Below are 123,268 nucleotides of genomic sequence, written 5' to 3'. Positions count from 1 at the left end.
TGGAGCAGATCCAACAGTTCCAAGCAGACAGTGCTACAAAGTACTTTCTTCAGTGTAATTCAGAATTTCTGATGCAAGTGCCCTTTCTGGCAGAATCCTAGACTTAATATAATTATGGCAATGCAAAGCCTATGTAAACAAATCACTTGACTGAGGCAGAAAGGACCCCAGAGCATAAGACACAGAGAGGCTGGGCCTTTGACAGAGATTCAACATTAAATTTCAAAACAAAAAAACTGAAGCAGAAAGCTTTCCAGAAAATGAAAAGGAATGTAGTCGAGGTGGAAAAACCTCTATTATACTGAAAATCTTGAAACATGCCAGTATGTGCAAGTTGATTTTAAAAGTTTTGAGACAATATTCCTATTTTTATCCTGGCTATGGAGTACCAGAACAGAAAAAGACTTATGAACTGGTTAAAGCCCACATCCTTCTGAAACAGCAGAGACATCCTTTTCAGTTAACAAACCAGCAACATAAGCTATCCTTCTCTTCGCAGTATCTATATCTTTAGATAGGTGTCTTCTGAATACAAATCCTAAACCAGGATCAAATATACCCTTAAAGATCAATATCCCTAATTGCCATTAAAAAAACCCCAAAACATTTCCATTTAAAATTTGCCTATTTTGTTAAATCAGGATCACAGTGTTGCTTTTTGCATATTCAACATAAGAGAGAAAACTACCAGTAGGGGAAAAATACCCCTTTTCTCTATAAATCTTTTTCACACCACAAAATAATCACTCCTACACAGTGTTCAATACTCAACTTTACAGTACTTTTTTTTTTTTCCCCTCCCTAAGCAGTTTAGCTGAGTGGTAACATAAAGAAGACATACATGTAATTCACCTGTATGCATTTGCATCTGGTGTATCAGAGAGACCTTGTTTCCTACTCACAGTGCTGGCAATGAAAGGCTTTGATGCCAGCATGCATTACCATGTGTTTCTGCAGAGCTAACTATAAGAATGCTTCCTGTCAAAAAGGAAATGAACCTTGTCACAGCTGGAAAATCATCATCTATTCTTCCTGTGTAAGTGGTCTGAAGGGATTACATTTCTCAGTTACTGTGTTAATTTAGGCTTTTAATGCCTTTTATCATGAGTATTTAAGGCTATTAGTTAGGAAAGATTGATATCACTATGGAAAAGAGCACAAAGATTCCTATCAGACCTGTATACAATGAAATACTTCAGTCACTAGTTTATTATCTTTCAATTATTTATTTATATTCCCAAAATGACAGTCTGCTGTGTCAAATTAATTTACTAGCAGCCAATATTGCATAATGCAACATGATCATATCGGACGGTGGTATTTTTATGCCTGAATGGTCCACCTAAGTTTTCTAGAAATTATTTGTCTCTGCTGTGTGACCCGCTACTCTTTCAGGCCTGCAAGTGGAATTTATTTAAAAGGGAGGGGGGAGGAAATATGAAAATGATGTATGTGCTTATTGTAAAATATTTGAAAAGACCAATGCAGATCAGAGATGCGGTGTTCCGAATTCCTTGATTTTCCAGATTTTTCCCCATACCATGCTTAGAATACCTCAAAACCATATCACTCTAAGCACTTAGAGTTCCTAAAATTTCAGCAACAGTGGAAGCACTGGCTAGTCACAAATTCAAACACAAGTCTTTAATGCTGTAAAGTCACATCGTTAACACACAATAATTTCAAAGGGAGAAAGACAAGCATAGAAGTTTAAAATCTTTGCTTTGTGAAAGTCAACTATAGCAGGTTTAAAAAAGGCGCACCTATATTGAGATTATTGACAAGCACTCAGCAAAAGGACACATACCTGTAAATAATTAATTACTGAGTAAATACTATTTCCAAATACATGCACTACATTCACATGTTGGATGTAATAAACAGGATTACTCATTCTTTTAACACTTTATAATGAAAATACTGTTATTTTCATGAGGGCAATTAAAGTCCAGCTATTTTGAAACAAAGTATTTTAAAAAACAATGAAGTAAGTTGATATTATATTCAAGAATTCTACTGCTAAAAGTATTTCTGCTAATTCTAAAGTAAGAGTGAATTGTACAGTTGATATTTTATGCAACAGTATTCAAACAAGAAAGATGCAAAAGGGGATTTAATCCTCTGTTGTTTGTGTGGATTAACAGTTTTTTGCACCACGGAAATGAGGCTTACATTGCTCAAAGAATAAAAGCCCTTAACTTGCATGAGAGAACTTAACTACTCAGGGGAGTTGTTGAAGCATTTGATGAAGAGAAGGTGCTAAAACAGTGACCTCAGTAGAACCAAGGGCCAATATGGAAAAATCTGGGATTTAAACAGCAGGCTTCAAGATGAAAGCCAACTCTGAAAGTCAAGCTGTGCCATTCTGTGTAACTATTTGTAATAATTTTCCCCGCTTCCCTGAACATTTGTCATCTTTAAGGTGGAAAAATCGTCACAGAAAAACCACAAAAGTAAAAAATCTAGAGTTTTAACTCCTACAGGAGAGTCAGAACCTTTTTAGAGCTATGAAGCAGGGACTAAAAATACAAAGGTCATTTTCTGTAATACCCTTGTGAATCCAAGTGTAGTTCAAAGGTGTAATATACAAATTCACAGACTAGGAAAAGATTTATTGTTTTCATTTCTACTCATTTAAATGAGAATTATAACTGTATATTCAATGCATTTAAAGTCATTTCACAATGACAATATAACAACCTTTCTGAAATGCTTTGTAGAAAAGTTGTGCTATTTCAATTACTCTTAAAAAAAAAAAAAAAAAAACCCAAAGTAAGCATAACTGCCTATTTCCAGCCCATTTAATAGCTTTAAATGAAAATTTCAGAATTCTGACAAAGTTGCCATCATAGGCAGCACTTGCAGTGCAAACTTCCCAAGAATACTGACATGTTCTCTTTTTTTGGAAGGAGAAAAGGAGGGTTGGTTAAATCTTTTAAACTTAAGGGGCAAAAGTCCAAAGGAACCTGGAATATGGATGATTCAGCCTTTCATTCTTGACATATAGATAAGGTGTATCTACACAGTGGGAAATTCTGACCAATTTAGACCAAAAGGTCTTGAATTCCCTTGATTAAGTTTTAGACTCCATGAAGGTCTCACAAGCATTATAACACTTATGATTTTAATGAAAATCATGAAGGCTAGACTATCAATAAATCAGTCCTGTTAGGAATCAGCTTCATTTTTCCCAGTTAGCTTTTGAACACTGATTATAGGACCTGATACAGATGCCTCTATGATCTTCCCTTCTTTTATAGGAACTATTGGATAGAACTCAGCAACTGAAAAGATTAGACTGCCCTCTCTCTGTGACTTCTTGCTAACTACTTGATCTGTAACTTAAACAGAACTACAGCCACACACTTTCAAGAAATTCACAGTGATAGGTAACAGTCAGTATTTTCCTAAAGTCACAAAACCCCCTCACTATACTCCCAATCAGTGATATGGCATGCCTCCATAAAATTTTAGATGATAAAACTGTACTTTGTGGCTGAAATAAGGCAATAAAATTTGGTTATATTGTTGAGCATCACTAGAATTCCCTGTGAATTCAGACCTTTAACTCCCATGCTCTGTCAGCAGTACACACAAGCCACCCTTGTACATGAATGCATTAATTATACATGAATTAAAAGCATCACTAGATTTAAAGTCCTCAGTTTTATTTTCTGAGGGGAGAAAAACGGCTGTGAGAACATTATTTTGAATTGTAATATTACATTAACTTGCAGCATAGAAAATAAATATTTGAAATACATTAAGTAAGACGCAGGTGGCATTAACTAATATTGTCATGGAGTTTGTTTTTTTGGTTATTTTATCCTTTAAAATATACACAGACCTAATTGCCATAGTCATAAAAATCTTAAACCTTCATGCAGAAATGCCCTTTTTATAAACTTGAGATAGATTTTACTAAATAAATCCTACTGCTTAATATAAAAAAAAAAATGAAGACTTCCAATTCATACATTCCAGCTCACTTCGTAGCAAATAGGTAAAAATCATCGTTTTAAACTCTCACATCGGTACGTAGCTCACACTGAGGATCTCGGGCAAAAAAGAACGCCAGAAAAGCGCTGGAAAAGTAAAAATTCCCCTTTGACGTTGTTCATTTGCTGCCCCCTCCTGGCGAAAAACAAACAAAGCGCCACAAGACAGCAAGGGAAAACAGCTGGTTTTCCAAGTCCCGTTAGGAACACTCGGCTGGTAACCTTGTGGCAGCAGACCTATTCTAGTTTAACAGAATTTCTTAAGGTTTAACAGCATCAATAAACTCTAAAATACAGTTCCCGAGTGACTGTGTTGGGCATAACAAGAGACAATGCTGGGACAAAGAGAAAACGAGGCTACTTGCTTTGGCATGCTGGAGCTCTGCGGGGGCTTGGAGTCACGGTCAGCAGGGCAGTGTTGTGTCGATGCCGTTCTGCCATCAGCTGCTCAATCTATGCTGCAGGACACCCAGCTGGCTTGAGCTGTGTGCAACCGAGCCGGCTGCCACCGGCGACAGGGGTCAGGGCCTTCAGCAGAAAGAATTAAGAGACAGCCACAGGCTGGAACTAAAGGTAGTTGCTGGTTTCAGGAGTTTGCACTTCAGGGGGGCTGTAAGAAAGAAACAGCGTTGACATGAAGTTTGTTTTGCTCTGCAAAACTAAGTCAAGCAAAGCTCAAGTCAGGACTAGGTATGAAAAGTTCAAGTTCCTAATCTTGGCGGTGATTACAAGCAGTGTTGCAGGGAGAGCTCCAGAGACCCAGCCCATAAACGCTCCCTTTGCTTTCGAAACAGAAAGGTAGTACGTTCATCAGATGACACGTTTAACATGTAACCTTAAAAAAAATTTGGATTATCATACTCCACTGGTTCAAAAATAACTGGCAATGATACAGTAATGTAATGTGCTTAACCTTACACTTCTCCAACTTAAAACAGAGGCAAGTTTTGTTAACTACTTCATTTTAAAAAACAAAAAAAAACCTCAAACAAAAGACAGATGCCTAAATGAAAGGTACATCAACAGCACACTGGTCTACTCACTATCTACTAACAAAGCTGCTAACTTACTTCAAGTAATTAGGTCTTTTTTTTCACTTTTGCCTTTTTTTATTGTACCTCTTTCACAAGCTCCTAAAACATGTATTTATTTCTTTCCACACGAGCAATAACAGCATCAGAACAGGAAATCCAGATTCAGGATTTCAATTTCCAATTCAGGAAATCCATATTAAATCCATAATATAATGTATATATTATGTGTATATATACATATAATAATGTGTGTATATACATATTTATGTATATATATACATAAATACTTCAGTCCTAGAAAAGAGTGGGATAAAGAAGCTCTTTGGGGACAAAAGTTTAATTTATTAATACACAACTGTAGAAGTCAGAAGTGACTTCTGTAGTTAAACTATTGTGAAAATGTTTTCTAATAATGCATGGCCATTAACAACAACAAAAAAAAAAGAACACACACAAAACCAAATTCACACACTTACAAGAAACCTAGAGAAACAGATGCACACAAACTTCTCTGTCTAAATATTAGGAAAGTTATCAGAATATGTTGTAATATCAACTCATGGACAGGTGGCTACCAGAGATGACTATTTCTTCATCAAAAAAAAAAAAAAAAAAAAAAAAGAAGAAAAAGAGATCTTTTCTGAATAATAGGATAGCATCAAATGCCTTCTCAACTTCTTGGAAGAAAGGATGCATTGGAGGTCAGGCAAAGTGTTGGTGTTAACTCTTACAACTGTAGATAAGTAGAATTTTACACTAACTGATAAAATTGGTGTTCAGTAAATATGCCTCTTAAAAATGCAGCCTTGACTACAAAGGAAGCTGTTTTTTCACCTAATTAACTTGTAGAATTCCAAGAGGCCTCACAGCACCTCTCTTGGCTCTTCCAAGAGCCCGTCTCAATGACTCCACTTTGTTGTTTCTTGTAACACAATGTAATAAAAAACCTTTAGCAGCACCTTCTGATCAGCGCCTGCTTAATCTATTCAAAAGCCTGGTACTACCATAAACCAAGTAGAAGGCAGCTGTTTGAATAGGGTACCTTATTTTTATTCAGGCTATCCAGGTGTAACTTTCTTATAAAAATAAGTAAGTAAATAAGCAAACAAATAAATGTGCCAGACTATCAAAAGTTCTGCAGTGAAGGAACAAAATAGCAAGTTTTGCTGTAATAGAGGTGGTACCTATTGTAGGTATGGCATTTAAATTACCTTGAATCTTTCTTTCTAGTTGCTTTTGTGTTGGAGCACACAGGATTATCTTCAGGCTTCTTTCTTCTGTCTCTCTCTTTCCTTTGTGGGTTTGGTTTTTTTATGATGGATTTGTTTTGTGATGTCCATTCATTTGATGTCTGGTCTTGAATACTTGATCCCAAAATGAAGACAAAACTGATGTAGAAGTTCTGTGATTTTTCATCTGCTCCTTTAATTCTTTTCTGGACTGTCAATTAACAATTAAATTACATAAACTAATTTTAAAAGAAACACAAAATACACTATCAACCAATATTTTATAACAGCATCAGTGATGAAAAGACTGAAAAATCTCAGATATTATACTTTCAGGTAAAAGACAAAGTCGTAGAGAAAATAAACCTTGCTCCTTATTCTGTATTACGTTTGTGAAACACACATAAAATAGAGCTAAAAAAAAAAACAAAAACAAAACATTTTTTGGGCATATCTTTTGTTCATTTTCTTGTGTTGTTTGTTTTTTACCCTTTAGGACAAAGTTAGATCCAAGTTAAATGTAAGTAATTTTGAGGAAAGAACTGCTCTGTTTTACTTTTGCAAATACAATGAAAAGGCAAGTGACTCAGAGAAATGTTTAACTGCCATTCATACACACCCAGGAAGTACAGATTGTCATTACTGGATGCACACCTGCATTATAAAATTGTTAAAGTTCTGCTTGACTCAACAAAAGATAAAACCAAAATTAGGTAAGCACAAATTATAATCATAAAAATGACAGCATTTGGAAAGCCACTACTGTGTTTGACACACTTGCCATGACAATAAATATCCCTTTCCTTTTAAAAGTGACAATGCAGGAAGGAGAAACGTGATTTCAAGTGTCTCATTTGACCTGAATCCATTTGGTTTACCAGATTACAATGTATTTGTCATCCAAAAGCTTAATCCAACAACACACATTTTAAGTAGTTATCTTTTCTAAGTTTCCTCAGCAAACTTCTAACGATCACTATATGTGTAGATAAAGAACAAAACAACCTTATCACATAATAAAGCTGTTATATTGCAAGGAATTGACTTACATTATGAATATCCAAATATTGTTAAAATAGCATATAATTCTAATTACACTATTAAGACTAATAAAAACATCAGTGAAATGTCAGCCATTTCCAACCTAAAATATAAGTTTAAGAAACACAGTGCTGCATATATACTTTATAAAAACTAGGGGAAAAGAAAATGCATTACATGGTCGAGAAGATAGCCAGTATTTGCTTCAGAGTAAGTGAAATACTTTAATCCACAGCATTATTTGGCACATAATCTGACATAGTTTGTACATTACTGCTTTTGTATTAGCAACAAACTAACAAAGTACCCAAAATTCTCTTTGTCCTCCCCCCCCCCCTTTTAAACAAGATATAAAATCTGATGTTAATTGTTATATAAATCAATCAATCTCAAACCAGTTGTACCAACTCTGAAGATGATTTGTAAAAAACAGAACTTGGTAATGTGAGACATTTCAGCACACTGCTATTTACAGAAAGAAAAAAATAAAGACTTCTTTTCCTCACCCAGTGTCATCAAGCCTTATTTATTAAATTGCTAATTCTATTTAATGTGATGACACAGCAAGCATCAGATTACAAGAACTGCTGCATTATGGAGTCTCTAGTGACTGAGAAAAAAGGAAGGATAAATTGGAAAATTGCCGATTTTGTGACCATTTACAGATAAAAGAATTATTCAACATCTTATGTTTTTTTTTTTCATACGCTGTATACAAGACAGCATTATGAATAAAGAAACACTTACCTGACCTTCCAATTCAGTGTACACCAGTTTCTCCAGTCTGGTTCAGTGGTCAAGGCACCACCAGCACATGTAAGAATACTGTGACGGAGCTGAAGCCAGCGACCTAAAGGGCCTCCATGTCATAGGACCTAAGGAAGAAATATGTGAACTTTTATAAAGCCATGTACTGTATGGTACACACATGATGTACAGCAATGTACAGCCCACAAACTCAGAACATACAGCAGCTGCTAAAGAAGAGGCCATTTTTCGTAATTTATTTTAGTGTGTTAAGACAGATTCACAATGTATCTCCAACACAAAATACAACCTATATTAAAAAACCTCAAATAAAATCCCAACCCACTGAGATTGCTAAGCCAAGAAATAAAAATTAGGAATTACCAAAATTAAAGTTGCTTTGATAACCTTAATTTCATTGTTTTTCTTTGTATCTACTCTCTTCTCTAAAGAATAAAAATGAAGCACTACCCATTCTACACACTGAATTTCAAAAGGATCACTGCAGGCAGAAATTTATATACAGTCAAGTCAGGCAACTGAAGATTTTTCAAGTGTACCCACCCCCACAGATGAGTGTTTGCTTTTTAAACCTGTACCAAGAGTTTTCTTAACTTTTTTGTTTGTTTGTTTGTTTTGTTTTCTTTTTGATGTTTAACAAGTTTTAGGCTTTATTTTTTGAATCAAAATACTTAAGAAGTTAAAACATAAATTCCAGATTTCACAAAAGGGAATCATATGTATATGCCGGAAACCTCTGATGCTTGAACTGATTGTCATTTGAATAATGGCAGCAATAGTAAACAGAAGCGATTGTGTAGCCTCTTATTTTAACGCTGGTTCACATGTCTGAGACTAAATCCTTTCTGTCCACTTCAGACCAAACTGTAGCCCAAGTTATTCTCATTTTCTGAGACTTCCCATTATTTTACTCTTTGCCCACTTTGCCCTGTTCCAGTATCAGTTTTTCTAACATGCCAAATTCTGCTTAAGTTCACCTCCTCTTTTCAATCTTTTCCTCTAACAACTTCTCACAGGTTTTCCAGCTCCACCAGTCTTTAGTATACAATTTTTTTTATATATGCTGTCTACAAAAGAATTAAAATTCTTTGCAAGCCAGGTACCAAAGAAAACTGGCAAGTTTTCTCAGATCCTGTCCCTGCCTCCCTAAAACAGTCTGTCACACCTAGCTTCCTGCAATAAGGTATCATCTTTGTTCACTGCATTTTTCAGAGACTGTGAAGAGACCAAATCTCGACAGATTTTTGCATCAGGAATGTGGCCTTTCATCTATTCTAATAGAAGACACTCTCCAAAAAATGCTTATAAATTTCCTGCAAGCCACGGACTATTAGGGCTTTTTAAATAAAAGGTATCCACAGTCCTATGGTTTCCACTTGAAAACATTATGAACAGAAGGTTTTTTCCATATGCATTCTAAAAAATTGGCTGAATCATTTTGGTTGATTTGTTTTTAAAAGGAAAAGTATTAGCTGTAGGCAAAGAACATAGTGAAAAATTTCAGTCAAAACGGTTTAAACAAACAAACAAAAAAGCAAGACAGAAGAACAAGTGAAAACGGTATCTCTTAAACAAATAACACTGGTAAAAGCAGATCATCTGGAGTAAAAAAATGCAGTGTGGTTTCATAACTCTAAATATAAAGTGTGCAGTAAAACACAGAAGTGAGACATGTAGATATGTCATAAATTCATTACTGATTTCAGTGAAAGGGGCCATCTTTAACATAATACTGGGAGGGGGTTCTATACATCAGCATGAAGAAGAACTGCTGCTAGAGATTTACAGCCTCTACTACTGTTACAGATAACTTAGAAAATCAAACGTTGATGGTATAAGAATGCACAGTTCCCCCCTGTTCCACTTTTGTTCACCCTGCAAGAGACAAAGATGGAGTTCTTTGGAAGTTGCTTTAGGATTTATGAAGTGTTGAAGTTAGCCATAAGAATTGCTCATTTGATGAAACTGAAGTTCATATACATTCATTGATAGGCTGCTATAGATTTCCCCATAAGATTCACCTTGCTTCACTTAATGAGATTAACTGAAGACAGCAGTCTGAAATCAGAGACGTAGCTCTGCTCCAACACAAGTCTATGTCTTTTTTTGTAGGTCAAGATCTGAGGAATTGAAACTGATAACAGCATGAACTACAACATGCACTCTTGAGACTGTTAAATCTCCAAAAAGGAATCAGAAAGAGACTAATCTTTTAGGTCAAAACATCTAAATTGAATATTGAACCTAGTCACCATTAAGAGTATTACAATTCTGGTGTTATTCCAGTCACATTCACACAAAGCTAAATCCAGAAAAGCTTCAGATATGAAGCACTCTTCAGCTTCTACATGTTAAGCAGTATCCCCACCCCCAGTTTGATAACATAACAAACAATAAAAGTGTGATGTAATAGAGTCTTCCCTGTATGAAGAAAGGATACCTGCCTCTTTCAGATGGAAATAAAGCTGTCACTGCGTAAGATGAAGCAAGACTTGTAAGGAAGATAAACTTGTTGCCACTAACTTAACATGGAAGAATTTCCTTTTAAACTAACAGACAACTAGCTATGCAACCAAGCATTTATCAATTGCCAAAAAAAGCCCACTAGAAACTCAAATCAACATAAAAACTATCATAAATCCAAGCACCTCATCATGTCCTGCATCCAGATTCCCTGCACTGAGTGTTGTTGCCTTCTTTTCTCCTCTACCTACTTAGCTGCTCAGTTGGGTAGCTCAGTGCAGCTGCCACATCCCACCGCCACTGACTGCTTTGTTTAGTGACTTCAAGCAGACTCTAAGTTCCTAGTCCCTCCCCCCACCATTCAAAACACAGCTCCAATCTACCTAATGAGTTTTAAAGCCTTCTTCCACCAATTAAAACAAATTTACTTGGAGACGTACATTTGCACTAAGCAAATAATTAGCACTGGGGAAAAAGGGAAAATAACTGGGAAAATCATACAGACCTTGATCCATTCCTTGGCTGTATTAAAGGCCACAATTTGTTACAATAGGTTAAAATCAGAGTAAATACATTAATTTAAAATAGAAGAAAAACACTTACTCATGTTAAACAATTAACAAATATTCAAACTTAACCTCTACGTAATTTAAAAGTATTTTGTGCTTATTAAGTAATATGAGGCTGACTTAGGTTGAGATGCACAGTATTTCAGTATAAAGAGCACTTATTGATTATGAAGACATAATTTGACCATGGGGCCTCTGGCAGAAAATCCAAGGTTAGCTCAACTCTACAAATGCTTAATGCACTCCTAATGTCAAAACAGGACAAAAAACCAAAACACGGTAACAAGGAGCTCTCAAAGATTTCAAACCACAATTTAAAATGAGTTAGGAAAATGTATCCCCGAGATGGAGTTATTTTGATGTGAATTATAGAGCACATGAAAAATATCGAAGGAACAGATACTTAAGAAACATCAAAATACCCAAGCCTCAAAGGATTATTTTTAGCGGCATACACAGTGTACTTTACATGTCCATTTTCTTCTAAGCGCATTTGCTAACAGTCTAAATTTGGTCTGGAGAAACTACTGGTTGGAGGTTGCAGGTTTTGCAAAGAGGATTTCTGTTTAATGGGAAATGGAAATGGAAGCGTTTCCATGAAACTAATAATTTCCTGTAACGGTTTTAATATAAAAATCACTCAACTTTTGTAGCAACTTCTGAACTGTTTTTCAAGATTCGAGATTCAAAGGCCCGAAGTTATGACAGGCAGCATGAATAATCTTTCTGGTCTTTTGCCTCTATCCCTGATGCAGATAGAAGACTGTCACCACACAGCCTACGCGACTATCGACAACTGTTTTAATTTAGAAAAGTGAAAAACAAATAACATCACACAATCTCACACAAGAATCTCCCAGAATGACAAACTGATAATTTTGTTCCAAGTAAGAAATTAAGAAGAAACTTCAGTATTGTAGCAATTCGTACATTTTTTCCCAGTAACCACTTAGGCTTTCACATGGTCAAAAGCTACAACAAGCATATTGTACCAAGTTACGTTAGAAATTACAGCTGAAACTTGACACTAAGTTAAACAGAACCTTACACAAGTGCAAAGCTACGTTTAAAACTTGTTTCAAAAACTATCCCCATAGCAAGCAGGAAGGCTCTCATTACCATTTAATTAGCTCTGCAAGCAGAACAAATCAGCAAAGGACAGTTCCTTATCATGTTACACATTTTTTTCATTAGCAGGCATTAAATAAACATTTAGAAAGGCTTCTTTGCTCACATTTATCACAAAAATGTAAATAATTATCAGAACAAATACAAAATATTTGCAATTCTATACTACTACTGAGAACTTGAAAATTATTATTTAACCAATTTAATTTTTCACCAGGAAGCTAAAATTAAGTAAACTTCCTGCATGTTAACATAACAGTGAATGGCAAGTTATAATTTTCAAAATTCATTGCCCCCAGACATAACGCAAATTGTCAAAAGACTATCTTGGAAAATCTAGTCCCAGGTTTTCTCACTGCAGTTGTAAGGGAGATGGATTTTTGATCCCCAAGTCTCCCACCAAAAAGGAATGAAACTACTCATTCAAGAGACAATTTATAATTTGTTAATAAAAAACAGATATCCTTTCACTTACAAAAACACTTTTTGTATAAACACTCATGAGTCTCTCCACTGTTGTAGTCATCTCTATTTTGAAATACTGTGAACTGCAGCTCTCTTTCCTTGTGCTTTCCTTCCTAATCCCTCAGAGAAAGAGTTATATTGGCCTGCACTCTTGTTGTTGGCTTGCAGTCACACACAATTAAGTGGAGATGCTGTAAGTCGTTGTGAAGCAAATAAAATATTTGTTTTGCTTATAGTTCTAAAAATTACTGGTTTTCCAATCAATTTTTCACCAGGAAGTCTGCTATAACCTTCTATAAGAATTCTATCTCTGGCCCTTTCAAACAGTAAAAAGCCTCAGAACAACCCAATGTATGCCAAAAACAATGAAGACATCAAAATTAGGCTGTGTAACATATAACCCAATCTAAACCCTTCAAAACCTTTACCATGACATAGATGCACTGCTTGGCCTGGCTAGTTAGTGGGAGCCCCGTCATTCCACATTCCCCAACGTTCCTAACATTGTCAGTTTTCTTACCTGACCACTGCCACAAACTCCAGAGCACACCCCTGAGCCATCACCTTATTTCACAATTACCTGTTTTTTTCACTTGGCCCTACTAAGCAATCAGAACCAAATCAGTAGTTCAAAGCATAAAGCAGGAATTTGGTTCATATTAACAGAAGCAGGCATGGAAACCTTGCTAAAATCAATTAATCACTGCAATCACCCACAACACTGAAGGGTTAAACAGAATAATGCCCCAACTACCTTTGTACACAATCTTTCAAGATTTTACCTACAGGCTAAATTCACAGCTTTACTGAGGGCAAAACACTTGCCATTAGTAACAGAAACATTATTTAATCAATGAGAGAAAAAATATAAAAAAGTATAATAAGTAAATAAGCAACATCAGTAGTTAAAGCAAAGGTGAACAGCACGAGAATACTGGAATAATGTCCTTTTGTGATTTAAGAGACACAGATGATCTTACTCAGTCAAGGTCTTCCATTTATAAATGGAGACAATACTTAGCTAATAGCAGTGTCACAAAACTTGAAAAAGCTAAAAAAAGCCTTAAACTTGATAGAAGTACCTTTACAGTAATGTTAGAGCCATTAAAAAGCTAATAATATTGAAATATTTGGAATATGATGATCGACTACTCCTAGAAACATTCAGAATCTAAAATATAAAATGAGACAGGATATTGCAGAATGAAGGAACGTCATCTAAATGTGAACATCTACAATGTATTTCTAGAATTTTTGCAATTCTTACATTTCCTTTGCTTAAACCGGCATGAAGATGTTTGACAGGAGCTTCTGATGGTAACATTTACAGCTCACACTGAAACTCTGTGATAAATTCTGTATTGACCAAATAAAGTTATTTGCACGGATAAGTTTATAGCTGAGGAGGGCACTGTATGAGAATGAAAAACAGAATTTGACTTACTGGTAAAATCACTGTGTGGACATCTAACCACATCCCGATAAGGGTAAGCAAGCTATATGAAGATTTCTTATCTGCTCAGTTTCAGAAGATGAGAGTTACACCATGCACTGGGACGAGGTCTCCTTTGATGGCTGTTTCTGTGCAGTTTCCGGGCATCTTGTGACATAAAAGCACTTTCAGAGATGAGGCACTGGTGGGTTTCTTTTATCCGCTTGTGTGATTTTTCAATGATTTTCCACTAAGATCCACTTGGTTGTGGGATAATACACATTTAAAACCACGATCCACAGCATGACCCTTTCAATGGATTTGCTCAGCTTTTTCTGGCTCTAGTGCTCTATTGCACGTGTTGTAAAAGTGCTGCCTTCTCTCAGAACCCAGCTTTAAGGCACAAGCATCTTCCACAGAAAGAGCTGACCCTTCACATCTAGCTTGCAGCTATTTTTGTTGTGATGTTTACACCTTGGTTCAGCTCTAGGGGTTTTTACCTCCCCAGCAAAGGTCTGGGTTCAAACACTGTAAAATGAGAGAGGTGCTAAGATTCACAGACTGGGCCTCTCCATCCTTTCTCTTGGAATATAGAAGAGAAGTCAGCACTGCAGGGTTTGTCAAGCTGCAAATGAGCCACTGCTTCTCCAAACAAGGTGTTCACTTCACAACAGTGAGAGGCATAAGGATGATGCTCAGGCTCATATCACAATAGCGAAAACTCATATTTTGAGGCATCTGATACACAGGCAACAGGACAGTTATTTTTTGCAAGATTTTATTTGCTTTCATTATTTTCATCTCCCATGCTGTAAGACTCATTTCCACTTTGGTCCATTTTAGGATAGCCTGAAATCTGACCTGCCATATCTGTCTCACACATTTGGGCTGGGTGTTTCCTGATCTTACTTTTAATCCTCCTTATTAAATGGTAGAGCTTGCTCCTGTATATCTCCACCTGAAAAATTTCCACCAGACCAGGCCATCTGGGTTTAAAAAAGCACAGCAGCATGTTGTGATGTCCTTGAGATGATGGGCAGGTGCACTGACAGAGACCATTGGTATTTGTAGTTAAATTCATTAATTTTCTGTAGTTGCTGGTAGACAAATCTACAAAAGACAATAAGCAAGAGAGTTAAAATTCACTTATCCAAACTCTAAGGAGTCTGTAAGACACTCTAAGTATCCTATCCAAACTCTAACATGCAGTGAAACCCAAATTCAGATTCCAGTCCTCGGAATGCCCACAGATTTTAAGACTATCTGAAAGAAGTGAGGGTTCTGCATGAGAAAAATGATGCCATAAATGACTGGTGACTCGAGTCACCTATTGAAATTAAAAATTAACTACAGGTTAATAATGTTACGGCATTGCTGTGTTAAGTTTATAGCAGCTCCTGTTAAGAGACAGGCAACAGTAATTTTAAATCTAATACTGATCTTAAAAGCCAAGCACGCTGGTGAGAAATCTGCACCCCTCCAACCCCAACAGCCATCATCCCAAGCGCATCCCAAACACAGCCCAACATCCCGCCGCCGAAGCCCACCCGCCTTTTCCCAGCAGCACGGAAAGGCAGAGATTAAGCGGAGCAACACCTTACAACAAGATCATGAAACCGCAGATTGGTTCGAGTTGGAAAGGACCTTGACGGTCACCCAGTCCCAATCCCCGTGCCACAGGCAGAGACACTGGAACAGGTTGCTCCGAGCTCCAGCCAAGCCAGACTTGAACACTCATGGGGATGGGGCATCCACGGCTTCTCTGAGTAACCTATTCCAGCGGCTCCCCACCCTCAGAGCGAAAAGTCCCCACCTCCTCTCCCCCCCCGCGATATCCCAACCCACTCCACTCACTCCCGCCCGGCTCCATTCCCGCCGCCTCCTCCCCCTGGCGCCCCTGAGGGAGGAGGCGGAGTCTCCGCCGCGCTCGCGGCCCCGCGCGCGGGTTTCACTTCCGGCCCCGCGCCGCCACCCCCCCTGCCAGCGGCGGCGGCGGCAGCGAAGGAGTTCGGAAGTTCAAAATGGCCGCCGCGGCCGAGCCCGAGCAGCGACCGCCCGAGTAAGGGACCCGCTGGGGCTGGAGGGGGGAGGCTTCTCTCCGCGGCGCCTCGGGAGGAGGAGGGAGGTTGAGGGAGAAGCGCGGGCGAGGGGATTGAAGCGGGGATACACAAACACACACGGGACGGGGAGGACGAGAAGCGGCCCGGGTGGAAGTGGCGAGGGAGGAGGAGGAGGGGGTGAGGAGAAGAGGACGGGGGAAGGCGGCCGCCCCGGGGCAGAGCGGTCGCTGTAGGAGCTGCCGGGCTCGCGGCGAGGCGTCCCGGCGGGGCCGGGGGCACTGCATTGGCCCGTGGATCCGGGAGGGCCGCGCGGGGAAGGAGGGGGAAGGGAAGCGGCGCCGGGAGCGGCGGGCGCGTGTCCTCGGGAGTCCCGCGTGCGCCTCCCCGCCCCGGGGGCGCTCCGGCCGCGGGGAAGCGGCATCGCTGCCGGGGAACCGGGGTTTGCCGCGACGTGGGACAGCAGGACGAGGATGTGTGTGTGTATGTGTGTGTGTGGAGGGGGCGCCTCCTCCGCGTGGCTGCGAGGCCGCTGCCGCCCGGCGCGCAGGGCTGGGGCATCCTGACGTGGGTCCGGGCCGACGCTGCCCGGGATCTTTCCCCCCCTTCGCCACTTACACACACCCCCACACGCCCTGTCCGAGCGGGGCTGGGGGCGCTGCGGGCCAGCGGGTGCCTCGGTGGTGCCCCGGGGCTGCCGAGCCGCTGCCCGCCCTGCGGCGAGCCCACCTCCCGGCCGCCCTCCTTGCTCCGGGCCCCGCCGCTCTCGCGGTAGGGAAGGTGCCTGGGCTGCGGGAAGCAGAAAGCGATTTGTTGCCGCCAGCCCCTCCTTCCAGCCTTCGAAATGACTGGCAACTCCCGGCTCCCGTTGGGAAGCGGAGATGGAGCTGCCGCCTCCCCGCCGGACCGGGGCTCCCGGGCGTGCGTTTTCCTGGCACCCTGGTTAGTGCCGTGGGGTTTGGGTTTGTCCACACGCAGTGAACTCAGTCGTCTGGAAATTTTGCCCAGAATTAACATCCTGATGCTTACTCTATCGCTTCTCTTCACTATATAAATATTTTAGCTGTTTAAACTGCTTTCTGTGTTCTTTCTGTTTTCTGTTTTTTTTCTGCCTTAAAAAGTTTTGATATGAGGCTTGACTTTATTGTTAATCGTGTGAGTGGAAAACGGGTGAGGAAATAGGTTAGGTGTACGTGTGAACTATGTAAAACACGAGTGTTTAGTATTGCATAGAGAAAGAAGTTAACTAAGTGATAAGATAGAAGGTGATGATAGTAACCTTCTATGTAGGAAAAGATGGGTGAAACCTTTTTGCAAAACTTAATAAACTTCCTATCATTCTTCCTGAAATCAAAAGCAGGAAAAAGTAGGGCTATAACAAGATCATGTCACAATTTCTCTCTATTTAAAGCCATTAGTGCCTAAACATGCACATATCAAACTGGCTCATCACCTTCTAAAATCTTCTTAAAAGGTTTCTCATCCACATCAATACACCTCTGAAGCATTTAAATGAAGTAAAAGTTTATCCACATTTTGATGGAATTACTTGAAATGAACATATTCCTGTACATGAAGAAAATCTGAACTATTTAATGCATATTAATGAACTTAATAGTAATTTTATTGTTGAGTTACAGAGACAGCAGGCAGTTGTATTGGCAGTCTGTAATGGCTTGAGATATTGCTAGGGTGTTGTATCTCATCTGGTGTCTTCTCTGCCAGCTTGCTTTTCCAGAATTTAAGATGAGATTATTACTTAACTTTAAAATACATGCAATATAACAAAATAACTTCCTTTAAAGATTTCAGTGTCACTTTCTGCTATTAAGAGAAGGAAGACTCTTACAGCATCCTGTGTACAACTAAAAGGAATCTTAAAAGATGCATAGTTCCCTTAAAATTCTCCTTGTGACGTTTTTCTGCCCTTTAACCAACTTATGTTACAGATAGACTTGCTCAGGACTGCAAATCCAAGTTGAAGAAGTTCTGCATTTAATACTTTTTCCTTTTTTTTTTTTTCCCTTTTGTGTGAAATGCAACTAAGAGTAAGTTCTTTTTAAGGCAGTTTTCCCTCTTTTGTTCTGATATTCTCTTGTCATTATGGTGTGAAGTATCAGGAGGAAGCAATTAAGAAAAAAACCTTTCCATGTACCTTGAATAAGCAGAAGTAGTGGTAAAGGTCTAAAAGAAAAGGCATGCAGCATTCTGACTTAAGTCTCTGAATATTCCATGTTTTTAACTCAGACAGTCCCTTAGGAAGTTTGTCACTTTTGAGCACTAAAATGTTAATGGTTTTAGCAAATAATTTTAGTGTATGTTCACTCAATACCGTTTTCCAGGTATAAAGATTACCACATTTTTCCGAAGCTACTGTCTGCTGTATAGTGTCAGAAAGTCGCTCTTAAATTAGACTTCCTTAATTTGTGCTGTTCCTCAATAGTGTTCCCTGCATTGCATACATAATATAAATGCATAAGAAGACTTCTTGATTTTCTAACGCTTAGAGAAAGAAGTTTAAGTTAAGGGAGTCAGTCAGCTCTGACTGATGTTTTACAAGAAGGTTTCATTACCTGGTCAGCACCATCCCTTGAAATAAATTTTGATCTTTGGAGCACAACAGTTTTCTGCCATTTGAAAATACTTTTAAAAGCCATAGCTTGGGTTAGGCGTTGGAGTGGAACAGCAAGAGAAAAAGATAATGGTGGACTGACAAGATAGGTAAATATGCAGCACTGTTGTATGTTATTAACAGACATTGTCAGCATTGAATCTAAAGGCGTGAGCATTGATTCCACCCACACATCTTGTTTTGTCGGTGCATTTGCTGTCTCCTCCTTCCGTAGTATTTTGCTGTGCAGCCGTAGTCTGTTCATGAAGAACTGTGTCTGCTGTTACAACTTAGTTAAATTAGTCAAATGTTTTTAATCCTCCCAAAGGTAGGTGATTAAATGGCAGTTAGTTTTTGTCATAAAAAAGGCTGGTGACTTAACATGAGATAAAAGACTGCAGGAAGTTGAAAGTACTGATCTTTTTATTTTTTTTGCAGGGTTGAGGATGCTGAGGCATCCGAGAAAAGTGTGAATGAAGAAAATGGGGAAGTATCAGAGGCAGACCAACCTCAAAACAAGCACACCCGACACAAAAAAAAGAAACACAAACACCGAAGTAAACACAAGAAACATAAACATTCTTCAGAAGAAGATAAGGACAAAAAACATAAACACAGACACAAACATAAGAAACATAAATGGAAAGAGGTGGCTGATGCCTCTGACAAAGAAGATGGACCAGCTAAAAGAACTAAAATTGATTTTTTAGCTCCTCTGGAAGACTTGGAGAAACAAAGAGCATTATTGAAAGCTGAACTTGAAAATGAATTAATGGAAGGAAAAGTCCAGTCTGGGATGGGATTAATATTACAAGGTTATGAGTCAGGATCTGAAGAAGAGGGGGAGATTAATGAAAAAGCACGAAATGGAACGAGACCTACAGCAAAGTCAAACACCAAGGGGAAATTGGAACCTGTGGACAATAAAACTGGTTCCAAGAAAGCAAGTAAGAGTGAATCAAAAGAAAGGACTAGGCACAGGTCTGACAAAAAGAAAAGCAAGACAGGAGTTGATGGAGTCAAAGAGAAGACAACTAGAAGCAAGTCAAAAGAAAGGAGGAAATCCAAAAGCCCTTATAAGAGAAGTAAGTCTCAAGATCAGACAAGGAAATCTAGGTCCCCAATGCTTAAGAGGCGATCTCAGGAGAAAAACAGAAAGTCTAAATCTCCTCCAGAAGATAGAAATAAGGCTGATGATAAAAGTAAATCAAGAGATCGCAGAAAGTCTCCAGTTATTAATGAAAACAAAAGCAGAGATCGTGGCAGAAAATCTAAATCTCCAACAGAACTAAGAAGCAAATCCAAAGATAGAAGATCACGGTCCAAAGATAGAAAACCTAGGAGATCAGAGACTGACAAAGAAAAAAAGCCAATTAAATCTCCTTCTAAAGATGCTTCTTCAGGGAAAGAAAACAGGTCCCCTAGACGACCTGGCCGTAGCCCAAAAGGAAGAAGCTTATCCCCCAAACAGCGTGAAAAGTCAAGAAGAAGCAGATCCCCTCTCTTTAACGATCGTAGGTCTAAACAGAGTAGATCCCCCTCTCGGACCCGGTCTCCGGTTAGAAGAGTGAGGAGCAGATCTGCAGAAAGGAAAAGAAGAGAATCGGAAAGGAGACGCCTTTCTTCTCCCAGGTAGCTTAAAGATGTCATGAGCCATTGCAAAAATGCATCATGGGATGAAATATCTTCTAGTTCAGTGCTTACCTCCTTGTTTTATTCTGAAAATGGCTATTAAAAAAAGTCATCAGGTTGTGCATTATATGGTGAGCTTATGTATGTATTCAGATTTTTAAAAAAATACTCCCAGCTGTCAGACAGGCACATGCAGCTTGTGGTTGTTAAAGTGCGAAGTTATTTTCTGCTCACACCATTACTGGGAACAAGTTTTATAACTCCATGTTCTCCTTTCTATCACTTAGTTGGATTCAGAATTTGGCTTCTATTCTGTTTCTTTGTTAATAGTTCTGTTGCTTTCAGAAATTTCTTTGGATTGAGAGTCCTCTCTACTTTTACATATTACTGTTGGCTAAAAGTGGGTAATTAACCCCACTTTTGCCTCAAAACCCTAAGATAGAGTCAGTATGCATGAATCTAAGCAAATCTTCTATATCAAGGTGTCCTTCACAGAGTCTGTTTTTTTTTCTTTTAAAAATACTGTGTATTTTTCATTTGCTAGAGGGTTGGTAGCATTGCTTTGTTATCAGACTGTTGTATATAATTAACATGTTTTGCATTCACATAAAGGAGAAAATGGAAATCTATTTAATAGTGTATGGGTTTAGTCTTGGCATTGTTTAAAGAAAACAATCAAGCCTAAGAAAGCAGTTACCTTGAAATTGCTCTGAAAGCTAATAACGCCTGGATGGTAAGTTTCCAGGAAGAGAACAATAAAAGTGTATGCATTTTTGGAAGTTAATTCATTAGCTGTAAACAGTTCAAGAGGCTGAAGAACTCATCATTACATAATGAATATTTTGAAACTTTCTGTCATGGGATTTAGCTTCACCCAGTCTGATAATTAAGAAAAAAAGAAGTATACCTTTAAAACTGGAATTACAACCACAAAGACTGAGCTCATTAAATAAGCACCAAAAAATGTGAAGGTCTTTCAGTGTGAATCACTGAAGGTTACTCTGGTTTCTGATTTCAAATATGGGGTATCTTCAGGTACTTTGGAGAATGACCCCAGTGGTGTTAATCAGATTAAGCAAATACTGTAAATGCTAGCAGTTTATCTGGCTGCTTCCTGGTGCATCAGGAATGTATCGGCACAACCACCTATTTTTTTGGCATTGTATTTGACTTTTTTTCTGTAACATTTTGCATCTTTCATTTTCCATTCTTCACGACAGCTTGCTTTGCAGCCAGTTTGAATTGGTTGTCTAGACACTTCAAGTGATGCATGTGTCTAGAATTTTGCTGTCAAATCCTGTAACTCCGTGGTGAGCAGCATGTGAGTGGGGGACTAAGAAATATCTTCTGCTGGAAGTGTTTGCAGATCAGCAGGAATAATGTTTCTTTGTGGGACATCTGAACTAATTCCAGCTATGTTAGAGTTTTAACTACCTGTAATTACTCAAAGTGCCAGAGAATTTCAGGAGCTTTCATGAGCAGTTTTAACAACAACAACAAAAATCCCAGTTATTTAATTTTTCAAGTTTGTTTCCAGTGTTCTCATCATGTAAGACACTTCTCAGGTCTTTGACCAGAGTTACTTATTTTATGATGTTGCTATGAATTCTTAATCAGCTTCTACTTTTCTCATCCCTGTGATGCCTGAACTGGTTTATTTTTTGTAACAGATATTTTGATTGAGTTTTGGCAGTACAACCACTTCATTAGCCAGGAAGCCTGGAACTTTTTGTGTAATATCGTTCACAAGAACATAATACAAATTAATTGGCTAAAGGCATCGACCTATTCAAGTGTTTGAGTACAGTAATTTTTCATAGAAACTGACATTACTCTGCATGTGCATAAATTTTCCTTCTGCCCCAGTGTTTACTGTTTTGCATCAGTTCTGATCATTATGCCTGATCATTATTTTTAGCTAAGGTAGCTGAAGCTGATACAGCAGTCTCAAAACAAACAAACAGAATTACAGAATGAGTGAAAATAATCTTTCAGACTGAAGATATTTTGTTCGTTGTTGAGATATAGCACCTGTAATAAGTTGTTCCAATTTGATGTAAAAAATCAAAAAATAAGGAGTGGGGAAAAAAATTAATAGAGTAACAACATTTTCTTTGAAATCGTGTGGAGCTATTTTCCAAGAATTTCTGATGCTGCCTCATTAAAGTAGTTGATAAATGCTTTTAACTTATATTCTTTCCAATTTTCGATTGAAGTCTTGCTGCCTTGAAGTTAAGCTTTTTAATGTTGTTATCCCATCAAGGATTTTTTTTCTTGAATAATTGTGAATCACAGTTCACAAGAATGAACAAATTTTGGATAGTATATAGTATCAAGCTTGATTTATTTTTTAATTTGAGAAGGATTAGTTTACATGTTAATTAAGAATTCATCTGCTGTATTAGGATGTGTGAAATGTTGAAGCCATGCAGTTCTATTGCCCAAATTGCAATAGACACTAGTGTCACTACTGTGAAGTAGCGTGATCCTAATCGTAAATTTCAATACGATTTGTAAAGAGGCTAAAATAATTTTCAATAATAAGGTTTTGGGTTTTATGTATTGCTTAAATACCGTTTCTGATAAACATGAAAACAAGCCACCATTTATGTAAGTCCTAAACAACAACCTTTGTTTTAAAACCTCTTTTAGTTGCATGGTAGTAATTAGCAAGCTGTTTCCATATGTGTCCTGAACTAGTTCTATGTGTGGGCACGTACTTCCCAGGGTGGGGACAGACACACAGGAAGGGCAGCCAGCTTTGTGGCATACTTACCCATCCCTCCCTCAGAAGCCCTTCTGGTGGTCCCTCACCTGCAGTAAGACTTTTTCAAGTGAGTATTTAGAGGGAACTGTGATTTTTGTTGTTTTCAGCTCGCTCCTGATCTTTACTACCACTCTCTTCCTCTGTTTTAAGAACGCGGACCAGAGATGATATTTTGTCGAGACGTGAAAGATCAAAAGATGTTAGCCCACCCAGCAGGTGGTCCCCATCCAGAAGAAGGTCTCGATCCCCCATCAGAAGGAGATCTCGCACACCCCTTCGACGTAGCCGATCTCCAAGGAGGCGGAGTAGATCTCCTCGGAGGAGGTAAACACAACCCTGTATTTTCAAGTGTATTTTGTAAAGTATTACTAGAAGAGTAAGGACTGCTATCTTATCTGTAAAGACTGTGGGGGTTTTTTTGTCCATGTTTATATGTGTTAGCATAGTTCAATTCATTTTGTCCTCCATGAATTAAATTGTTTTATTATTTGGAATCATTACGTACCTTTATGTTTTATTGAATAGATTTTCCTTCTTTTCTTCAAAAAAACAAACCGAAACCGTCAAGATCTAAATCCCTCTTACTATCAACAGGGATAGAGGCCGAAGAAGTAGATCCCGCCTTCGAAGGAGGTCCAGGTCACGTGGTGGCCATAGACGTAGGAGCAGAAGCAAAGTTAAAGAAGACAAATTTAAAGGTAGTCTTTCTGAGGGTATGAAAGCAGAACAGGAGTCTTCATCAGATGAAAAGTAAGAATTAATTTTCTAACTTGCACTGATTATTTAGAAGCTATAATTCCACTGATACTGAGAATGAACTAACACTTATCTTCGTGGTGTAGTTTTTGAGTTCTTACCTAAAACCTTAATCATGTTTTAGTACTTGTGGATCTTGTCAAATTACTGTTGGGATGTTCTGAAAAACTTTGGAATGTGCATAAAATATCAAGACCTTGGCTAGTAGGTAGACCTGAGGAGATGATATATCACTAGGTTTGTTAATTCAGCTTGCTCAGTATCTTGTGAAAACTTTTGGTCTAATTACTAAAGCTTACTGCTCAAGGGAAAAACTGTAATAGCTGGAAGGGTTCGTTGCTGTCTGCAAATTGTGTTTATATTTTCTAAATATCTGCTTATTCAATTGTGCAAGACTACATATTCTTAATCAAATTATTAAGGAGGAAGGCTGCTGCAGTGAAAATGAACAAGTTTTTTTGTTTCTTTGTTTTCCTTTAAAAGGCTACTGTTAATTGTTTGCAATTAAAAATGATCTACACAATGTCCCAATGAGATACTAAGAGATATATTTTCTCTGTAAGGAAATATAAATATACACACTCGGATTTAATGCACTGTAGCTTTCTGAGCCACTTGAACAATATTGTTCAATATATTCTGTACTTTCCACACCAAAGAACTGTGTTTGGTAACATTCAGTAGATAATCTTATGTTTATGAGGTTATATAAAAAATAATCATGTTTTCATAGTCTTGAAGACTTTGATTTAGAAGAAGAGGATGAAGAAGCAGAGATAAGACAAAGGAGATTACAGCGGCAAGCAATTGTTCAGGTACATGGTTAGAGACACTAATTTTATGTTTGTAGAGTAAAATGTTGGGCTAAAGGAAGGCTCTTAGCCTATTGCAACCTTACAGTAGTAATTACTGTTGCTATATTTTTCCAGTTACTTAGTTGTAAATGTGAGTCTCTGTTAAACTTTACACTTCTATTGAAACAGCATTGCTTTTAAGATTGAAGTAATTCCTCTGAGAGTCATTTTTTGCTTCGCTTAAACATCTCTGACAGTCTAAGGACGTGTCAAAAATATTCTTCAGTTACTTTCATCTGTAGAGTTTCTTTGTAGCTATATCACTGATACAATAATGTCAGTGTAGCTCTAAGTTATATATCACTTAACTTTAGCTCAGGTTTTTTTCCAGTAGAAGTTGTCCTTGACAATTTCCAAAGTTTTATAAAGTCACTGGCAGGGATTCCTCCCTTATGGCAGATAATGGATCAGTAATCACAGGTGTAATATGTGACTGAGACCCCTGACAGGGAGCTGTGACCAAAGGGAATGAAATTGTAGAACACAAGTCAGGTGTCTCTTTTCAAAGGTGGAATTTGGCACACAACTGGAACACAGCAAGCAAAATGCTGTACCATATTTATTTAATGAGGTACAAAGCCACTGGTTTTAATGTACTGCTTATTTTAAGTAGCACTAAAAATACCGCTTATGATCTGAGTTTTATGCAAAGCCCACTGTAAAATCCTTCAAAGCTATGACTGAGAAAAACCGTATAAATTCTTAGTAAAGGCCAGTTACACCTGATGTGGTGCATGCAGGAGGCAAATTCCAGAGCTTCATTCCCTAAATGGAAAACCTCTACTTGTATTATTGAATAGTTTGATAACTGAGTGGTATCAGCATTTATTCAGCTTAATTTTTAGCTTTTGGGATAGGAAGTGAGGTTTGTATAATTTCGTAGTAATTAACGCTAAAAAAATTGTAAAGATGTTGTTTGAATTTTTTTATTGCTTCTGAAATTTTTCAGCATGAATGAATGAATTAATAGGATTTCCAATTCAAATAAAAAACATGAATCTAAAAAATTGCTTTTCTGTATCATAACACTAATAAAAATGGGAAAGATTCTAGAATGCCAGACATAAAATAATTAGTTTTTCCTCACACACTGTTTTGTGTGCCTGAATGGCTTAGTAATAGATCTGTTGCTGCTGACAGTTTGTTTAGCATAACCAAGTAGTTAATTTTCAGTAATAATCACATTTTACAGAAATGTGAAGTCCTAAAGACACCCATGAATTTTTCAGTCTTATGGTCTGGGCTGTGGTGCATTGCGAAAAAAAATCAGTCTTCAAAAGTTGTATCCCATTCTGCAAATAATCTTGTCTTTAGGGATGTAGGTGATTATGAAAGCAAAGATTAAGGTTTAGCACAAATCATTGAAAGGGTGGGTATGAAAATGCTTAAATTGCGATCAGCTGTGACGGTGAGATTAAAAATTAAATTTATTTTTAGAAATACAAGGGCCAGACAGAAGACAGTAATATATCTGTACCATCTGAACCAAGCAGTCCTCAAAGTAGTACACGTAGTCGCTCAAATTCGCCTGATGACATCCTAGAAAGAGTAGCTGCTGATGTTAAGGAGTATGAACGGGAAAACGTGGACACATTTGAAGCATCAGTAAAAGCCAAGCACAACCTCATGACAGTTGAACAGAACAACGGTAAGATTCTGAAATCTGTCTAATGCAATTTATGAAAGCTCAGACATTTGCTTAGTTTCCTTATATACTTCCAGACTTGGAAGTAGATTGACATTTTGGATGGAATGTATGAACGTTTTCACAAATATTATGGTACTAAAAATAAAAGATTAAAATAAAGCCTCCTCATTAGGAAGGATAATGTGAGTAGAACTTGTTCTCTGTATTTCTAATAACTCTTAACACAATTTGTACTATACATTTGGAAGAGCAGATAGCAGTGTCTGTCTTTATAGTTAAAAATCACCCTTCCAGATTTTTTTTTTCACTCATGTATGTTGTTTTCTTAGAAGCCTAATGTAGCCTAGTGTTTATTTTGGGTCACCTTGAAATTATGCTCCTTTTCTCCGCTTTTTTGATCAAAACCACTGTGTCAGAAGAATGGAGGTGATTCTGTAGTCATTTAAAATGATTAAGGCCTCAGAGGATCATTTTAGCAGCATAACTAGTTGCTGAAATGGCTATTTCCTTCTCCCTTCACATAATCTATTGTACAGCAATATTGAAATGAAATAAATCTTGATATAAAACTTGCCTTGTGCCAGCAGCAGCAAGGGGAAAATGAAGCATCTCCCAGTGCACATGTAATATTGAAAATCTACTGCTTTTTTTTTTGTCTTTTGAAAGCGGATTACAGTCCATTTTCTATGTACTGTACACACAAGGTGTGTCTAGCTGCTGTGTGGTCATACATGAGCTAGTTTAAACTACTTCAGTTTCTCGTTACAGTTTAATTGCAACAGCACTGTTTGACAAAGGCTGTGGAACCTGCCCAGGCCCCTCTGAGAGAAATAGTTGGACAGTGGCTTGTATTTCATGTCATGTACCACACATATCCTTTGGGGCTAAATACAGTCTGCTAGTGGATGTTTCTCCTCCAGTTAATGAAGCTGTGTCTCTTTGGGAGTGTAGCTGGTCTGTAGTTGGTCCTGGTGTTCCCTTGAGGAATGTGTTTTCAGATTGTTCTCCTACAACAGTTGTGAAAAGACCTGTCCTGTGCACTTTATTTGCATACCACAACTTTAGACTTAGCCTTCTGATGTGTAACAGACAATAAATTTTTCCCTTTTTTTTTTCTAAGCATGTACTGCTCTCTAATGTTGTGTACTAAAGCATATAAAAATATAACCTCTAACTACATAGACAGTTTCCACATAGACACATGGAAAAGGTTTTTAAAAACACATCAGTTACACTCAAGTCTTGGAATTTTGCATATACTGGTGGGATCCTGGGTCAGAGGTGGCTGTAACAGCTGAAAGCAGTGAATTATCTTTCTTTGCAAGAGCCTTTGTTGGTTTTTTTTTCTATCCTGTCTTCTTACGGGGCCAGAGTAATAAGTTGCTAAGAAACTGGGTAATAACTCATTGTAGCCCAGTGTAAGTGTGAGTAACTGGAACTAAAAAGAAAATTTGAGGAAGTTTCTGCAAGGGCCTATAGCTCAGAACAGTGGTGTAACCTGTCTCCCCCCAGGTGTCAGGTGATGAGTCTGTACCTTGAAACAGCAGTATCAGCATGGTGGATGATTTTTTTGATGTTATCAGATTTCAGTCTAGTTGTTTTGTATGGAAGTGGTCAGCTATGTGTATCACAAGACCCAGAAGCCCCTGAGCTTAACCTTTTATTTTTCTCCATTGCTTAGCACCCTGCAGGGAGTGTCTGTGATTTGCTGTGTTCATGAAGGGCTGCTGCCATAAGTTATGTGGGTTATGAAACAGTTTGAAGTTTGCTTGCTTTTGCTACTGTGTGCTTAATTTATATTTCTTTGCTTTTATCTTATCAACCAAGTAAAATGTCTTTGGGATTTAAAGATGATTAAAAGGTGAGAAAGGGATAATCTTGCCCAAATTAAATATGTTTCTCTTTAGCACAATAGTAAACATTGTATTTGACAAAAAGCTACACACCAGGTCCTTTTTGGCCTGGTCAGAGAAAACGCAGCCAGAGCAGTTGCTTTCCAAAGAACCAACATCTGGGCTTTAGAACTTTGTTTTTTACCAAAATACCATGTGACTAGCAGAAAAGCCTGAAGTTGTATATTGAAAACATGTCTTTTTTTTTTTTTTTTGCATATATGCACAGTCATTTTATGCTTGATTTTGTATGTATGTGTAGTCATTATTTGTAGGGATCATGTACATATTTAGCTTTTTTCCTTTCTGCTGTGTGATTTACTTGAAAGCTATCACATGTAGTTTTTCACAGAGGTATAAATTTTTGAATGCTTTAAAGAACTAATCTGAGTTTTATATTCTAGAATGTGAAATATGTGAAATGGTGTAAGCTAGAAACATTAGTAGAGCTACCTGTTTGCCAACATACCAATCTTAGACTATGTTGTAAAAATACAGTGTGCCAAATTATACTGGCAACAAAGTTATCGTTTGACATCTTTTTCATGTTGAGTAATCTAAATGTCATTTTAAGGTTCATCTCAGAAGAAACTGCTAGCTCCTGATATGTTCACTGAATCAGACGATATGTTCGCTGCATACTTTGATGTAGGTAATTCTTGGAGATAAAGTGTATGGCCTTTTTCTACTTGATTTTTGTTAGTCGCTGTCGCTTGAGGGCTGTGGGAATTTTGATTTATAAAAGCATGTGCAGCTAAATGGATTGTATGTTCTGAATCTTTTGATCATTCAAGTCGGTCAAAGTGGTTCCTAATTAGTATTTAATTGAAATAAAACCTGCTGAAATTGGTGTGAGTTTTACCAGAGGAAGCAATCAGGGAATTCATCTGCTGTTTGAATAGGACCTATAATGGCATGGGGTAAAAACATGAACCTATTTATAAGTTAAGCTTTCTATTGATGTTACCATGTTGGACTATTCTGTTTTCAGAGGTTCATGTATGGTTAATTTAAAAATGTATAAGATATTTTAATTGTCTAATGATGCCACGTTGGGGTAATCTGGTGGTTTGTTTGGTGAGGTTTTTTTTGATGGAGAGATACATTTCCTTGTTTTACTTTTGCACTATTCCATCAGCTTTTCTTTACATGTGCTGAAGTGACCTGGAAATGTTGGCAGTCCAGTGACTAGTTTTGAGACTTTTTGTACCATTCTCTATTAATCCTCTTGCATTGTTGCTGCTTGACAACACTAAGAAATAAGTCAAGACAAGAACTTCCTTCTTAACTTAAAAATTTTCCAGTTAATTTTGGTTTATGGCCGATAAAACGAATTATAACAAATGTGTGTGTGAGGGTGTATTTTTAAAAATTCGGAAGTTACAAGTGGAGATTTTATGGCTTGTAAGTAAGCAGTTCCCAACAGAAACTGTTGTTCAATTAAAGATACTCTTTGCTACTCACAGTTTGGAATTTAGGATAAAATATTGCCATGTCTGTTAAGAGATGTCAACAGCAACTGTAGTAATTTATGGTTGTATGTATAATAGTATGAAACAAATGCCATTGAATGAACCAAAATTCAAGGCTTAAAGAGTGATATTTTCCTTGCAAATTGCTAAGTTTTTTTTTATTATAAACATACTGTAAATAAGAAGTCTTACTCAGATGGTCCAAAATGTGCATTCTGATGTGACTTGTATAAATTCCTTGTGGGTAGTAATTGAAACCTAAACCCATTTATGTTTAATAATAATTCTGTTGGTTGATCTCATCCTCTTTCCTTGCATCAGGCTTTAGATACTGGTATGTAAATAGCTTTCTATGCTAAGTTGTTTCTCCTCCTGTAAGATTGATGTGTTTGTACTGTGGAGGGGAACAGTGTTTCAATAGGGGAAAAAGGGCTTTGGTGAGTAAACATCAAGAGAAAATACAGACCACACAAGCAAAGCTGTTACTTTTTATTTCAGAGTGCTCGTCTAAGGGCTGCTGGGTTTGGAAAAGACTTCAAAGAAAACCCCAATCTCAGGGATAACTGGACTGATGCAGAAGGCTATTACCGTAAGTGGTGGTATTTGTTGATCTGCAAGGACAGATAGAATGAGAGTGCTGAATGGAGAAAATCCTCATGGAAAAGTCCTGAAGTGTTATTCTAAAGTAGATATATCACAGAGCACTCTCCAAGTGTGTAATGTAATGGATGAAATGAGCATGCAGAGTTTAACCTGAGTTATGAAAGGACTCCAGATTTACAGAATAGCCGTTTGTTCCCCGTAATTTCCACAAAGCTAGGTGACTGTACACCATAAAATTAAAGAATTTGCCATTTATCCTGGGTTTTTTGTACTTAAAGAGAGTGGTTTATTTTTCATAAAAGTTCCATTATGTATGTCACTCATAACTTGAAATTGCTTGATTTTTATCCTTCAGGTGTTAATATAGGTGAAGTTCTAGATAAACGTTACAATGTCTATGGTTACACTGGGCAGGGAGTCTTCAGCAACGTGGTGCGAGCCAGGGACATGGCAAGAGCAAACCAAGAGGTAGCGGTTAAAATCATCAGGAACAACGAACTTATGTAAGTAACGCCTTTGTTTGATAATAACAAAACATGTGTGACAGTTGGAAGTTTTTTTCATGATGTGATTTGAATCTCCCTTTGTTTTGAGTGAAGTAACAGATTGCAGCTGTGATTCCTGCCTTTTCTGCTAATTCGAGCCAGATAATGGGAAGCGGTTGAGGACTATGTATCCACTCTTCTTTACAGCTATCACAGGAAGAAGGGTACTTGCATCTTCATCAGGCACTTTCTCATTTGCAAAAGTGCAGGGAACAGTGATGGGAAGGAACAAGGTTACAGTTAATTATGAGGCCTGCCCAGACCTAAATTTTTTGAGATGGGAGTCATTGACTGTAAAAATACTTTTGGGGTTTTTTTGATGGACCAAATTGTATGTGGCAGGCTGTGGGTTGGTTCCCAGTAAATCATCTGGAATTTACAAAACTACCTCCATACATTAATTATTTTTGTATCTTTTCCATTTGTTTGCATGTATATAAGAAGCATAAAAAGGGATAGGACTCTCACTGTTGAAATAAAAAAAAAATGAGCTCTTTCAGAATGAGTGAACATTAACAAATATGATCTATTAAACTATGTTATTTAAGGACTTGTCTACAATACTCATTTTCAGTATCTGCTGCAGTATTTCTACGGTCTTTTATTATGTCCTCTTCTGTTAAAGACAGTTTAAGTGAAAATCTTTTCCATGCGTTTTACCTTCAAAGTTTTGAGAGTTGTCTTTCTTTTTGTATAACTGGATTATTTTTAATTATGTGAATAAGTATCTAGAAACCTTTGAAAAACTAAAGAGGAGTGATTAGCTATTTCAGTTTAATATGTTGTATAGCTAATAAGCTTGGGTGTGTAACTGAATCTATAGTCAGTTCAGTTTAAATCTTCATTTAATAATGTGGTTAAGTACTTTTTTAAAAAAATAAACTTCTCAGGTGAGTACTATTTGAAATTTGAGTGTCATGTTACAGGAGGAAATCGAATTTTAGCTTTGCATGCAACTGGGAGTGGGGAGGAAAGAATAAGTAGGTTACAAGGCACAGTGAAGATCAAAGAATTAAACAGACATACTCAGTATGTAGACACTGACACCAAACCCCTGTTGTGATTTTGGTTTTTTTAAGCTGGGGTACATTAAGTAATGACAAGATACTTCTCAATTCTGGATAATTACAACCACACAAGTGAATATCTAGATTTTAAAAAATACTGGAATTTATCTGATTTTGTTTTATAATCACATTCCTCTGTTTTCAGGCAAAAAACTGGCCTAAAAGAACTGGAATTTTTAAAGAAGCTCAATGATGCCGATCCTGATGACAAGTTTCATTGTCTACGGTTGTTTAGGCATTTCTACCACAAACAACATCTCTGTCTGGTATTTGAGCCACTCAGGTAAGATGACAAATGTTTGAGGTTCTCTGTAAAAGGTAAAGTTCTACTGAATGTTCTTTACCTTTCTGGTTTTGGCTATTGTTTTGATAACTTGTTCTGTTGCCAAGATTCAAGAATGTGTGGAACTTTGAAACAACAAAGAAAAGTTTTCTGGAGGCACAAATCCACAGACTACTGAACTATTTCTGATTTCCTTTAAGCATTGATTTGAGCTTTCTGCCTGGAAAATATTTGAAACAAAATAATGTATTAAAGGTGGTTCATCTCACCAGTACTGCTCTTTATGATTTTCTCTGTGTGTGTGTCAGTATTTTTATACTAATAATTCTTTTAAGGGTTTGAATTAAACCCAGAGCAGGTTTAGCAAATGCTGTATATTCTGTAAAGAGTGTGTATATATGTGTATATATATGTTTATATATATGTAAACAGTCTGAGGAACAAAATTGTTACAGTGGTTTCTTTTTGTGTTCTCTTTCTGATTAGATAATTAAGCTCTTTTGACATGTAAATTGTAGACAGTTTTATGTTAGATACAGAAATATTAATTGTCTTAGTCCCCATTCCTGCTTAGAGACATCAGTTGTTCATATGCTAAGTTTTCTGTGTGTCAGATTTAATTTTTGCCATATTTGGGGTCAAGGGAAGCTATATGCTGAAACAATGCAAATTTTTTGAAATTACTATGGTATTTCCATTAATAAGCTGTACAACAAATTATTTTCTGGTGCTGTACTATCTCTTTATAACACACTTGTACATTATTTATGTATAGTTTTGCTTTTGTCTTGGAATTATGGTCTTTTTATCTGCTGTTTAAGTCACAAAAAAACCTCCTCAACTTTTATCTTTTACATGCTTTATTTTTCATTTATTTCTGAAGAAAATGGGTACAAAGGCTTTACAGTTGTTAAGGAAATGCTGTTCATGTGCAAATAAATCCTCTCAAACTGAAATTGAATAAAAATGTGCTCTGAACTAAGGAAGTCCAGTGTAGTAAGTACTTACACAGTATAGGATAGATCTTGCCCAGCCTTTTGGTTTCATTGCTGTAGCTAACAGTAGTATGTGAAGTTGAATGCTGCTTTTCTCAAAAAATATTTAAAGCAAACTGGTTTGTTCAACTTTGTCTTACAGTTTAGGAGGCCACTGCATTTCTCGTTGTTAAGATCCTTTCTATTCTTTCTTTCTCCCTTTCTCTTAACAGTATGAATTTACGAGAGGTGTTGAAGAAGTATGGGAAAGATGTTGGACTCCATATTAAAGCTGTGCGTTCCTACAGCCAGCAGTTGTTCCTGGCTTTAAAACTTCTTAAAAGATGCAATATCCTACATGCAGATATTAAACCAGATAATATTTTGGTAAGTAAGAAATAACAGAAATCAGTTAATAAGGGGAAGTCAGAAATTACTGAAAATATTTCAGGTTTATACTTTGATATAAAATGATATTGGGATATAAGTAGTAAGTAGGAAATATAATAAGAAACATCAAAATAAAATCTTTTTCAAATGAACATGAATCCACTTGTATCTTTTTAGGAAACAGATTTTCTAAAGTAAGACAGCATCTTTTCTTAGGAGAAATATTTGGAATTTTTTCATCAATAGTTGAAAAATATTCTTGCTATGTGTAAAGTGGAAGTAGTTTATTTGAGTCTGGATGGAGATTCGTTTATGTGAGATAACAGGGAAAGGTCCTTAATTCTTTTCTCTTAGGGCATGAGAGCTACATCAGAGAAATCCAAGAGGTTTCCTTTGGTTTTCTTGGAGATCATCCTTGTAACAAACTCAGATTTTTACTTTATTTAGAATGCCCTCTTATTACCATCACAGCAGTAAAATTTACTATGCAAGCATGAAATATGTGAATAATATGCTGTTTTATGAATGGTACTCTGGTTACTGGAGTTTCAAGTCTGAACTGATAAAATTTCAGTATCTGGAATGAAATCCAGGTCCACCAAGGATACTTTGGTAAGGAAAAGGTACATAAAACAGACCTTTTTCTTGTATTTTGTAGGATCTGAAGGTATCAACTGTCACTTTCAGTTTGAGAGTGTGTTACAATTTTATTATAATACAGAGAGGAAGGAACTTCCAATTTAAAGACTGAATGTTTGTCTTATCTCCTACTTAAATATATTGTCACTTCCACAGTGCTGTTGTCAATTCTGTCCAGAAATGGTGCTAATAGATATTTATGTTTAATTTTCAGGTGAATGAGTCTAAAACAATACTAAAGCTTTGTGATTTTGGATCAGCTTCACATGTTGCAGATAATGACATCACACCCTATCTAGTTAGTAGATTTTATCGAGCTCCAGAAATCAGTAAGTACACTTTGGACTCTCTACAAGTATCACATAGCAAGACATACCAGTACTGGCAGATGGGAATTTGACTTGAATTTACCCTCTGGTCTTAGCAAAACACGACTCTGGGAATATGATGGCAGTCAGAAATTCAGACTTTGAAAGCACTTGTGTGACTTTTCATATATGTTGGTGGTCAGGTCAGTGAGGAGGGGGAGAAATCATTCTGATGGGTTATAGTTATGTTTTAATTTGTAGTTATTGTTCTGACTTTTTGGTTTTTTGCTGATTAGTTTGGTGGTAGGTAAGAACCTCCCATTCTAAAATAGGGATACTTTAAAATTTTGCATCCTTCTTTTATTGTAACTCTTTATTCCTAAGAGGAGCAGCACCAGTATGGTTTAGAAATCCTAATTTTTTCATCTATATGCTTTTGTAATATTATATGGCTGCCTTTATGGAATTAACTGGTATTGCTCTGTTTCAGTTATAGGAAAAATGTATGACTATGGTATAGATATGTGGTCTGTAGGCTGCACATTATATGAGCTTTATACAGGAAAAATACTGTTTCCTGGCAAAACCAATAATCATATGTTGAAACTTGCCATGGATCTCAAAGGAAAGATGCCAAACAAGGTAAGAAAAATAAGTACATTATTTTAATTAATATCTGAAACTGCTATAATGAACAGTAGAACATACATTCTTTTTTCTCCTGGAATTCTGTTTCTTATCATGTACATCTTCTCTGAACAGTAAGTAAATATCAGATGTTGCTCTGACTGTGTAATTGATATTGATTTAAAATCTTATGAAGTGAAAGTATACAGCTTCTTTTTCATAGACTAAGTATAAAGTGAAAGCAGAAACCTTCTAAGCACTGACCTGAAAAAAATACGTAAGTCAATGGAAGATGCCGTGTCTTTTCGACTGGTTTTAACTCTATTTTTTTTTATTCAATCTAGACATTTTTTCCTGTCCTTTTGATATATTTTCTGTTAGTATTAAATTATTCATGTTGTGATAAGTTAGTAGCCATGGATGCTAATTGTGAAATATGTAAGACACAGAGAACTTGCCTGAAACTCTTGCCTCTTCCTCATTTTCCAGATGATTCGAAAAGGTGTGTTCAAAGATCAGCATTTTGATCAAAATCTCAACTTTATGTATATAGAAGTAGATAAAGTGACAGAAAGGGTAAGTCCTCAATGTGTTGATTAACTCATTATTTTTTTCCAAGCTTTCCTACTATTACAAATGAGCCTTAGCATCTTAATTAAAAAAAGATTTTATAAACTAATAGTATGTCCTTTTGCAGCAATATGGACAGATTATATAGTTACAAAATGGCAAAAGATACTTTTTCCTACCATGTAGGAACACAACTAGAAGAAATCTGTGTTTAATCTGGTAGATCTACTGGGTACCTCCACATAATCTATTCTTAAATTACTAATAAAGAAAATTGTACCTTTGTTTTATAGAAGATTGTCCAGCCTCAGTGTGATGTGCTTACGTTGTATGAGGTCGCTAATAATTTTGGTATCATTGTGACATACTGTATTTAACAAGAATCACAGAATTAGTGGTCAGATTCGGGAACTTTCCGTGTGGAGCTCTCTGTTCTCAGTTAACTGGGATGTTAGGTTCATGTATGCACCTGCTGTTGGTGTTCTGCCCCCTGACCGTGTTCTTTCCGCTCTTTTCTCTGCCCACGTGATGGTTTATGAGCCGTATAAGGGCGTTGCTGCTCAGAAAGAGACAAGCCTGCAGAAAAGCTTCTGCTGAAGCTCCCTAAAAGGGATGGATATGGGGGTTTGTGCATTACTTCTGTTCTACAAGGTTGCCATTTTTGTGTTTGTAGGAGAAAGTTACTGTTATGAGCACCATTAATCCAACCAAGGACCTATTAGCAGACTTGATTGGGTGCCAGCGACTCCCTGAAGACCAGCGTAAAAAAGTACACCAGCTAAAGGACTTGTTGGACCAGATTCTAATGCTAGACCCAGCTAAACGGATTAGCATCAACCAGGCTCTGCAGCATGCCTTCATCCAGGAAAAAATCTAAACCAGATGAAGAAGTTCAAAGGGTTTGAGTAATTAAGATACAAAGACTGAAGAAATTTCACAGCAGTTATTAATGTATATAAACATAAATATTTCCCCTGCAAAGTTGAGGAAGAAATGATACATTTGAATTAACATCAAGGCCGATATTTCTTTTAGAAATGTTAGAGTAATTCTGTTTTGTGTCTTATGTGAAAATTTTCACTGTAGAACTGTTTTAATTGCCAAGACTGCACAAAAGTACAATGCTAATGTAAATGGTTGCAGTTCGTATATATTATAAAAAGAAAAAAGCGTCTGTTATAAAAAAAAAGAAAAAAAAAAGGAAAAAAAAAGAGAGCAGTAATACTGGGTGGTTGATTTGTTTTAAGCAGACTTGGCTTCATTTTTGTCTTTAAAAAATGGCCAGCATAAATGCTATTTATATTCACATTTTCCTAGGTGTGTGTGTGCAGGCCACAGCAGCATGCCCTTGGTGTAGTCAGTGCCGAAGGGGGTCTGTTCCTTCTTGAGCCTGCCCGCAGGGATGGTCTCCTCTTTTAAAGCAGGTTGTGTACAACTTTCAGTACACTGAAGGTAAGCTAACCCATCAACATCACCGGTGTTTAAGCTGTTATTTTACTGGAACAACTGACAAATGAGAGACAATAGCATTGTGGCAGAATTCCCTGCATGTTTGATAAATGATCTTGTTTTATTTTCTGGCATTGCAACCGTGGCATAGTTACAACTTCTGTTCTGTTCATCACATTTAAAACTTGGAGAGAGCGCACTTGATGGATAGAGCGCCTTCAGTGTACTGTTTCTTATTACTTTAATTTTTTTAATCAACTTGCTATAGACTTTGTATACATTTTGTTAAATACAGTTCACTATGACATAGAACCAATACTTACAGAAGAGTTTTCATTTAGTAATTACATATGTTGGGATCTCATTTGAAAGACCTTATATCTAAAGGATAGATAGACAACATAATGAAATTTTTAACTATTTGTATGTCATTTTGAAAGTGTACTGCTTTATGCTAAAAGTGTTTCATTTGTTCATTGTTTTCATTATTTGTGATCATGTTGTCTTTCAATACAGGCATAAACCTTCCACTCTTGAACAAAGCAGCTGCTTTTTAAAAGCGGTAATTGCTTCTTTACCTTTTATTTCTTTTGTAAATGAAGCTTTTCTTTAAGAAATGTGACTTTAAAGTGTTGTCTCTTGCATAAAACAGTTGACACTTACTTATTGTAAAGTGAAGATTGTTCTGCTGCATGTAAAGTGGACCATGCAGATTTCTGTATGTTTTCAGTATGCATCATTAGATAATAAAGTCTTTTGTGAACAAGGCATTTGTAGCCATTTTTAAAAGAATCTGTCTTCAGTGATGGTAAATCAGGTAATTCGTAAGACCCGCCCCTGCATTTCCTAATAATCATTTAATTAAAGGGATTATTAAATGTTATGATCTTTGGGAGAGCTATAGGCTACTTTAATTGGATATATAATTATCACTGTTTAAACAAAAGCAAAGCAAAAAACCCTACAGATACTGTCTGTCTGCTTTCATTGTAATGAAATTATTCCTGTAGGACATGGGATTAAATTCAGGCTTTAACTAATGTTTGTGCTGTTTTTCTCACTTTTCCTTTTGATGGTGCTGAAAGAGAAAAAAGGAAAGCGAGTCACAGGCCACTCAACGCCTACTCCATGGGTCTGATTTGCTGAGACACCAACTTCACCTTCCTAACAAGGTTATTTCTGACAGCATGTGTAGATAAACATTTAGCAACGAGTTAAAAAAGCTTGAGACAGTTGAGTTGGTTATACAGGGTGAGGAAAACAGAATCAAACTTTTCAGGTCCATACTCCTGTATTAATGTTCTCTTTGATGATGTTAAGAAGTTCGTCTTTTCATTTTTTTATTAATATATTCTGACAAGCTGTGAAAACCCCACTGGTTTCACATACTTTATAGTACTTTGAACTAAGAAGGATTTTTGTATCCATCTAGGTACATAATGGCAACAGTCATGCACTCTTAGTGCACTCAAGAATGGAAAAGTGCCACAAAGCAGGTCATTCTGCTGGTGGGGAATACCCCACCGAGGAGATGTAATGAACTAACCACGAAAACAAGCACGAGATGGGTGGTTTTGTATGCCTATTTGGAACCTTTAACCTGTCTCTTCTCAATTTATTTTGTAGAATTTCTAATCAAAAACAATCTCTCCTTATTTCCACATATTAAGGTATCTTTATCATACAGGAAATGAAAAAAGTTAGCTTTCACATTTAGTGAAACACTAGTTGCTTGGTAGTTAAGTACAGAAAGTATAACTTGCACTTTTACAACATAGGCAGCACTTCTGAGGGCACTTTTGCACAGATTAGTAATAGCTTATTCTTTCTGTTGCTTTGTACTTTATTCTTAAAGTAGGAATATGAAGCAATGAAATGAGTTGGTGATACAGAAACAAAGCAGTAGAAAAGATGCCCCTTAATGCCTACAGAACTGTTATAAGCTATTCTGGAGAAGCATAAAGTTGCTCGTTTCCTTGTTCTTTGTGTTGTAGGTGCAGCTCAAAAGAAGATGATGGCTACCAGAAGACATGAACAAAGGTTTCTGTCCTATAAAAGATATGAAAAATACTCTTCATTTAGTTCTGTCCTAATCTTTTAGTTTCCAGCATTTCAGTTTAGAACTGATTAACACTGCTGCAGTACTGATAATTGCTGAAACATAATTGCTGTATTAAAATTCATTAAATACATTGTTTCATTTCTGGTTGAAGAGATTATTTTATTGTGATTAAATGTAGGTAAATAAACATTACCCTTTAAATGTAGTTTGCTTAAAATGATAGGATGATCAGAACAAAGTCTATGACACTTAGGAAAAAACCCATCCATTATATTTGGATAAAATGTATGTGTTAAGTAAATATTTAAGCAGATTTTGTGATTTTTTTTTCTTTCTTTAACTTCAGTAGGTTCATTATTTATTTTAATTCTGTCAAACTTAGTTGTTGATACAGAGACTAGCTGGCAGAGGTTATTCAAAACAAGTGGATTTCAGTCCTTCATGCGGCTGATACTTCTTGTTGGCAACAAGAGAAAATCTTTAGCTCTGGCTTCAAAAACCTCTGAAAACTTTGTGACACTCTTAAGGAGTGCCTCCAGTTTTGGGCAGTACCTGTCCCAGTAGCCTGAGGTTTCTGAGGAGAGTAGAGTAGCTGCAGGTGCCACTGCAGTCAGCTGAATTCTCCTGGTTGTGGCTGGGTGCAAGCAGAACAGCTGTGCTATTTGAACTATTTCCCAGCTGATCTAAGAGGGAGGATAACTTAACCTTTTCCTCCTGTACATGGAAATGTAATTCGTATCTTCACCAGAGGTCCTATGTACAGACAGTTCGGCTGAATCTACTGTGTTGATTCCTGTTTCTCCCTCATGGTGATGAGGAGCTTCACATTTAACATACTCAGTTTGCCAGGCATTCAGAAAAAATGGGATTCCAGCCCTGTGGAATTAGAATGTGTTTTTATTACCTTGGTGTATAGTACTATAGTTTTAAGAATTAATTACCATTTAAGAGTTTCTAATAGAAGATACTGATTCCTTTAAAACCTTTTTAATAATACTTTATCTCCATACATAGGGTAAGTGGCTTTAAACCTCTGAAGAACCTTTATGTGTATATTGACCCACACACAGAAGGCAGACCAGTCTGTGATACTGCTGGAGATAGAGGGATCTTCTACAGTATGTGTAAAGTTGTAATGCGGGTGGACGATGTTGGGAAGTGGCAATTGCTTGAAATTAATAAACTATGCTTGAAACTTGCTTACTTCCTGTCTTCTGTTGTGCTTACAAATGTCCTACTACAAAGCTGTGAAATATAAGAACAATTTTTAAATACCCTAAAAATAAGGCATAAGTCTTTGAATGGCATTATCTGCTTAGGTGTCAGAGACATTAAAGAAATTGTGGAAGAAGTCTTCCTAAATACATAAAATGGAGCTTTTGTTAAGTTGCCTCTGCCCTGATTTTGGAAGCCCTCTCAGCACCAAATAATTCATGTGGATTCACTTTGGGTTTTCCCTGTGCCTTTTTTTATCTTCTAGAGCAGGTACTAGCCTGTTTGATTCAGGGGATAAAAGAATCACATTGTATTACAGTGAAAAGAAGTCATATATACTTACAGATTATTCTTTATAAGGAAAAAAATCCAGTGGGAGTAGCAGCATGGTGAAGTGGGATGGAGTGTGTGTTTTCATTTATTAACTTGTCCATTATGTATCACATTATTAAGTATATTTGGGGGGGGTGGGGGATACAGAAGCCAGACAACCATATGCATCTCCTAGATTTTCATGTCCTTAAAATACTAAAACTTAATTTAAACTTGTGACAAATACTTATTCTAAATGAAAACTTTTGCCCTTCTTTCTATCATGCACCTTTTGAATTCTTCATTTTCTTAATTATTTTTTCATAAACATTGATTTTGATGATTAGGGCCCAAATCTTTCTATAAGGTAGGTATGGGATAATTATTCATAAAATAGTAAAAACTCAGATACTTACAAAGATTCAATTTAAGGCTGCTTATGGGCAGGTAGAAATAAATATGTCATAACTGATACAGTCACTGTCTACAGCTCTTCACGATTCAGTCACAAAGGAGTGACTTCTCAAGTGAGAGTCCAACAAAGGTGGCTTTGTGTTCTTGTAAAAAGAAACTAGGAGGGAGTCAGTGAGGACAACTGAAGTATACCCTGTTTAAAGAGTGGGACTGATAGTAGCTACCAAGAATAAGAAGGGCTGTACAGCTTTAAAAAGAAACAAGAAGTTAATAATGAAAGTTACTGGGCACAGTAAGGCAGAGAAAGCTCTTCAAAAAAGAAAGCACTCTTGATTTCCAGTAAAACATCAAAAACCTAATCCCATACTGTTACAGGAACTGGGTCTTTTCATAGACTTAGTGAAACTCTCTTTGACATGTTCTACAGGTCTGAAAGCCAGTTTAAACCTGCAGCTACAGTAGACCTGTCCCTTTGGAGAGGCAGATTTATCATGGAATCTGATATATGACCAGGCTTGATTTCTTAGAGGATGCAGGTGAATTTCTTCATTGGTGAAAAGACAGGTAATCACCTTAAGTCATCTGTTTAAGTATCTAATAGCCTGGGTTTGACATTCTGCATAACTAGCTTTTAAACAGTGACATTGACGCTCTTTGCTCTACCACTTGGAAAACTCCCAGCCTATATGGGAAGTGAGGGAGGGGGATGATTACCACAAGCTGGAAATAGAGCCACTGCATTCCTTGCACCCTGACTGGAGTATAAGGGTCTAAAAATGGATTGGTGCAGCTTCTGCAGATAACACTGTGAGGAAAATGCTCTGGGGAAAGCAGCCTGTCCTGTAGGCTTCTGGAAGTGAAGGTGATGTGACATGAAGCCAGCAGCACATTCCTTACAAATTATTCGGGCAGTGAAACGTCTGCTCTCGGAGCCAACAGGATGTGATGCCAAGTAACCCTCTGCAGTTTGCCATGCTTTGAGCACAGGGCAAGAACAGATGACCTGCAGCTTGGAGAGCACTGCGACAATTTGGGGTTGGTTTCTGTCATTTGTAAAGGTTCATTTCCTAGCAGTGTTAATTGTTGTGCTAAGTTATTCGCGATGAATGGGGTTTTGGTTCTAAAGTAACACAAATGTGTAAGGCCTTACCTTTTCGTAAGACTCATGCCTCACTCCTGCCATAATTCTTGTCCAATATATTAAAAATTCTGTAAATAATTTCATAAAATTCACTCTGGGTTTCATATCCAGACAGATTAGGCCAGATGGATGAATCTGGTAAAGGTGCTGTTCCTTTCAGTTCTTGAATGAAGATGCTGCTTTATAGCTGAACGTGAGGACTGCCTGCAACAACTCTTCCTTTGGTGATCTCCTTCACACAGGATAGTGACAATTTGGTCACTCTTTCTGGGAGTTCATAGATTTAATCTGACACATGCAAAATGCCTATCTATTTTCTCCCCCCAGGAGGTTTAAATAAATCTGGCAGAGCAAATTTAGGCATAGAGGTACCTTCCTCTTTTACAGAGAATAACCAGGCACTCTGACAAGGAAGGAAATGGGTAGTTTCCCAACTTGACCCAAATTGCTCTGCTAGCTAATAAAAACAAATATACCAAGTCCATTCCTATTTGGAAGTAATTTGCAGTCTATTTCTGTTTTAAGGGCTTAATAAAAAGCTCAGCTATGTTTACATGAGAATCCCAAATAATGCCAAGATCACATGCTTTTTCTTGTTCTTAAGGTTTTTCTCCTCTTAAAATAATCCAGAGATTCTCATACCGTGTAATAAATTTTATAGTAGTTCCCTATATGCAACAGAGAGCAATTTAAATAATCTCACAGAAGAGACGCTTATCACGTTCTGCTGCAAAGATTGAACCTGACTGTGTGCCATTAACTTCCAAATTTGTTCAGGATTCCCACAGGAAGGTGCACACCACATCAAAACACAGGTAAGAAACTACTGCCAATGTGTCACTGGCTGGCTTCCTTGCTTTTTCCCAGCTGACTCTCCATGAGAGAAATTCTACTCTTGCAAAGTACAGTCTTGTTCAGAGTATGTGCTGCAATGTTATGAATTAAAAGCTATCCAAACTTTCATAACACAGCTAGATACTAGGCAAAAAGAAATAAGAGTGTCCCCTACTCATTGCAAGGAGGTTGGAATTAGATGATCTTTAAACGTCCCTTCCTGCCCAAACTGTTCTATGATTCCTGTCAGATCCCAGTCTATGCCCTCTCGCTTTGATAACCTGATGACTACTTCTTAGTTGAGTGTTTCAGCCATTTCTACAACCCTACAATTGTGATTTAATCTAGATCCCATTTCCTGGAATTGTTTACAGCAGCTGCATAGCAGAACAGCACAAAAGCCTTTCTAAAGTGAAATTACATTCACTGCTGTCCGCTTCTACACCAAGCCAGGTGCACTAATGAAGGAAATTAGATCTGTCTGATCCTGCTTGTCCTCGACAAATAGAGACTATGCTTTCTTCTGTTTTATTACTGCAGAATTTTATGTACTTAACTATACCTTCTTTTACTTCATTTACAATGGTAGACATTGATAAAAAACCCAGTATTCTGTCCTTGTGTCACAAAAGAACAGTAAAGTCACTCAGTTTTAGAACATCAGGGCTAATGGAACAGTAAGATCTGAGGTTAGTTTCTGCCCTTTTGTTGCTCAGATACTTTTTAAAAAAATGTTTTAAAAGTTCCACAAATCTCATCACTTTAAATGTCAAAAAGGAATAGAACAACATTCAGCAGGGCTGTGAGACAACAAAAACATCCCTTCAATGCAAATTGTAGCAACTTAGAAATTGTTTTGTTATCTACTTTTAGCTATGTTGTTACAAACTCCATGGAATTTATCTAAGTAATTTCTATTTTGTAATCTATGCAGATCCCTTGCAGATTTTTAAATTAACCTTCACATCAGTAGGTAAAGAATTCCTTATTTCATACCTGTAAGATTAGCTATACCCCTTTTATCTAAACTACCAGGTAAAAAATACATTTGCCATAGATGTTTTCCTGGCTGAAAAATATAAAACTCTACACATCACTACATCTTAAGGTGAACATATTTTTCATCCCTCATTATCACGAGGGATAGAAACCGGAGATACCATTATTGTGTATGCAGTTAGGGAAAACAAGGGAGTGAATTATTGAAGTTCTCGATCTGCATGAGCATTTCCTATAGATCAGAGTATGTGGTGCACAAGGATTGTTGTTTGTACTGGAAAGTACTGATGAGGTTCTTGCAGTCCTAAATTGGAAGATCCAGTACCAATAAAAGAAAAACAGCCAAGCAAAAATCTCCCTCCCTGCTGTGTACTACTTCATTAATAACAGAAACCAACATCAGAGTATACAAGGTATCTACTGAAGAAATTACGCTAATGACGGATGATGAATATGTGAACATAAAAGTTCTGAAGTGAAATTCCTAAGTGATCTGAGACAATGATTCAACTTTTCAAAAATGTAACTAAAACCACATAGGAGTTCCATTCCCTCAAGGTAATGTTGTTTTATTCCCATTACTCATGGAGAGTAATGGTTCATCTCCCATTGCTGTAAGAGGCACGTTGGCATCTCCTGATCAAGGAAACTCTGCTTCTGTTATTTCATCCATCCATAGGTTATCAGTGGCTGCATTTTTCCTTGAGGAAAGCAAACACATCACACTTTTTCACAGAAAAGGGGTCATATGAAGGAATTAATGGAAAAATATGTTGAAGAGTAGACCCATAAAGCTCAAAACAAACATCTTTGCGATGAACGCAAAGTCAAGTGAACAATTTTTTGTAAGACTATTGTATTAATACGCCTCCCAGGAACTACTTTTCCTGTCACTGAGGATGTTTTACAAAAGGAATAACAATAAGCACAACATTAATTAAATACTTCTGTTTATTTTTTCATTAATATAGTATTTCTTTCCCCACGGCTGAATAAAAAGAACCACTCATAATTACTGAAGAGATATCAAAATAGAATACTATTGAATTTGTTGCTTCTTTTGGAAGACAATCCGCTTTAGTATTGTTCAGAAACATCACTGATGCCTACAGAATAGTGAACCTTTTTTCCTTCAACCTAAATTTCCATAATGGATCCAAGGCACATAACACTGTATTAATTTTATTAACCAGTTTTAACCCAGTGCTAAGAATACAAATATACCATATCAAAAGGTATTAAGAATTATTATTTGAAGAGAAAGTTTATTAATGATAAGGGTAGATTAGGCTATTACCAGACAGTGCAGATTCTCCTGGTGAAGATTAGAGTTTTGATTTCTTCTGAAAGAAGCTGACAATAGCATTTACACACTCATCAGACAACCACCTCTCCGTCAGGACTTCACACTCTTTACTGTTGACTGCATGGAGCTTCTCCTTTTCCACACTCCGTAACAGTTGCTTTGACACTGCCAAGGACTGGAGGAGGAAGAGAGGAACATTAGGAAGCTAAGTATTCTATACTTTTTCTATACTTTAAATTAAAGTTTCAGAAAATAACACAAACCCCACAGTGGAATCCTATTCCAGTTGTATTAATATTGCACCTCTTAGCTTTTAGTCAACCTTTTCACTGGAAGTTTATTGCATGTAATTGCTAAAACTGCTAATAAGGTGGAGGAGGCTCATGGGAAGCAAAACAGCAGCCCACTAAGTGCTCATAATCACAGTAGATGCCATAAGAAGTGAAACCCACTCCACTGTCTGCAGTGCCCAATGAACCCACCTTATCAGCAGCTGGCACAGGTGTCTCCTCTTGTCCAATGTAACTTAACACCATTGTGACTTAAGTAGTTTTGCAAAAGCTAAGCTGGCGAGCAGGATGACTGAATGCAGCACAAATTAAAGTCACCTAGTGTCACCTTGAGCACGCAGGGTGCGCACAGCACAGTAATGTTGTAGGCCCAGTGGTAAGGTTCTTAAAAATAAACCACTGCCAAAATAAAAACCTAAGAGAAGGCATCCAAGGCAGTCACAGAGAGACTGCACAGATGGATTAATTAATTCATTTTGAAGGCTTTTCAGCCATTGAATCTCTGTGTACAGCGCACTGTCTTAGATGCAGACAGAGTAGTAGAGAGGTATTTGTTTCCCAGCAGCAGAGGGACAGATCTGTGCTTGAAGGAAAATATATTGAGCCTCATTATTTCAGTTAAGGGTGGAATGAAACCAAGTGACAGGATAGATTTGGCAGGAGAATCGGGAGTGCTACAGGCTTACAAGGTGGAGAAAAATTTAAAATACTGACATTTTTGGGGAGGCTTGCATAAGCTTCTAATCTTGCCCAAACTTCCTTCTGAAAACTGTTGTCGGGGAAGACTTCAGTCACAAGTCCCTGGGCACAGGCTTCTGCTGCAGTCAGCTTCTTATTGAAAAGCAACATCTCACTTGCCTACGTGAAGAAAAGCAGAAAGTGTGATTCAACAAGACACAAAACTCGAGTAATCTGACAGGAAAGCTACACGCTTCCATGACACACCCATTTTACTCTCTTGCTCGTTAATATCTGCCCTCTGAAAAGAACACAGAATCACACAATTGATGATGTTGGAAGGAACCCCCAGATACTGTCTGCTTCAAAGCCCCTGCTCAAGCAGAGTACTCAGTCCCACCATTCAGGCCATAACAAAGAGGTTAGTAAGTATTACACCCAGTATCAACCCCTTGGCTACACCACTGGTGACTGGCCTACGCTTCCTACTGTTCACTAAGGGTGTACATGTCTTTCTGAGCAGAGCTCCAGGGATGTAATCTGGAATTACCTCACCATAAATGTGTTTGTTCACTTTTGCAGTGGCTCCAAGATTTCTAGAACGTGTACTGGCAGGCTGTGTCTCACTGAACAGACTGCTCTTGATACCTGGATGTTTATGAAGCACTCTCTCTGCTCCTTATAGATTTAAACCTTGCTCAACAAAAATACATTGTATTAATGCACGCAGTATCGTAAGTATTTAAAGTTATACAAATATTTTCTGTGGGACATCAAAAGAAGCAGAAAGGAGTTATGCTGTTCTGAGAAAAGAAAATTTAGATAGATTCTGCAGTCTCTCTTGTCATTTTTCCTTTTTTTTAAAATTACTCTTATTTAGTTTCCTTATTTCTAGAGTAGACAGAGGAAATAAGAGTATGGACAGAAGACCACATCTGCTCTTACAATCAAAAGATACCAACACACAAAGGTCAGATGATCCTACAAACAGTGCAGATATTCTTACCTTGGCTAAGCCCATGATTTTTGGAAACAGGTAAGAGGAACATCCTTCTGGGCTCTGTCCAAGTTGACTAAATGGGCTGTGAAAAGTAGCCTGGGGAAAAAAAATAATAAAAAGAAAGCAAACCTTACAACAGAGCACAGAATTAAAGTACTAGGATTTAGTTTTCACTTTAAAGCCTCTACTGTGACAGAGTTCACCAAAACCACATTGGAACTGTTACCACGATAGGCTTTAAATGTCATCTGGTAAAACTGCTTCATGCTCTCAATGCATGCAAGAGTTGGCTTTGTCTATAGAATTTCATTTCCTTATCATAACAACCCCAGTGATGAAGTTACATTATCTGAATACAGCACTTAGAGAATCTAATATGTATGTGCCAAATCCTTACAGAAAGGATGCTCATACACATCTGCCCTAAGTCATTAAATACATATTTCAAATAACTTAGAATGCAAAAAGCATTTTTGCCTTCCTGAAGGCACACTAAGTTTATTCCATTCACAAAGAATTCAAGTCACTGAATCTTCTTTCCTCTAATTTTATGAAAATCAAAAAAGAGCCTGTGCCAGAAATGCATCATGGGGTCACACAAAATAATACTATTATGGTAAGTTAGAACTGAACAGCAGAATTTAATGTTTTGACAACTCCCTTCAACTTTAAACAAGAAAGACAAAATGCTTGCCTTTATTTCCATTTAAAAATATTAGAGAGCAAAAGTAGCCAATGGAGCTTTCAGTGAAACAGAAGATTTTGAGTCCTCTTCATGAATCTTCATTGAAGAAGAATCCCTTGCTATACTACAGAAGGCTACGTGGTAAGACAGATCAATAGACTTCCTAGCAAGAGAGTGACATTTATAACATTGTACAAAAAAGCTGGAATCTGCCAGAATGCAGACTGGCATTAGACATTCTTAAGCAACAGGAGATTAAATATTTCAGGGCACAAACCGGTGTCTCATGACTGGAGCAAAACCCAGGGCAGAAGGACCTTAACTGATCTGTTGTCAGACTGGGCTGTGCAGTGTCCCATAAAGTGGCTGGTAATGATTTGCTCTGGGAATACCCAGCTGAGAATAAAACCAGATCCTGAACATAGCAAAGCTGGCCGTTTCTGGAGTGGGTAATCAAGGCCTAAGGCACTCCAATGAAACTAAAGTAGTAATTTGGATGAGAATGACCTTACTGCATGGGAGTTCACAATCCTGGAAAGGGAATAAGACAGAACAATCATCTTGGAGAAAGCTTCGATAAACTTGAAGTTAATTGGAAAATTTTCATGAAGGATAACCTAAGTGAAAGGATAGGTTAGACCATACAGAAATACTCCAAGAACTCTTTACAAGGGCACAAGCAAAAGCTGAACCAGTGCAGGTAGGAAGGCGCTAACAGACTCTCTCAATGAAAGGAAGTTAAAGTATGAATTTCAAGCCATTCAAGAAAGAAGGACAAAACATTTAATGCTTATTTGCATTAAACTTCAACTAAATCTATACTAACTTACTGTTGTAAGGAGATATTATGCTGAGGGGAGGTGATTAGAATTCCAAATAGTCTTAATAAAATTGAGAGGTATAAGTCAGAAGACACTATTTAGTATGGGTAAGTAAAAGTTTGTCAGGAATAACTTAGTATATAGTATATGTTATACAACAGGAACAATTGTTTCACTAGCAACTTTACAGTAAGGGATCCAGGCGTTATATCAGATCACAAGTTCAAAAACCAAATAACAATGTGGGATGTCAAAGCAGAAATACAGCCTGCAGAACGTGGAGAAATTCTTCTGCTTCACTTCACATGAGTAAGACATGAGCTGGAGTGATGTGTCCAGCTTGTACCACTGTACTTAAAGAGACACAGAACAACTGGAAGGAGTCCAGAGGAATGTGACTGCAGGCCATATGAGGAAAAGCTGAACAAACTGCAGCTGTTTATCTCAAAAAAAAAAAAGACAGAGAGAGTGAAGATAAACCTGAGCTATATCTAATAGCCTAAGTATGCTGATGGCTAAGCATATTTACAGCTGTTGTAAGGGAGGATGAAAACAGTCTGTACTTTAAACTGAGGAAAAAGAAACAATAGGTTCACCCTGCAGCAAAAATAGACCAGATGGGAGGGGCGAAAGAGGGAGAATCCAGCAATTTTCTCTAGTAAAAAAAGAGATCTAGGGACTAGAATAGACTGACCAAATCACACACATTATACAAGCATATGTCAGGAGTGCATTGGCCATGAGTGATCCTGTAATGGATCACTTCAGCCACTTACTGAACTTCCATTCCAGAATAAACCCTTGCTCCTCCTCCCACACCTGAAAGCAACCTTACAAGCATCATTTCACATCATGATGGAAGAGAGGCTCTTAGAAATGAGCCTCTAAACTGGAGACAGTAACTTTACAACTGTAACCACAGCAGGGAAATTCCATGCATATTAACCACTGGCTGGTGCACCCCTGTGCTGGTAATTAATATACGCATATCTTGATGTGATATAAAATGCATTTATACTTTTTTAAAGTGTTCTTTTATCCCAAGATTACCTCAAATCAAATAGTATTTGCTACAGAAAGTGGCTTAAAGACTCTCTTGGGATCAGCTGTGCAGTGTACTTACCCTGTCAGAAGCATAGACAATGTCACACAACGCAAGGACTGTTACGCAGATTCCAATAGCTGGGCCATTTACCACTGCAATCAGTGGTTTAGGAAAATCAATAAAATGACCCACAAAGTCTCTAGAGAGAAGGGAAAAGAGAAAACGTAAGATGCAAGAGACATCTCAAGTGGTTTTCATCCAACATAAACAAATTTCAAAACACGTGATTAGATACTGCATAACAAAACCCGTGAGTCAGATAGAAACTACATGGCATATGTTTTTGACCCTTTCAGAAACCAATTCTGACAAAATAAGAACTACCTGAAACACCTGCACTTCCTTAGGAACTAAGAATCAAACACATCCCTGTTCCTGCAGTCAAGTTATGGAAGTGTTTTGCTTTTCAGCTATGGTTACTGAACACAGCTCACTCAGAACACTCTTTTGCCTCTACATCCATCCCAACTCCACCCCTGAGACAGCCATTCCCTTCACAGACTGTTCTGCAGCAAAGCCCCAGTGGGCACCAAAATTGTGATGCTACCACAACACAGAATTCCCTGGTGCTCTTCTGCACAGGTTTGAGAATGAGCCTTTTGTTTCAAAATAAAACACTTCCCAGAAGTGAACAGTTTTGTAAGAACTCCAGTTCCCTGACATCGCTGTGCTGAACATCCTATAAAGCACTGCAGGCTGGAACACTTGCCAGGTACCACCGAGTAACAGCTTCAAAAGAGGTTCACGCTGCATCATTATCACTTCAAGGGGCAACTGTGATCCACAGACAGCTTGTCTAAGTAAAAGCTCAGTACTTTACTTGCAGTTCATCTTTAAAATATAAATAAAAAACATTGGGTTTCTGTGTATTTTAGCTTTTCCATCAAATACAAGTGCCTGAGGGAACAATCCAACTTGCAAGCATCTCCCAAATGCAATCATCACATACAGAAGTAAAAGAGAAGACAAAATCTGCTCAAGTAGGGAAAAAAGAAACATGCTATTTGTCCCGAAAACCTCTGTGTCAGATAATACCCCTGACCGATTTGGCCTTAGAAAATAAATTAGTTTAACAGATAAATTCACTTAAAGACGGAAACAAGATCTCAGAATTACTGAGCAATTTTGAACAAGTTCATTCCAGCTGGTCTCTATTTAAAAGAAGTCTGACATCGAAGGAATTTGACATGTCCTGCTAGCGTAGACACTGTTGGATATCAAAAAACCCACAATTTTTTTCATATACAGTTAAAATAATGATGTTGTCATTATATCTGTGTGTGCTTTGGGGACCAAAAAATGAAATGAACTCTTTAGCATCACTGTACTTAAAAAGACTTCTAATATTAATCTCATTTATCTCATACAATTAATACCTCTTCCTCCCACATGATCTTTGTGTTAATGCACATGGTGAGCCCTTGGACACAGTCACCTAAATAGATGAATAACTGGGCCCCTGCAGTTGTGTTTTCTAACAAAGCCTGCAAATTATATTTAACCCATTACAGTAAGATATACATATATGAAACCAAGATGTCCTACTTGAGTAATACTGCTCCATCTTTCGCCATCTTCTCCATTTCACCAGAACCGATATTAGTAAAATTATTCAGGTCATTTCCACTACTATAGTAGTCTCCATTTCCTGTAGAGAACACATATGAGTAAATGAACCAACGGTTTCTGAGTAGGTAAGAGAAGCTTTCATTTATTAGACTTACAAAAAAATTTCATACTAAGTGTCTAACATTATTAAGCAATTTTCTCAAAGTATACACACTATCTTAAAGGACATCTGTGGTCTATAAAGGAGTTTTGACTGACAATTTGCTGAAAAAATTCTTTGTCTGTAAAAAGCCAAAGAATATTAACTGCGAAATATTTGAGGCAGAAAATTAATTTTTTTTTTCTGTAACGAAGTCAGATAGAAAAATATTTTGTTTCTGTCCCTGCATAATTCTAGGGGCTTTTTTTTTTGTCATTTAGCAATCATTCTAACAGTTAGGTTCGTATGAGAATCCTTTTTTTGAACAGGACAATGGAAATGGAAGTTGATGTATTTTCCTTCATCCACCTTCACACTGATGAAGGAATCAAAAGTAGACAGAATAGCCTACTTAATATGTGGCAGAAGTTTCACATCTTTTATGGTCACTTTAGGAAAAGGCATAGCATTCTAAGGATAAGACTGGCAGTACTGCATTGAAATCATTGTACTGGAAGATGGATTCTTCAGCAAGAAACAGATAACCTGTTAGTGAATGTATAAGTCAGTTTGAGGTGCTATCAAAAAAATGCATGGAGCATTTTAAGGCTAGACTGCATGACTTAATTGCCTAAATCATCCCGTATTCCATGAGGACATTCACAGGATGGGACCTTTCATGGGTTGGCACATCCATTACTTCACACTGCAGTGCTCTTATTCAATATGTAAAATGCAATAGAAGGGTTTGTGCAGAAGTGTTTGCTGTTTGCTCAGAGCTATACATGTGTTAGACACTCCAGTTGTGTGAACTACCCTTTTCATTTTGGAAGGACTGTGGTGCCCCGTCACTGCTACTGACAGGAAATCCAGCAGCCTGGGAATGGGAACCAGGTGCTGTTAAAGCAGACAGTGGAGACAAATATACATGCAATTACCTCAGAGTAAATAGGTTAAAGCCCAGATTCACCTTGAATTCACGCTACTTAGCTGCCAGCCAAAGCTCAAGTTTTGGCTAACTTCCTAAAAAGACATACATATCTGCAATGAGGATGGGCCAGACAGGCAGCGCCTGCCCTCAGTCCTTCCGTCCCTGCTGACTTTCCTCGCCACTGTGTTGTTCAGTCTGCCTAAGGGACAGACCAAAAGAGTCCTCTAGAGAACCCAGAGTAGCTAAACTTCACGGGCAGCATGAGTTTGGGCTGCCCTTTCCATGCTATTGCTGCAGTCATCCAGTTGCACACATGTGGTGACAGGGATGTACACAGCTCAGCCAGGCTGCAGCTTTCCTGGCCAATCCTTTCCTATGGCAGCCATAGAAAAAAAAAGAATCAACATAAAATACCATTTTTTTCTGATGATCATCGGTAAATATGCAGTGTAAACTTTCTACTGGCTGTGCCAGTACAGGATTTCAGATGCTTGTTTTTAGTGTGTCCCAAATGTATCACAGAGGTAGAGAAAATTGACTAAACTCATACCAATGAACTCCAAAAGCAGTAACAAAGATGCTGTGGAACAAATATATCAGCTACTCAGAAGTAATAAAGCCCATAGGAGCATTTCATGTCCATATTCTCATCTGAGAAACATGCTTTGATGTAACAGCAAGCTTGCTAAAGAATTCAAAACACCACCTTGAAGTAATTTTGCCAAGACACTTTGGAAAATCTTTGGTCTATAACAGAAGAAAGAATTTCCTCACTTACACAATTTAATCTTAGCCTAAATACATGGAGAAAGTTCATGTCAATACTATACTTTGGTATAATACAAAACATACCAGTAATAACTGCTATGGTGGAATCATTTTTTCCAGCTTCTTCAAGTGCCTTGATAATTTCTCTGTACATCTGCATAAAAAGAAAATCAACAAAGTACAAATGGGATGCTGAGAAAGAACATAACAATGAGACTGACACTGACAACAAGGAACTTGAGAGACAGATTAACTATGATCCTTTAAAGTACTGAAAAATTTTGCATGCACAGAAAGTTAAGTATTACATGTGAGGTACTTCTGACCATAAAGACACACGCTTACTGAAAAATTCCAGTGCAAATCTAAAGGACAAAATAAGGTCCTCTGATAAAAAAACACTGACTGGAAGCTAATTTTAAAACTTGAGAAGTAGTTTAAGTGGGCAAAATAACATACTGAAAAGTTAGCAGCAGTGGAGCAAAGACCCTAGTTCTGGTATCTTTGCAGTTGTTAAAGAGGATGATCATTATGCTTCCAACAGGATGGACGTAGTCGTGGAGATAACTGTGGGAAATGGAAGATTACCTACACATGCATGCAACAGTGCAGAGCCAAAAGCTTCATTACACACATTACAGTCAAATCTTGCATGCACAGAACAGGCCAGTCTTCTTGCAGTTTGCCATTTTAGTTCAGTGCAGACCATAATCCTATATTAAGTTTGAATGAAAACAACAGACATAAAAAAGCCTAATCTGTATAATTTTAGCTGAATGATTTCATTTTGTACTGGATATTTATTCCTTAGGTTGTCATTGGAGTCAGGATACCAGCCCCTCGTAAAATTCAGACCACCACGCCTCAGTCAGTTCTGTTTAACCTGTGGTGAGGATTCTTTAAAATTTCTATAGTTTACCCAGGAAAGAAAAAATCATTAATCTTTCAAGTTAATTTCTTTACCTGATGGTTGATGGCATTTTTCCTATCAGGTCGGTTAAACATTATCTTTGTGATATTGTTTTTGGTAGTAACTATTAATGTTTCATAGCCATCATGCCTGCCCTCTTCTGGAGAAGCATCTTTCTCCTGGCTAACAGATTCTGCAGAGACCAGACTTGAGACAAGTTCAGCGTATTTCTGCCTGGCATTATCCTGTAATAAAAGGAAAGGGGGGAAAAAAAAAGGAAATAAAGAAAAAATATTAAACTAAAAGGAAAAAACCCCATACACAATATTATGAAAGGCTAAAATGTAAATCAGTTATAGTACTAATAAAATGGGAACCTGGGGGGAGTGAGGGGGGAGGTTACTGTGCTTCAAGACCAAAGAAAACAAGAATCTCAATTACAAAGCATTCTAATTAGCGGGGTGACAAGGGGCACATGTTGTACTTAAACACTGCAGAACACGCCTAATGTCATCTCAAAAGTAGCAGCGATAGATCCACAAAAGTAGAAGTGCATAAATGCTGGGATGATGACATTTATTCTGTTGGTGAAATGCCCTCATCCACACCTAAGATGATCTTTGTCATATTCCCAGCATTTACACATTTCTATGGAACATCTATTTCTGCTTTCCAGTGAAACATTTCTCCAACAAAAGCTTTTATTTTAGAATACATGGGGCTGAAAATTAGAGGGCTGAAATGGGTCTTATGGCATTTTAAAATTGCTTGAAGACACTAGTTTTCATTTACCACTAGCATGACACATAAAAGCCTAAAAATCCTGTCTCCTTATTTCTACATTAAGCAGTGATTTAAAAAAATTTCAAGTTCTTGGTTGTTACAACCTATTTTCGTGAAAGCATAGTATAGTTTCAACAATTCTATAATCCATAATCTGTGGCATACAAAATTGTCTATCCACTCTCCACTTGAATATCAGGACCAGATTCTTTTCCTTAAGTGTTTTTTCACTACTCCTAAAAGCAGGGCCATCAAAAAATCCACAAAAAAATTAAAATGCTTCCCCAAAACCCCAAAGCAGGACAAGAAGGTGTTATGTTCATGAAATTGTGCAAGCATTTTTACTTTTACAACAAACCCAAAAGAAAGCAAAAAACCCCTCCGTATTAGGGAATACTTTTGACTGACCTTAACAACTACAGCTGAACAGCAGGCCTAATGCAGCAGTGACACAGCTGATTTGAAAAGTTTGTTTCCTTCATTGAAGAGTAACTGAAGAAACTTTGGTAGCTATATGCGATGTTAGACTTATTACAGTCAGCGTGAAAAAGGAATGCTTATGTATCTCTGCATCTTTATTCTTCCTGCTTGCTTCAACTGACTTCTCTAAAGGTTATGAAAGGTATTAATGAGCTCAAGATATACTGAGAATAAAGAATGAAGAGAGGCTCTCCATACATCACTTTTTTCCTAGCCTTTTACTCAACAGCATAAGAGACTGATTTTTTTAAAATTACAAAGTTATTAATACGCTGGATTCAGAGATCTGGGTTTTGTTGTAAGAGCAGAGAAGTTCAATCCGTCTTTCTCAAAGAGAACAGCAGAACAGACCATAGTGTGAAAAAAAGTATTTTCATTGGAAATCACCATATATGTAAGATCTCTGACACTGATACAAGCTGGTAGTAATAAAGTAGAATTAGGCTTACATACTAAACAAAAATCTCCAGGCACTGAAGCAGTGAAATGATTGAGGAATACAGCGCAAAACATTTTGATGGCTGAAGCAGAGTTGCTCAGCCAGCATGTAATAGACATTCACTTACAGATCAGGCACTTCAAGGTAATCTACAAAGTGGGATTATAGGTATTGTCACCTGAGACAAATTGCCAAGAGAATTCCATGCATCCCACTTGGCTTTCTTGACAAAGTCCAGCATACCTGGTTTTGGAGCATTGCAGGGACCTTCAGTAGCCTGAAAAGAGAGCAAAACAAACTTACTTAAACCTGTGATTAAAGTTCAGATGCCTTGGTAGAAAAGATGATAACTATTTGGAGTATTTATCTGATCTGGATACCGAATTTAACTCTGAGACAGAAGAAACACCTAGTACTTGGACAATATTCAGAGAGTTCACATACCATGAACTCTTCAGTGTCTGCTATCTTCTGACACCTGGTGCTGGGTTTTCACAAGTACCCACCCAGTATGAGACACTGGTTTCCAAAACAGTTAAGCTCTCCTACCTCAAAAACTGCAGAAGTTTTATACTTACAAAGAAAATTACAGACTCGTAAGCTGTGTGAACAAAGAAACCATTGCATAGGATCTATTGAGTTGGATCTTACTTCAGAGTTGACCCTACTGTGAGCAAGGGTGTTGGACCAATTGAACTGCAAGAGTTCTGAGCTATCCTGAAGTATTCTGTGATCAGTTTTCCTGAGGATAAGTACACTATCAGAGAGAAATATTTCAAGTGGGAGGTAGGAAAGAAAGAAATAATACATTTACGAGCTCACTATTAGTAGTTAGTAAAGCCACCCAGAACCATCACCCGTCTTTAAGATTTTATTTAAATGAGCTACCACTTGCCTTCTTCAATATAAGAAGCCACAGCCTGTAGTGACCCTGCAGCCAACCTTGATCCACAAATACTTCCCCAAACACCAGTACAAACCCCACGAAGGACCTGCAGCTATTTCTAAAAAGGTCTCCTTCCATGCTGTAGTAAAGGATACCTTTCACTCAAAGTGTGGTGGAATGGTTCCTTGAATTTAAAACAAAACCAAAAAAACCCAAACTAAACCTACAATGACCATACTAAAAAAAAAAGAGAGAAAAAAAACCCCTAGAAATCAACCTTCAAATCTCAGCACCATTATATTATAAGCACAGCTAACTGTAGATACAACAAATTTAAGAGGAAGCATGCAGTATACTGGTTTCTTCCTCGGCATAAGCCATTTTCCGAAGCTGAATCGATATTATTATATGGAAGGCATCACACAATGGATGTAATTTGGCTCTATTTCTTTGAATACAGGTTTCTATTCAAAGCATGATTCATAAGAAAAAACAGGTTTGGCTTCCCTCAGAATTTAGGCAGAGTTTAAGGGGCTGGCATTTCAAGAACAGAATTCAAGCACTTGAAATGAAGAGCTTGTTAAGACACAATACATTTGAACAGCCTCCAAATCGAGTAAATATTTTACAGATCCATTCCCTCGGGTTATAAATGCTCCTTAAAAAATGAAATAAATCAAGCTTACCTGTTTAAACAGAGCATAGAGTTTCAACTTAGTTTCATTCCCAGGATCCTTTTTCAAAAGCTTTAATTGTTCCTGAGCCTTTTCAAAGTCCTTCTGGCTGACTTGCATGGTGGCTGCGGTCATGTGCAGGTGAATCGCTGGAATGCAAACAGCTTGTGTTCGTCTGTGAGTAAGTGGGGAAAAAAAATTCCCATTACTTGTTTTTTGTGTAAGACTAGGGGAGAAATGAATATCCTGCTTTTAAAGACAAAGTAAACATAAAACATAAAACATTACAAACCGCACTAATCAAAACAACAACAAGCGAGATACCAAAACTTACAAGAGAGTTGCTTTAGAAGCCTGCTTTCACTGCAATATAATTAACCTTTGGAAATTATTACTTTTTATTAATTATTTAAATTTCACCCCTCTGTCCTTGGCACTCTGAAGAATGTGTTCAGTTTTATACCCCTCACAAGACAGACGTTGAGGTGCTGGGGCATGTTCAGAGAAGGGCAAGAGAGCTGGGAAAGGGTCTGGAGCACAAGTGTGATGGGGAGTGGTTGAGGGAGCTGAGGCTTTTTAGCCTGGAGAAAAGGAGAGTTGGGGGAGACCTTCTTCCTTTCTACAACTACCTAAAAGGAGGTTGTAGCCAGCTGGCGGTCAGGGTCTTCTCCCAGTTAACAACTGTCAGGACAAGAGGAACAGCTTCAATTTACACCAGGGGAGGTTTAAACTGGTGAAGAAATTCTCCTAATATCCAAATGAGTGGTCAGGCATTGCTGCCCAGGAAAGTGGTTGAGCCACCATCCCTGGAGGCATTTAAAAGACGTGTGTATGTGGCATCTCGGGACATAGTTTAGTGGTGGACTTGGCAGTGCTGGGATAACAGTTGGACTTGATGACCCTAAAGGCCCTTCCAACCTAAATGACTCTACGATTATCAGCTTTATATGCCTAGGAATAGACATATTTATAGTATGCACCCTGTCTGTTCTTTTTGATCTTTTCAAGTGTGTGTGCTTCTATCTAGAAACACTTCAATTTGAAAGCCTGGTTCTCCAATCAGGGCAGCATAAGTGAAGGCTAATTTCAAAGTGTACTTTGGAAAAGGACTGGCTGTAAAACAGCCTGTAGACAATTAAGAAAAAAAAGGCAGTCAAAACGTTCTGGGAGAACAACTTTCTATCAAAACAAGGTAATTCTGTCAAAATCTCCCTCAAAACCATCAAACCCCACTCCAAAGGACCAAACCTAATCCAACTCTATAATGCTGTGTAAAAGCAGGTTTACTTCAACAGTTAGAAATTAAAAGCTAAGAAGACTAATAACTGGCTTATTTCAAGAGGGCAAAAGTATGTTGTCACAGCCTTCTTTGGTTAAATTGCAATATATGTTAAGCATTTTTACTATTTTTAAAATGTTTTCAGTTTTTGTATCAACATTCCTCCATTTTAGTTAAAAAAGAAAAAAGCCCGACTTTTCCCATCCTAACTCACTGACACAGCTGTCATCTTAGAGCATCATATATAAAAGATTTCATAACCAGTCACATTTGAAAAATTAATGATTACCTCAAATGAAGATTGATAGAATGCTTAATCTATTTAATGTTAATATTTCAGTTACAGAACCATCATTTAAAAATCATACCTAACATGAAAATTCTCCCTTTTTATGCACACCTAAAGAGAACTGAAGAAATTCTACTGCCTACCTCAAAAATATCCTCCTTGCTCTTATTTTGTGAAGAAAATTTATTATCAGTTGCAAGCCTAAAAGTTGCAGGCAGACAGTGTGAAGAATGCCAACTATGTGCCATTATTTTTATTCCTCTTTCATTTTATGGAAATAGCTTGTCTAGGTGTCTTGTAAAAATGCTTGTAAGATCTACTGGGTCTATGTCCTATTACAGCCCGTCTGTATTAATAAAAGTCTAGGATTCCCGGTATTTTGGAGATACCAAGTTTGAATGGCAGCCATGGAAAGAATATTTTCTGTTGTACAGAGAAATTCCTTCAAAATGAAATTCCAAAATCTGCTTCAAAATCTTATGTCTGCAAAAAGAAACTTATCTGAATAATACAAAGTGGAATAGGCTATCAAAAAAGGCTCCAGGAACAGAAAGTCTTTTTACTTCAGTTGATCAGCTGTAGGCCTTTATTAAGATAGCAGTGCACCCAGACAAACCAGGATTAAACATCTGTCAGTTTAAGTAACATTTAAACTGATGTGTTCAGAAGACTGTGTCAGAGTTTAAGAAGTTCATCCCTTAACCAACCTGGATGCTACTTAGCCCACTTGGGGACTTCTCTTCCAGGATCAATAAAAGACCTTCAACAGGAAAAAGTGTACTAAACAGATACAGCTACAAGTTTTTTAATACCACGTTCCTCTAATTGGTCTGTCCTGGAAGCCCAGAACACGACACTTATTTTCAGATCCTATTCTCACACATGTTTTTGAAGTCACATTTACAGGAAGAAGAAAATGAAAGTGGGGAAGGGCAGGGGTTTGTTCTGGTCTTGCTTTGTTTTCCTCCAATTTTACTATCCACCTTTGGAATTACTTCAGTGCTGCTGTCCCCAAGATGATCTGTGTGTCTGGTACAAATTCTCCCATCAATCTAGGCAGTGACTGAAGTGGATTCAGTGTTTAAAAATGGAGCTATAGGCTTACACCATGTTTGACAATCTAGACTTCACTCCAGCCTGGCTATGGTCAATATTATAAAAAGGCTTTAAGACTCTCCTTTAGATACAATTTGCTAATGACCAGAAATTAGCAGAAGTTGAGGATGAGCAGCTGGGGAGAGGGGAACAACACAGCAGCAGGTCTGAAGGTAGGTACGCACATATATTTATGGCTAAAGGTTTTTTGGCATTTAGCAGGCCACAAGTTCTCTTCCTTATTAAGGATGCAAAGTAGACAAGTCAGAAGAGGATAAAAAAACAATTAGGTGAATAAAGAAAATCTGGCTGGAGAAAAGAGGAACAATCTTTCAGAAAGTCCAGACTCAGAGTGACTTTCCTTTGCTGTTCAGTTTTTACTAAGTTAAAAAATGTTACGGCTAAGCTAATGCAATTAAATTAACAAAGGATAAAAACACAAAAGAAAGATTAGGCTATTTCACATTTTATTCACCTTGGCCAGGACCTCATTCCTCAGAGGCTTACACAAATAGCAGGAACAGAGCTCCTTCACCCCAAGCAGATCACAGAGAGAGGAGGAGAAGACCTGACATCTCTCAGCACACACAACAGCATTGCTGTCCCTGGGCCTACACAGCTATGCCATGCCAGAATTCCAAAGACAGAGGAGCAGGAGAGGCTGCTGCAGTACACTATGGGAATGATTTGCTCCCTCCATCTGCTGCTCCCTTGTTGTGACAATGAATCCTTCTTAGTCACTCACTGAGCAAATCCATGCCCCATTTTAGCAGTCACACAAGACTTTGCCAAAACCACACAAGGCAGGAAGAGAGCCTGGCATATGACCTACAAGCCACCAGTGTCAAACTTGCACTTGGTTTTAATCCAAGCAAAAAAAGAAGCCTAGGAAAGGCAATCAAAAAAATCCTCTATTACTGCTTCTCATCTACTCACTGCAACAAAGCTAAATAATTTCCTTCACAAAGTGTCTTAGCTTAACAAGACAAAATCGTTTGCTAAGGAGAGCGGGACAGGAAAAAAACCAGGCTCTTCCCTCTAAGTTATTACGACTTTGAAATTAAGAGGCTTCAGGCGAAAAGACGTGGAAAAGATAATAACAGTTCGCTGATGAATATATATAGATAGATATAGATATATGTAGCAGAACAAGCATCAATACCATGACCAAAACTTTCACTGAGCACAATTAAGCATTTTTTGCCTTTCGGCGCAGGAATAACCACAACCAGCAGAGGGGAGGCCCGCGGGCTGTTCCTGCTTCCTGCGGAAAACCAGGGCTCCCCGACAGCGCACAGGGAGCTCCCCACACGGCAAACCGGGAACTCCCTCCAGGCAAACGGGGCTCCCCACAGGCGCACAGGGAGCTCCCTCCAGGCAGGCCGTCTCCAAGAGCGCTCGCTCCAGACAGTCCCACGCCGGGCCCGGGCCCCTTGTCTTCAGCTATAGGGGTGGCAGCTGGCAAAGGACAGAGGTGCCGGTCCCTCTGGCGAAGAGCAGGGAGACCCAAAAGCCCCAGGAGGCAGTGGCAGCCTCGGTGACAGCAGGGATGATGCGGGACCGCTCCCCCGCCCCTCTCCTCCGGGGTGAGCACCGCAGGGATTCCTCTCACAGTTCTCTGGAGCGGGGAGGGAAGAGGGAGACACGAACAAGAGCTCCTCTGCTACAGTGAGGATGGGGCTTTCCTTAAGCAATTTAGCCGGTGTGCCGGAGTTATTTAGCTTTTCAATAAGACAATCATTAGGCCCGAGCTAGAAAAACAATGAAGCCTGATGTTTATCTTACCCTAGCAGATAGTAGGCTCTCTGTGGAAAATTCACCAAGAAGTATGAAACTGTAACACCAACCTTCCTCCTTATGGCCCTGCACCGTGTATGGGCAATTAGCTGCCGCTGCCCCGCTGCTACAAATTACCTTTTGCTGTAGCGACACCCACAGAAGAGTGGCGAGGGCCCGGCAACCTCACCCAGCTAGGTAAGAAGCCAGCTCCCAGGAGAGAGCGAGAAGCAAGGGGAGTCACAGCTTGGCAGAGCAGTCAGAGTCCATGACAAATGCCTGCGCACTCCTGCAAGATCATTCATTCACTGGGTACTTCGCCAGCTGTACACTCTGAAAAAAGAAATAAATCCTGGTCATCACTACCTGAACCTGAAACATCCAGGTTGACAATCATTTCATATTTATTCCCTTCCTTCAGGCATCTCTTTGTTGCCATTTAATTGTTCAGGATATCTTGGAAGCCCACCATTCATCCTACTCACTCTAGCTATTGGCATAAATGTCTCTTATCCCAAGAAACATGCAAACATAAGAGTCTTAATTTTCAGATTTTAAAAGTCAGTTACACTGAAAGTAGTTTTTCACTGTTTAGGTGATTAACAAAAAGACTGCAAAGCCTGTGAAAGACAGGTCTCTCATTACTATGTAGTTCTGTCACTTGCATAAGGACTTTATATAGTTAAAAATGCCAACATTTTGTAAAATACTGACTGCTAACTTCCTAACTTTTAAAGCAACATAGTAGTTTTCTCAAGACTAAACAGAAGCCAAAAGATCTCTTTGCACAGAAAACATCAGGCACGCTTAGCAAAAGAAAGGATGGATATACCTGAAATCCATCTTCCATTTACTTAATAAAGGTTTTCTTTAAAACATTAGTAGATCCTGGGGAAATAAAGCACATACAAAAGCAGTTAAAAATCCTATTAGGATTAAAAGCAGTGGGTGGTGCTAGAAACATGGTTTTAAAGCTCCTGACAGAAATGGAAAATGCTCATTTCACATTATTTTAAGTAGCTTTAGAGAGATAAGGAAGAAAAAGAAAGGGAAGTGTTGTCAGACAGAAGCAAGCTGTACACAAACCATCACTCTGTGAATTCTGGAGCACCTTTTGTCCATTACGTGTAATACTTCAGATAACATTAATATCTCTTCTTTGCCATGATCACTATCTCAAGGTGCTCTCATCTTTGGTCTGGTTCTTCCCATACATTCCTCATGCAGAAAAGTGAAGGGCACAGTAACCACCCCTTGCCATTTCACATACAGAAATGGTATTACAGTATCATGAAGTAGCAATCCTTCTGCTCATGTTCCTTGCAATTTAGAAGAAAATCAAAGAAAATACTGGTTTGCTGCTCCTATTGTAGAAAGACTTGCATGAGTGGGTTTTTGTTGTTTTGTTTTGCCTTTTTTTTTTTTTAAGTTAAGATATAAAGCAACCAACTACAAATCCCACGTGTGGTCGGCACAGCCGCAATGACAGCCACAGTGTCCGGCAGGACAGTGATGGGACAGGAAGGCGGAGCTGGGGAGGATCTTCTGAGCACAGCCCAAGGCTTTCCCTGTTGCCCAGTACTGCTGAGTTTTTTCCCAAAGCTTCCCACTTCCCCCTTCCCTACTTCTAGTCATTTTCTAGCAGGATGGAGAAGAGACCCCCTCCAGCAAGCCCAGGGTGGTTTGGATGGAGGAGCATGCTGCCCAGGAAAGCAGCTTTCCAGAAGAGCCCCATGAAGTGGCCTGGATGGAGGATGGGGTTCCCCAGGAAAGCAGATCTCCAGCACTGGTGATCCTGGTGAAACACTACAGATGCAGACAGGTCAGAGGCCCTGTTGGACTGGGCAGGGTTGAGGCTCTCCAGAGCATCCTACAATGATGCCAGGATCATGTTTCCCCGGCAAAGATCCTGGGGGTGGATGTGATGCCTGAATGCTGAGGCTGCTCAGGGCTGGACACCAGCCCCAGCACAGCCTCTGCTAAGGAGAACGAGGAGAGCAGAGGCCCCAGCTCCTGCTGCAAGGCATGGGCAGCAAGACGCAGCTGGCTGGCTGGAGGCAGCGATGCAGTGGGATGCTGGACCTTTCCTTTCTGCCTGCCAGCACATTCCTCAGCCTGGGGCACTGTGGCTTTCCCAGCCAAGATGTTCTCCAGCATGGCAGCTCCTCATCTGGGCACCCTCCAGCCAGAAACCACAAGGAAAGGCCATGCCGGGGAGCGGGCATGGAGCTGGGCAGAGGGTAGATCTTCCTCTGCTCTCTCCTATTGCTGGACCCTCTGCAGCCCTCCCTGCTCGATCCTCCCTCTGTTAGATGTCAGCTTGTTACCCCTGTACAGAGAAGAACAAACAGGAAGCCATGGTCTCCATCCAGGCCCTTGACAGCCTCAAAGAGGTAACTGTGGCCAGTTGGACTGCAGCTGTGCCAGCATCTGCTGGGAGGGGCTCTGCTGGCTGGGCAGAGCTGCTGCTCCCGCAGGGCACTGCACCTCAGGGCTCCAGTCTCGCTGGTCATGTTTCCCCTCACTCATGCTCCCATTTGTCTCTCTTTCCCCTGGCTGCCAGAATGTGGGCCACAAGGTCACCTCAGAAAATCATGGATCTGTGCATAAGCACCACAGTCCGTGGCTCATCACAGCACTTGGTCCACATCTGCTGCAGATACGAGATGGTAGAGAGGATCCAGGTGAGGGGACACTCAGAGCTCTGGGGAAGGGGGCAAGGCCACCTGGCACTGGCACCCTGTGAGGGTAGCGCTTGGGCAGGGCTAGGGTCTGGAGGGCACTGGGTGCTGGCAGCTGCCAGGTCCCAGCTCAGTTGTGCTCTGCAGATGCTGCTGGATGCCCAGTTCCGTGCAGAAGCTCACCCTGTTAGCCACTGAAGGATTGAGGGACATGCCCATCACTCCCAGTAAGCCCTTCCCCAGAGGACTGTGTCCCCCTGCACAAGGCGTCGAGGCACTTCTCCTGGCACCACTGTCCAGTTGGGCCCCTTCTCTGCAGCCCAGTGAAAAAGGTGCTGGAAGTCAAAAAGAGAAGACTCCTAGGAGCCTGCTTCAGAGCTGTTCTCTTCCTTCCTAAAGAAAATGTATCAGTAAGGGGGGCACAGAAGCTCAGGGAGGAAGTAAGTGCTGGGTGAGCTGCAGGAGCCACCAGTCCCTCTGGGCTGCTCTCTGGCCACCCTGCACTGCCCCGTGACCAGAGGTCCAAGGCAGGGCAGGGTCTCAGCTTTGCTTTCCTGCCCTCATCCCTTCATCCCTTTCCCAGGGCCCAGCCACATCCAGCGCTGCAGGCTGCTCTACCTGCAGTAGACTGCCTGCTCCTAGGCCTCTCCCGGGCAGTGTGGGCACCTCTCCTTTCCTGGCACTGGGAGCTCAGATCAGTCTCCTGGGGGTGAAGAATCACTGCCACTGCTCTCTGTCCTCCTTGCAGAACCTGGAAGCCATGGACTCCATGCTGAAGGGAATAGTGTGGAACACTCCTCCCTCCAGAATTGGCAAGGAGCTGCAGAACATCTTGCAGGTCTGGCCTATGCAAAGAGTCCCAGGGCTGTTCCTCACCCTGTAGGGAAGGGGTTGCCCACTCTTGGGTGGGTGGTCCCCAGACAAGTGCCATGGAGGCAGTGCACACTGCAGGGACAGTGCCCACTTCCTGTGTGACCAGGCTCTTCTGGAGCACAGAGAGTGGCACCTGCCTTCCCACCTGAACAAAAGCCTGGCCCAGGGCCTTTGTCCTGGGCCCACAAGGGACCCTAGGGGCAGGAGCCCCGCTACAGGCTTTGCTCGAGGTCAGAGGAAGCCTTGAGGGACAGTGCAAGTCCCACTCAGGAGCGGAGCTGCTCTGCTGCTGCTGGAGTGAGTGTTTGCTCCTAAGGCTCACCAGCAGCTTCTCTTTGCTCAGGTGCTGCTGGACTTTACAAGATATGAGAGAACTGAGGTGCAGGTTGCAGCCATGGAGAGGATTTGCACACTGAGTGAATGGATGGACAGCTATTCCGAACGGCAGGTAAGGTCTAGGAACCCTCCAGCCAGGCCGTGCCCCTCTCCCCTCTCCCTGGGCTGCTGCCCAGCTGATGGGCTCCAGGAGACAGGGCCACGGGGCCCTGCAAAGCCTGGACTCACCAGGGATCCAGCCCTGGGCACACACTCGGGTATGGGGCTTTGGCACCAGCTGCCCTCAGCCTGTGGTGTGGGCTCTGCAGCTGGGCCTTACCTGCCCTGCTGCAGCCCAAAGCCCAGAGCCTGGAGCTGCACCCACTGTCTGTCCTCCAAGAACAGAGCCCCAGGGGCTCATCTCCAGGCCCCTCTCCCTTCCCTGCACACAGTGGGAGAGAGGGCTCTCAGCAACAGTGAGTGCTGGCAGGAGGGACTGCTGCAGCCAAGTGGGGAGCTCTGTGACATGCCCAAGTCCTTGTGCTCTCTCCAGCTGGGGAAGGAGAAGAGAAGGGCTGAAAAGTGCCTGAGTCAGGGCCTGACGTACCTTGAGGACTCTGAGGCCACTGCAAGATGCGGCCGTCAGGTTCATCCTTCAGCCCCTGTCCCTGGGTCCCTCTTTGGGCAACCTGCCCCTGTCCCTGCTCCTGCACTGACAGGGAGGTGCAGCCCTGGGACTGCCCAAGCCCCAGCAGCTGCATGCTGGGCCTCAGCCTCCCTCTGCCCCCCCTGCCCACACAGCTGGGCTTGGTGGCCACTTAGCTGAGTTCCACCCCCTGAGCTACTCCTAGTTCCTGGGGTCATCCCTGCTGAGGGGGAGGACAGCAGGGCAAGGGGCTGCACTGCTGGGAGCCCACTGGAGAGCAGGGGCTGACAGAGCTTTGTGCCTAGAGGTGGCCATGGAGGGGATATCTGGGGGCCTCTGCAGATACAGGGATTCATCTCAGCTCTGTTTCTTTTGGTCACAGCCCTTCAGCCCTTGCAGACAGACAACAATGAAATCATCTCTTGCCTGGCAACTCAGACCATCTTGATCCTGAGGGCTTTAAATCTACAGCAAAAATCAAGATTCAGTCTATGTGCACCACTCTTTTGGTGTCACTGAGCCAGCTGAGGGACAGCTGTGATTTAATAAATCTGGAACAATAAGCCCAAACCCATGGTGTCCTTCAGATCTGCAGCATCCTGAGCAGACTGCATCCTGCTTGGCCTGTACCACTGCCTGCAGGAGACTTCTCCCTCAGCACACCCACAGCCCCAGGCTTGTTTGTGAAGTTGACCCCTGGCTGAGGCTTTCCCCAGGAGAAGTCTCATTTGTCTCTCCTCAGGGCAGTCCCCCCACCCTGCAGTGAGGACAGGGCACAGAAAGAGGGACCCCAGCTCTGCGTTCCTGTGGGTGTCCAGGCATCCAGCAAGGGGTCTGCTGTTGCTGCATCACCACCTCCCCTCACCATAATGGTTGTGGAAGGGTTTCCAAGCAGAGTACTGCGGTGTTAAACTTACTGTATAGTCACCATAACTATGGCAACCAGCCCACTATTTAGACTGAAAAGCTGTTGGCCAACAAGCCCTTAAATTCTTACAACACACTTCCACAAGGGCAATGGCTAACAAGCCCTTAATTTCGTACAGTACACATCAGTAAGTTCTCTACTCCCAAAACAAACTCCTCAAAGGTGCTGGCACACAAGCCCCTACACCACTACTCGAAGGTGCTGGCTAACAAACCACAACACAACAATATTCAGTTGTCCCCCCCCCAGAGAGGGAAACCTTTTTTACCACCTCAGTTGTAATATCTGGAACATGCAGGGCTTGGGTACATGTCAGTGGGAAATACTAACCCTGAATTGCAATATTTTTTTTAAATCGGACTTGTAGATCATTTACAAAAAGTGTAATAGTTCAGTAAACTACTGTGAGATTAAAAAAATAAAAATCTCAGAGATTGCAAGATTTCTGTAACTGAATAAGCTTAGGTAAACAAGAACCATTACCCCTCATCCATTCCTTTATTGTTTTAACAGTGTGCCTAATTATAAAGTTTTGGAGCTTTTTTTTTTTTCTTAATAAGGTAAGCTTGAAAATATGTAAAAGCACGTTAGCATAAATTTCTTCATGAATTATTTTCATGCTTGCCTATCTAATTTTTGATCATTTTCTAAAAATAACGTCCTTAAAACTCCTTAAATTGTACTTGAAAGAAGGAATTGAATTACAATTTCCCCCGGTGTTTAAGAACTGCAAATTTCGTCAGGAACGTGACTGACCAAGATCAGCCGGCAGCAAGACTAGACATTCCTGTGCAGAGGAGAAGGTTACACAGCGTGTTACAGCTGGCTGGTACAGCTGGAGGTGCCCCCCAACTTAGGCAGAAAGCGATTCCCTTCGTTTTTTAGGACAAAAGCGACGTCTGGCCCGGCGCACTAAGGCAGGGGCCATCCAGGGAGCGTCAGCCCGGCTGATCCGGCGGCACAGGCGGGGCAGCACCAGGTCTCCCCGCCGATCCCCGGCGGGAGGGAGACGGCGCTGCCCAGTCCCACAGGACGGACGGGACACTCCGGCCCCAGCGCTGCCCGCCCCGGCCGCGCCACCCCCGGAGCCATCGGGACTCACCTTATCCCGCACGGCCACCGCCAGCACAGCCTCCGGACGAAGGTCAGGGCCGGGAACGCCATAACCAGGGGGTGGGAGGGAGGAGGAGGAGGAGACGACAAACTCCGCCCTGCCGAATCCACCGCGCCCTCTGCTGAGGCGGTGGTAGCGGCCCGCTCCTCCCTCAGGGATCGCCGCCTCCATCGCCTCAGGGAGGGCGGGCTGTGGGCGGTATCCTCAGCACCCCTGGATGAATCCCATCTGGTCATTTAGACTTGTGAGTGTCCAAATGCGCCTCAGGAACTGCTCGGGGCCCTAAACTCACTCACAGCAAGGGTTAACAAGAAGACCTGGCCATTCAGGTGCATGTTCCGATCCCTTTGTGGTCAGAAATGGAGCCGGCTGTGGTGCAAGCTCGGTGGGCAGTCAAGATCGCCCGAGCGGTCAATGCGATATGAATGGGCATGGAACCAGAACACTTTCGTGAGGGGCAAAAGTCACGGACTTAGCTCAGCTCACCCAAAAGTGCCTTGTAATGGTCGTCACATCATTACTCAGAGCCACTAATTGGGTTAGCTTTCTATTTAGGTATCTCCTGAAATGTTTGCTTTGTCATTTTTCCATACAAATCACCTGGTGGGCTGCTGGTCATCCTGGTACCTGTATCTCAGTGAAACAGGTGCTGTGTAAAGGCAGAGTAAACACTGGCATTTAACTGTCTAACTTAAAAGATATCACTATTTATTGCTAAGCTTTTGCCCTTTCATCTTCAGCTCCTGAAGGTGTATTTAATTTTTTCCTTTCCAGTGTTACCTGCTCTGTGAAGGACATTTCTGTGTTTAGATAGGTGCTGTGAAGATCCTTACAATTCTGATACTCAGCTCTGTCAGTTTTCTTTCAAAATACATACAACAAAATCACCTTTTAGTCCTTTCTTTGGCTTTTTTTCCCCTCTGGCCGAAAATAAATGCATTTAAGATTTTGTGTTCTACATTAAGGATAAGTGTTTTGAAGCCACTAATAAACTGTGGGGTTCTTCTTCCTTAAATGTTTGATTGCAGTTTTCCAAAATTGCATATACCAGTTAGAGGCTCGTAATCAGGACAGAATGTTTTTTTTCCCCTCATACTGCAAAGCCCATTATGTGTGACCTGGACCAAATCTGACATAGCTGACTTTTTCTAACACAGCTTTGGATTTCAAGTACAGGTGTTCTTCTTTGAACTTGATACACCTTGAATTTTCTTCATGATTACAGGTCCAAAAGCCTAGCATTTCTCAGTTTCAGACACAACCTCTACTGGTTTGCACTTCTAGCAGACCTGCTTAAAGGAGGTATTTATTTGTATATTAGCCTCTCAGTGATACTTTCCTTCTGTGCTACACAGAGCTGTGAGGTGAAATTCATTCACATTTGTAGAAGATTTTAAAAGGATCCTTCCAAAGGTGTTGTAGGAAATGCTCTTGATCTTTATCCTTATTTACCCCTACTCAAGCAAAACTCATGTCTTACAGGTATGTAACTTGTTAGAGACAGTATTTTGAATGCGTAAAGCCAAACTATGGGCTAAATTTTGCTGAGTCATAGGAACGAGGCTTTCTGTGAATAAAAGGAGAATTTGGCTCTGTAATGCTAGCATATGTTTTGTCAAATAATACTTTTTTGTACTGAAACCCTACGCACACAACAATTTTAGTCCTGTCATTCGAGAAGGCCAGAAAAATCATTGCAGAAATGTAATGTAATGTTGAAAGTTTACTGTAGTACTATTGTTAACACTAAAGTAATGAATCTAGAGAGGGCTCCCCAGAGAACTCATTTAGTAAGTTGCTTCAGATTTATTGTTTGACCAACAAATCCCAATGGCAAAGCTCTCTCTGGCATTTTATTATTGGTAGTAAAGTGAAGGTTTTTTCTTTGCATTTTATTCTTGGGTAAAATTCTCATATTCTTTCCTTTAGTTCAAAATAGTAATGCTTCTTTTTTTTATGCTACTGTCTAGAAGCTACAAGAGAAGGGAAAAAAAAGTGCGCTTCTCTTGAATTTTCTTTGCCTTTAAATTATTATCCTTTTAAAAACATGAGAGCCTTTTCTATATTTGCTTAGTTGAAGACAACTAACAATAATGAAAGAGACCCATTAGACACAGTTCACCCATTTAAATGTCAAGGAAAAATGGTCTCTTGAAGTGTGTTTTCTATTCCCTGTATGCAGGTTAATACTAGACTTAGCAGCTCTGCTTTATTTGAGAGATTCCTTCTCACCCAATACCACTTGCAGAAAGCTTTTGCTGTTAAATATCTGAGATTGAATAACTTAGATTTTATTGTGCTGAATGTATGACAGTTTAAATAGGCCAGCCTTTTTAATAAAATCACATTGGAACTTCCGAGAATGCATGAAAATTTTTCAGTTTTACCTGAAGACAGCAAAAAAGGCATCTCTGCGTTCAGAGATGGATTGGATGCTCTAGGATTAAATACAGACACCAAGATGAGTATTGAGTGCTCACCAGAGAGGGACATAGAGAAATAGTAACTTCAGTGAGTTCTTTCTCTTAGCATTTCTCTAAGATACATATCATAATCCATGTATTGTATCTACAAGAGTGCAATTTGCTGTGTCTGTCTCTGGAAACTTGTACCTCCAGATGTCTCCCTTCTTTTTTATTTTCTCTTTTTCCTTCTCTTGTCTTCCTTAAAACTCCTTAGCATTCGTCTGGCTGCTCAGGTGAGCTAAAACATAAACAACTCCATTTTGTGAATAGCATGTCACATAAACCTCTTTCTATTCTATTGGTGGTGTTACCATTTCCTTACATAAGTGATATGACTTATTTTCTTGGCATGTTTTTAACTATTTCTGCTTTGCAATGTATTATTACTCATGAAAATGCGATCTTGGGGGAGCAAAGCCACAAACCTCACAGGATGGGCTTTCAGTGTGGCTCGATGCCACATACTTTTTTTTGCTGTCCCCTTATACATGTGCACAAGTGCATTTTACCATATATGTCCTGTCATAACAGATATGAGGGGTGTGTGTGCTAGATAAAATACTGTGCCCTTATTATGAAACACAAAATCATGCAGTAAGTGTTCAGACCACTGGATCCTGATATTTTGGTTGCAGAATGATTGGCTGTTGTTATCTATAATAACGTGCTGCGTGTTTCACATAATTGCAGGTTCTCTGACATGTTGATACAAGCCTGAACAAAAAGTGTTTTGTGTAACTTTGTGGTGAAAAGGAGGAACTATACTGACATAATAAGAGCTGATTTAGACATATGGAGGTGACAACTGTATTATTTGCGTCTCCATGTTTTTCAAGATTGCACAATATTCTGCAGTATGACCAGCACAGTCATATTTTTTTCTGTAATGATAATTATTGCATCTTTGCAACAATTTCCGTAGTCTTTATGTTGAGTGTTTGACCGTTTTTCCTGTAAATTTTCGGAAATATGCTTTCTATAATGTCGCAGAACACAACTTAGTATTAAGGAGTTCAATATTTGCCATCCTTTACCATGAAAAGGCAGCTGTTCTCTCTTTATTAGAACTTGTTTATCCAGGAAGCAGATGTGTCATGTACTTTATTATTCAGAATTTGTTTTCTGTGGCAAATGGTTTTGTATTATCACTACAGGGAACTTTAATACATATTTAACAGAAAGATTGCTTGATGATTTGTTCACCTTCCCCTTGAAAATCAGTCCAATAAATCCTGCAGAACTTACTTGTGATGCTGTTAGCATGGTTTTTGTATTGATGATGACAAACATGCGAGAGAGGGATTGTCCTAGTTTTGCTGCTATAGTGTAAAAAAATACAGTGTTAGCAAAGGGTATTAATCATTGACATCTTTGTAAGCCTGATTTTGGAACCTTCTGTTTATGTGGGCCTTGTTCTTTCCTCAGCATGAAAGGTATGCTCAGTTCTTGAAACATGAAAGGAAATTAGACTTGGACCTATTTACTTAAGGAGAGATTTTTACCAACAGAGAAACACAAATGTGAGCTCTGATCAGGAGCTAACAGATTATACAGTGCTCTACTTCACTTTTCTTGGCTGGATCGCTGGTTCATTCTCAGGCAATATGTGATTCTGGAGGAACAGCCTTTTTGCACCATTGTGCTTTGTCTGGATCTAAAATAGCAAGTTCTTAGTCTACAATTCTCAGTAGTCACCTCCACTCACCACCTGGTGCATGCTTCAAGCTCTCTCTGTACTAATGTCCCAACCCAAAACATCCTTGTCACCCCAAACCACTGCAGTTCTTTTACCATGAATGCAAATTAATTTATCCCATCTAGCTGCAGATTATTCTCATGTAATAAAAACATAATCTCTTCTGTCTTGAATCATGAATCTTTCCAAAACTCTGAGCATTCAGTGAAGTTGGTCAACACTTATAATTTTGATAAAGATCATGTGTATTGGACTACAAGTTTGGGCCTACCTCACTGAAATATTTTTGCAAATAAGGTTCTGAGGGGCTAAGCCTCCTGTCTGAGAAGCACTGTAATTATTTAGGCCCTTTGCCGCTACTGAAGGGCTTGCCTCAAGTGTGCCATCAAGGTAGCTGTCATATGGTATTTTTATTGCTTAGTACTTCTCTTATGTGCTGTAATGTCTCTCAGTATCTTCTCTCAGTATTTCACTGTTCAGTCTTTCTGATCCCTTTACAGTACAGTTGCAGGAGGTGTCTGTGTTGGGCAGGGTCTAGCACAATTTTCCTACAGTAGAACGTGGGCGGATTACTATTTACTTTGGTCATTCACTATTTACTTTAAGTATTCAGACACAGAAGAAGGCTGTATACTCTGTAGTCATCACAGTAATGTTTCTGCTTCTTCTCACCAGCAGTTATCTGCTCTTACAAGTCACAGTTGCACGTTTAAATAAACTATTTGGTAATATTGTTGTGAGACTTTTCTCTGTAATTAGTGTGTTGTTTTGGTACGCTCTCCTCAGCAGGTTGCTCTGTTTATTGACCGAACATTTAAATTACACAGGAATATTATTCGAAAGATATTTAAGCAGAACAGAAGCAAAAATAGAATTACAAATAATGTTTTCTTGGGAAATAACATACAAAATAATCTCAAAGATATTTTGTAGAGATTTACATGGTAACCAGCAAATCTGTGTATTTAGCTTTTGAAAGACCTATATGTTTTTAAATGTTGTAGATCTGCAACCGCTATTAACAATCTGTGGAACGAGTACATTGTCATCCTCCTGTTTTGAAGTGCTACAACTATTTGTGAAAGGTTATATATCATACCCTATTTGTCAGTACTGAAAAGATATCCATGAAAAATAATCTGCAGAATGCAGGAAATCAGAAAATCCTATTTGAACGCGTCTAAAGTGGTATGTTGGGTTGCATTGGTTTTTCAGTCTAAGAGCACCTGGGAAAGAAACATTATTGGAAGGAATTCAATCAGGACATGTAGTTAAAGGAATCTTATTTTACATATGAATCAACAAATGACAGAATTGATGTTAATTAAAGAAATTGAAATCTTCCTAAGCTGGAGTCCCTTTTAGTTTCCTGAACCATTAAATGATGCAGGTGTTGGTTGTGGGCTTGGCCGACCCTTTTGCCACAGAAGTGGCACTCCTATTTTTCTCCTTTCACTTGAAATGAAAAACGTGTTTTGAGCCATCATTTCACAGTTTAAACTTTATGCCAGGATAAGCAAACACCGCTACTGAAAGAGGCGGTCTTTCTGTTTTCCTCAGTCCTCCCGGTTCACTCCCATGCCTTCTTTTCTGCTGACTTGGCTGTTTTCACGGACAAGCATTGACCCAGTTCAGGGAATTGATCTGAGTTACAATTAACCAGGCAAAACCCGAGTAAGTAAATGAATAAAGGTTAATTGTGACCCAGATCAAACCCCTTATCCTTTTCATTACACAGATGAGCGCATGCTCATGCTGGTACTACAGACGGAGATGTAAGGGAGCCTGACAGGCAGCATGATTGCTTCTCTCAGCAGCAGTGCTGAGGCGTCAGCTCATGACATTAAAGCATTAACACACCACCTCTGAGGGATTTGTTTCAGTTTCTGTCACAGCCTTGAGTGATTTGGTATGCCTTTTGCCTTGGGCTGTTTATATTGCTAAAATGTTTTATTTTACAGAGGGTATAAGTAGGTATAAATGAGGCTGTTCCCTTGCTCCTCTCGGAAGCATGTTATAAAGCAATAGTAATCTGCATCAATTAGCATGTTAAAATGAAAGTTGAAAGAGGGGTGGGGGAAGATATTAAATCCATACACTTTTTCTTGGTTGAGAAAGTGAAACTGTTAATGGTCCCAGTAAGCAAAAGACTGCATCATGAGCTTCACCCTCTATCAAACAATTGTTGTAGTAAATATTTTTCTTTTGTGTTAGATTCTTTGTGCCTTGATGTATTTTAAGTGGTAGCATTCTCTACTTTTGCTTTTTTGAGTTCACCCTTGCACAGCCCATTGTGCAATGCTGACACCAGTACTTGTATACTTCAGTGAACCAGATCAGAAAACTGATCCAGTTAAAAAATAACCCACACAAGAAAACTCATCATCTGGACCAGTTTCCCATTTTGATTTACCCTCTCCACAAAAATAACGAAGCTGACACAGCTCAGAGCATAGTCACTATCTGAGATGCCATGATTGCTGAAACATTTATATTTGGACATCATAGGTTAAAAAGGCTTAGTTTCCTCACTAGGTTAATGTATCTCACCTTCCACGTGGTGACCAGTCTAACTATGGTAGATCTCTGTCTGGCTTTATTAGCATGAACATTAGTGAAAAAATATCAATTATCCATAACTCCTACCAAGCTGCTGAATCCAGGGCAGCATAAATTTAGAGCAGTTAAACCATCTAAGACTCGGGTTTGCCAGTGTTGGACTGCACCTCTTACAGCTCCAGCACTTCAATAGTCCCAGTTTCACCCAGTGAGCATCCAGACTGCAGGATGTACATGCTGCCTTCTTTTTTGCTCAGTGTGTAATTTGCTTTGCAGACTGCAATCTGTACCATTTGCAGAATGGTCTCAATTAGATTGCTAAATAGTTTAACGTGGGTTTTGTCTGCACATTCCCCAAAAACTTCATCATGTGCTTAATATATCCTTCTGTTCCCGGAGGATTTCTGATCTGATTTTCTTCATGTAGGGCAATTCTGTTCCAGTAAAGGCAAATTTCACCTCAAAGCTTCCATCATGGATCTCTTCAAGATAGTAATGACCTTCTCATCTGAAGGAGCACAGACTCCTTTCCATCTCTATCTGCATTAGCTTTGAGGAAGTCAGGTAATCAGATTGTCTCCCAACAAAGTTTAACTATTGGTGTTCTTTTAAGCTGTAACTTCACAGTCTAGCAAAATGTATCTGTTGCATTGACCTTTAGTGTATGCCACTATCCCATTTGATTTGATGGATAATTACTCTATTAGACCTGCTACAAAAAATTCCTACAGTTTCTCTCCTTTCCTGATACAAGGCTTGGGTAATGCATTCAGACAATTACTCTAAGGTGAAAACCAAAAAGTTTTAAATAAACTATAAAATAATGTCACTTCAGTAAACAGGTTTCATACTGTGTTCTGATGGTTATTTGTTGACATCTACAATGCACCTCCACAACCCTTAGTCTCTCTGTGCTTTTGTCTAGACCAGAACATCACCAGGATATTCACATCTCTTGATGGCATCCAAAAGTGGCATATAACTTGCTGTCACATGAGAGATCTATATTTCAAAAGGATTGAGGTGCCTCCTACTGTTTCCCAGGTTTTAATTTCTAAGAGATTAGGACCTCAGAAGGACAACATTAAAATGTATCTGCTCCTTAGGGAGTTGCCTAAATCTCACCAGCCCAAATTGCAAAGTTTAGGGGAATGTGTACAGTCCCTTTTCTCTTTAGAGCTGACAGTAAGATCTTCCAATGAGAGGTGGTGTCCATAGGATTCCACCAAGTATGTACTCATCCTCATTTCTTGAATCTTAAACAGCTTATTCTTATTTTAACATCCAAGTGAAGGAAATGGCATGGAGAGAGATACAGCAGGGAAAGTAGGCTTTGCCCAAATTTGACACATAACTTACACGTGAAAGCACCCAGCCCGGTTTTGATAGGCTTAGGTTCAAACTGTGTCCCTTAGAAAAGACCCTTATACTTATTTAAGTATTGCTTTGCAAGCATTCTGCAGTTTCCACAGCTCCTAATTCGTTTACCAGCTGTCCTCTTACACTGATTTTCATGGTAATAAAATTAGCATTGGGCAGGTGGAAAAGAGAATGGGGCAACTTCGTGTTTTGAGGTAGCTGCAATTGTGTTCAGAGCTGTCTTCTCAGCCTTGACTCCCTCAAGCTCCCTGACTGCAGTGCTCGGCTGGTTTCTGCAGGATGCCTGTGGCTGCTGCCCTGTCTCCTGCTGGCCAGTTACTGCTGCCCTTGTGATAAGCTAAAGGAGCCACAGCTCTGGCTGGTGGCCACGGCAACAGGGTCTCAGGCAGTGATCGCTGGTTTAGATTTGGCCTGGGCTGCAAGCTCAAGAGAAGACAAATGTTGTTTGTTTTTCTTCTGGGTAAGGATTTCAATATTCATTAAAAACTCACAATTGCCACTAGATCTTGGTTAAGCCTTTTTCATTGAAAGACACCAGTCTTTTATTTTGGTTGTAATTGTGTTGTATAGCTCATTTCCTAATTGATTAATTTTCTGAAGTCGTCAGTTTTGTAAGATATGGCGCTGTAACGTGGTCTCTAGTTTTGCTGATCTTAGTGAGATTGTTCAGCAGAACAAAATAAAATACACTTCTGCTGGCAGCATAGCAGCCTTGATATAGGTTTATTTGAGTGCTGATTGCCATCATGTTCTCTCTCTCTTGCTGTTTACGTTAGTATTGACATTTTGTATATATTTATCCAAAAGTGTAAGAATTGCCTTCTAGCGTAAGTATAATTGATCTTCCCAAACTGTAGCAATGTATCAAAATCTTCATATAGCTAAAACCTAGAACACAGTTGTTCTGTTAGGGAAAGAAGGAGTTTTAGCAGTAAATCACAACTGGGTTGGAGATAAGTGCAACAGGGCATTCAGCTAGTACCCAGTGTAATTTGGGTCCTGCTAATGAATTTCCTCCCACAGCCCAGGGTTTAGATGACCTAGCCACCACAAGCCTGTTGACAAGGGTATGGTGTAGGTCCATGTCAGGATCTGTGCTTGAACTGACTGCAAAGCTCAGGTGTCAGAGGCTACTCATCCCTTCTTAAATGTGTGCTGATGATGTTTTTCTGTGTTGATGTTGTTCTTGGAAGCTGCCCTAATACGCAGCGTTTTTCATTTGTAATTCTTCTTTGCCTTGTCTCTTTGCTTTAAGGCAAGTTTGGTTTTGAAATGCAATTTTAGTCCAGAGGTACGTCTTGATTTAACCCCAGCTGGCAAATAAGCAACACAAAGCCTTTCACTCTACACACACATATGTTGTGTCCCCCCCCTCACATACACACACACACGTGCTGGGATGGGGAGGAGAACTAGAAAAAAAGGTAAAAAGCCCTTGGCTGAGATAAGAACAGTAAGAATAGTTAAATAATTGAAACAAAACATAATAACGATAATGGTGAAAAGGGAGAAAACAAAAGGAGAGAGAAGTAAAACCCCAAAGCCCCCAGGTGATGCACAAGAAAATTGCTCACCGCTCACTGACCAATACCCAGCCCCAAGCAGCCATCAGCCTCTCCTGGCCAATTACCCCCAGTTTATACACTGAGCATGACATTCTGGGATGTGGAATATCCCCTTGGCCAGTTCAGGTCACCCATCCCAGCTATGGCCCCTCCCAGATTCTTGTGCACCTGTTCTCTGGCAGAAAACAGGAAACTGAAAAGTCCTTAACTTAAAATAAGCACAATTTAGCAACAATTAAAACATCAGTGTGTCATAAACATTGTTCTCATCCTAAATCTGGAACACGGCCCTGTACCAGCCACTAGGAAGAAAATTAACTCTATCCCAGCTCAAACCAGGACAATATATTTAAAAAACCTCTTAACTATGTGAGATTGATAGAAATTATTAAAAAATAATAGAGTTTGTAATGACAGATAAATACAATCTATTCTTTTGGCACATTTCTTTCTAAAGAGTCATAGAATTGTTAAGGTTGAAAAGGGCCTCTGGAGATCATCTAGTCTAAGTGCCCTGATCAGTGCAGAGTAAATTTGGAGTAGGTTGCTCAGGACCATGTCCAATTGGGTTTTGAGTATCTCTGGGCTACCTGTTCCAGGTTTGACCACTGTAACAGTAAAAATGTATTTTCTTATGTTTAAATAGAACTTCCTGTATTTCCATTAGTATCTATTGCCACTTGTCCTATTACTTGGCAGCACTTAACGATACAGCTTAATTGTTTTTACATCCTATATTGGGTATTTATACACCTTGATAAGATCCCCCAAGGCTTATTTTCTCTAAAATCTCTTAGCATCTTGGATGAAAATGCCTTTACATCATATGAATCTTAGGAAATTAAGGAAGTTAACTTGCTACCTAGATGCTCTGCTACTAGGGGTATATTACTTTGAAATGATGTGTAACTAGTCTTAGTGATCTATTTAATTTGCTTTGAAGTTATCATTTCTGGTTTAAGTTGGGTTGAAAGCAGCTCACATAAAGGAATCTATTAATAATTAGAATAATAGAAGTATGTTCCTAGAGGAAATTCACACACACACACACACACACCCCCTTAAAGAGTTCTGTAACCTGAGAGTCAGTTTAAGTAAAAACTTACTATACTTGGTCAAAACCTTCAAATCTTAATACTTAAAATCCAGTCTCCCTTCACTTTTTCTTACATAAATTTTCTCTTCCTGTAGGAAGAGGTTATTTTCTTTTCTTCCCTGTGTCTTATTTCCATTCTCAAATAACCCTCACAGTCAGTATTCTCTGCCCTCCCTTCTCCCGGTTTCTCCCCACTACCTGACCTCAGACTTTTCCCTGTGTTACTAGTTGTTTTAAATTAATTCATTCAATGTTTATCTAAGGCTGGTTTATCCACACGGAGGAGAGTGTTTATGGAAGTGGCTTTTCCCAGTTAGGTTTTAGAATGTTCTGGTTTTTGTGCAAATCTCTGGCTGCCAATATCACAGGGAAAACCTTTAAATCATGCAGCTGTAATGGAGACCACAGCATTTACCTGCCTTTATCCATTTGGCAGTGGTCTGGCTCTCCAGTGCTACTTTCCTTTCCATTGCATGGAAGCACCATTAAGGAATTGAGGAATCTCATTATTATGAATGAAATAAGAACTTGGGCACCAGCTTGATTACAGAATGAACTGGGGCAATCCTGGGACACTGCACTTCTCCTTGAGAGAACATGAGCATCACCAGGAAATGCCCTTGAAGAGCTGGGAGTAGAAGTTGTTAGCATCCTTCAGTCTAACAGCACCCATTTCCTTCCAATAAGTAAGAGTGTTTCTTGAGCAACAAGGTAAAGTTTGCTGAAAAATATGATGCCTCCTTCTTACACATATGCACTTAATCTGTGCATCCCAATAGTGCTGTAAATGCTGTGAGCCACAAGCATTGCCTCATGCTTAAAGGGGTGAACCACTCCTGACAAAGAATTTAGTGTTGTTGCGGTAAGTCAGCAGAACTTTATTCCTTCTGTGTTATGGGGGAAATGCTTAGTTGAGGAAAGGATACTGCTGCTTTTCCTCCAGTATGCAATGAATACCCTTTAATTGTCCATCACCAAAATGTGCTTTAGTCTCATGTGGAAAATGTCTTGCAGCTACTTGCCTTAACACTAAAGTATTATTCATTCAAAAGGTGCAGAGGCATAGTTTGCTTCTCAGAATACTAGAACTGATTTATTTTTGGAGATGCTAAATTTGTCTGTTGTGGATTTTGGATCTGTTTTGGCATTACACAAAAAAAAAAAAAAAAAAAGGGTGCTGGTTTGTTGAAAGAATACATGGTATATACAATTACTGTCATGACAGAAGCTTTTTTATGTATAGCTCCAATTCCTATGACAGCCTCAGCGATTAAAGTGATTCACTGATTTCAGGGATGAAAGCTTTTAGTGAAACATCTCAGTGCTCCAAATTATCCTATTTACTATATCACTGAAAGCAAAATTGTTAAGTTCATGCAATTAAAATGAAACCTGATTTGTGACTGAATATCCTGGGATGATGTATTTGAACAACACATAAAATAGGTGTTTCTTTTGCAAAGTAAAATGCAAATCTAAAGAGGCATACAATGGAACTGGATCAAGCTCACTTCTAATTCCTAGCAAATAGGTGTCCAGATCATATCAGTCACTAGTCAGTTGTCATGCTGGTAGGCAGCAGCACGTGGTAGAGAAATAAAAGGATGAACAGACATGAAGAGTGAGATGATTTCTACAGCTCATACATTGGGAAAAATATGAATGGGAAGAAAATAGTAGAGAGAGAAGAAATATCAGCAAATGACTGAAGTATCTTATTCTACGACAGAGAAGGTTAGATGCTGAAACACTGAAGATAGAATGAAAGGAAGAAGGATATAGGGACATGATTTCATCTATGTATTTATTTCCTGTTAATGGTAGCGGCCGAGTCTGGACCAAATCTTTGCTGCGGGTCTGTTCAAAGGTAAATCTTCCAGGAGTTTTCCATCTCATTACGAGGCACCCTACAGCTCCTCCTGGTGGTAAAGCATTGGAAAATGAGGACAAGGAAGATATTTAGGTGGTATCTTTGTACTGGAGCAGCGCAGATAATCAAATACAATACAAAGCCCAAGCCAAACCAACCTAATCAAATGACTCACGCTCTGTCAAATACTTAAAGGAACTGAATGTAGATAAATAAGAGTGTTGTACATCCTTGCTTTTCCATAGAATAATTTTCAGAGCAAGCTGCGATGCAACCCCAAGAAGTAAATGGAGTAAAATCAGAAACATTAGCAATCAGTCACATCTGAAGCATAAATTCTAACGATGCTCTCTGAAAATACAACCCTACCTCCAGGATTTAGTAGCCTGTGGTAACCTGGAACATAGCAGCACTGATGTGTATTTTTAATGACATTGCCCTCCTCCCTGCCGACAAACACAAGCTGTAATGCTTAAGCCATGCTTCTTTAGTGACTAAAGATTCTTAACACAATTTAAGAAATATGGCACATACCCATCGTTTTATAAATAAACATGTATCTGTCTTCTTGGAGAAAGGCCACTAGATGTACTTTAAGTTAATTATAAGGAATTAAATGTAAACTTGGGGCAACCTACTAATTCTCTTCCCACCAGTCCACCTTAAAGTGATCTTTAGCACCCTTTACTTCATCGTTTATTTGAACAGTGTAAGTTTATCATTAATACAACTCTGTCTTCTAGGCCATTTGCTGCAAGCCAGCCACTTAGTTGTCTGAAACTGATTCCATGGACCGATGCTGCAGAAATCTCCCAAATCCAGCTTTACTTTTGCATAGACTGCAAGGTGATACAAGGCAGCTTTCTCACAGCAGGAGCTGTCCGGAGAGAAACAGAAACTTTCTGGAGCGGAAGAGTTGCTAATGGCTTTCACTAACATCAACTGTTGCACTTTAAGTGAAATGAGTTTAAAGTGAAAAACGATGGTCTTAGATTACATGTTAGGTATAAATTCTTTACTGTGAGGATGGTGAGGCACTGGAACGGGTCGCCCAGAGAAGCTGTGGATGCCTCATCCCTGAAAGTGTTCAAGGCCAGGTTGGATGGGGCTCTGAGCAACCTGGTCTTGTAGCAGGTGTTCCTGCCCATAGCACAGGGATTGGAACTTGAGGTGCCTTCCAACCTAAAACATTCTGTGATCTTTTGATACAGATGCCCTGTGAAATCCTGCAAATTTTGAGGCAGAGGTGGGAAAACTCCAGACTTCCTCAAGCTCAGAAGAGGTCTGCTGATAAATGTGCCTGCTTGCAAAAGCTACAGTGTTTTCATTTTTCCCTTGCACTGCTGATGCAACTTGTAAACAGGAATCCTGCAAAGGCTGATTGCTGCTTTGTAGGTATCGATTACAAGGGAGCATACTCTCTTAATAAACTTTGGTTTCTTTTTTCCCTTGCTCCCTATTTTTCTGGTATTTTATACGAGATTTCATTGCTGCAATCTCCTGGTTGGAGTACAGGGACATTTGTGTCTTCAGGAATGACTGATTTGTTTATACCTACTGAGAGCAAAATAACAGGAACCTACCTCTCCTCCACAGATAGTTTGAGGAGATAGGCTTCCTCACGGTGATCTTTGCATAGCATAAAGCAGAGGAGCTGCTTTAAGTACTATAGAACAGTTATAGATACCTTTGTCACACTTCTGCTTGTAATATCTTCTAAACTGTCCTTTTTAGCCAAGCATTTAATGAAATGCAGTTTATTGATGAAGTTCTGCAAAAAAGTATTCATCCATCATATTGTGATCTGCAGATGTGTTCTTAAAACAAACGCTTTCGTAAGTCTCTGTTGTACCTGTCAGCACATTTTACTGCTGTGTCCCAGCATGTATGGATTACCACATCAATTCTAGATTTTTGCTCTGTTTTGCTTTGCCAGTGACCAGGCCCTTTCCACAAACTGCAAATTAATATTAGCAATGTTTGTTCTTTGGCTCAGACTTATACCAGCAATAATGCCAACCTGGCCTGGGGCTGGTTTTAGCACAACTTGCGTTCTTTGCTGCTCCTTTTCTTGAGGTTGCTTCATTCTGGGCTTTTAATCACTATCTTTAGAAATTGAACCTACTGTGGGAGGAGGTTCTTGGAGCAATAAATATTAGAGCAACACTTAACGTAATCAAAACAAAACTATCCTGTTTGACTATGGCATTATCTCCTGAGAGCTCTACACCATTTTGTCTCAGATGAGATCCAAGCCCATGTAAAGTTCTAGTAGATATTTTAGTACATTTCTCCTTTCTTTCTAGGCAGATCTGGAAGGGCTAATGTCACAGGCTAAGAGCTGCGCTATCGCTGCTTGCTGGATACATCCAGTTTTACTTGAGTATTTTGCACAAGATCCCAACATTCTCTTGGTCTCTTTGAATCCCAAGCCTCTGTCATCTGCAAGAGTTCAGAATAATTATTCAATTGTATTGTGTTTATCCGAATGTCTATATACAAGTACTCTGGTGTCAGCAACTCTGTGAAATACTTACTTCTCTCATAAAACTAAACCCTTTCAATACCCCTAAAGTCTGAGAAGCATTATTTAACACCTGGACTAAGGGAGTACTTTCAAAAGGGCTTTGAAATACAGTCTGAACAGAAATCTTCTATTTCAGTGCTAGTAGGCAACCAAATCGCTGGCTAACAGAGATATTGTATGTATATTGTAGACAAACAGATATCATGGATAGTTCAGCTTGTCTGGCCCTCTCAGTAATTATACTTGTAGAATCCAGTTCCTTTTATTAAATGCCTCTACTGATACGATCATGATGGCCATTATACCGAGAAGAAACATCAAGAAAATATTAGGTTTCCAGTGCTACAATCTCATGTGTAAGCAAAGAATGCTTCAGCAAACATGTGATCTGTGAGAATGAATAATTCTGAAATATGGTATTACATTTTTCTTGGTACATGTCATCATAAGTACAGCTGACTCGTTGAAGTGTCCACTTCAAGGAGACTATATCAGTGAAGTAATTAATTCTTCATGATTCCTTTGCACCTCGAAGTTTTTGTTTCTTGTCTGACAAAAGAAATACTCTGTCTCTGTGTTGTTGTTTCATATGAAATTTGTCACTTCCTAGAAATTTATTCTTAACTGGAACTGCAGCTATCATGCTCTTCTGACACAATAATATTTGAACACCTTTTCACCAAGAACATGGAAGCAGCACTTTATTGAATCTGTTTTATTTAAGTCTAGTTCAGATGTTCAGGCAAAGTGTGGATTTACAGCGCGACTGGAGCTCTGGGAGCTCTTAGGAGAGTATCCCATAAATTAATGCTTTGGAGTAACACTAGGTGGACACCTGGATCTTCTGAAGCTGTGTGAGTATTTAGTTACATGTTCACGTTCAGAATGGTATGCACTAGGTCTTCCTTCATTGCTGTTTTCATACCTTCAGCATTTACTCCTCAAACTTGCATTTAGTATTATTGTAAACAGCATCAATTACTTGTTAGTATTGCAGAAATAACTGTAGTACCAGTAGGTGCAGAAAAAACATTAGCTTTACCACACTCTATTGATTTTGGTGACCATGTGGGAGAAGCTGTTCGTATGGAAAAGCCACCTTGTATATCATAAGCCTCTGATCACCCATATGAATAGACTTGTCACCCCTGGTGATTAATTGGATTTTTATCACTCTAAGGGACTTGACCTTGGCTGTGAAAAGGCAGCATAGTCTCCTGTCTCACCTGATGTCCTGGTATGGCCAGTACTGATGAGATGAGGTAGAAAACTCTCGCTTCATTGGTCTCTTTCCCCTTGTGAGTCAGCTGAAATAGGTACGATACTCAAGGTAGTAGATATGTGAGGGACCCTATTCTTAGTGTAAAACAAACAAGAAAAGCCAGCCTTGTACAATTATACACAGGAATCCTTTGCTGTTTGCAGAATCCCCTGAAAATGAACTCAAATTATCTAGCTATTTCTTTTTCACATGCAATAAAAGAAAGCCATGTCTTAAAGTAAAGTGGTTATTAGGAGCATCTCAGAAAAATTAGCAGACTTGGGAAAAAAATATTAAATGATAAAAGAAACAAGTTCTGAGAGGTACTCCTTAAATGTTTTGCATGTGCAAGCTACAAGAGTTTTAAAGCTGCACTTCAGACATAATATTTGTTTCCTAGTTCTTCTATTTTTGAAAAAATACAATGGTGTAAGGTGAACGTGGAAAATTTGCTTCAGGAGTTTATTGCAGACATATTTTATTATATTTTACAGGACTAAATAGCTGAAATTTTGACAGATTCATGTGGCATAAACCCATGTTTCAGAGTATAAGAGGTTCTCTCAAGAAAAATACACACAAAGTGCAAAATATTATGCAAGTCAGGCTTCACGAAGGGTCAATTTTTTTAAAATTTTTATTTACAGATGCTTAGAAGTGTTGGCAAATTTATTCACATAGGTGAAAGTAGAGACTAATTTATTTAAATCTTGCTCAGAATAGATAGTCATGCTGAAACAAAAAGATGTTCCACTCAGGTTACCACACCAACAAAACAGGTTTAACATACAGGCACAAATGAGAATATAGTCATTCATCAGTGTTCCTGAAATCCTCCACTCTTTTGATTGTGCTTGAACAGATTATGTTGCTGTAGACCAAATTCTTAAATACTGAAGCATTTGGTGTGAGAGTGACTGTCAGTTCTACTGGACCACCTCTCTGTTGGCCTGAGTAGCGTCATCTCCAGAGCCAACACTTATATATTTTGTTGTTTCCCTTCTAAAATGCCTCCAACTGTAGCAGCATTTTAGGTAGCGCTTGCTAAGCTTTGGAAGGAAGTCAATTTACCAAATAGCTGTAGACGAAATAGTTTGTAAAGACTTGTGAAAAGTGGAAACAAAGCCTTTAGAGACAAACTGTTTTTACTTCCTTCATCATCCATGAAACTGTGCACCTATGTTTGTGGGGAGTATGTAATTTTTTTGAAGACGAAGGTTATTCTACATGACTGTGTGTCACTGAAGGCATGATGAAACACTGCTGTTCTGGCGTTCCAAAGCTTTCAAAAATGAAAAGTAACTTTTCTCTGGGCCTAACTGCATACTGAAAAAACTTAAGCACAGATATGTCAGTACTTCCTTGGCAGTTAATAAGAACTGTCTTCCTCTCTCATGAAGAACAACATCGTATTATTTTAGACTTGTCTTTCTGTTATTTTTGAACAAAACCACTCACTGTAACAAAGATCAGTTTTCTTTTTCTGGAAAAGCAGCCCATAATATGGTCATCTTTTAGTGCCTCTGTCTCTTCACAAAGTTGATTATATCTGTAGATCACACATCAGTCAGTATTTACGTTACATGTTATTTGAAGAAGAGTATTTGCAACAATCTGCTCATTGTAGGTGAAGCCGCTTCCTTTGGGAAGATAGCAGCTTCTGGCATCTCGCTGAGCTGGGTAAAAAGGGTCTAAAATGTCACATATACAAATATAAAAATGGGTGAAAAAATTATGAACATGTGTTGCTTACTATTATGGTAAAGCTTAGGAACCTCATTCCTCATTGTGCTGGGTGATGTCCAAAAAAACCCACCACTAAACAATGAACAAAAGGCTTTTCTGCCACAAAGAGCTTACAATTTAAGAGACAACGGGGTGGAGAAAAGAAATAAATAGCTGCCAGTGAATTCATAGGAGACTGGTACAGTTGTCATTGCTGGGCATTTAAAGGAAAGTGGATAAGAGCATGGCTTCAAAATTCTCCAGTGCCCTTTCTATAAAGAATAAATGTATTTATGTGACATGTTGAAATTGATAGCTGTATCTTGAAAAAGCTGATATAAATTCCCCTTAATAATGAAATCCATATAAACACACTGTACAGCCTTTGCTATTTCTTATACTTTTTAAGAAGAAAAAGAAAATTAACAGGTTTTCTGCTGCACAGTGAACATTCTTTTGCAAGTATTCTGAGTCCTGGGACTTCAGTCTTACAGGAGTAATCTTTACTACCTCTGTTGTATGACTGAGTACCTTAACCCTTTGAATGCTATTAACGGAGATCAGGTAGTTTCTTAATGGGATCAGTGGTAGCCTTGGTCCCCCATGACCATGGAGCAGTGATGTTCACGATCCTGAGAGGGTGAGGTAGGCAAAGAACAAGGGACAGACCACGAACTTCATTAGAGCAGATTTTGTCTTGTTCAGGAAGAGCAGGTAAGTGGGATCCTGTAAAAGGCATCACCAAAGAGCAAAGGAGTTCAGGATTTTTTTTTTTTTGTGAGAAGTAAAGTATTGTCCATATCAGGACTTGTGAAAATGAGTATGCATATCACAAGACCGGCTTGACAAAATAGGGAACGTGTGACTGAGCTCCAATGCAAAAAGAACATATGTAAGAGGGAGAAGGAGGCTATGAAAAAAGAATGTAGGAGTTGCCCACGATGGCATGGGTTATAGTAGGATAGCAAAAATTCAGCTAGAGCTGAAACAGACAACAGACATCAAGGGCGTGCTTGCTGCTACCTAAGCCACAAAAAGAACAAATGATGAAAATGTAGGCCCACGGCTGAATGTGCAGGGTGGCAGCAGATTAAAAAAGCCTCTGCCTTTACCAGCATTTCACAAGCGTTTGTGCCCAGAGACAGGTTCAAATAGAGGAGGTAGTGTTGGAGGATCAAGACAGGGTTCACTTGAAAAATCTCCACCTGTAGAAATAAATGGGACCAGATGGCTCAACCTCGTTTTTGTCCTTTGGAAACTATGGCACAAGTCCTCTTAGAAGCCAGCTCTCAGCACATGAAGGTGGAGAAGGTCACTGAGAACAGACAGTGTGGATTTGCCAAGGGTAATATGCTTGATCAACTTGATTCCTGTTATAATGACTAGATCTATGGATGAGGAGGGAGCAATGTTGTAAACTTTGACTTTAGCAGGAGAACAAGGTCTCACACATCAGTCCTCTGTCCAGGTCAGGGTGTCACAGTCCAGGTGTTATAAAAACTGCAAATTCTAATAGTTTTAATTTATTCTTCAGTCAATTTTTGTGTGTTTCCATCAGTGCACCTTCTACAAATGGCCTTTATACTGTCCCATATTCCAGTCATTCCTACCGCTACAATTAACTTTACATTTTTTTTTTTTAAAACGTTCCTTTTCAGATGTAATGCTGTAAAGTAACCTACTCTATCCTTGCAAACAAGTCATCCCTCCTCATTCTCTGCCCCACTTAGTATAGCTAGTTATGGGGGGTTTGTTTTCTTTTTTTACCCCTGTTGCCTTCTTTCTGAGTTAAATGCCATTATTATATACTCTGGTTCTTCTCAGTGTTGATTCACGCAACACTTTTACCACGCTGGTGGCATGCTCTCCTGTGAATTGCTGCCTAGTTTCAGTATCACTTCTGTTGTAGAATTACCTATTGCACTTTTGATTTATTGGTCCCAGATAAATAATCTAATTTCCTGATCCTTGGAGTTATAAAGAATAACAATGTTGCTTAAACAGTAATTAAACTCTTACCTCCTGAAGTTATTTTTTCCCTACACCAGTTTTTCCATTGGTGCCATACTACTGGGCTAGACATCTTGATATCGATGTATGCAAGTTTGTGTCATCTGTATAGGCAGAAACAGCTATTAAAAAAACACCCCCAAACTGTAGCTTCTGAAAATCCTCTCTGTAAAGAAGTATCGACCAAACATTTCGGAGTGTGTAGCATTCCTATCACAAACAGATGATTCCATGGCCAAGTCAACTTGGAGGGGAGCTTCATGAGCATGTGTCTTACCAGCTGGCCACCAGGCTTCTCGCTGGTTTTTAACACAGTACTTCAAATACCTGTAAGTGCTTTAACTTAGGTTCATATTCACAAGTGTAATTTATTGCATATCCTAGATTTGGTGCAATGGTAATTTTTTTACCTTTCATCTACTTAATAAATGCATCTGAAAATTCCTTTAACTTTGCAATTTTCCTTGATCTGAATTCATGTAGAATAAAGGAACAAAGTATTCGCAAATATCTTAATAAATTAATTATAATTTAAAAAAATATAAAATTAATAAATTATGAATTTAGATTAATTTACTGAGATTTTAGTGTGCAGTGGACTCCTGTAATCATTTATGCATTATGTAATAGGATTGGTTTTTGAAGAAAACAGTTCTCTTATGATGGCCCTTCACTGTAAAGAAAACACACTATTCATATAATTCAGGAATGCCTCTTTAGGTGCTTCAGCTTTAATGGGTTTTCACATTTAGTTCTCAGTCTGAACTGTAGCAGCATCCACATTCACAAATGTCAACGTGAATTGGTCTCCTAAATTAATTTAATTATCTAAATATCAAAAGTAATTTCACACCTGCGACTCTTATGTAATTCCCAGAAGGCAACGAAACTATCCTGGTCGCAGTCTTTCAAACAAACTGTGGTTCTGGGATCCAGTTAGAAGTATTACATATCCCAGAGTCTTTCTTAATCTTCCTTTTCTTGTCTTAGCAGATTTAGTGGCTATAAAACAGTGTTACTTTAACACCTCAAAATGTGTTTAAAAAACATTCATATCACATCTAAGGAAAGAATACTTTACTATCTCAAAGTATATGAGTACCCCTTTTGAAAAAATGGTTGACAGACAGAACAAAAATTGTACTAGTTTTTTTTTCTACATTCCAGAAGACCAAATGAAGAGATGTATCACATCACTGTCATAATGGATCATTTTAACTGTGGTGCTCAACAATGAGGTGGTACTGCTATGATGGCACTATAAAAGGCTTTTCTGGTATCTTCCTATTTTTAACTTTCAGTGACATTTTAAGGAAACCCTATTTTTTTTTTTTTAAATCACCCTTTTTAATAAAGGGAAAATGAAAAGAAGGTCTTGACTACGTTGGTTTTGTCTTAAGATTTTGGGGGAGGGAGGAAGAAAAGCACATGAACTGGATCTAATTAGATTAAAGGGTTGCTTAAATAAGAATGTTTTATCTGCCTTCATTATCAACAAGCAATCACTGAGTTTTAAATAAGGGAAAGGCATTTGTGCCTTCCCAGTTTTGCTCCAAGAACAAATGCATAAGTTGGTCATCAATAGAATAACCTTGAGGTTAGCAGGAAAGCCTTAGCAGGGCACTCGAACACATTAACTTACTATGTTCCATCTGGTCCTGGGTTTCTCTGCTGAAGGAGATGAGAGTTTATTATCCTCTTCCCATCTTGAAAAACTGTGCTCCTTCATCTTAATTGCCTTCCTTCCCTCCCTTCATACGTGCTCTGAAGCCTCTCTGCTGCTCTAGCTGGTGCAGTAAGAACGTGCTTTTCCTGTCTCAATCCGTCTCAATCATTGTGCAAAGGAATAAGTCACAACAGAAACTGGCTACCTCTGAACTCATTGTGGGTGGCTCAACATTTTGCTTAAATAAAATTTGCAGGACTTTTAGTACTTTAAAAATCTTATTTCATGTTGGAAGACCCTTGTAAGCAGAGCAAAACCTTATTTTTCCTAAAAACTGGGTTTAGAATGATGAAATTTTAAGAAGGTGCAAAAGCCTTTACAGGAGTCTGAGATGCAGTATAATGAGGCTGGATACATGAATAAGTAAGATCTATAGTGGGAGGAGATGCTAAAAAAGCTGTGGGACATATGTTGCAAATAGATCAATGTAAGGACAGTCCTATTTTATCCTGAATTCTCATAACGTTTCCTGAAAAAAACTGCTGTTGTCAACTGACTACCACTGTGGAGGAAAAACCCCGTTTGAAAATCCATCTGTATCTGTCGCTTGCTGATACCGCAGATAACAACACACCAATTTCCAAATTAGTCCTTTGAGCCACCCTTGCCTGCAGGCTGCAGCTCTGTCTAGAGTACAGATGTTAGCTGTTTAGCTGCACCAGCAGAGGTTCTGCACCAGGTTTTTCCTGCTATCTCTGATGGTCTTAGGCTCGGGTTTTTACAGACCAAAGTTAAAAATGTCATTTCTTAATTTATTTACCCTCATTCCAAATTTTCTGCAATATTGTTGAGGTTGTCCTCATGAAAGTATTAATTGCCACTTCCTGGAATGACAAGGAGGTCTCCTAAATACAGCAATTGCAAACTGATTCTGTTCTTGAATGTGGGATTCATCTACTTTTACATCAGGTACAGCCTGATGATGGAACTGTGACAGGCACAGAGGAAGTGATGGGGTAAGAGATCCAGTCCAGCTTTCTGAGGGTGATGAGGAAAAAGACTGGGCTTGGGTGGTTTGTACTTTATTTTAATTAGGATTCCTCCAGATGCTCATGCTCACTTTTAGCTGTCACTAACGCAGCATTATGGAGGTTGAAGGTGCTCTGTGTTGTAATGGAGGTCACAGGCATTTCCCTATTCCTTTTTTTTTTTGCTGACCATGGTTCTCTGTTGTCCCAGCCTGGATTCCCAGTAGCCTTGGCCTTTAATAGACTTGTCCTCTTTGCAGGCCTACTGATTCCTGGAACCCCTTGTTTACTCAGTACCTGTACATAAGAAGGCAGAAATGAGGAGCCAGCCTGATGTGTAGTAACACAGACAGCACCAGTTTGGCAGTAAATCACACAGAATGGTTAAGGTTGGGAGGGACCACTGCCCACAGAGAGATTCAGGAGGTGCAAAAGAATATTCAGCTCCCTGTCTAGTTTCCTGAGATTTGAAACTCTGAGTGCTTTTGGTGAATTTCAAGGCTGAAATATTTCCAGGAAAGTAAACTCCTTGCTTTCACACCAGCTTCCTCCTGCTGTAGCTTTTACCTGATAGATTGGTCTGTCCTTCACTCGCACATGCCAAAGGTCATCTGATCTTTCCTGCATTACATCAAGGCTGGTTAAGAAACATGTGAAATGTGATGCTTGTCGAGACACTAAGAGGTGAACTGTCCTTGGCAGCTTTTCTAAGTGCTGTGTAATTTCCATATACCTCTGAGGAAAAAGAGTAAAAGAGAAAGAGACTGGTTTTCTGCCAGGATATCTAGGAAGAAAATTGTAATATGAATCAAGCAGAAAAAACTTTTGTTTTAAATAAAAGATTGAAGAGGTTGATACTGGATGCAAAAAGCATGATTTTGGTCTCGCTTGCGCCCATTTTACACTGCTTTCAGTTGAATTACTCATCATTGGTGCTGGTAGAAGTGTATCAGAGCCAAGATCCTGAGAGCCAGCAGACTGTTTTAGAAATGATCCCATGGATTCAATCAGATTACTTAATTGTTTGTCTTTCTAGGAGTGTTAATATTTTTGAAAAAATGTAAGGCCTAGTTTTTTGGCTTTCCCAATTCTTTGACTTGCCCTTGACTCTGAAAGGATTACATAAATGCAACTAAATAGAACTTGGCTTGTAGCCAGCTCAGCTATTGAAATGAGTAATAACTGTGTTTTATATGAGTAGTTTTATGTACAAATCATAAACCAATTTGTGCCCTTGCATCCTTTTTGAGCAAGCGAGACAGACAATATTGCAAATTACAAGGTATTTGTGCCTTAGAATATGTTTAAAGCATGGTAAACTTCAAAAGCATGTTGTCTTCCCAGTAGTGAAGGTCTTTAAGAAAAGTCACAAGCTTCAGCCACTAAAGGTCAAGTGTTTGTAAACTACAGGACTAATTTGAGAGGACACTGTTCTGAAAACAAATTTCATAGGCTAAAACAAATCTCCAACCTATAATTACAAAACCTGATGTTCATTAATAAGGAGGTGACTTCAGTCAGTCCTTTGAGTATTTAAAAAAAAATAAGTCCATAGCCTTGTACAGGATCCAAAATTTAATACTCTTCAGTTTTACAAGAAATTTTAGTCTGTCAGCTGAAATCTAGGTGTTCCTTTTGAAGGAACTCCACTTAAAATAGTAAGTTTGGTAAAAAGATACTGTTTACATGCATAAAAATGTAGAGTTATATTTTAAAGGGAACTCTTGAAAACTGTTTAGTGTACATTGTTGTATATATTGTTTTTTAACCATTTGTATTTATACTTAACGTGGACTTAGAAAAGGACAAAACAGTAACAAATTATACTTTGATTAGAAGGTCAGTGCATTGTTTCTAGTCTTGATGTAGTCGTGCTCCTGATAGACAACATACACTTCACGTGCTTCATTTTCTCCTGATTACACTTTTGCTGAAGTCAATGGACGTTAGTGGTATTAGCAACTGCTCTTGAGAGTCGTTAGAGTGGATCTGAAAGTTCATTGCACAAGCTTAGTAATCTGTAGTTTACAGTATAGGTATTACTCAGTGCATCACAAGATTGGTATAATTGCTTTTTCTGGCCAGTTTACTGTTGCTTTGGTTTTGCTGTTAGTGGTAAGTTGCAGGACTCTTATTTGCATTTACAATGATCAGACTCAATTCCATCCTTAAGAGTGAATTCAAATTTAAAAAGGACAGAAAAATTAGGAGCGGTGTTTTTTTATATTTTAAGGGAGCTCCATTCCAGCAGAAAACAGCAGCAGATGCTTTGTGTTTTGTGGTCAAGGTTTTTCTCATCAATAAGGGCATTAGTGCATGCCCGAGATACAAAGTCAGCAAGCAGACCTAGAACTAGATATGAATGGCAGATTCTCATCCACAGTGCCCTCTGCTGTAGTCTTCCACCAGCCTCAAATCATCCAAAGGTGTTTGCTGGAAGTGTTATGGTAGAAGACTGTATTTGGCTTGAAGGAGGCCTTTGGGAGGAGTTGTATGCACCTCAAGGCTTTCTGGATAGATATAGCATGGGGGAGCCGCTAATCTGATGGCCACAGGGTGTTATTTCATGAAGGTTAGGGCTGAAACAAAGAGAACAACCAAAACTTGCAGTGCTCCTGTACCATCACACAGACCTATACAAATTATTAGGCTACAAGCCTTTGTATGTTTAGGTCTCTCACAGTAGTCAGAAGCTGAAGAGGTATGTGGAAGTTATTGGAAGACTGTGTCAAAAGCCTTTTAGTCAAGGTAAATGGCATCCACTCTCATACCCTTATTTACTGAACCAGTCATCTTGTCACCTTTGTCTCCTTCATTTGTCCAACAATGACATTCAGGAAGTTGCTACGTTTTCTTCTCAAGAACTGAGATAAGGTTGACTAGCATGTAACTTCCCAGATCTTTCTTCGTCAGATGAGAGTGACATTTGCCAAAACAACGTCCTACCATGCCTACTCAACTTCTTGCTCATTGGAAAGGATTGCTGTCTATGTTTTGAGTTTGCCCTGGGAGGTCAGCCATTCTTCTGCTCTTTGTCTTGTTAAAAGACACACAAGATACTATTTTGACTGTAGTCCTATTGAAACCAGTGAGACTGTTCACCTGCTTAAAAATGGACAGGATATTAAATATGTGTTCAGTTGAGGTGCTGAAGCACTCACATTTCTAAATGCCAACACAACAGGCATTAGCTAGAAGATATCATATTCAGACATTTAATTTTGTATCTCATTTATCAGAAAACAAATCAGAGAAACAAACACAAACGTGTGCTGTGTTTTGAGGTGAACCGATCTTTGGAGCCAGGCTTTGTTCCTCAGGTCTGTCCCCATTCAAGATCGGTAACACTTCATTTCTGAAAGTGGGAAAAATTAGTTTTAAGCAGCTTCAGACAATCCACCAAGCTTACCCTAGCTGGATTATTTGTATCAGTGAGAGCCAGGCCTTCTTGAAATCACACATCCAATATTTCACCCCAAGAAATTTCAGCAGGAGTAGTATGAAGTTTTATTCCATCTAATTCAAAATTGAATTCATTCTTCTTGTAATTGCTGATGATGTTTCCTGAGGTTGCTAAATGCTACATGAAGCTCCTGAATGTTCTTAAGAAAGATCAGCGATACTCCTTAGCAAAGAAGAGTAAACTTATTTAATTTTCTAAAATGTCGTTCTATCAAGTCTTCAGAGAATAAAGAGAAAATGGAAATGGAGTCCCTAACTGACAAGGGAAACGTATACCATCAAGGATGAACACTGTATATTTTACATGCAGTTTATATAAAGTGTGTACAGTTATTGGTCTTTTCCCCTGGAGCTGTCTATTGCATGTGAGATCAAAATGCCATCAGAAATTTTTGTTTGTGTCTGGTTTGCTTTTTCCTTCTGCTTCCTATATTGATCATGGATTTCACACTTGGGTGACTTTTATCTTCAAAAGAAACACTCTCTGAACCTTATGTAAGGCATCACTGTTTTGGAGGTTTGCCATTTGCAAAATTGTTTCCATCTTTCCTGGATTTAGTCAAACTAGTTTGGCAATGAGCATCTGATTTATGTACTTATCCCATTTATTTCAGCTTAGTAGGTCTTTCTTCTCTTTTTATTACCTTTCTTGGTATATTGCACAAGTTTCTATTGCAGATCCCTGTGTTATGATAGTGACTGTCTGCGTGCTACACAAGAGGTCTTACTGTGTCCTGATCCTGTTGTGTGAGAAGTGATGTTTTGGAACTAAACTGCAAAATGAGATAGCTTAAATGCATATTTTTCAGTACATGGCCTGAATATGCAGCGTTTTATACATTCTGTATCAGTTCAAACCTGTTACAGAAATGTTGGTTTTCATCCAAATCTGAAATTGTTTTAAATTTGCTTGATTATCTAGAACGCTGTCATGGAGGACAACAGATTGTTTCAGCTATGTTGAAATAATTGTTTTACATTTTGATTATTTTCAAAGTAAGAAAACAATTTTCTGCCTAAGCACTGTGTATGTCTTTATTATTACTATATTTTAAAAAGCACAATTCTTAATAAGCCTTGCAAAATGCGAGTTCTCCTTGAAAAAGTCTGTCTAGTTCCCTCAATAATATTGGTTTGACCAGTTAGACTACAAAAATCTTCCTCCCGAATCTATGCCTTTTAACTTTTACAGCTTTATTTTTATGTCACTTCAGATATCTGTAGCACAACAGGAACAGCCTTGTGATGTAGCTGATTCCTTGTAAAGAAAACCAATTTTTAACAGAGTAAAATTATATTTCAAATTTCTGGCTAGCTTTGTCCTGTATTATTCATGCTCCCACTGTAATATTTTGTGGGTCTCTAATATGTAGTTATCAGTTTAGCTTTTGCCTGCATGATTCTCCTTCTTCCACAGACATTTGGAAGAGTGGGAACCATTTTCTTATATCACATTTCAGAGGATTCAGATGACTTCTGTCACAAAACACCACAAATTTTTGATTAAAATGAGAAATCTTCCAGTAGTGCAGTTGTTTCCCTGCATAAAACAACAATTCTGTGACTCCAAAGATTTCCTTTGGTAGAGGCTGAGTTCATCAAGGGTATTTTTGATGTACCCAATCGTCCTGGGCATGGGAGCAAAGCAGTCAAGCTCATCTGGAGGCCTACATAAACAGCAGACTGCGTCGAATTGCCAAAGACCATCCAGTGGCACGAGCTTTGTGCCCTCCCTAAACGCATTTGGAAGAATCTGTGTGGTGACGATCCAAGCGAGAGGCCCCTCCAGCAGCAGATGGAGCTCTACGTTCTGCTTTCCATGCACGGCCCAACCCGGGTGTGTGTTGGCAACACGAAGTCATTGCAGGCAAAGGCTGAAGTGATTCAGAGCTTGTGTTTTGAGCCACAAACATGTATGTAAATAGAGACGACACTTTCGCAAATCAGGAAGATGTTTGTGGGGCCCCGATTAAGAAACTGTCTCTAGAAGAACACTTAGAGGAAACAATGATAGAAATAAGGTCAAAATAAGAAGCAGAAAGGAGTAATGAAGTTGATGAGATGTAACAAGCAGAACTGAGAGAAATACTAAATATTTGATTTAAATATATATATATAAACACATATATATCTCAATACAGTTTCCATTGTAATAGCCTGGCAAACAAGGAGCTGCATAATTCTGTGGCAGTGGAGAAAGCTTGTCATGTTTCTCACTCTGCACTGTTTGTCTGTATTCCTCTTCTTCAGAGGATTTGCACATTTTCCTTCCCATAAAGTAGTGCCACATTGAGTGCATACATATTTCTGCCATCCAAACCCACCAGCAGATCAACTAGTTCTCTAGTATTCCTTTATTGCTTCACAGAGTAGCCTCTGTCAAGCACACACAGCCCATCCCATTCATCTGTTTGCTGTTCAGAAATAGTTTCCAGAGGTATTTCCTAATCTTCCTTTCTTTTCTGGGTCATCTGTAAACTTTACAGTCAGTATCTAAAATACCTCTCAGTTAAGAAGTTATTTTGTTTTAGTTTGTTTGTTTTAATTTCAGTTCTCATTCTCCCTCCTAACTTCTTATGTCCTTATCTTCTTTCCACACCCACTAACATGCATTTTACAGCAAAGAAGAACCCATTACAACACAGCTTCATTACAGGTCATACTGTATGAAAATGTGATTTTTTTCATGGCTGTGTGTATAGAAAAAAAGGCAAAAGAACACAAAAAAAGGAGAGTTTTAATGTTAATAAGGCCGATCCCATCCTGAGAGGGGTGAATCAGGGCAAGCTCATCACTGCCTGTTTACTTTCCAATGAAGTCTATTCCCTCTAGTAGTGGGCATTACAGACTGATCTATTTTATTGCCTTCACCATGTTATCAAGTTGTCTCCTTGATAAATTATAATGATTTTTAAAAGAGCTAATTGATATTACTGTTAAAGGTTCACAATTTAATTAGGGATACTATAATTGCTTCAAGAAAGATACTAGTTCTTGTATCTAAAGCATGAACTTAGGAACTATTATAGGGTATAAACTCCAAGGTTATATATTTTTAATTCCATCTGAACAGCGATTTTGTTGTTGTTCATTTTTAAATACACTACTTCTTTTTCTGCCAAATCCATACATTTATGGTCCTTTCTTCTTGTTCCTCCTCTCTTTTCCTTGAAGTATTTTTGGGTTTATACTGAAGCCTTCTCAACTAGACCATGAGATAAAGGCTAATATTTTTGCCCTTCCATTCCTCTGTGTCTTTAGAAGACAGAATGGTTTTGACATAAAAGCCAATCAGAAATTCTACTTTGATTTTAAAGTCCTGATTGCAAAGATGCGTTCACTAACGTATCTCTGAAGTTTAGTACAGATGGAGAGCTCATGCTTAACATGCATTTAAGTGCTCAAAGTGAGCTCTCGGGATCCATCTTTCATCACCCATGTCTTGTGAGTCCTCCAGATTAAGACCTCTGTCTCTGCTTCTTAATTGTGCCTTCCCCTGTTAACATACAAGGTATTCCCTGATCTAATTGCAGTGCAGATAGGTCTTAAAATAGCTTAGAGTTCTATGCAGAAGGAGTAATTTACTACAGTCACTTACTGAAACGTAAGTGTCAAGGGAGAGGGGAAACATATTTTCTTTAATTTTGCTTTGACATCCATGGTGGCTGTACTAAGGAACCGTGGCCCACTGTAGACTCCCAAGCCATACTGAACTGCAGTCCTGTTGGGCATAACAATGGTGTATAACAGAGCTTCCCAGCAGGCTCCACAGCCTGATTAAAATGTTACTGCTGCTGTCTGTGTTATAACATAAATTGGGGAATTCCCCCCTGGCCAGAGTGCCAAGAGCCTTTGCAAATTGTGCTTGACAACTGGCCCGTTGGAATTGTTCAGCCTGAATAATCAGAAATGCCAACTTCTGTGCAACTTTGGAGTGCTTCCTAACTGACCTATTTTGGTTGGACAAAATATAGAGTCAGTAGCTGTGTCCTGTGTCTACTGAAATCTGGTTTATTCGCTGTAGGTGCAAAGCCTTTTCATTTTTTTATTTTTTTTTTTCAATTGAGAGGGCCGGGATGAGCTTTGGTTTTCACTTGTTATGAACAGCGCTAACTAGACACAGTCAGAATTTCAATATACTGGAACAATGCAACTTACACCCAGATCTATTCATGGCTTCAGCACTTATGATGAGACCTGGGGACTGAAACTGCTGGCTTAATATCACCACATGTGAAATGAACTTGCTTGAAACTGTGCTTCCAATAAGATAGTAGAATTAAAGTAATTAAATATTCATTTCCTTATTGTTGGAATGCTTCATGGATTAGTGCATTTGGGAGTTTGGGGAAAAGGTTTCCTTTTTCAAATAAAAACATAAGAAAAACAGAAGAATAAAAGAGTTTTGGATGTCAGATGGCCTATGACTAATTACTAGTGTGAAGTTGTTCAACCAACACTATCCAACGTTACCTATGTCATCTTTACTAGTGGTTTCAGATTAGAGGAGAAAAAAAAGGAAAACTGGCATGGGAAATGACCTGTGTTCTCATCCTGATAAAAAGGAAAAGGATGGCAATTTCTTAAAGAGGGGAAAGGAGGGGTAAGATGTTGAATGACAGACTTAAAAGGATCTGATATGTATATATTTAGGTGTCAAAGGAGGAAGAAAGAGGATGAGGACAAAATAAGCAATAATTAAAGCATCAGTTAAATCCCATGTTCCAGCAAACATCACTTTCTGAAAACAAATGGGGTTTAGGACTGACAGTAGGATAGTCTTGACTTTTCATGGTTTTTATCTGTAGACCTTTTATGGACTGTCATAGAAAACAGGTGTTTTTTCCTGATCATGAATTGCAGATTGTTACAGGTACAGCCTGTAACAAAAGTTCCTGATTTTTTCTGTTGCACCACCACAGAGCAGATACAATGATTAACCTGTATTGGAAGAAAACAACCCATACTGTCAAGGTCAAAAGAAGGTCAGGGTTGGAATGTGCAAAAAGCCATCTTCCTGGTCCTTCCTCTGGCTGTCAGTAGAGTACTCCTCTAAGACACTGTCATTACAGGGAGGGAGTAATAACCCCTGAAAAATGTAGACATAGCACTGCCAAGATGTGTTTGCCTTGAAGTGCAAGAGTATTGGAGTCAGAGGTGTGATTGTCATTAACTAGGAGGTATCATAATGATATCAATTAGTATCCACCTAGCTTGGGAGAGCACTCTAGAATCATGGCATGGTTGTGGAGCGGAAGTGCCAGATCACAGTCCCAAAGATGTATTTTGAGATTATTCCTAATCTCTGGGGTTTTCAGTTCAGCACTTCTCTTCTTCTCTTGGGCACTGCCTTTTTTTTCTTTAAAAAAAAAAAAAAAACAACAACTTTTTTTTTTTTAATATGTCAATATATAGTTTTATAGTTTGTGAAGATGTCTTCTCAGCAATCAAGCACGCTGCACTTGAGTATTTTGTACTTGCTGACTTAGTCTAAATGATAGTGCCCAGAACATGGTCACGCTACTTCCCTGTGTGAATGCACAAATAATTTATGTTAACTCCCTTCCTGAAGCAATAACCCTTGAAGTAACTGCTGTTACCTCCACTCGATGTCTTGGCACGACCTCTTCGATTTCTTTCTTTCCACTTGCAAAATTTTGGAAGAGAGTTTCCGGTTTTTGGTTACTGTTTTAAGGCAAGGTAGAGCTGACTGTGCCACACTAGCAACAGGTACCGTACACGTGTGTCGTTATTTAAGGTGCTGCCTCTGGAGAGACACTTTGCCTCCGGGGCTGGGTGCTGTCTGTATTTCTCGCAGCTCATGACATCGTTCGGCAGGTTGTGAGCTCCAAAGGGTTAACAGAAAGTCTGCGGTGATGCTGTAATCCTCCAGGGCTGCCAGCACGCTGCACTGTTGTTGTGTCAGATCAGGGGGCTTTGAAGGAGGCTGTGCTGGCTCCAGCAGCTGCCTCAGTCACGTCTGTCATTTTGGGTCTCTGCTCCTAAACAACATGGCTGAAGTAGCAGGTAAAAAGGATGAAACCCATGCTGGGAACGAAACCATGTCCTTCCCCTCCCTACTGCATCCAGAAAATGAACGGCCCCTGAGAAAGAGCCCTCATCTCCTCAGGAGACTAACACAGCGTGTCAGGGACGTGTGCCCTTGGGGGGTGGGGAGGGAACAGAAACCCGTGTTTGACAAACAGCCCTCGTCCTGACTGTAATGGTGAAAACAATGCAGGTAAACCCAACTGCCCTCTGCCCTACTTCTCTTCTGCTGTAAGCAAATACTTCTCCAGCAAAATAACCAGAGGGAGCACTTTTTCCACAACACTGCTATTTTCTAAAATCTGCATTGACTTTGTCCTTACATTGACATTGCAACCATCTGGTATGAATGGTTTGATATGAAGTGGGGCAAATCCACCCTCTAGCTTCTAAAGACGTACTCTTAGTGAACCATGCTAGATGCCACTTATATTTTTAAAAAGACTATATGCATTAAAGCGCGGAGAGCAAAAGCCATTTGGAAACGTCAGACCTGGACTTAACTTCAGCTCCATTTGCAGGCATGTACTGTAAATTCAGGTATTTTTATGGTTTCTGCCTCACTTGTTATCAAAATATCTGACATATTTAGCCACATAAAACCTTTGCAGAATTAAAAACAAAAGAAAACAAACAAACAATCAAAACCCCCACCCCACAGTTGTTATCTTCTGGGTTGAGAACCAAGGCACAGAAATGAGTGAATCCAAAGTCACAGAAACATCTGTGTCTACATTATCACCCTTAGTTTCTGGATTACTCTTCTATGCTTGTCTCTCCCAAGGTACTGACAGCCATGATAGGAAAAGCTGTATTTTCTTGGTAACGTAGATGTGTTTTTTCCTTCGCAAATCTCTGTTACACAGAATATACTGAGCTTTGGGATAATCACCAAGCGAGGCATGCAGCAGGCCAAGGGCAAAGCTGAGACAGCGACCTATATATTCTGGGATTCATCATTCTCATGTAATGAGCCAGAGCGTTTACTAGCATCTCAGAGAAAGGGCTCTCCTTCAAAGTGTCCCACTGGCATTGCTTCCTTTGGAAGGCTCAGCAAAGGAGATGGGAAACTTCTGCCGCACCTTCCAGTCTTACAGGGACAAAGAAATTAAAAACCACAAAGATGAGCCTTATCAGATGAGACTGAAAGGCCAGCTTTCAGCCTGTTAGAGGGGCTGGTAATGGATGTTTAGGGAAACACAATAAAGAAGGTAAATATGCTCTCCCTGTAGCATACCGTTCCATTTTCGAACAATAGGTGGTGAGGGATTTTCAGATTTGTGTCTTACACTCAGACCATCACATTTAACAGAACTCCATAGACCCTTCTATAAAGTGATTTAGTCCTTCTTCATAATCTTCCTTTTGACCTCCATAACATCCTGTGTCAATGAGTCCCACTGCTTCATTCTGCAGTGCATTCTGCACTTCCCTCTGTGATTTTTTAATCCTGAAGCTTGGTAATTTGCACTGGGAGCCTCTTGTTTCCTTCTTTTTCTGAGAAAAGATGAAATAGTTGTTCTGCTTGTCACTTTTGATATTTTAATTATCTACTAATCTCCCTGGATTGTATTTTCTCTGGATTAAAGGGCCTCAGCCTCTGCCTGGGCAAAGCCTTTCAGTGTTTTGATCATCCTTTCTGCCCTCTACTGTCTTATTCTTACTATAGTATTTATGGGTTAGAATGATCAGAAGTACCTTCACTATTTAGGCTGTGAGTCCACCGTGGATTCATACAACTCATAAAACTGCTTTTTGTTACATTCTCTACACCCTTTCTGGTAATTCTCAAATTTCTATTTATCCCTCTGACTAACGCTAGGGATTCACAGGACATTTTCTAAGAAATATTCTCAGAGGAAGGAGGAAGAAGGTTTTGCGTGATCTCTACCTTTGAAAGACAAACCAAACTTATTTAACATGGGGAAAAAAATCAGTAAGTTTTTCATGGCTTTAGTCCTTTCACTTCTGGCTGAAGCAAGAAAAATCTCCCCTTTTTCAAGATCTGTAGGGGCATCATGGAGTGAGGAATACTGCAGATCAAGAAAAACACACATGGGAAAACCAGATGGTATTAGTGGCACTGTAGCCCATGAATTTCACTTGAAGGCTGGGAAAGTAAGAAAATGTAGACTTGGTGTGTGGAGTAGGGAAAAGACGAGCAGAAGAGCTGAAGGTTCTTTGTTTCATTTGAAAGGAAAAACAACTGGCTTATGTCACAGCATTTTAAGTGGTGAGATTTTGCAGGAACTGAAGAGATTACAAGGATGTGGTATTGCAAAAGCGAGGGCAGGTGTATTGATGGCTTTTCTGACACTGATTGTGAACAAGAATCAGGAAATTTTCCAGTGGCAAACCAAAAGCTTGCATATGCTACAGCTGACTGAAGCTTAACTTATTAACCATACTATTAAAATATGATTTAAATGCTGGATAGGATTCTGATTATTTGAATTTGTCAATACTCTTGGGATCTATGAGTTAATCTGGTGTCCCTGTCCAACTGTAATTTAAAAGTGGGGCTTTCTTCCAGCTATTTGTCAGGCTAAAAGCAACACGAGACTCATTCATGCCTGCACAGATGATTGACCTTGCAATCAGACAAGGATCATGAAGCAGGACTTCCTTGGGTGGTGTGTAGGTCACAGCATTACCTCTCTTTTAGCCTTCTTAGAAGTACCCCTCTAGCAGGGGACCACATTGGAAGTACACAACATGTGCCCAGAACACCCTGCTGTGCTCCAGGGATGGCAGATGTAGGGCAGACCATGCTCTATCTTTGCTTCAGGATAAAGCAGCTCATCAGCCAGCCCATGGAGATGGAAGTAGAAAGGCAATGTACAGCCATCTTTATTTTCCTGTTCTACCCTCCGGATATCTGTTTTGGGGGAGGAAGAGGCTGTGCCAGAGGAGGACCAGAGTTTTGCCAATGCCCTCTTATTTTCCTTGACAAGGACTGCAGACATAAGCATTCTCTACACTCAGCATCTTCTCCTGTCTGCCTCACAGCCGAGACATGTAACGCTGCTGCCCGAGCTTTCTTGCAAGGTGTGGTAGCACTGCCATCAGGACATCCAGACTCTTTCCGTAGCTGTCTTACAATTTACGTGTCAAACTTGTAGTAAGTGGTTTTCACCATTAATAACTGTCTTGAGGGGAAAGGTTATTAAATGAGAAGTCATTATTGCTCATCTGTATGTTCATAGAGCTCTCACTGGAATGCATGCTCAGACAAGGAACATTTGAAATGCAGGAGGCAAGCGCTCCTGGCCAGACGGCATTTTTCGTACTAGCTCTAAAATTCCACTCTTAGTTATAATGGTGCCACACCATTTCCATCTCATGAACTGGGATGAGAGAGCAGAATCCAGCCCTTAAAACAGCGTATGATAGCCCTGTTTCTACAAAGCTGCCTAGTGCAGGACACATGGCAGCAACCATTGCTAAGGAAATATTGAAGTGCAGATTGTGAGCTGTGACTGGCTTGAAATGCTACCAACCAGAGGAGCAGAAGGGACCAAAAAGATAGTGTCTGGTAGGAAAGGTTTTTTCACATTTTTAAAGAAATGTATCTTTGCAAAGAAATTAGGAGGTTGTCACAATTGTAAAGGTACAAAAGGGGTTATTGGTCCAGCAGCAGCAAACTCGTGCTCCCCTCTTTACTGCAACCAGATTATATAGCTCCTTGGCCTGGCCTGCAGTTGTAACTGCAGCAAATCCAAAGAGCTGAGATGAATTAACAGTGGTCTCCGGTTCAGGAAGAACATTAACCTCCCAAGGCACTTTCGTCCAAATCCATCCCTGGTGTGACATCATTTGAGTTGCATCAGGTTTAATTTTGGCTCAAATATCTGCTCTGGCTTTCACAGAAACAAAACTGTCCTCTTACTTCCGAAGTAAGGGTGGTGAAAGGAATCAGGTCAAAGGAGACTAAACGCTGGATAAAAACCTTGATCCCAGGTAGAAGTTTTGCCTGCTTGGGGACAGTGTTTGGCTGGCTGTGGAAATCATGGGGTAGCTACGATCTACTCCAGACATTGCATAAGTGCCGGTTTAATTTACTGAGAATGTTATTCAAAGCTGAGGATTTAATTCTTCTGAACATTAAATCTTACAGCTGGGTTAAACTACTCTTCATAAGTCACTGCATATTTTTTTCACAGAAGTAAGGGATTTTTTTTCCTTTTTCTGTTCATAAGTCTGGTAGTTCTTTTTCTCTTTTAACTGGATTTTTTTTTTAGATTTTTCTTTTCAATATCCATGCTGTGTGCATGTACTTCCTCCACCACCATCAAATTTTCCAAGGCTATAATCAGCTCCTCTGAAATCTCCAAATATCAGGTTAATTTCAGGATTTGTTCTTAGACAGAGTACCAGCTTTTCATCCCATGTCAAAACTCAATGTATAATCATCCCATTAGAGCAGGAAGAGGTTTTTTGAATTCTGACTCTCTTAAAACTTGTTACACTGCCTGGATTTCACTACATTCCAGACTGAAATTCTTAACAGTTCAGTCTTGTAGTAAAATTGATCATTGCAAATTTTGCTCCAAGTTAATTTAATTAATTACTTTATTATCTTACAAACAGTTCTAAAAATTATTTTTTCAAAAAGGCTCTCCTCTTTAAAAGATGCCTGGAGATTTTCCCCATATACATTTTCTTTCAAACCTACTCTGTCTTACTCTTCAACGGTTTATTTTCTTGTGTGCTCTGCAGGAACTTTTGCAGTTCACTCAACTGAATTCTGGCCGCTGGACCAAGAAGTGTAAAGATGCATAGCTGCAGCACAAATAATTTATTTTTCCACTGGGTTTGTTAACTTCCCATTGCCTCTTTGCTCTTGACTCACAAAGGTACAGATTCTACCTTGAAGAGCAACACCAGAAGGTAGACTGCCTTTTGTTTAAAAATATACAGATGGCTTTTAGTGCTACCCCTGTTGGCATGTGAAGGTCAAATGGGATTGCCTCTTACTTCTCCTGACCTATTCCATCTTTTGAATGCTGTAAAAAAATATGTGCATTGTTAACACAAAGGAAAAATCAACTGTGGAATCTTAACTATTAGTAACAGTGAAAACTTTCATGCCAATAAAGTCACTAAATGTATTCTGAATACCTGGAAGTGGAAAGACTGTTGAGAAAAAGAAAGGATTTATGTAGAGTTTACTAAGAAATATAATCTGCCATAATTTTGAAAGAACCAAGCCAAGTTCAGGAACAATAATATAACCTACTTCAGTTATATTGAAATAGTCTGGTTTGGATTTGTCATGATTTCATAGTAGTAGATAATGTGACCATAATTTTCTCAGTTCAAGTGTCCTGTTAAAATTTTCAGGATTTATTAAGGTATCTTTTTTTATTTCACAAGTATTAATGTTTCTTAAACATTTCGTAAAGAAAGAAGAATGACTCATCACAGTTGCACATAGTATTCAGAATATTATTTTACATTTATTTCCATTTGGCAGAAAAATTAGAAGGTTGTAAACTACATTACTTTAAAGACTTCACTGGAACTGAGTAGCATTATTGTAGCTAAGATCCCCTTCAGAGGAGACAGTAGGAGTAACATCAATGTATTTCACAAATTTCCCAAACTGTTAATTGAATGTAAAGCAATGTTTTATTTCAGCATCCATAAAAGATGACATTATAATTTTTCTCTTGGAATTTTAGTAATTTTTTTGAAACTTCCTTCTTTTAAAAAAAACCCTAATGCTGAAACAAAATTGTATTTGCCCAAAAGGAGTATTTCTTTTTGGCAGAATGAAAGAGTGTTTTAAAAGTCCTTTTGTGCTAACATATAATTAAATTTCCATAGGTTTTTGTTGTTGTTGTTGTTGTTGTTTTTTGTTTGTGGGGTTTTTTTCTTTTCTGAAAAGATCAGCATGAAATAAGGTATAGCCAAATTCTATTCTTTGGTTTGCCAGTGTCATCTAAAATGGACTCTTTAAAAATGAAAGTGACTGTCTTGTATAGATCAGGATTTTTTTCCCCTCCCAGATATCAACAGCGTTCATTGTTGGCATTAACTTGCCCATCTTTCAAATTGCCTGAAAATACAGATGGAACTGATTTAAATCCTTCACACAACCACAGCTGTAGCATGGGAGGCTGTGCTAATGGAAAGGAGGAGGGAATGGGCCTACAGCTCTGTTACTTCTCCCAACAAAACCAAACCTGCAACTTCTGTATGAAGGTCTAAAATCTGTTAATGAAAGTACTGACTCATCTGTTCTTGAATCAAGCCTTCAAATGAGTTTTAGTGCTCTACAAGAGGCAAGAAAAGAACTTTGCCCATTCCAAAGCAATGCCTAAGCTCTGTTTCTTCCAGAACTCAAACAAACTGAAAAGCATTTCTGTGCAACAGCCAACAGAGAACTCTGGGTAATGATGAATGAATAAATATGCTCAGCATCCTGCTTTCCTTCAGAATTCCTGTGTACAGTACACTGTAGCGAATATTTACATTTCAATGCGCAGATTGCTCTTTCAAAGCTGTGTTTTTGAGCCCTGGAGCTGCCCGAGGAGGGTTTGGGCTTTACTGGGGATGCAAGTATGCTATAAAAGAGGGAAGTTTGTTTTTTTTTCCCCTGTCCCAAAACTGTCAGGAATATAACAGTATAACTCCTTTGCTAAGTGAATAGTCAAAGATGCCTCTTTCTTGACAAATCTTCTGAAAGGCATGGCACAATGACACTACTTGAATTTATTTCATTTATTAAAAAGAAATATGACTTCATGTGACAGATATGAGTTGATGCTTTAATAATACATGCTACTGGATGCAAAACAGTGAGATATCTCTACTGTAACCTTTTTCACTCCATTGGAAGAATATAACCTTGTGTTGGGGTGATCTCTCTTTTATCACGTCATTGGTCAATTCACCTAATAAAAAGAGAAAGGACAGCCTAAGCTAGATAGTATCTTAGATTAGATTTCTTTGCAGAGGTTTCTAAATTTGCATGAAGAATGTCATGGTTACTTAAAAATCTATGCAAGTGATTTGCTTGCATAACACTTAAAAATCTATGCAAGGTGATGAACCAATGTACAGTAAAAATGTCTCAAACAGTGTGACTAACTTTTAAGTCTTCTAAGTGGTCTGTGGCACAAAGTGTGTGGATATGCATTTGTCACTGACTGGACAGATTAGATCTTGTTAACCCTTCTGCATTGTAGAAGCACTAATAGGGGCTATAGGGTGTGTATATATACAGGAGTGCATTTCTCTGGGAAAAAAAGTATGTCTTAATATTGTAAAAAAAAAGAAAAAAGGGAAAAAAAAAAGGCATGAAGGTGGTGTTAGACCAAGACAACAGAGAGAAAAATACATTAATGCATTAACCCTATACTACCGTGAATTAACTGAGTTAAAATGATGCAGTGTTTTAAACATATTTTAATTAAACAAGAAACCAGTCAATAACAAAAAAAGAACACCAAACAAACAAAGCAAAACAAAATCTCTAGTTCCTCATCTACAAGGGCTCCTGAGCCACTGGCTCCCTGGAACAGCACAGACCTGTCAGGACTGGTGCAGAACTCCAAGGGGAAGCACAGGTTGCATGAAATAATAATCTGGGAGAAGAACCACAGAGTTAGTTTTATGAACATGGATGAAATGTGCACAAAATAAATGCAGCTGTAATGCCTCTATTTATAGTTCTTTTATTAAAGAACGGGTGTGATGGGTTTGGCTGGGGTAGAGTTAATTTTCTTCACAGTGTCTTGTAAGGGCCAGTGTTTCGGATTTGTGCTGAATGCAGGATTGATGATGTAGAGATGGTTTTGATATTGCTGAGTAGTCTTTACACAGAAACAAGGCCTTTTCTGCTTTCCATACTGCCACACTGGCAAGGAAGTTGGGGATGCAAGGGAGACTGGGAGGAGACATAGCCAGGACAGATGACCCCAACTGTTCAAAGGGATATTCCAGACCACAGGACATCATGCTCAGTATATAAAGTGGGGGGAAGAAGGAGAAAGGGTTTGGAGTGATGGTGTTTATGTTCCCATGTCAGTGTTACTCGTGACAGGACCCTGCTCTCCTGAAGATGGCTGAACACCTGCCTGCTCATGGGAAGAAGTGAATTAATTCCTTGTTTTGCTTTGCTTGTGCACACAGCTTTTGCTTTTTCTATTAAACTGTCTTTATCTCAACCCATGAGTTTTCTAGCTTTTACCCTTCCTATTCCGTTCCCAATCCTGCTGGTGTGGGAGTGAGTGAGTGGCTGTGTAGGGCTTGGTTGTCGGCTGGGTTTAAACCATGACAACCGGTTTAGTTGGATAAGTATGGAATCCTTGCAAGTTATTACTTAGTATAGGCAATATTAAGAGGATAAACCTCTCCTCGATCCAGTAGTCATCTATAGCATCATATTCCCAGAAAAATTCTAGCTTGAAGTGAACAGGGATGCCTAATATTGGAGTGGAATCCAGAGTACTTTCAAGTGAATGGAAAGATTCTCGTTGTCTTCACTGGTGACTGGATTAGGATTTTAAGAAACTATAGGGATTCTGAGAAAGATAAGCCTTTCATTATATTAATTAGATTTCCATTACCAGTTACTGAAATAATTTAAATCTCTGTGTATCAGATACACTTTTTTTAAGTGGCTATAAGAACCTAAGATGTCCCTTTTTGTTTTCTGCCCCTATCTGTTGGATCTATTAGCGTTTCAAAGTAGTTTATTATTTTACATAGATCCAGTATATAAACTCAGGAGAACTTTTATGCTGGCCATGGTATAGCAACACAGCTGAAATGCTGGTATTCTACTCTGTGCAGAGATATAACGCTCAGTAAAAATAAAGGAGACAACCTTTATGTGGCCCTATACAAGGGAGTGAAATGTAGGTACGTGTTATATTCCTCACACTGCAAGAGGTTAACCTTTAATTCTGGGTGTGACCAATTAATTTGACTGAATAGCTTGTGCATTGAAATAAAAACCTTTCAGAGATGTTTGGAGGATAAGAAATCATCTGCTTTCTGAATATGTATTTTCAAATTTTAATTGCATGGTTTACAATTACTTATTTATGTAATTCTGACAGTAGTCCATTGCTGTGCAGAACTGAGAGAAATCCCAGGTCTCCATGCCAAATCATTATTTCTAATATGTTTAAGAACTTTGTTTGTCTACTTTCTGGCATAGAAATCCAGTTGATAAATTAGAAATACGATATTTTATTTGAAATGTTAAGGAAAATAATTTCTGAGAAAAAAGAGGCAAAATTATCTTTGTTATGTTTAGGCTTGCTAGGAGTAAAAATAGATGATTGTCAAATATTCATCAGTGTACACTGGTTTCCATGGAACCTTTCTCTGGTAGAAGCAAAATTTTTGGTCTCCTGAACATGGTAGCACTACACTTATGGACAAAAGGTGTCGCATTTCTGCTTTGCAGTAAAACTGGAGAAAGTCCAGTATGTTGCAAGTGAAGTGGGGCTTATATAAAGCTGTGCTAAATCTGTCTCTGATACTCAGATTCGATGAAGTGTTTTGTTCTTCTAAATTTAATGATCAATTAGGTGGAACTTCCTTTCCTGCTGATGCTCTTTTTAATAGGTACCAAAATATCTTTAGCCTTTTTTCATGTATGAACACCTTGGTAGCAACATGAAGGAACTCAGTGCCTGTAAAATCAAGTTGTCCCCTTCATTATGAGAATTATTTATAGAGATGTTGCAGCAGAAACTCCAAACTTCGTGTTGCAGCTGAAGCCTTCCCTGCTGCTCTCTCTTCTCTTCCCTTTGCCTTTCAAAAACATTGCAGCAATCCTGTTTCTAGAACCACATATTTACATTTTAATTGAAAATTAAATAAAATGTATAACGTATTAGATTAGATTAGTATGAAAGTCATTCCATTAACTTCAGCAAACATATTCCTGCTTTCTATCAAGGTGCAAAAGGGAACAGTTCAGTTCTGGTTAGAAATGCCCTGTACATGCTGGATGGATCTTTTCTGCTGAATAAATAATGTTTCTTTTTATTATAAATAAAAATTTAAAAGATGGCAAATATAAAGGAATAAGTTTATACATTATGATGACAGGCTGTGCTTCCCCGAGATGGTAACTATGTTTATTTCTGATTGAGACCATTTAGCTCTTCTGAAAATTGGTCATTATCTTCGGCCACCTAAACACACAGGGCTGATTTACAGACCTATGATATCAGGTATTTGGAGTTTCTATTGATTTAATGTCTGAAAATCTGGCCTTTTTATTTAGCTGCTAATTGAAGCTAAGCCACTAAAAGATGTCTAGTTTGAGAATTTTGCTTGGGCTCTTGTATACAAATGGTTTTGTAAACCTGGAATAAAAATGGGGAAACTGGGATATCCTGCTTCATTTTACTGGATGTCTCAAATATTTCTTTTTGATTACTTTCACTCACAGTCCTGCTCTATTTTACACAGGTGCACGTGTTGACTTACGGAAAACATGGCAAAGAAACCAAGGGATGCTTTCCAAGGCACAGAACATTGTATGAAAGTTGGAAAGGATCAACATATTTGAAAAGACATTGAACAGGTTTGTATAATATTGCTCTGGAGGTGTGTTAATATACCACTAATGTCCCAAGGTGTTGTTCTTCACCATAATTTACACGTATAGTTTTCAAAATATCTGTACCTGCAGACTCAAGGCAAATGTTTTCAGGAACAAAAATGTTGAACAAAGTATGTTGCCTTGAATATCCACCTATAGAAATAATTGAATGAATCACATTAAAAACACTGGTCTGCATGTGTTCCAGAAGGTTTATTTGCCAAGTACTCAAATACGCATTTTAAAACTTTAATTTGAACTGTGTGTTTTAGATACATAATGATATTAAATGGAAAGACCTATGTTAATACAACATTCAGGCTGAAACGATTCAGTAGGTGGATGTGAAAATGACTGTTTCCCATAATATCAGCATATACAAAATATTCTTAGGGAATAGATTAACAACAGTAGTGAGCAAAACATTTAACCTAAAATGTTGACCTGGTGACATGACCTAATCCTGCAGCCAGATACTTATGCTTCACAATGTAAGCAGTTCTTCCTACTCTGAATGGGCATACATAATGACATTCAAACAGAGACCTTTCTCTATCAGGATTCTGCTACAAGGTTTGTCCATCTTCTCTAGGTGATTACCTATTTTTTAAATTTCCATCTTTACATGTGTGACTCTATGAAATCAATCCTATGTAGCAGGGAGATGCTATTATTCTTGCAGTCAGAGATAATTTTCTTGTTGAAAAACTAAGAAACAGAGAGTCTTTAGGAGGGGAAATTGTCTGTCCCTGTGGGCTTGTCATCTAGGCTTGTGCCATGCTTCAGTAGGTTAGGCATTCATCCTGTGACAGGCAGGAATAAATGTTATGGAGGGATTGGTCTCTCTTTCCTGGCTTTAAAGAAGCACCTAGATGTCTTCTGTATACTAGATACTGGAATTTTCAATGTGTTGAGGAGAATCCTTGTTAAATCACTAATCTAAGGCTGCAGAGAAAAATCTGTGGTGCTGGGTCTTGTCTGCTAGAAGCTCATGTTCTCCCCCTTGTGTGTTCTGATCTTTCTTAAGGATGGCCACCTTAAGTGATGTTTGTTTCACTGACATTTAGCATTTCCTGAGGCTGCCTGTGGTTGTAACTATGCAAATTTCATTGAGGATTTAATAATAGACTAGCCACATGTGTGTGGGGAGAGAAGCGCACACAGACTTTTTTTATTCCCCCTAATGTTGGATGTTTGGGTAACAACTTGCCCAAAAGTTCTTCAGCTTGAAGAACTTGATGGTCTGGTTCTTTCTCTTTTCCAAAGAACGTAAAAGTTTAATAGCTATTCAGCTAGTAAGTGTTATATTTCTTGTGGAAAATATGAAAAAAATGGGAATATGGAAAAGGCTTTTTGCAAAAGCGCTAGTTATTAGTCTTGCCCTACTCCTGCTGATGATGAGTGCCCAGTAACTTCAATGAGAGAAACATTAATTCATTGTCAGTATGGATTTTTAGCTGTTCCATACTTCTGCATTGAGCATGTAATTTTTGTACCAACATGACTATTAGTTTAGAGTGGTGTGGGTTTTGGAAAGACATTTTTGTGAATTTGCTTATTCTGATATAAATAGACTGATTTGACATTTAGTGGTGTAAATAATATTCTGTGTCTAGACAAGTCTTTTACAAACAACCTATCCAGGTTTACCAAACAAATAGTCCACCATAATCTTCTCTGTTACCTCCACAACAGCAGACTTTTAGTCCAGTATGTCTCTGATTCAAAACCAAGTATTATTCTTAAGACAAACAAGGGTAACTCTGTTTAATACAGTGCGCCTGATTTAAAGCTCATCACAGTTATTGTGTGCATTTCTATTAATTCCCATGGGCTTTGGATTAGGTTGTAGATTGTGAGAGTTTCAGAAGCATGTGAGTAAAATAACTCACAAATACTGATGTGTTTTGTTGTAGCTTCCTTTTTCCACACATTTCAACACTCATAACTCTTCTCTATAAAGTCAGACCACCATCAGGCAGAAATTTAAGAATACGAAGTTTCGCTTCAAGAAGTGAGTGTTTTCAGAAAGCTGTGAATGCATTAAAGTAGTGTCATAACATGGAAACTATCTTGCAATCTGAACCACTGTTGTCAGTGATGTTACCTGCTATAATTAACTTATCAAAGTGAGTTGAAATGCTTATTCACTCTGACACTTCAGAAAAACTGGCTTAAGCATCAGATCAAGTAGGCAAAATACCTTCATATTTTGTCCTCATGATGATTTCAGTATCACAAAACGGATGCACTGTGACGTTTTAAGTTCCCTTTTGCATCTGCAAAGTGTTATCCTTTATTAAAGAGTAATCACTTGCCAATTGGATTTGAAGACCATACAAGAAAAAATGAGCACCTGAAAGGAAAGTACATAAATGTTGACTTTGAAATAGGTTAACCAAATAAACCCAAAATGACTTAGTCATTTTGTCCGTGAAAAGTATTCACACTGATATCATGCATGTCATAATTGATTCTGAAAAAAAAAAAAAAAAACCCTAAAAGCCGAAAAGTGTCATTGTAGTTATCATGTATTCTCACTTCTTGATTCCAATGTCTTTCGATGTATGTCTATGACTTCTGTGATAGTGATAGGGAAACTTTACCAAATGGACCATTTTTGGGACCATTCACCACTCACATTTAGTGAAAATTCCTAAGACTGTATTGTGGTCATTGCTAGTTTAAGTAGATTTCTTTCCAACATAGTCCCAAGGGGGTTAGCTGAAACACTGGTATTTTTCCATAAGGTGGAGAAAAGATTGCTTAAAGCGTTATGAACTAAACACACAAAAAGTCATGGTGGCAAAGCAAAAAGCAGCAGCAGAGGAAGCAGCAGTTAACATCTGGCTAACCGGGTTGCTCAGGCTAGTGAAGCCTGAATGGCAGAGATCTCCTGTAACAGCACCCATGTGCGATGTACATTGGTGTTGCTGAGGAGTTTAGCTAACATGCTATTTTAAAGAAAGCTAGCAGAGATCTCTCTTAGCAACCAAGGGTGCAGTTTCACATTACACCTAATACAGTGTGACTGCAGGCTGCTAAGAGTATGAGCAGTCCCCATCCATTACCCGCAACTGTAACTTCCCACACTCCTCCTTCCTTTCAGTCTGGTGATTGTGTGGCCAAAGGGCAAAACGCTTCAGCTTTCTGATCTGAGGGAAAACAAATCTTTTTCCTTCTTTCTCTTCTTCTTTTTTTTTCTTTTTTTTCCCTCCTACTTTTTCTTTTGTCCTTGTTTTTTCTTTCTCTTTACTGTGAAGGAAGAATATTTGTCAGAGCAGCAAACCAAGCGATCTCCACTTGCAGCTGTGTGACTACACGAACCGGGGTAAATGTAGGGGTGGAAACCCACAGCTGGGCCAGGAGAGTTGTTTGAAGTGGTCCCAGATAACATACCAGATTTACCAGTTAGGGAGGAATCAAGTTCAGACCTAGCTTGCAGCTATACCACAATCAGTAGCTATGATGACATTAGATAAAGCTGTGTTATACTCAAGCTTAAGGTCAATTTTATTCTCTTTTCAGCACATTTCCACATCAGGCTACTACATGACTCTTCAACTCCAGAGAATATTCTCACATGAGAGGGCTTGTTATTGTATTCTTTATCCCCAAAAGGGAACTAAAATATAGGTTTAAGTGTTTTCTTGAATCAGGATTTGGAATCACATCCTGCTGTAGCAGGATTACTTATTGTTCCAGAAATGTGGTTTGTTTGTCTCCTCTGATACATCTGTGGCCAGTGAGTCAGAATGGCTTTGAGAAGGGGATAAATTTTAAACAATCCAAGTTTTCTTGCTTTTAAAATGCAAAATAATTGACATCATTGAAAATACCTGAATCCCTCCAAATATGAATAGCTCAGCAGACCTGCTGGATTTATGATCTCATGCAATGCTTCTGTTTCAATATGAAATTTGAAATGTGGCCTGAACATGACTGATTTCTTCTTACTAATATCTAAGATTCCTTTTGATCTCAACATACTTCTAAGAAAGGATAAAGGATTTGTCCAAATCCAGAATCCTTTAAGGAAGACACCGTAATGGAAATACAGAAAGAAGTGTGCAGGCAAAAAGTCAAATTAGATATCTGGTAGGATAAAGGAAATATTCCCATTTTTTGCAAGTGGAAGAATGCAGGAGAACAGGAATTTACATTGGAAGCCCCAGGAGGAACAGGAATTGAATCCAGGCATTTTGAATGCCAGCCCAGAGATTCATCTTTCCTTCTTATTTAAGGAGAAAAAAAAAATGAACAGGGAAAAAATTCCAGTTTTGTTTGATTTTCTGAGATTTTAAAATGTTTTTCCCATTCATAAAAACCAAAAGCTTTTGAAAATTTATAAGTACAAGCCTAAAGATTCTCTTCTGGCATACTGTATTTTTAATGACTTGTACAAACTGAAAGTTTCACCAAGAAAGCCTGACCTCTGATTTTCCTCTTCCTGTTGCTTTTCTGTAATCTTCAGGGCGTTTTATGGTGTGTCCCTAGGATACTTACAATCTCGCAGGCAGCTTTTAGCACCATCGTACAGCACAGACGGTTAAGCAGTGTACTCTTGATAGGTATTGTCCTGATGTAAATGAGCTGTGGCAGCAAATCCCAACTTTTATATCTCACATCCCATGCTGGCAGTCCAATCATTGGACCTTACGCTATCCTAGGGCAAATGAATCAGGGATTCTCCTTTCAGTGGGAGGTGTCATCCTCGTCAAAACTAGGAGCACAGTCTCAGCTGTCACGGTGGGGGCAGTAAAAGTGGTTTCTGGGAGTGTTTCAGATACAGTTTTTTAAAACTAAAAACTTAAGCTGGAAGATGCCCATGGAGTTGTGTTAATGAGCAGTTCTTTGTTTTTAATGAAGAGACACCGATACTGTGTGCAGGGCATGAGGAGACAGACAGATTGCTGCCTAATTAATTCCCCAGGATAGATTCGAGCTGTGCAGAGTCCATATCAGCCTGGGATATGCAGAGAGAAAAAAGCTACACCCGGCCCTGTTGCATGTCCTTCACACGGGGACTTGCTACTTAAGAGCTCCTTTACTTCAGAGGAACTATAGCTGTTTAGGGGCGTGAAATAGCTGTGAACAAGGAAGGAATGTGATACAAATTGTTCTATGCAGAACTCAAACTTGGCTTGTCACTGCCTCTGCATGTGCTTCTGCCACTGCCATTTGCTAAGTCTCGCAACAAAATGCCTGAATTATGCGTTTTTACATTCCCTGCATAGCTAAACCATGCCACTGACTTCAACCGAAGTAATTTTGACCTCATGAATGCATTACAAATGGTTTATTAGGGGACCACCAGGGGTTGCAGGAGCAGATGGCTGCTCAAACTGGAGCTCCAAGGAGATAATGATATGATTTGCAGATATCATTGCTCCCTATCTTCTTCTACTTAGGGGACAACTAGGAAAAACTGTACTATCTCTTCTCCTAGTCTCTCACCCCCTCACCAAAAAAGAAAAAAATTCTGGGAGATCTTTGCACAGAAGAGCACACAATGCCTGTATTACCAGAGATGGTTGCTGCAGGGAGAAAGAAGGCATAAAGACCAGGAGAGGGAAAATGACAAAACCAAGCCCAGTTACCAGAGAGTCTTAGAGGAGTTAACACCAGAAAGATATCAAAAAAGCAGATCTCTGAAAATCCTTTTTAGAGGTGAGGATTTGTGTGGTTAAATCTGATGGAAGGATTTAGTGGAAAGGGTCACTGGTCTAAAAAAGTAAGAGAAGCGGAAAATCTTTCAGCAAGGAACAAAGCTGCAAAATAAATCAAGATTAGATCAAGAGTAAAACCAGAAGGAGATTGTAGAAAAAAATAATAGAAGAAAAACTAATATAAGAGCAAGGAGAGGAAGTTTACAGGAGGTGTAAAGAGGGGAGTTCCTATTAAATACTTCAGGCGAGATCTTCACTTCTTTGTGCAACTGGAAACAAATCCAGCAATCACTGTAGACTGAGGCCAGAAAACTCTCTGTACCTCTGCCAAGAAATTAATAACATGAAGATTACACTCTTCTAAACAGAAGGATAAGATTCTGAAGAAGACTGTAGCATTTTTGCAGAGAGGATATAAACCAGAAATGTTTCAGGGTTCATTGCTGTCTGCTTTAAGGGAGCAGGAAGAAGTGAGCAATATTATGGCCTCCATTAGGACAGCAAATATAAAATACAGCATTTTCCTTCCAAATACCTTATTTTATATCAAAGACACATCATTAAAAAAAAAAAAAAAAAGGAAGAGATTAAATCCCTGAAGTACTGAATGGTGTTGGAAAACTGTGTAGAAATACGAGCTGAATCTGATGTAGACATCAAGCGACAGCACCACGATACTGCATAGCAAACTTATAGCTGAAATAAAGATGAAATTTAAGAAGGCTACAAATTAAAAACCAAAAAAGTCACGGATGGATTTGATTAAGACCTCAGAACAATGTGAAGGAGAGAATAAGAAGTGGAAGGTGAAACATCCCAGGAAATAATAGAGATTAAACTGAACGCCTGGAAAGGGATGTGGGAAAAGGGATTTACTGAAGCTGGAAGGAAAGCACTGGGAAGGTGAAAGTGCAATCAGAGCAGAGAAGTGAGACAAGATGCCAGTCTTCAACAAATATATGACAGGCCACAGCTTCACCCATGTTTTCAGCCAAGAACCTCCACTGCTCCCTTGAGAATGGGCTAGCAACCCCTTCCCTAGAAGAGGACTAGGGAAATCGAATTTTTATCCTTTTTCTGCAGTAAGGAATATATACATTTCTGTGAAGGTGACGAGGGGAATGGATTAAACAGTCAGGAAATGCTGACAGGGAAGTAAATTCAGGCTAATTGTGACTTCCATCAGCAATTTTAGGGCTCCAATATGTACTAGAAAATACTTTGGAAAAAAAAAAAAGGAACCACATTGGCATACATACATTGGCCACATACATTGGCAAGACCTAGAAGGAAGCAAGATTTTCAGTGGTTCTTTTAGAGAATGAAATTAGTAATAAACTAAAATCCTTATTGTTGAATATTCAAAGTTTTATAAGTATTTGTAAGACTTAAGTTGAGAGAAGAAGAGCTATGCCTTGAAAATAAATAAAAAAAAGAGTAAAATAGTAGTGGTAGAATGATAGAACCAATATTTTGCCATTACAAGAAAAAAAACCCACATTTAAAAAGCATGGAAACTGAGCCTTGCTCTTTCTTGAGTGAGAGAGGTGTGTGCCAGTTTTACTGGCTCAGTTTATTGTGTGTCTAAAAATCAGGTCACTAGATGAAGGATGTAGATGCTTCTGATAAAAAGTTACCTAAACAGAAAATTAACAAAAACTCCTACCTTAAATATTTCCTCCTTCTTTTTCATTTTCTTTGCCTAGCTTTTTAGTTTTCTTACAGGAAAGAGGAAGTTACTTTCCTGGAGGAATTTTAATAAAGTCCTACTTTCAGTTGATGAGAGATCAGGATAGATGAGTACTGTCCAGGACAGAAAATTTAGAAAGGTTACAAATTTCTTAAAAGCACTGAATAAGAGTAATATCTGGAGTGTGATGAATCATGATTTTAGAAACTGCATTTATTATTTCATACTACATACCACATGTATCTTATAATGACTCGAAGGATAAGTCTTGCTATATCAACTTACCACTAAATCTCTAGCAGTGATCAGAGGGTCTGAAAACTTCCTGATAGATCTGGTCTGGGAAACCATTTGGATTCAAGCAAGCTGATACTCATAGAAGCTGAGGGTGGTTTCCTTATGTGACCAATTAGAAGAACCAGGGAGTGATCCTCAGAAATATTTAGAAGCCAGTGGTAAAAGTCCATAAAAAATGGAACATGTGCTGGCAAGAACAAGAATCAAGTGGCATTATTGTCTGTAAAGCTTCCTTTCTGTAGAAGCCCAGAAATAAAAGGGACAACATTTAATAAAGGCCTCTTTTAGAAAGCGTAATTTCAAAGAAAGGAGTGGATATGCCCTTAAAAACCTAAGATAACTGGAGAAGCAGTCCATGAGGGCTTAAAGGCTGAGCTTTACAAAAGCTTTAAGTAGTATTTTCACTCCCATATTAATGGGCATTTAATGTGATCAGGCCAGGAGAAGATGATGCTTCTCTAAGAAAGGAAGCAGGGAGAAATGTAGCATGTAAAGTGAAGGAAGCATATGGCAACTGTTTGTTTTACAGGTTTTTGCAAAGGTATTAGCAGATTGGGAAATGAATACCAGTGACCATACAGTACAAGGTGTTTGTAATCTTACTTGTTAAGATTGTTTTAGACAGATGAGTTGTGTACAGCAAAAGGAATGTCTCATTGCACTGTTGCTATTGTTGCCATTGTACTTTTTGTATGGGATCAAGTTTTGCCCTCAGAGGCAGTAGATATAATTGGGGTGAGGTACAAATGCAGACTTTACACATCCAGGAAGATGAATCTGGAACGTTTTGTTAAACTGGAGGTATTCAAATTGATGACAATAATAAACAATAATTAAATACATACTACCACTGCAGTACCATCATATTTGTGAATCTAATTTTGTAACCTGTTGTTTACAGCCTTATGCAGCCCTGGATTCGCTGTGACCATCCACCTGTTGTCCCCCTGAGAGCTGGGGTATTGCTGTCTGTGGCCTATCTGCTCCAACAGCGAGGAAGGAGGCTGGCTGCTCCAGGCTACACCTCCCCTCCACTCTCCTGGCTTGCGGCTCTACCGATTCTCCTAGGGAAGCATCATCACACAGCAAAGCTTTTGTGTACATGGTCACTGGCTACCAGAAGGGAAAAGTGGAATGAAAAGGTTGGTCTGAGGAAAGGATTGTTCTGCACCCCAGCTGGTGGAGAGGAGGTAGTTGCTGCACTTTCCTGTAGCTTGAAGAGATGCTTGTTCAGCCCCCACTGAGCTTGGACTACCTAGGTGTAAAGGCTACTGAGGGAAGAATACCCCTTCCCACCACCTCTGGAACCCCACTGACTTCCTATTCAGAAAGCTTGACATTGCTATGATATTGTTAATGGGGGAGAAGTATTATTAAAATAACCTTGCAGCCTATAATTGAACATTGCCCTGAGGGAAGTCCACTACTGGATGGGACAAAAGATGTCAGGTTGAATTGCTACAGGAGAAGCAAAGAAGAGGAACAGATACTAAGAAGTAACAGATCCTGACCTCTGAGGCAAGTAAAAGTTCATTATCCACTTTGCCTAACCTAGCCTTTTCTTTATTATTATTAAAGAAAAAGCAAATCCACAACCATACTTAGGGGGTTTACCTACATGAGATGCTTACATCATAAGCATTTCTCCTTAATATTCCCCTTTTAAACCTCTAATACCTTCAACTCCATGTAGTTCCTGCGCATCACTTCCGTTTGGCCACCATTGTGGTTTGCTTGTGTTTCAGTCTCCCAATGACTTTTTAAAATGTCAACTTGTATTTCTTCTTTTCACCCTAAAGACAGTGTCCTCCTGCAGTCTATGAGACCCTGCTTAGGAGGGTGTGAACAGCTAGCAATGGCAAGTGATGGCAAAATGCGGATAGCAGTAATTATCCTAGAGAGTGGTAATGCCTTGGGCCTGTTCCAAACTTGCAGACAAGGCAACTGAAGTCCCAGCTAGTCATACCCTATAGAAAAAGACTGTATACGATTGAGCAAAAACTCTGTATGAGCACTGCAGTGTGGGACAGATTCTTGGAATAGTTTCCTGTGGAAAATTTGATTGCTGGTGCACACTGTCTTCCATCCAAAGTATCCATGGCAATATAAAATATGTTGCAGCTTGAATATGGAGAGAGAAGTTGAGGCTGGAGTGAAGACAGTTTAAACAGGAAATTCACATTTCAAAATGCTGTATATGTAAAACAACTCCTTTTTCACTGGTTTCTGTCTCAGAGGCTGCTGTTGTTTAGCTTGTCTTCTTATTATTTGCTTTTATAATAGCCTATATATTTACAAAGGATCAGTCTACTACAAGCCTCATTTAATGTCCATTTGCTACCATTTGCACCACATTACAAACTCATTTACAAAGTGAATATGAAAACAAATGTGAGCCCTACGGAAAGCCTCGCAGAGCCAGTGTGTGATTGCAGCCGTACGTAACAGCTCATAAATGGTGCTGGCTAGAGACTGCTTAAGTACTACAGCACAGGAGCTTGTCATTTCCTTAACCAGATTGCAGCATCTGTATTTCTCTTGCCCTTTTCCTGGCGCTGTTAAGCCAGAGAATTCTTTCTAGAGCAGTCATCCTAAAAGCCAAATAGCTCCTCTGGAACAGTTCACAGTGCTGTCATCTTTAAAATATGCCATTGTGCTGTAAAGCACCCTTAAGGGCTGCAGCATTCTGTCTTCCCTACTAACACTGAGGCACAGAGGAAAATCAAAACCGGAGTCTCTGAAACAGTTGCACTGGCAGGTGAGCTGCAGTAGCAAAGGCAGAATTTTAACAAATAAGTTCTTATGTTCTCAGCCATCACGCTGGAACCCTCTATGTCCCAGCTGTCTTCATCTGCAGATCCATTCACTATCCACCCGCCCTGAGCTCCATTTCACCACAGTCCGGCGTGTGCCTCTGGAGGACTGAAGATCACATAACACTTTTGCACGTATGAGTGCACGCGTGATGTGCAATGAAGTGCCTGAGTTCAGAGATCCAGCCACACTACCAGGGAATAAGGCCTTTCTTCAAGGTTGTTCCCTTACATACGGGAGCTTAGCAAAAGATGCCTCATTCACCTTGCAAACAAGCAGCCTCAAAAGGCATGTATCAAAATCAACCTCGGTCGCTTTTGGATAATCGTTCATTTTTTGTTTAAATCTTGAACTTGGTTCATGAAACGTGAGTTCTGAGAGAGTCCCATGTGGCTGAGCAGCACTGACTCACCTCGAACATCAGAACTGATGAAGAATGTGAAAGATTCAGGAAAAGACAAATCCATCCCTAGGAGCAGAGCTGCATACAATTACATGTGTTTTGCTCACTAGAATCAATCATCTTGAAGAGAAAAAACAAAGCCGAGAGAACACCTAGTGCAACTAAACTAAATTAAACACTTATTCTCTTTTATGCAGCTTAACCACATTGATTGTGTGAATCTTTAATGCTTATCCAACAGATATGAAAAATATCCAGCGTACTTAAAGTGGATGGAAGAACTCCTGCTAACTTGATTGGGTTGATACTTGAGGTGTTGGGTGAAAACCAAATTTGTACAGCCAAATTAGGGATAATAAACAGAATGCTGTCTTTTGTCATAACAAATGCCCTGTGAGTATCAGTAGCCATTATGCCTTAGATCATCAAATGGGATTTGGACCTTTAGTTTAATGGCACACGCTTACACTTATCAGGAACCCTCCCACTGAGCAACCTGATAAGTGTTCCCCATTGAGCAACCTGCTAATTTTTCATCTGATGCTTTTCTCATATTCGTAGAGAAAATGCAAAGTCAGACTTTTGGTTTTATGGCTGAATGTAAGTTCTCTGTTTTGCAGCCTTTCGTGTAGGACTCTTTCTTTTCCAGTCAGAAGTTTCATTAGGCCCAGTCCTGACAGAGAATGCAGGCAAGACTCCCACTGTTTTCAATGCTGAAATATGTTTAGTGCTTATAAAACCTGAAGAAAAGCAAAT

General features: G+C 39.0%; 2 protein-coding genes and 1 long non-coding RNA gene across 10 annotated transcripts; 1 reads left to right on the top strand and 2 right to left on the bottom strand.

The window, feature by feature from the left end:
* Positions 1–4,515: 4,515 nt before the first annotated feature.
* Positions 4,516–16,472, bottom strand: LOC114062375. 3 transcript variants are annotated; one of them, XR_003572366.1, is made up of 5 exons: positions 16,305–16,472; positions 14,140–15,454; positions 8,050–8,177; positions 6,217–6,467; positions 4,522–4,608 (listed from the first exon to the last, which is right to left on the bottom strand). It is a non-coding gene; the product is annotated as an uncharacterized LOC114062375 (long non-coding RNA). The 3 variants fall into 3 exon arrangements; XR_003572365.1 differs by lacking the exon at positions 16,305–16,472 and having other exon boundaries at positions 14,140–15,910; XR_003572367.1 differs by lacking the exons at positions 6,217–6,467; positions 16,305–16,472 and having other exon boundaries at positions 4,516–4,608; positions 14,140–15,910.
* PRPF4B (pre-mRNA processing factor 4B) lies at positions 16,072–40,536 on the top strand. Of its 3 annotated transcripts, XR_003572364.1 has the most exons (19): positions 16,089–16,186; positions 19,234–20,427; positions 23,345–23,518; positions 23,789–23,944; positions 24,684–24,765; positions 26,242–26,452; positions 28,919–28,992; positions 30,315–30,405; positions 30,775–30,922; positions 32,177–32,314; positions 33,522–33,675; positions 34,532–34,646; positions 35,116–35,267; positions 35,742–35,828; positions 36,496–37,274; positions 37,788–37,833; positions 38,357–38,443; positions 39,266–39,311; positions 40,348–40,536. XR_003572364.1 is itself a non-coding variant. In XM_027893698.1 (15 exons), exons 1-15 carry the CDS (start codon positions 16,149–16,151, stop codon positions 36,697–36,699), a joined length of 3,018 nt encoding a protein of 1,005 aa, XP_027749499.1. In that variant the 5' UTR covers positions 16,072–16,148; the 3' UTR covers positions 36,700–38,039. The 3 variants fall into 3 exon arrangements, 1 of the variants encoding a protein (XP_027749499.1); XR_003572363.1 differs by lacking the exons at positions 38,357–38,443; positions 39,266–39,311; positions 40,348–40,536 and having other exon boundaries at positions 36,496–36,773; positions 37,140–38,039; XM_027893698.1 differs by lacking the exons at positions 38,357–38,443; positions 39,266–39,311; positions 40,348–40,536 and having other exon boundaries at positions 16,072–16,186; positions 36,496–38,039.
* A 4,649-nt stretch (positions 40,537–45,185) lies between these two features.
* On the bottom strand, positions 45,186–68,830 carry ECI2 (enoyl-CoA delta isomerase 2). Of its 4 annotated transcripts, XM_027893701.1 has the most exons (12): positions 68,697–68,811; positions 62,984–63,039; positions 62,293–62,484; positions 57,725–57,889; positions 56,331–56,429; positions 54,504–54,695; positions 53,625–53,694; positions 51,679–51,781; positions 50,152–50,272; positions 47,529–47,618; positions 46,559–46,702; positions 45,574–45,729 (listed from the first exon to the last, which is right to left on the bottom strand). In XM_027893701.1, the coding sequence occupies exons 4-12, from the start codon at positions 57,845–57,847 to the stop codon at positions 45,574–45,576; spliced, it is 1,098 nt and encodes a 365-aa protein (XP_027749502.1). In that variant the 5' UTR covers positions 57,848–57,889; positions 62,293–62,484; positions 62,984–63,039; positions 68,697–68,811. The 4 variants fall into 4 exon arrangements, with proteins under 4 accessions (XP_027749501.1, XP_027749502.1, XP_027749503.1 ...); XM_027893702.1 differs by lacking the exon at positions 62,984–63,039 and having other exon boundaries at positions 68,697–68,713; XM_027893700.1 differs by lacking the exons at positions 62,293–62,484; positions 62,984–63,039 and having other exon boundaries at positions 45,186–45,729; positions 57,725–57,887; positions 68,697–68,830.
* Positions 68,831–123,268: the final 54,438 nt, after the last annotated feature.

This window comes from Empidonax traillii, unplaced genomic scaffold (genome assembly GCF_003031625.1).
Source record: "Empidonax traillii isolate 1590-97213 ecotype Southwest subspecies unplaced genomic scaffold, ASM303162v1 scaffold403:size524366, whole genome shotgun sequence".
Lineage (NCBI taxonomy): Eukaryota > Metazoa > Chordata > Aves > Passeriformes > Tyrannidae > Empidonax > Empidonax traillii.
Note: the sequence above shows the minus strand (reverse complement) of the source record. Positions and strands in the feature narration are given on the sequence as shown.

Bases quoted from the DNA above. Each gene is read 5' to 3' on its own strand.
- ECI2 (XM_027893700.1), bottom strand. From the start codon at position 68,758: ATGGCGTTCCCGGCCCTGACCTTCGTCCGGAGGCTGTGCTGGCGGTGG. The intron at 56,430-57,724 runs GTAAGCTTGATT...CTCTCTTTTCAG, and splicing joins TCTATGCTCTGTTTAAACAG to GCTACTGAAGGTCCCTGCAA. The intron at 54,696-56,330 runs GTGACAATACCT...CTTTTATTACAG, and splicing joins CTCTTGGCAATTTGTCTCAG to GATAATGCCAGGCAGAAATA.
- PRPF4B (XM_027893698.1), top strand. From the start codon at position 16,149: ATGGCCGCCGCGGCCGAGCCCGAGCAGCGACCGCCCGA. The intron at 30,923-32,176 runs GTAAGTAACGCC...CTCTGTTTTCAG, and splicing joins ATCAGGAACAACGAACTTAT to GCAAAAAACTGGCCTAAAAG. The intron at 33,676-34,531 runs GTAAGTAAGAAA...TTTAATTTTCAG, and splicing joins TTAAACCAGATAATATTTTG to GTGAATGAGTCTAAAACAAT.